We start from the raw sequence: 144179 nt of genomic DNA on the forward strand, positions 1-144179 counted from the left end.
TGTGAGTGTATCGATGTTATCTTCTAATCTCATAGATATGATTTATTCTCTATGAAATACGTGTTATGTTTATGTGTCTCATCTTTTATCTGGAATGTGTTTTGAATGAACATACTATACAGGTTTTAAACTATGTATAAAAATGTATATTTTATCTACTAAAATGTTGGGTAGAACGTGGGTAGATAGTTGTCTTGTGATAAAAAGATGAGAGGCCTCGATGTTTTTGATTCAGTCATCTAGCGGAGTTTAGATGACGGCCACAGACTTTTCTAGACAGTCCTGTGGAACGCTACCAGGTTCGCCACCTGTAGGTGTTAATGAACTTGGGTGTTCATTTGTTGTACTCCATCCCCCTCGTGGTTGCCTTATTTGACTTATATTGTTGAGGAACCCCGAAGCATGTGTTGTCGCCCCGATGAAATATTCTTAGACTAGGTCCGTTATGTTAGTTGTCTTAGGGACGTAAAGTGAGAATAACAAGAATGGGTAACTGGGTTATTGTTGGTTGGTGGAATTAAATATAATTATTTATTGTGGGTTGAAAACCCTATATGCTCACCAGGCTCCCAAGCCTGAGCCACTCAGTTTTATTTTTATTACAGGAAGTGGCGCAAGGGCATAAGATGGATGAATCATCAATTTGTTTTGTTTACAAGTATGTATATGTATATATTTGTTGAACGATTTGTAATGTTATTGTTTATGCTTTATGGTCTGTATCGGAACATGACATCCCGAGTTTTGATTATATAATGAAAATACATTTCTTTATGAAATGCTTTGGTAAATATTATTTTATCATACTTTGTTTTTGGGAACAAATTCCACAACTCTTTAAATCAAAGGATTACTCTAAAATCATTTTAAAAACATAAATTAAACCGGTCTTTTCTGGCTGTGATTTTGGGGATGTCACACTATATCACCTCTGGTTACTTATGGTTACACATTCTATAGGGGTTAGCTGGTAGCGGGACTTTATGTGGTGAGAGGATTAGTGGGCAGTAGTAAGTTGTATGATTGTTTTTGCCTGTATTATGTTCCTACTTGATCCTGATTGTTTATATGTCAACATATTGTGTTTGGTTAGGTTGAGGTTGTCCTGCTTTGTGCTGAAGGCCAACAGACCCAGGGCGGACTAGATAGAATGCAGACCATTTAGGGACGAACCTATCATACCCATTGTGGAACCCGAACTGATTCCCGAACAATCAGAGGAAGGGAACATTAGTCGCATTATGAGTCAAGTTGGGACTCAAGAAGAACGAAGGAATGATCCTGAAAGGAGAAACAACCAGGATGGAAGGAATGATGGAATGGGATGCAAGTATAAGGATTTTCTAACTTGCAAACCATCGACCTTCACTGGAAAAGAGGATCCGATCGGAGTCATAGATTGGATATCGGAAATGGAGCTAGCCTTCATGACGTGTGGTTACAGAGGCAAGTTGCAGACTACCTTTGCAGTGCGTCAGTTCCGAGGTGGAGCCGTTCGTTGGTGGAACACTATAGGCAGAGTTCTTGGTGCAGTTCAAGCGCAAGTTCTGCTCGGATCAAAATCTGTTGGAGTTGGAGAACAAGTTTCTGACGTTGACAAAAGGCAGCATGTCATTCGACGATTACACAAACGCCTTCACCGATAAGATGGAGTTTGCCTTGCGTATCGTCCCAGACGAGCTGACAAAGGTCGACCGGTATGCGAATGGACTCCCATGGGAGTACGAGGTGCCAGTACATCAGGCACATACTCTAGAGGCAGCTATCTGGGCTGCCAAGTCTGTTGAGAACATGATTAAGGGGAGAACCACCAACAAGGTTGAGGTTGGTGAGAAGAGAAAGTTTGAGGGAACATCTAGTTCCGGTAAGAAAAACAAATTTTCGAAATCTGATTCGAAAAAGTTTGGTGGAGGAAAAGGAGGAGAAGCGAAGTGGTATGATAAGTGCAAGAAGAAGCACTTTGGGAAATGTAGTGATGAAGTAACCTACTACAAGTGTGGAAAAATTAGGCATTTTGCCAATGAATGTCCGTCCAACAAAAGGACGTGCTTTGGTTGTAACGAAGAGGGGCACATTTTGAAGGACTGTCCGAAAAAGAAAGAGGTAGCAAAACCCAATATTCCGCCAAAGCCAAAAGCGAGAGCATTTCAGATGACACTGGAAGCTGCCAAAGATGAAGCTGATGTCGCTTCAGGTACGTTTCTCGTAAATGAATTACCTGCTCAAATTTTGTTTGATTCTGGAGCCAACTACTCCTTTATTTCGCACGAGTTTGGTAGAAAACTAGCTTTGCCTATTGATAGACTAGATAATGCTTTATTAGTCGAAGTAGCTAGTGGCAAGTTTGTACCTGTTAGCCATCGTATGAAAAAACATCTTAATCGACCTTAATAGGAATAATTTTCACGAGGAATTATTACCTATCGAACTTAATGGTTTCGACATCGTGTTGGGAATGGATTGGCTTAGCGCCAATGATGGCGAAATATTGTGCAAGAAGAAGATAGTAAAAGTAAACCCGCCAGGGAAAGAGTCATTTATGGTGTATGGGGATAAACGCAGAGTGAATTTTGGAATCATTTCCCTAATGAAAGCCAGAAAGTGTTTGACCAAGGGATATACATCATATTTAGCATTCGTGATCGATGCTAAGAAGGAAAAGAAGGTGATGCAGAATATTCCAGTGGTATGTGATTATCCGGAAGTATTTCCCGAAGATCTTCCTGTATTACCACCTGATAGACAAGTGGAGTTCAGAATAGACTTGTTACCAAGAACCATGCCAATAGAAAAAGCACCGTATCGAGTAGCACCGACGGAGATGAAGGAGCTGATGATGCAACTTCAGGAGTTATCGGACAAAGGTTTCATTAGACCTAGTTCATCGCCCTAGGGAGCTCCGGTGTTATTCGTAAAGAAGAAAGACGGGAGCATGAGAATGTGCATTGATTACAGAGAGCTGAATAAGGCAACAATAAAGAATAGATAACCGTTGCCAAGGATTGATGACCTGTTTGATCAATTGCAAGGTTCGAGCTATTTCTCGAAGATCGATCTTAGGTCAGGATTCAGCTGAAAGTAAGAGAGCAAGATATAGAGAAGACTGCATTCAGAACACGATATGGACACTACGAGTTTTTGGTTATGTCGTTTGGACTAACCAATGCTCCGACAACATTCATGGATTTAATGAATTGGGTTTGTAATCCATTCCTTGATAAATCTGTGATAGTGTTCATAGACGACATTCTGATTTATTCGAAAAGCCAAGAGGAGCATGGCAGACACTTGCAAAAAGTGTTAAAAGTTTTGAAGAAGGAGGAGCTGTATGCAAAGTTCTCCAAATGTGATTTTTGGATTCAAGAAGTCCAATTCTTGGGTCACATGGTCAACCAGGAAGGGATAATGGTCGATCCAGAAAAGATTGAGGCTGTAATGAAGTGGGAACAACCGAAAAGTCCCACGGAGATCCGAAGCTTTTTAGGATTATCCGGATATTACCGAAGGTTTATCCAAGGCTTTTCTTCGATCGCTAGTCCATTAACAGCTTTGACCCACAAAGGAGCTACTTATGCTTGGAGTGATAAGCATAAAGAAGCATTCGAGAAGCTAAAGAAGAAGCTATGCGAGGCATCGATTTTATCTCTACCCGATGGAGTTGAATACTTCGCTGTTTATAGCGATGCGTCTGGAGTTGGATTGGGTTGTGTTTTGACCCAAAGAGATAAGGTGATCGCATATGCATCTCGACAACTGAAAGAGCATGAAAGGAACTACCCTACTCATGACTTGGAGTTGGCAGCGGTAGTTTTTGCTCTGAAAATATGGAGGCATTACCTCTATGGCACGAAGTGTAAACTTTTCACTGATCATAAGAGTCTCTAATATCTCTTTAATCAGAAAGAGTTAAATATGAGGCAACGACACTGGCTAGAGTTACTCAAGGACTACGACTGTGAGATACTTTACCACCCTGGTAAAGCTAATGTTGTTGCTGATGCTCTCAGTCGGAAAGTCAATGTTGAGAGAAAAAGACCAAGAGCATTGAGAATATAAGTTGTCTCGACAATTTTGGAGAGTATAAAGAAAGCTCAAGAAGAAGCTTCTTAAAAGAATGACCGGAAGGAGGAACGTTTGGGCAAAACATTGGTGTTTGGTACAAACGGTCATGGACTGAAGGTATTCCAAGATCGTATTTGGGTACCTAAGTCAGGAGGAATAAGATATCTTCTGATGGAAGAAGCTCACAAAACCATGTACTCAATTCATCCTGGCAGCACTAAAATGTATAGGGACCTGAAACCCTACTACTGGTGGCCGACGATGAAACTTGATGTTGCAAAGTATGTGGCCGAGTGTGTGACTTGTGCAAGAGTCAAGACACAACATCAGAAACCATATGGGAGTTTAGAGCCTTTACCTGTGCCTATGGGTAAATGGGAAGACATTGCTATGGATTCTGTTACTAAACTACCCCGAACAAAGAATGGTCACGACATGATTTGGGTGGTCGTTGATCGATTCACTAAGAGTGTGCATTTCATAGCAGCCAAGGAGAAATGGTCTATGGATAAGCTTGTGAATTCTTATGTGAAGGAAATTGTGAGGCTTCACGGTATCCCGTTAACGATTGTGTCAGATCGTGACAGCCGTTTCACCTCAAGGTTTTGGAGAAGTTAACAAGAGGAAATGAGTACCAAGTTGTGTTGAAGTACAGTTTACCATCCACAGACTGATGGTCAGAGTGAAAGAACGATACAAACACTTGAAGATATGCTGAGAGCATGTACCCTAGAATTCCTAGGTAACTAGGATGAACATTTACCTTTGGTAGAATTTTCCTACAATAATAGTTTCCACTCGAGCATAAAGATGGCACCTTATCAAGCTTTGAACGGACATAAGTGTCGTATGTCGTCTTGTTGGCTTGAGGCTGGAGAAAAGAAGTTTATGGGACCCGAGATGGTCCATCAGACTGCTGAGAAGTTGAAAGTGATCAGGGAAAGAATGTTAGCAGCTCAAGATCGTCAAAAGAGCTATGCTGACAAGAAGCGAAGGCCGATGACCTTCAAAGTTGGAGATTCGGTTTTGCTTAAAGTGTCGCAATGGAAGGGACTTATAAGATTTGGTAAAAGGGGAAAGTTGAGTCCAAGGTTTATTGGATCGTTTAAAGTTCTTCATATGGTTGGGAACCAAGCTTACAAGCTCGAATTACCCGAAGAACTGAATGGAATTCACAACACTTTTCATGTGTGTTATTTGAGGAAGTTCACGGGGGAAGTTCCCGATATAATTCCAATTTCTGAATTGAGAATTGATGAAAACAAGAGGTTAATTGAAGAAGCAGAGGCAATTGTTGACCGAAAGACTAAGAAGCTTCGACACAAGATGGTCGAATTAGTGCTTGTCCATTGGAAACATTCGAATGGGCCAAATCTCACTTGGGAAACGGAGAGTGACATGTTGAGTCGCTATCCACATTTGTTTGTTGACGTGTGATTCCGGGGACGGAATCATCCTAAGGGGGAGAGAATTGTAACACTCGAGTTTCCAGGCTAGGCATTTTTATTGATGTAATAGTCTAGGTTAACCCTTGTAACTCTTTTTGGAGTATTAATGATGAAATATTTGAGTATTATGTGAATTATGTGTTTATTTTCTTAATTATTATAATTTAATGAATGAAGAATAAAATAAGCGTTAAAATTAAAGTGTGAGATAAGCCCGATATCTTTGCATAAAGATGTAGTGGTCAAAACAAGGATTCTGAAGATATAAAGAATGCCGAAATCCGAGTTATAACGAAGAAATTATGACATGTCGAAGTTTCGCGACTGAACCGGCACAACGCCGAATGACGTAAAATATGAAATTAAGATAGAGCGATATCTAGCCTTAGTGATCTAAACGAAAATCGTAGGGTTCGTTAAACCGAGAGCGTGCATAAAAAGAACGCCCAAATCTGACTTCGTATGAGGAAGTTATGATTTTCCGAAGTTTCGATTTAGCGGTATGCAGCCCGAATACTCGAATATGAGATCGAGTGATTCTTAAACGAAACAATCTAAACGAGAGTCGAATATCTCGTTAATATTAGTCCAACGATAAAAAGATAGACGAAAACGGAGTTCAGATGAAGGAGTTATGAATTTCGAACGAAGTTTTCCTGTCCCGGCCTACTAAAAATAATATATAAGTAATATATTTATAATATATTAAAAACAAATCAAAATTAGCCATTGGAGTCTAAACGAGAGTTGTAGATCATAATCTCACATTCGCGTCGATATAAAGAACGTCGAAAACGGAGTTCGTATGCGAAAGTTATGAATTTCTGAAGTTCGGAGCACGAAACCCGGTACTGTGTCAGAGTTCACGACGTGAATTTTTAGATTTGACCCTTCCGGAGCTATCAGACCCAAGTGGACGAGTGACGCATGCAGTGACGATCAAAACCCACGACCTGAATCCTAAAATCTCACCCTATAAATAGAAATCAAGGGTCAGCCGATTTTGGTTGCTCCTCTCTTACTCTCTCACTCCTGATACCCTCTCTAAGCCCTATTTTAACCCCCCAAAGCCCCGGTATCATCCCGAGACCCGAAGCAAGTCCCGAAGCTCGAAGATCCCGCGAAGAAAAAGAGTTTTCGAGCCGAAGCTCTGCCCGTGAGAAGTCCGGTGTGTGAAGATCTTCTAGTTTCACCGAAGAAGTACTACTCTTAGAGTCGTAGTGCTGTCCGATCATCTTCTGATCAAGTGAGTGTGTAGTTACTTTCTCCTAATACATAAATACGAAGTATTTACTATGAAATACGTGTTATGTGTGTTTATATATATATATATATATATATATATATATATATATATATATATATATATATATATATATATATTGGTGTTGATTTGAAGGGGGTACATAATCTCTTTCAAATGCACGATTTTATACAAGTATCGATTTAACGTACTAAGTATATGTGTTATGTGAGTGTATCGATGTTATCTTCTAATCTCATAGATATGATTTATTCTCTATGAAATACGTGTTATGTTTATGTGCCTCATCTTTTATCTGGAATGTATTTTGAATGATCATACTATACAGGTTTTAAACTATGTATAAAAATGTATATTTTATCTACTAAAATGTTGGGTAGAACATGGGTAGATAGTTGTCTTGTGATAAAAAGATGAGAGGCCTCGATGTTTTTGATTCAGTCATCTAGCGGAGTTTAGATGACGGCCACAGACTTTTCTAGACAGTCCTGTGGAACGCTATCAGGTTCGCCACCTGTAGGTGTTAATGAACTTGGGTGTTCATTCGTTGTACTCCATCCCCCTCGTGGTTGCCTTATTTGACTTATATTGTTGAGGAACCCCCGAAGCATGTGTTGTCGCCCCGATGAAATATTCTTAGACTAGGTCCCTTATGTTAGTTGTCTTAGGGACGTAAAGTGAGAATAACAAGAATGGGTAACTGGGTTATTGTTGGTTGGTGGAATTAAATATAATTATTTATTGTGGGTTGAAAACCCTATATGCTCACCAGGATCCCAAGCCTGAGCCACTCAGTTTTATTTGTATTACAGGAAGTGGCGCAAGGGCATAATATTGATGAATCATCAATTTGTTTTGTTTACAAGTATGTATATGTATATATTTGTTGAACGACTTGTAATGTTATCGTTTATGCTTTATGGTCTGTATCGGAACATGACATCCCGAGTTTTGATTATATAATGAAAATACATTTCTTTATGAAATGATTTGGTAAATATTATTTTATCATACTTTGTTTTTGGGAACAAATTCCACAACTCTTTAAATCAAAGGATTACTCTGAAATCATTTTAAAAGCATAAATTAAACCGGTCTTTTCTGGCCGTGATTTTGGGGATGTCACACTATCTCTCCTCTGGTTACTTATGGTTACACATTCTATGGGGGTTAGCTGGTAGCGGGACTTTATGTGGTGAGATGATTAGTGGGCAGTAGTAAGTTGTATGATTGTTTTTTCCTGTATTATGTTCCTACTTGATCCTGATTGTTTATATGTAGACATATTGTGTTTGGTTAGGTTGAGGTGGTCCTGCTTTGTGCTGAAGGCCAACAGACCCAGGGCAGACCAGATAGAATGCAGACCCTTTAGGGCATATCAATTAGGCCGAAGGCCTAGAGAACAGTACAGATAAGTTGAAGGCCCGGGTGGGCTGACCGGACACGCTGAAGATTATGAGAGTGGGCCAGATAGACTGCAAGCCAGGTGAGGGCAATCCAGTCATATTGTAGACTCTATATGCATGTTGTTTGTTTGTTGGTATATGTTATATGTTGTGTGGTGGTATTTTGGGGGTAACTCACTAAGCGTCGTACTTACAATTTTGTTTATGGTTTGAGGTTCTTCAAATGATCAAAGTGGCAAGGCAGAGGCATGACTGTACACGTCCTTGGTTTTGCAACAGATTGGATCTTGGGAAACTCTGATTTTTAATTAATGTTTGAGAACACTATTTTTATAAACATTTTATTAGTAAAGGATCATTTTGAAAAGTTTAAAATTTGTTGAAATTTTTGGGACGTTACTAGTTGGTATCAGAGCCTTGGTTTGAGTGAATTGGAGGAACACTCGTGTGAATCTAGTCTCAAACTAAGGAAAAAGATTTAAAAAAACAATTCTCAATGGTTTTCATAATAATCAAGGAGGATGAGATGTGTACGATCAACCGAAGCCTGTAAGTAGACCCCAAAATAACATACTGTTAGTTGATATTGTGATTTGTTAGAACAGCATGCTAGTGATAGGATAGGGATCTTCAGGAATTGTATGATAGAATTGTCTGACTATATGATGTCTGATAGCCTTGGGTCTTTCTTTTTTGGAATTGACATCATTACTGTAGTTGCTTAGTGTATACATCATAGTTGTATAGAAATAAGATCTTATAGCCTGATGTTTGGTTTGGCCTTATTTCCTGTTGTTGTCTGATGAAGGGCTTAGGGTAGGATCAAATATTCAAATTTCTATAGGGTCCAGCGTTATGTATGACTAGCATACACGAGTGTTGCAGAGTCGGTGGAAGTTTCATGGATGACTCGTGTGGGGTCATCCGATCAGTCGGGAGATAGTTAGCCTTTCCTCTAAGGAGCGAGGATCAAGTATATAGTATGCTTGAGTGTAGAGTATCGTTAGGGTTGTCCTAATGATCCTTTGAGACAACTACGGGTAGGTGTGAAAGGTAGTATGGGCCTGTACTAATGAAAGCACATGACCTATACATGTATCAGGGAAGTCAAAAACCCTAGAGTCTTGTTGGGAATTGGTTCCCTTGGTTTTGTATGCATTTTGTTTGATATCTCCTTGGTTTGTTCTCATTATGGTGGGTACGAGACAACTTGAGGCTGGATCAGGATCAGGAGCAGATGGTCAGGATGAGCTATCATTGATTGAGAACCATGTCAGGGAGATCATTCGTGAGGGCACATTGTAATGCCCACAGATTCGGGCTAGTCAATTTAGAGACAATGAGCATCAAAAAAATGAGTTTTTGATGGAAGATTATTTAGAAGGAATAGTCTTAATAAAATTTGTAGCATATGTTACAAGGATTCCGTACATATAAAGAACGCCGAAATCCGAGTCATGAAGAAGTTATGGCCCGTCGAAGTTTCGTGGCAAAACCAACACGGCACCGGGAGACGTAAATAGTGAATTTATGATAGAGGAATTTTTAGCATTAGTAATCTAAATGAAAGTCGTAAAATATATTAAACCGAGAGCATCCATAAAAAGAATGCCAAAATATGACTTTGTATGAGGAAGTTATGAATTTTCTAAGATTTGGCAAATTAGTGCACGACCCGAAACTTGAATTTTAGTTCGAGCGGTTTTTGGCCTACGCGACCTAAATGAGAGTTGAATATCTCAGTAATAGGAACTCAATGATAAAAAAGACAGATGAAAACGAAGTCCGTATGAAGGAGTTACAAATTTTTCGCGGTCATTTAGCAGTATAATCTCCTCCTACTGTTAAATTTAAGATCGGTCAGGAATTAGCCGACAGAGTCAAAACGAAAGTTGTAGATATTGTTTTTACCTACGTGTGGATATAAATAACGTCAGAAACGGAGCTCGTATGCAAAAGTTATAAATTTTTGAAAATCAGCTGATTTCCACCCTGTGTGCGATGCCACGTGTCGGCACCAGGCTGTGTCTGGTTGTCTCCAGCTGGCTCACGATGTGAGCATCAAGAAACTCACAACGTGAGTGACCCTCCAGCCCCCTATAAATAAGAGGTGAAGCCTCCATTCTTCCTCACACCTCCCATCACTTCCTTCTTTCTCTAGAACATCTCTCTATCCCTAAAACCCTACCTGAAAAGCCTAGGGAACCTCCCTAGCACGAGACGGAAGCCCCGGGGCGCCCAAAGGCTCCGAGCAGAAGAGATTTTGGCTTAAAAGTTCTTCCCCCACACAGCCTGACTCCTAGCCAAACCCCCGATAAGTGAGTTATGATTACCCTACTTTAAGTATAACTTATGTTTAAGTTCATTATCGTTATTATGAACCTATAAACAAGATTTATCAGTGACTCCAAGTCATTATACTGATTGATCTACTTACGGGGATGATGTCTAGGCTGTGATTTAGTGAGGTGTTTAAAGTGGGATTTCCAAACCGTATACTTTGTATACCAAACGGACCCTACCTCCGGTATGATCCTACCTGGTTGTTCCTTACTTGATAGATCATGAAGAAGACTTTGAGTTAATGATGAAGCTAGACTAATAATTAGTCTCAATAAAGATTAGACTAAAATCTAGTGGTAATAATACTAGGTTTCGTCGAAGTAAATCATATTGTTAAGAAGCGAAGCGCTGCTCGAATTTCGAGTCGTCACTTTAACAAGTGAGCGCATAGTTACTTTCATCTTACACATAGATATGAAGTATTTTACATAAATTACGTGCTATGTGTGCATATTATCTATATACTTGTTATTTATGCTGGATGAAAGATTTTATACATGCTTTAAATGATTTAAACTGTATATGTATTTTATATCTACGAATATGTTGGGTAAAACATAGGTAGATGAATGATGAGAGATGAAAGATGATATGAGTGAACATTGGCAGCTATAGAGTTAGTGCCTAATGATTAACATCGGCAACTATGGACTTAGTGCCTATTGAATAAACGTTGGTAGCTATGGACTTAGTATGTGATAGATAAACGTTGGTAGCTATGGACTTAGTACCTATTAGATAAACGATGGTAGCTATGGACTTAGTACCTGATAGATAAACGTTGGTAGCAATGAACTTAGTACCTATTAGATAAACATTGGTAGCTATGGACTTAGTACCTGATAGATAAACATTGGTAGCTATGAACTTAGTATTTATTAGGTAAACACTGGTAGCTATGGATTTAGTACCCGATGGATGAAATTTAGCAGCTATGGAATTAGTGCTTTATGCACAAACATTGGCAGCAATAGACTTAGTGCCTGTTATACAAACCCTAGAAGTAATGGACTTCGAAATGAACATATGCAGGATAGATGATTCTTAGGGTAGATCCTTAAGAGTAAAGAAGATAACGAGGATGGGTAATTGGGTTGATTGTTTGATGTTTAAACATAATAATTATATTATTGTGGGTTGAAAACCCTATGTACTCACCAGGTTTCCCAATCTAACCCACTCAAGCTTATTTGTATCACATGTGTCGATACGAAGCTACTTTACACTGAGAGATTTAAAAGAGATGTAGATCACTAGTGTAAACGAATGTAAGTTCTGTTTATGCTTATGTTTCTGTATTGATGATGACATCCCAAGGTTTTAAAAGGAATAAAAATACATTTATTCAGAAATTCTTTGATAACACATTTATCATGTTTTTCTAGGAACAAATTCCGCAACATTTTTATTAAAATAAGTACTCTGATTTTTATAAAGCATAAACAAAATCGGTCTTTTATGGCCGTGAAAATGGGGATGTCACGCATATATTTTAGCCGGTTGAATCTGTCAAGGCCGCCATGATTGATTACTTTGATGACTGATATGCTACACTTTCTGAGGTTGTTGTTGTTGCAGCAAGCGCAACTTTTGCTGCCGTTGGGGCTCGAGGAGAGAAAGATTTCCAGTATCGGGATTTTGATCGTATGAAGCCCTAGAGTTTGATGGGGCCTCGAACCCGATTGTGGCGATGAGATGGCTGCCTGATGTGGAGGTTTCTTCACGTGTTGTTGTCCAGATGACCAAAAAGTCAAGTGCGCCCTGAACCTTTTCAGGTTGGGGGCAAGGGATTGGTGGAAAACTGGTAACTAGTTCTTGTACTACTGAGCAGAGGGTCGCGATGACTTGGGAGCAATTCTTGGAGATGTTTGTGCAAGGTATGTTCCCTTGGTGGAGATAGAGAGACTGGCCCAAGAGTGCATGGATATGAGGCAGACGACCGAGTCGGTGACGGGGATCACCAGGATGTTCACTGAAAGGGCCTTGTTCAATTATGAGTTTGCATCTTTAGAGCATGCGCAAATGACTCGATATTCGAGCATGCTCAAGATGGATATTCGACAGTTCATGTCCATCCAACGCTTTGGTTCTCTCGATGAGCTTCAGGGTGTCGCGAGGAGACGGGAAATCGAGATAGAGACCCAGGTGAGTGAGCAGTGTCAGGCTCCGGATCAGTCCCAGCCTACAATAAAGCGATTCAAGTCCACCAGCCAAAGTTCAGGATCAGTTGAGGGGAGGCGCATATCTGTTGCATGTCGTCGGTGTGGCAATGAGGGTCACTTTGGAAGAGATTGTGGGCGGAGTGTGTGGGTTTGTTTTCGTTGTGGTCAAGAAGGCCACATTAAATTTCATTGTCCTTTTCTTAGTGAGGTGCTGGATCCTACGCCCTTAGCTTGGCAGTTACCCGATGGTCGACAGGAAACCGCCGGGGTCTCGAGGACCGAGAATTGAGTTGGCAGTTTTTCTATTCAGAAATTGTGGTAGTATTGGTATGCATATATAATTTTTGTTTGTATTTCAAGTTCCGTTGTAATCTTGGATGATCAGATAAATGGAGTTATCATATTTAGCTTTTCTTCAATTGATCACTTGTTGTGTATGGATTAATTATCTTCGGCCTCGACTGTATGCGAGTTGGGATGCATGAACGTGGTGTGAAATCAGATAGTTCTGTATGTGGATATCAGTGGTTGAGATCAAGTAATAGAGTTCGAGTTAGTCGGAATATCAAAGGACTATGAAGTCTTCAGTTTCTAGCATATTCCAAGTGGGGGAGAGTGGAACCTCGCAGTATGAATACTCTTAGCCAAGATTCGGTTCTCTTTCAGATTTCTCTGAGTTCTAGACTTATGTGCTTATCAGTGTTTGAGATCAAGTAATAGAGTTCGAGTTAGTCGGAATATCGAAGGACTATGAAGTCCTCAGTTTCTAGCATATTCCAAGTGGGGGAGAGTGGAACCTCGCAGTATGAAGACTCTTAGCCAAGATTCGGTTCTCTTTCAGATTTCTCTGAGTTCTAGACTTATGTGCTGCTGCTAAACCTTTGGGTTTCGTGAAAAATTATGGTCAACTGTTGGATTTTCCTTTCGACTCGTATTAGTCTTAGTTGTGATAGCATATGCAGGGAGTGCTTGTGGTTAGACCCTAGGGTGTTAGCAGCTCAGGTTGAAGGTTTGCTTTTCTGATATCATCTAGTCGGAGGTGAGCCTCAATGCGGATAGTGTGCAGCTCAGCTGGACTCTCGAACTAGAGCAATAGTGTGGTTCAGTTCAACATGGGATCAGTTAGTTTTATTGCGGTGATGCCTTTTTGGGAGGGATTAGAGCATCGGCGTTTGGTCGAGAATCTTGGAGATTGATTGATTCTGCGGATATTCGTTCATCTTGGTTTTCGTGGGGAAGTGCATCTCGAAGTAGAAGTAAGAGCTGATTTTGAGGACAAAATCTAATTTAAGTGGGGGAGTATTGTTACATTCCATTTAAAATATAATAAATAAACAAATAAATAATAATTATGATAATAATAAAATAAATAAATAAATAAATAAATAATAATCCATAAAACCTCGATATGTATTTTATATTTTATTTTTAGCCTTAAATCCGTAATAATTTATCAGCGTTAGCCTCAAGAGTTAAAAGTTATATTTTTTTGGATGTTGAGGGTTAAATGGTAACATATGGACTTGTATTGAATAGTTTTTTTTTGGAAGCAGGGGCTAAAGAGTAAAACATGGACTTAATTCGTAAAGAAAAGGGGGTGGAGGGACTAAAAATGTTAAAAATGCAATAAGTTGGATATGTTGAGGCTGGACTAAGACCAGTCACCTCCCCTCTCTTGTATCGTTTATAAGCTTTGCACAAACCCTAACCCTAAGAAAAAGATGCAACCGCCACCTTTATACCTCCCATCCTCCAGCCGCCACCTCTTCTTTGATGCCGCCTTGAATGGCCAAGAGTCTCCGCCGTTGTTGTTCGCCACCGACGAGGATCGGTGTTGGATACCGTATCCATGGTGAGATTAAGGGATCCGAAGGCTCCTAACTCTGATGTTGCCGTTCTCAGTTGGGTGTTGCGCACCTCCCTTCTCCGCTTCGTTCTCGGTCAACGCCACCATTGCCGCCACTTCGCGTGGATGTTCTTTTCGTGGGTTCTCCGGTCGCCGTTCTCCTTCTTCATTTCTATTCTGTTGCTATGTCGCCGCTGCCACTCCAGCAGTTGTTCCATTGCCGCCATATCATCCGGCTGTCGTGCGCCACCACGAGGGTGGCTGAGTCTAGGGGTGTGTTTTCGTGACAGATGCTCATGTATGGGTGTGTTTCAGTCAATTTCGTGTAGGTATGTGTTTATTAATTCGAAAGAGAACCCATGACGACCACCGTGAGGTGGTGGCTGCCATCTCCAACCACCGCCTGCCACCGCGGAGGTAACTGTGTTGCGTGTGTTTCATGTTTGTGTGCGTGATTCAGTGTAAGGCATCATGTGGATGTTGTTTGGCAAGGTGAACCGATGAGAAGAACCACCATGGCAGCCAACCATGGTGGCTGCCGCCTATTGCCACCTCGTGGCACCGCCGGCCACTGTTGTAGTGGTTGTATTGGGCTTTTTCCTTGTTCTTTTGGTGCTAGTGTGTGTGTGTGTGTGTTGTAATAAAGTGTATGTATATTGGATTGTTGGAATATTACTCAAACTGTCGTCGTGTGCGGGTGGCTACCGCCTCATGTAGCCATGGACCGCCGCCGACCACCACTGCCCGACGTGGCAGTGGGTGGTGCCCAATTATTAAAATATATATTTATTTAATTAGATAATCATTCAACTTAAGGACTTGGAAACCCTAATTAGGGTTTAGAAAACCCTAATATCAAGAAAACCCTAATTTTGGAGTTGGTCGGGACCCGAGTTAAAACTATCGATTAAACCCAAAATAATAACTTAATAATTCTCCACAATTAACTTGATGCAATATTAGACTTAATGGATTAAGTCCTTAATGGGTTAAGTGAGGAACACTAACCCTAATTCTCATTTTATGTAAAAAAACCCTAGAATCGAGGAGCTTTATTTTGAGCAATAATCGGGCGCTTATTTGGGCTATTGACTAGACTATTATTTCAACCGAAAATGACTAAGTCAAACCTTAATTAATCATACCATTAAGTTAAGTCCTTAATGGGTTAAGTGTTCTTACTTAACCCTAATCGTCATTTCATGTGAAACCCTAATCGTCATTTCATAAGAAGTAGTCACGGTTGCATGTGACTATGATATGTGATCAAGTATTGACTCAAGTATCTTCCTGTAGGTGATTGGAAGTGAGTTGAAGCTGGTAGAGTCCTTCATTGCTACAATGGTTTCTGCACGCACATCGAGGTGAGTTTCGCCTCACTGTACCCATGGGACGTTACAACTAGTAATCTTCTTATCTCTACATCACCTTCATGGCCTGAGTCTATCGATCCAACCAAGTCTGTATGTCGTGCATTAGTACCATACACCAAACAAGCATCAAGAGTTCCCTTCAAGTGTCGCAAGATCCACTTGACCATTTCCTAATGAGATTTCCCCTACTTGTCTCGAACCACCGAAGAAGTGCCAACGAGTTTGGACTGATCATAATAGAATGACCACAAAACTTTCTCAATGTAGTGAGAAATGTATAACCATCCTGCTCTTCTATCCCTCTAAATCTCCATCCTCACTCTTTTCTTTTTGGCTCCTAAATCGTTATCACAGGCTCATTATCCAGAAGCTTCATCAAGTTGTCCTTCTCGATATCAGCATCACTAGACACTTCTATTTGGGTTTTTCAAGGGAGTCCTCATGTCTATGTTGTTCCATGCCACCTTGTTCTTCATTTATCACAAAATTATGTGGTGTTTTCATTTCAAACTCCACCTTCTGGCTAGCACCCTGATTATTCCCTATAACACTAGTACCATCTCCTATCTGGTCACACATAGCAAATTCAAAGGTCACATATTTGCTAATAACAAAATTTGGATTTTTTCTTCTTCTATACACCATAGACGATGACCTTTCCCACTATATGGATATCCTAAAAATACGTACTTCATTGCCCTCGACTCCAGTTTACCATCATTCACACAAGCCTATGCAAGACATCCAGACATTTGTAAACCATAATTATCATAGGGTTTCCTAACCACACCTCTTGAGGAGTCATACAATTAGTTACAGTTGATTGAGATCTATTCATCAGATACCAAGCAGTGTTAACTGCTTTCGCCCATAATTACTCTGATAAATCAGCAGATAATCGCATGCGCCAAGCATACTCCATCAATGTTTGGTTCATCCGTTCTGCTACTCCGCTTTGTTGTGGTGTTGGTCGTACAATGCGATGCCTCATTATACCTTCTATTAAGCAAAAATTGTCAAACGAAGCCTTGTAGAACTCCAACCCATTTTCTTTTCTGAGCAAAATAACATGGTTCCATGTCTATTTTTCAACCATGGTCTTCGACTCATTGAACTGCCCAAACACTCCATCTCCGTCTTTAGTCTTAAAAAGTACACTCATGTCTGCGACTCATTGAACTGCCCAAACATCCACAATGAGAATTCACTGGAAAGGGACCCCATAGATGTGAGTGGACACACTCGAGGGTCTCCTTGCTTGAGTGTTGAACCAAACTGAACTTCACCCCACGTTGTATATCTTACACACAAGCTTCACCAGATTTGGAATTTCTAGTTACATATCGACCAACCAACTCCTTCCCCTTATATATCCCAACATATGACGCCATAACTTTCTTTTATCATGAATTTATCCAAGGATTGGGAAACAACCACCGTTCCCCCAACCGTACATCCATCCAAGATATAACTCCCATGAGGATTCATCTTTCTTTTCATAACTACAAGATGACCATTGGAGACTCTTACCAAGTCACATTTTCCAAAATACTTCACTCCATCCTTCGCCAAAGTTCCAAGAGAAATCAAATTCTTTCGAAGGTCTGGGACCAACCAAAAATCCAGTTTTTAGACCATACCATTGTGCATCTCAATCTACACTGTTCCACTGCCCTTGATACTGCTCACCCAATCATCACCCATCTTGACTGTGCCATTACACTCTTTGAATGGGTCGAACCAATCATGATTGTATGTCATATGATAGGATGCTCCAGTGTCCAAGACCCAAGAATCAATAGAACTAATGGTACATACAGTCAAAACATCTCCATTATCCCATTCATTAGAATTTCCTTGAACAACATCAGCATTGTTGTTGTTACTTAACTCAAACCCATTATTCCCTTTCTTTAACAATGGATAATTTCTCTTGAAGTGCCCCTTTTCCTTAGAGTTATAACATCTAATGTTGTCTTTAGATTCAGAACTTGACTTCCCTTTGTTATCTCCACATCTATTTGTTGTTCTTCCTCTACTAGCGAACAAATCAGAATTGGAAACTTCTTCACCAACTAAAACCTTTCTTTTTAGTTCCTTTGACATCAAAGAATCATTCACATCATTCACAGTGATCATTTTCCTACTATACAACATGGTATCAACAAAATTCTCATAAGAATTCGATGGTGAACATAAGAGGATAAGTGCTTGATCTTCATTTTTAAACTATACATCCACTCCTTGTAAATCCAAGATGATCCTTCACTTGGGTGATTTTTGAAATACTAAGAGTATATACATGTTGCTTCCGGTATAACCTATTTGTCAGAGATTTGTTCTGATAATTATCATGCAATTTCTCCCAAAACTCATCAGCACTCGTTTGACCACAACCTCTCTCGATACTTTATCTGTCAAACTCAATAGAATAACACAAATATCCATCATCCTATCAGCCGCCATGTCCTTTGGCAGTTTTTCTTCTCTTTCTAGTTCCACTGCACACATCCTTGTTGAACCAGAAGACCCTTCACATCCACCTTACACAAAGTGAAATCATTCAAACCATTGAACTTCAAAAAATTGAATTTCTAATACCACTTGTTAGGAAATCAGACGATACTTGTTAAGAATTAGAACAAATTTGATGCCACTTGCCAAGATCCGATAACCCTTGTTAGGAAGTAATGCAGATAACACATGAAAATAAAAGCACAAAGACACAATATTTACGTGGTTCGGTTAAGGTGATCTACGTTCACGGGCAGAAGGGGAGTATTCTTATTATAGATTTCTCAAACAGATATTGCAAGTAAAACCAACATATATTCTACCTACTCACTAAGGATACAAAATACACAAAAAATGACTAGTAGGCATCCCTATTTAGAGTGAAGGGATAGGACCTAAAACCTAATGGGTCAAGCCCATAAATCCATATGCCCATGAAAAGTGACAACCATTCACATTCTACCATGAAGTATCCTCTAGAACATTCATCCTTGATATGTATTGGATGAGCACCAATGACACACATGACGTTGCATCATGATCCATAGTGGCTCATCATGATGCAAGAGTGCCACATCAAGATCATCATGGAACATCAACCGTCATGGTGGCGCATTAAGCAATAATCCTTGAGAATTTTCAACTTCTAAGCATCATTGAACAATATTAAGCATCATAGGGGACTTCACAACATAAGTGGCTCATAAGGGATACCATGGCTCACTAAGGAACCAAATGGCGTATCCTTGCATCAAGATGGTACATCAGGCATGTGGATGGCGTATCTTGATTAAGGAATGGTGCATCCTTTCCTAGGGTGGCACATACTCTTCCATGTTGTCACCTCTCCTCCTCAAATGGCGCATCTAGACTTCAAGTTGGTGCACCCTCTTCTTAATGGCACATCTAACTTCAATAGTGGTACATCTAGGCTATAGATGGTGTAACGTCCCCAAAATGCAAAACCAAAAATTTCATTTTCATAGTAAAAACAACCATCAACCAAACATGTTCATAAAACCATAAAGGAGAATCAGAGTATGTTAATCATTCATCTCAATACATTAAAGTCAAATAAGGAGAAAGTCATGGTATGTGTGATGCGATCACCTAGAGCTCTTCCCATTCGATCCAGAAGTACTTGAAACCTAAACTTAAAACTGTAAGCATGAAGCTTAGTGATTTTTCGTTGCTTGAATGTTTTTTACAATGCTTCGGGTCTTAAAATAACTCTACATAAGTCCAATCCTTTTGGCATATGAGTGTATTTCAAGTGGTTAATTCTATTGTTGTTTTTATTATACGTAGACCAACTAAACTTCCTTTTCTTTTATTTGGGTATACCAGTGGTTGTCATGGCTGTCAGTATCGCAATGGTAAAGGATGGAAGCCGATTTTTGATATGTTTCAGAAAAACTTTCAACATTGAAGGCACCTATGTTATCGATTGGTGGCAGATCTGTTTTGATTACATCGGTTTAGGGTTCGTTGGGTAACTATTAATCTTTTATATGTCTATATTTTTGTGTACTTTTGATGCAAGTGTAGGTTAAGAAATATTTGGAATCTTTACGAGCTAAGCTTTTTTGAGGTTTGGATGGAAATTCCAAAAAGATTTCTTGGGTTAATTAGAATATTACCATGACGTCAAGGGAGAAGGTGTAACACCTGTTCCAGGTATCATTTAGTTTTCTATGTTTTTAGGGTTTTGTGCTAGGACTCGACGAGTTGGGAGCCTAACTCGACTAGTAGAGATTGATTTTAGACACGGGACTTAGGGTTTACTCAACGAGTTGGAAGGCCCCAACTCGACGAGTAGATACTATAAAGGAAAACCCTAATTTTCAGGGATTTGTACCATATTTAAGTAACTTATGGATCATTTGTGGCCTCCCTCATCGTCCTATCTAGCCAGAGAGAAACCCTAGCCGCGTTTTGGTGCTTTCTTGAGTGTGTGTGAGCCTTGGAGAGTGAATCTTGTGCTTTTTAGAATGAAACTTGAAGGTTGAAGAGATTGAACTGAGGAGAGGGCTTTGGATCCAGCATTTACCTATTGTTAGCATCCATTTAGATGTAAAAAGTTGCTACCTTGATCTCTATTTTCTTAGATCTCATCTTATGGAAGAATATGGTCATTTTGGTGCAAAAAGGGTGTCATACTCGGATTTGGACTTGTCATGACGATATGGTTCCAGATCTGGACACCTCTAGGTCTTCAGTGGCATAAAGTTGCTCCCTTTACCTAGTTTAGGCCCTTTTCCAAGTCCTAAGTATTGTATGAACCCTAGCTTTAGTGTTTTAGCCATTTGAGGCCATGCATGCATGTAAAGTTTGCAACTTTACGTGGTATTTCGGTCTTAAGGGACTGGATTTGTAGTTTGGAAGTTTGAGTTTGACTAGAAGGGCTGCTTATGTTAAGACAAGGGAAAACTCGAGGAGTTGCCCTGACGACTCGCGGAGTTGGAGCGAGTTTCCCGTTTTTGGTCTACAAAGTAAACTCGACGAGTTAATAAGATAACTCGACGAGTTGGATCGGGTTTCCCCATTTTCGGTATGACGAGTAACTCGACGAGTTGATGAGACAACTCAGCGAGTTGGTTAGGGTTTTCCCCGGTTTTCTGGAATCTGAAAGAACTCGATGAGTTGCTAGTTGCACTTGACGAGTTAGGGTTAACATGGACTGTTGACGTTGACTGTTGACTTGGAATTTGACCAGGGTTGACCAAGTTTGACTTTAAGGGTATTTATGGTATTTTGGGATTTTGACTAGTTAATCACATGATGTTTATAGGCAGTTGAGTTGGAGCTGCACGTTGGGACTTATCTGATTCTATCTTATCAGTTCAACATTATTGAGTGGCGAGTCTCCTTACCATACCAATGGGTCGAAGGCACCAAGGCCGGCCCATTTTATGATATATGGTATACTAGTCGAAGTAGTGTTATGTGGCATGTTAGTTGGGTATGTGATAGGAGGTATGCTAGTTGTATATGTGGTATGCTTGTATGGAAGACCATGGGAGAGCCCATGGCACCTGGATGTAAGACCATGTGGAGAGCCCATGGCTTTCCTATTAAAGACCATGGGAGAGCCCGTGACACCCGGATGTAAGACCATGTGGAGAGCCCATGGCTTTCCTATTCAAGACCATGGGGGAGCCCATGGTACTTAGGTGTAAGACCATGTGGGGAGCCCATGGCATCCTGGAGTAAGAACCTGGGGTGAGCCCGCGACATCCCTATATGTTGTATGCATGGCATATATGGTTTATGTAGCTTTTATAGCTAATATGAATTATGTAATTATATGGATTGTGTGAGGTATGCTCTGGGGAACTCACTAAGCATTAGCTTACAGTGTGTTGATTTGTTTCAGGTACTTCTGAGCCTAAGAGCAAGGGCAAGCCTTGATGGCGCGACATGCACTCTCTAACATTTGATTTGATGGGACACTCTGATATTTGAAATAAAAATTATTGATGTTATGAATTTGAACTATTATTCTTGAGATTTGTGGTTTATTGGAAATGTTTTGACTATTTAAAAATGAAAAAAAAATCCTTTTGAAAATTGGGTCGTTACAGAAGGGAGGGCTTGATTTTGGTAGTTTTGAGGCTCTTAACCATGCCTTGATTCAAAAGTGGCGTTGGTGGTTTGTAAACAAAAAAGATTCTTTATGGGAGAAAGTGATTTTAGCCTTTTACGATTATCCCATAGGTGATTTTTATAATAATTATACAGTTACTACTTCATGGGTATGGGCTGGTATCATTGGTTTCATAAACACTATGCATGATAGATATATTATTCCTTATTGGTGTGTCAAGAAAATAGTAGGAAATAGAAGATGTACTCTTTTTTGGATAGACGGTTAGATATATGAAGTTCCTTTTAAAGATCGTTTTCATGTTTGTTTTATCTTAAGCAAACCCAAGAGTGTACTCTTGCGGATATATGTGTTGATGATTGGTCTTGATATTGGACTCGTCCATTTGATGGTGGTGCTTTGCAAATACAATTTGTTGACCTTCTTTTGCTCCTTCAGTCATTCCAACCGAATTCTGAGGAAGACGATTGGTGATGGGAGTTGGATGGTACTATCGGGTTCACGGTGAATAAAGTTAGAAAATATAATGATAATGATTGCTTATAATGGTAATTAATCATGCTACTAGGTGGAACCAATTAGTTCCTAGAAAAGTACACATTTTTATTTGGAGATTTTTATTAGTGGAATCTTAGCATCAAAGGTTTGAATATTCTCCCGTTGTTTTGCCCTTTATGTTTAAGACATGTGTAAAAAGTTGATCACATGTTTTTAGATTGTGAAGAGGTTGTTTATATTTAACAAAAGGTGTTTAGATGGATGGATTTGATAATGTCGGATGTGAATATCTTATAAGATTTATTTTCTTAGTTGAAAACAGACTTTCTTTCTTCAAATAAAAAACTGGATTTAGAGTCAAGTCCGTTACAAACTTGTAATTTTGATGATACAGTTGATTACTCATACAATTGATTTATTTTTAGAAATTGTAAGAGTGATGCTAATTGGGTTGAATGGCCTCAAACCCAATTTTAAGTAATTTCTAGCATCTTATAACTAGTTTTGTTTATAAATTCGGTTATTAAAAAAAGTTGTAAAGGGAAGCTTCACAAGACACTCATCAACTACTTTACACCCTGTTCCCGAGTTCAACTTAACGAGATAAAGGAAAGGAAATGGATGGAAATGAGAAGAAAATAGAAGAAATTGGTGTTCCCGAGTTTCATTAAAGGAGAGAAGTGGAAGGAAGTGGAGGAAATGGGATGATCACTTTCCCTCCGAACTTTCCTTCCGATTTGGGAGGATTTGGAAAGAAAGAACAAAATTATTCATTTTCCTTCCGCTTCTCTCAAACTCGGGAACACAAAAGAATATTCTGTTTTCCTTTCTTTTCTCTTCTTTTCTCTCATGACTTTCTTTTTTCTTCTCTTCTTTTCTTTTGTTAAACTCGAAAACAAGGCGTTATTGTCAAGGTGTACAAAGAAACTTGCAGCAATAATACCTTTAAACTAATTTGATTTTCCTTGTTGCATCCGCTATAACTTCTTCAGTGTTGGAATAATTTTTAAGAAAATTTCATTCCCTAGGAATTTTTACAATCTCAATTTTTATAAAATATAACTATTTTTGTATTAAACATCCAAAAATAGAATCTAAGAAAATAATTTTATAAAAAAATAGATCATTTTGAAAACTTAGATTTAATTTCTAGAAATTATATCAAAATATCTTCCACTTAGATATTTCTTGAAAAATTTATTGAGTGTTATTTGCTAGATTTTTTTTGCAACGATTCTGATTAGATGCAATGGTGAAAAGTTACATATTTGCCGCGTTTATGATTTATGCCCGGAACATACAATTAAAATGAGTATGCACCTTCCTTTAGATTCATCCACATGTTTAACACTATTTGGTCCTGTCCATGAAAATCTAAAGTTTAATTGACAATTATTGGGTATTGAGTATCACAAGTTCCAAAATATCACAAGTTCTATAAAGCTTGTTATTGAACTTTATACTTCAAACAACACAACTTAAGTTCAATATTTGTTTGTCTTTGAAGATTGACTAGACTAAATTACTTTGGGTGAGCCAAAATAAACAATATATTTCAAACGTAAAAATGCATTTACACAGTTGTGTTTGTGATCGATAAAATCTCACGGCACTTTTCATATTAGAGCAATTTAGTTATTTTTCTAGAAAATACATGTCTCAATATCACCAAACAATTTTATTCAAGTACAAGGTGTGGGTATACATGTAGTTTATCAATATACAACTTAACCAATGTTGTAACCATTCAACAAAACCCGAGAAGTGATTAATATTATTACATTTCATACTTTATATAGCACAAACACGAAAATTCATATAACTTATACAAATCACACCCATCTTTATTAGGTTTGCTTATACAAACTAAGCCATCACTTGTTACCATTTCTTCGATCAAGATCTCAAGGGTGTGCCTTATTACCATGAGCGATAGAAGATGTAGGTGCAAGGACTTTCACACTGTCCTCATCCTCATCAGCTCCAGGAGGAAAGGGGACATCACAACAAGGGTAACCAGGGTAGCAGCAAACCTCATCTGGGCGATCATCAAATGGAAATGGCTTTGAAGCCATTGTAGTAGGTCCCACCACCACAAGTATCATCATGCAGATTGTTACAATCGTTCTCATGATGCCCATTTGGTTCTCGATGTTTGAATGTACTCCGTTGATGCTTCGTGCATCTACTTATATAAGAAAATTTGTGAAAAAAAATGGCATCTTTCTTCAAACGGCAAGACAACACAGAAACTAACTGACCTCATTGGATTCTTAGTTTTTTTCTTATAAATTATTATACCCTAATCAAATACCGTAAAAGTCATGAATATTGGGATTTACACCCCCCATTGTTTTTGCAACGACGACAAAAGTACATGCATTTACTTCACACCATTATTATAAATCTTGCATATCCATGAACAAGCTTGGATGTGCCAATCATGGTTCTTGATACTGTAAGGGCCGAACAAATAAGGTAGTTTTTAGTATATCCTAATTGATCAAAGATCGTACAACAATCAGCATCTTGACAAAAAAGATGAAATCACTATAAGATTTAAGAAAGAATAACCAAGAAATATGTGTTTGGTGTTTTGGATAAGTATAGTACCTTGTAAATTTATCTGTTCCTTTTAACCTGTGAATTGAACCCTGTTCACCAATGCTCAAAACATGATGCAATAAACTATGGTTATTATTATTTTTTTTTTTTTGATGAATGTGAGAATTGAATCTCGGAATGTAGAGGTATATTTTCAAATATGAATCTTGCTGTAGTGAAGAATGAAGGTAGTGGGTGAAAATGGACTAAAAATAGTAGGAGAAATATGAAGCAAAATCTAACATTGCCAAACATAGCTTCAATCAACCCCTAGTCTCTTATAGTTTAATTAGCATGATATACCTTTAAACTAATTTGATTTTCCTTCCTGCATCCAATCTAACTTCTTAATTAAGGTGTTTGAGTCATTTTCACGTAAATTTCAATACGTGGAATTTTTTACAATGTCAATTTTTCACATAGTAATTGACTAGTTCACCAAATAATGATATGCCAACAATAATTAATCAAACTTGTTTTTAGCATGTGTTCATGTGTTGGGTCGATATTATATTTTATCTACACAACCACACCAATATTTGATGGCAATTTTCCAAAAAAACGCATTCATGAAATCATATCTTACACGTGCAAGTTTTATTTGTTGTGTTTTCACTATCGTAGTATGGTTTATTTTCTCGCAAAGCCCATCAATTTTACAACATGTTCCCGAGTTTTTTAAGGAAGGAAAAGAAAGACAAGGTGAAAAGTTGTGTATGTGAGTTTTTTTAATAACTAGGGGAAAAGGAAAAATGATGAAGTGTGTTTTCGAGTTTCGTTTAAGGAAGAAAAAAAATAGAAGGAAAGTAAAACCTTTTTCCAATCAAAATCTATCCCTAAAAGATGAGATCGATTGGGAAGGAAAGTTTCCTTTCGTTTCTTTCTTTTCTTGTTATTCCCTTTCTTTCCCCTTAATTTTAAACTCGAGAATGAGATGTTAATCTTCATGCTTAATAAAAACCTCTCCTACATGCCATATGTCTTCTTTTAAGCATTGACTTATGCCACGTGTCTATCTCACCATCATTCTACTCTCTCATTTTCCCGGTGACTCCCGTCTTCCATCAACATTCAATTTCAATTCCTAAATATTAGCATTTGTAATCAATTTGTAATCAATTGCTTAATCCCTGATTTCTCTCCATTCAGTTTTCATTCTTTACGCAATCAATTCCAAATCATTGATGGATTCTTATCTCAAAATCTGTAAGACAATCTTATTCTATTTTCAATCTTATAATGCGTGTTTGCAGTTTATTATCACAAACAATTCGATGGACGAGGTTTATTATGCCACGATTCTCATACTATGGGAAGATTAATATTACTTGGAATTCATTTTGATTCTTGTAACAACATGGGGATTTGTTCTTCGATAATCAAATGAATGGCTGTTCACTAATTTCGTTGCTACATAATTATGCTCATCCATCTCATATTATGCAATCATTATCTGTCCATGATCATTTCAATGTATTTATTGATTTCATGGCATTAACAGATAGGGTTTTATTTTTATATGTTTATTTCTAATCAATTAATTGTCAAGTTCTTTTGTAAGGATCGATTTTTGCTCTACTACTCAGACTATTTAAGTCTCGAATGGGAAACATGGTGATTCCTTCTTCATCTCTTATCTTTGATTTTTTATTTATTATGTATTTATTAGTTTTGATTTTTAGGGTTCGATGCATTTCTTGTGGTATGTAGATTGTCCTTCAATGTTAGTATACCCGGATTGGGATTTTTTTTTTATTTTTTATTCTACAATATAATTTTTTGGGCTTCACTGTGCAGGGTAAAGTTATGCCTCCATTGCCCACTCATCTCCAGCTTTCTCGACTCATCTGTCATGTATATTCATTTGGTAAGGTTTTTCATTATGTTTTCTAATTTGAAGTAATTATTAGTACTTATATGAATTTATCTATTTGGTATCCAAAAAAAAGATACTTTGGGGTTTTGACACAGAAAAAAAAGATACTTACTCTTATTATTGCAGAATATTAATGATCATGAAAGCCTCTTTTGTACAATTTCTTAATTATCCTAGAAAAGAAAATTTTCTTAATTCTCCTAGAAAAGAAAAGATACCCACAATTTCTTAATTATTCATTTTAAGGCATTGATACACATAAGAAATTATTTTATAAAGTGTAGGGTTATAAGATTTTATTAAGAATATGGCTCTAATAGGAAAAACCGAAAGTGGAATAGTAAAAATAATTAAAAAATTATATATGACCTCACTAAGAAAATAAATAGAAATACCAAAACATGAAAAATATAAGTAAGTTAACGGTAGGGGTAATATGGTCTTTATTTAATTTATAAATGCTATAATCATATTCAATGTAATCACCATTACACCAATCTAATTTTTATATTAGTAAATATAAAAAAAAATAATAAACACTTAGTATATTGAAAATTTTAAATAACCAAAACAATTACAAATAAGAGTAATGTCATAAACATATGCCATTGTCCTATTAGGAATGTCAATACTTGGTATAATGTAACAAAAAAGGGCATAAGTGTCCAGATCTGTTAATAAAAATTATACATATTTTTTATTAGTATATAACACATAAACAGAAAAAAAAAAAAAAAAACAATATAAATAAGAGTAATGTCATAAACATATGTGAAAGTAGGTTGCCCTATTAGGATTAATGTCATTGAATAACAAATAATTATAAATTGAAGAACGCAATAATTTTAGTTTTTTGTTATAAAAGGGCATAATTGTCCATTTCTTTTACAACAAAATACTGGAAAACTATTTTCTATTAAAATATAAAACATAAACAAAATTTTTTAAATAAACAAACAATTACAAAATAAGATTAATGTCATAAACATTTGCAAAAGTAGGTTGCCCTAATAGGCATGCCAATAGTTGGTTTAATGTAACAGAGAAGGGCATAAGTGTCCAGATCTGTTAATAAAAATAAAAAAAAGAATAAAAACAATATAAATAAGAGTAATGTCATAAACATATGCGAAATTAGGTTGCCCTATTAGGATTAATGTCATTGAATAACACATAATTATAAATTAAAGAATGCAATAATTTCAGTTTTTTGTTATAAAAGGGCATAATTGTCCATTTATGTTACAACAAAATACTGGAAAAATAATTTTTATTAAAATATAAAACATAAACAAAATTTTTTAAATAAACAAACAATTACAAAATAAGATTAATGTCATAAACATTTGCAAAAGTAGGTTGCCCTAATAGGCATGCCAATATTTGGTTTAATGTAACAGAGAAGGGCATAAATGTCCAGATCTGTTAATAAAAAGAAAAAAAAGAATAAAAACAATATAAATAAGAGTAATGTCATAAACATATGCGAAATTAGGTTGCCCTATTAGGATTAATGTCATTGAATAACACATAATTATAAATTAAAGAATGCAATAATTTCAGTTTTTTGTTATAAAAGGGCATAATTGTCCATTTATGTTACAACAAAATACTGGAAAACTAATTTTTATTAAAATATAAAACATAAACAAAATTTTTTAAATAAACAAACAATTACAAAATAAGATTAATGTCATAAACATTTGCAAAAGTAGGTTGCCCTAATAGGCATGCCAATATTTGGTTTAATGTAACAGAGAATGGCATAAGTGTCCAGATCTGTTAATAAAAAGAAAAAAAAAGAATAAAAACAATATAAATAAGAGTAATGTCATAAACATATGCGAAATTAGGTTGCCCTATTAGGATTAATGTCATTGAATAACACATAATTATAAATTAAAGAATGCAATAATTTCAGTTTTTTGTTATAAAATGGCATAATTGTCCATTTATGTTACAACAAAATACTGGAAAACTAATTTTTATTAAAATATAAAACATAAACAAAATTTTTTAAATAAACAAACAATTACAAAATAAGATTAATGTCATAAACATTTGCAAAAGTAGGTTGCCCTAATAGGCATGCCAATATTTGGTTTAATGTAACAGAGAAGGGCATAAGTGTCCAGATCTGTTAATAAAAAGAAAAAAAAAGAATAAAAATAAGAGTAATGTCATAAACATATGCGAAAGTAGGTTGCCCTATTAGGATTAATGTCATTAAATAACACATAATTATAAATTGAAGAATGCAATAATTTCAGTTTTTATGATGACTTTTTATTTTGCTTTTATGTTTTTAGAGTAGCAGAGAATACCTCAAAATGAATTTTTTTGTCTATTTTGTTTCAGTTTTAGCTTGAGAAACCATAACTGAGCAAACCATTATCAATTTCAAGAGCAATTTCCTTATTAGAATATTGTTGTTCCATTTTTTTTCTTTTTATGCCATTGTATTTGGAATGATCTATACATTTATATTTGTAAAATCTTATTATTTGAAATCCAAATAACTTTAAGTTCATAATCAATTTAAAAGCAAATACAAACAACCCGACTAAATACTAATTTTTTAAAGGACGTACATATAATAGTTTTTTTTTTTTTTTTTTTTTTTTTTTTTTTTTTTTTTTGTAAAAAGTTATGTTTAAGGACCATGAGTTGTCTTGTCATGTCAACATCCAACAAACTATCATATGTCCTAATTGATGTATAAAAAAATCGTAAAAAGTTATATTTTGTATAATTTTTGGTATAGGTTTGTGTGTTTTCATGTATTCTTATATAAAAAAGATGTAGCAACATCTTTAATTTTGTAGATTAGTAGATATGTAGAATGTGCAGGTAAACAACAATTCACCAGCTGGTATTATTGAGGATTATTTAAGAAGTTTAGAATCTGAGACAGTTACATCAAAGGAAAGCACATCAGGGAGTGAATATCATAAAAAGATTCAAAACTATCTACCACAACCTCAAAATGGATTGTGAAAAGAAAATCAAAGAAATGTTTGCCAACATTTCATCTGATCAGCAGTGATTTTGAAGTTAGTAGTTAATAACAGTCTGGTCTCACAATATTTCCGTAACAGGGTAAAGTGATTTTGAAGTTAGGAGTTGATAACTGGAGTCTGAGATGGTATATGATCATGTTTAGGTAGGAGTTTTATAAGATAAATATATGGTGGGGTTCGATAACTATATAACATATTTCTAGAACTACATCGAGGTAAACCAATAACAAAGTAGACTCTGATGTCAAAACTGTTTTTTTTTAACTCGACTTTGATAACAAGCTTTGCCCATTCTAAAATGGAAAGAATTTATTTTATCTGATTCAATTTAATGTTAATTTAATATTTTCTTGAATATATATTACATAAAGATGTTAATTTTTGAAATTGAAAATTGGTGAGTTAGATCATGCAAGTTATATGATTTACTAAAACAATAGAAACTATAATTTTGTAATGGTAATAAATGGAAGTATGATGCTAAAATAAACCAATAAATACAAGTATGTTGTTATTTCTTGCATTTGTATAACTTGGCTTATAAGATAACATATGTATGTCTTTAAGATATGTATCATATACCATACGGTCAATATTGGTTGTTAATCGAAAAAAGCACAACCACATGATAGGTTGTACTATGGATTGCTCTATTAATAGTATGAAAACCAAGAAAAAATTGATAGTAGATTGTAGATGTTTTCATTTCAACTATTGCTCATGGGCATACACATGTTGATAAGTACAAAAGGCTGCAAAATTATGAGGTATATTAAATGATTGTTATTGTAACAACCAAATGAGCTAAACAAACAAAATTCAATTCCCTCGATATGTCTAATTATCATAGTTATCAATCTCCTAAACACAATTGATTTTGAAAATAAAATTTTAATCCTTTTTAATTGGTTGGTCGTTAGATCTCTCACTAAAATTTAATTTGTGTGGGTTTAGTTTGCAAAATGAGTTATGATGATATATTAAACGAATAAATAAAAAATTATGTTTTTATTTTGTGCATTTAACATAATGTGTTGATTATGAAATGATTTTCGTGTTGTGTGATGTTTTACTCTCACCCGTGGATTCCACGGGTTATAACCTAGTGAATTAGATAATTAAATAATTATGGTTTGTTAGAATTAAATAATTAAATCTTGTGTTTGTTAGTAAATGATGTTTCAGAAATGTTGAACCGAGAAATATGAATCCTCAGCTGAAATTTTCCCTCCAATTTCTTGATGTACCACACATCACATTTTATAATTTTTTTTTAAATTTAAATCTTGAAAGAAATAAATCTTACATTTTGGAATGGACGCCACTTCTTGTTTCTTCTACCTCACCTTCTTTCCCTACCAAAACATAGCGATGTGGGTAGAATCCTAACCCCATGCTCATATAACCAGGTAAGAAATCTCTTAAAATATACAACTTGTCTTTTATTAAACAAAACTAATGCTTACGTATAAAAGGTTCACTACATTTTCGCACACTACCCTCACACCCGATACAAAAAAAAAAAAAAAAAAAAAAAAAAAAAAAAAAAAACTAAGCTTCTAAGAGAAGAATATATAAAAAGAAACAAGAGAAATTATGTCTAACTTCTTTTTACTCTCCTCATAGTAGTGACTTATATACTATATATGCTTATTTCTACTACTCCATTAAGTACCCATATTCACTTCTACCTCCCACCCCCCTTTTAACTTTATTTAATTTGCATAGAGGCCCTTCAGCTTTACCAAAAGGAAGATGATTTGTACACAATAATTTTTCTCCATACACAACAATTGGTGCTTTAAAATGTTATACTGTAGAACTCTATGATGCATAAATTGTTGTGTATGACAAAAAACTATTATGTACGAATCACTTCCCTTACCAAAAATGACTCCATCAACATTCGTTGATTTCTTCTACCTATAATCAAACATACCAAATTAGGTAGTCTATTTTATTTATTTCCAAGTTTATGATTAAATTGTATCAAGAAATAAACATATTTCTAAAAAAATATAATAAATAATTGCAAGTTATAGGCTTCACCGATGCCTCTTCTTGTATCATTTGACATCAATATTCCATAATATAATTAAGTACCATAATGTCCTAATGAGGATTTTGTGAAATATTTTTTATGCCCTAACAAATAAAAGAAATAAAAGCTCAATGTTATAATTAGGCATATTTTCAAACTACTATCTAATTAATAAAAATGTAAATCATAAAGTTCTTTTATTTTAGGTTTAATTGCAAAAAAAAAATGTAACATAAAGATAATATTTATCAAGCAATTCGCTTTATGTATATCATTAACCCAAAAGTGGAAATACTACATGTTTTAAGGCTTAAGGCTTATGGGTGATGGCGGGTGTGTAAAAGATAGTTTATAAACTTGAAAACCGTTATCGCTGATAATGACACCAAAAAAGTTATGACATAAAAGATATAGACTTGAAAATACAAATCTAGTTTTACATTTAAAATTCCTAATAACCCAAACTGACTATCTACACTAGACAGTGGACCTGATCAATAACATCATAACTTAGGCAAGTAAGGATGTCGAACACATTGAAAACATAAGTGTATTGATAAATTAGTATATTCTTATTAACATCTTAAAAGAAAGCAATTAAAGAGGAATAACTATCACTAAAATAAGTAACATATAAATAATCATAACAAGTAATCTTATCAACCATGGCCGACTGTATGGAAAACATATACGAATGTAACATCCCAAAGATACAACCAATTAGAGTATAGGTTTAACCAAACGGTTTCATTCATATTTGTTATCAAATCATAAAATCCTCTTTTCATATCACATTGATATTCTCATAGTAAATACGTGGAAGCTAAGTATTGTTTTAAAAACCATAACATAACATAGAACGGCTAAACTAAACGCCATGCCCCTCTGAGAATGTCTAGATATCTCAATCATGTCAGTTCCTTACCCTTTGAACAGGAAGGACCTGCTTTTAAAAACATAAAGTAGCAATTATAAGCCTAAATCTTAGTGAGTTCTCACAACGCTTAATCACTATATAAATAATATACATTCTGAAACTTAACATAGCTGACCATAATTACTAGATTCCCTCTGATCAGTCTATCTCTAGTGACTTGGTATTGAGCACTTCCCTCCGAGAGGTCTATCATGGACTTGATCCCACTAGATTCATTCTAAGCAGTCTATCTTTAGTCTGACTGACATATAACATATGATCTACATAGTAAGTAAGTTCGTGAGAACTCACCTGAATGACTGATAAGGTAATCCACACAACAGACTAGGTGGTGCTGACACTACCTCGAGCCAATACGCAACAATTAATCCCTAATTTCGAAATTAATGTACATTACTTAACTTTCTCTACTAAACGATTCTTTCTTATCCTAATCCTTATCTTGGAGCAAAAGATCAGTTTTCCTTTACTCACAAGCCAAAGATACACTTTCATTAACACTTGTCCAAAGGTCAAAAATTCAATGGTCAATGGTCAAAGGTCAATAACCCACCGTATCGTGACATGCCCTTGACCACACTGTGGTCTAGTCAAACAAAACAATCGCGACCCATATCACCACCGTATAATGGTCAGCTCATGACCACGCCATGGTGGTTCTAGAAGCTTAATACTTTCATTAACCATCCACTAAGACAAAACCTATCACCTTCCATAAAGCTTCTTAACATCCCAAAGGTTCATAAAAATTGTCTTTATGGAATACATGTCCAATGCACATCCTTTACCAACCTAGGTAACTCCAAGCATGGCACCAAAACAAACTAGAAATTTTAGCTTTGGAACATATATCACTCTTGGGACCTTAGAGAGTGATAAAGTTGCAAACTTTATCATAACTAGTCTCTCAACTTTAAACACAATGAAGAAACTTGCTCATTTTGTAGATCTTCAAAGAATAAACCATAAAGATTAGATCTAGGATACTTACATAGGTCGAGGAGATGCTTGGAATGTTGGAGTTGTCTTGCTTGAAGTCTCAATGACTCATAAAGCACCATTTCTTCCTCTAAAAGCACCCAAAGAAGGCTTAGAACATGAGAGAGAGAGAGAGACTATGGTTTGGGATATCTTCTTTGGAGTAAATGGAGGCAAGGGTTGGGGGAAAGCCTAGTCTCAACATTCTTTAAATAGGACTCAAGCTCCGAGACTTAGGGTTTTAAGCCTATAGAGGTGCCTCGACGTGGAGAATTACCTAATGTGTCGTGGTTATGTGGTAAACACCACACCATGGTAAACCAATTCACCTTGTTGTGGCAAGGCAAAACTCACAAAACCCAAGCCTTAAAACTTGAACATGTTACACATAATGTAACGCCTGTGTTTCCGGGCTTGCCATATTTAGCAATATAATAGTCTACGTTAACCTTTGTAACCCGTTTTGAAATAATAAGAATGTATTATTTGAGTATTATGTGTTTTGTGCTTAATTGCTTAATTATGTGGTCTGATTAATTAAGAATAAAAATAAGCGTCAAAATTTAAGTGTAAAATAAACTTAATATCTTTGGTTAATGTTGTAGTAGTCGAAACGAGGTTTCCAAATATATATAGAACGCCCAAATCTGACTTCGTATGAGGAAGTTATGATTTATCGAAGTTCCGGCTTAGCGGTATACAGCCTGTTATACTCGAATTGAGATCGAGCGGTTGTTAGCCGAAGCAATCTAAATGAGAATCGAAGATCTCATTGTTGGTATCGAAGCGATAAAAAGTTAGGCGAGAACGGACGTCAAACGAAGAAGTTATGAATTTATAACGAAAGTTTCTGTCGCGGCCTATTAAAAATAATTAATAAAAATAAAGTCAAAATTAGCCGACGGAGTCTAAACGAAAGTCGTAGAGCGTGGTCTCACCTTTCCGTGGATATAAAGAACGTCGAAAACGGAGTTCGTATGAAGAAGTTATGAATTTCCGAAGTTTATTAATCATTTTGTATTTATTTTTAATTCAAAATCGGAGGCATTTTCTGAAGCCGTGTCACCGGTGTAATCCGGAATACGCCCCGCGTACGAGGTTACGCTATCGCGTAACTCCGATAGTGTCGACACTTCGGATGACGCATGCAATGACGATTTCGGACGCGTACGCGCTGCGTACGCCTGTACGCCCCGCGTACTCCGAGGTTCCAGCCTCTATATAAAGGATCCGAAGGCAGCCTCATTTCTTGTTCATTTTCTTCTCTTCTCTCTAGTCTTTTGCATCGTTTTTCGTGCCGAAGCTACCCCGAAGTCCCGGTATCATACTCTAGCCCCGAGGCAAGTCCCGAGATCCCGAAGATCCCGAGAAGCGCGGTTCCCGAGTCGAAGCTCTGCCCGCAAGAAGTTCGATTTTCGAGGAGATCTTCCAGATCTGCTGAGGAATACTACTTCTATAAGCCGTAGTGCTGTCAGATCGTCTTCTGATCAAGTGAGTGTGTAGTTATTTCTTCTAATACAATAATACGAAGTATTTTATATAAAAATACGTGCAATGTGTATATATTTGGTTGTGTTATGTGTGAATGAGTATTCACACTCTTCTATCTTATAGATCTGCTTATTTCTTTATGAGATATGTGTTATGTGTGTGTGTGCCTCGTCTGTTATGTGATATATGTGTTGATTCAAGCATGCTATACAGGTTTTCTTTAAACTATGTATACAAATGTATATTTTTATCTACTAATATGTTGGGTAGAACATGGGTAGATAGTTGGTGTGTAATAAACAGATGAGAGGCCTCGATGTTGTTGTTGTTGTTGATCTAGTTATTCAGCGGAGTATGGATAACGACCACGGACTCTTTCTAGACAGTCCAGTGGAACGCTAGCAGGTTCATAACCTGTAGGTGTTGTGAACGATGTGTTCACCGGTGTACTCTATCCCCCTCATGGTTGCCTTTAGGATATCTATTGTTGAGGAAACCCCTCGCAGTGATGTCCGTCCCGATGAAAATCCTAGATTAGGTCCCTTAAGATAGTTGTTTAGGGACGTAAAGTGAGGATAACGGGAATGGGTAATCGGGATAGTGATTGGTTGGTGAAATTAAATATAACTTATTTATTGTGGGTTGAAAACCCTATATGCTCACCAGGCTCCCAAGCCTGACCCACTCAGTTTTATTTGTATTACAGGAAGTGGCACAAGGGCGTAAGATGGATGGATCATCTTGTTGTTTTGTTTACAAGTCTGTATATGTATATATTTGTTGAATGACTTGTAATGTTTATCGTTTATGCTTTATGGTCTGTATTGGAACATGACATCCCGAGTTTTGATTATATAATGAAATGCATCTCTTGATGAAATGCTTTGATAAATATTATTTTATCATGTTTTGTTTTGGGAACAAATTCCGCAACTCTTTCAAATCAAAAGGATTTACTCTGAAATTATTTAAAAGCATAAATGAAAATCGGTCTTTTCTGGCCAAGATTTTGGGGATGTCACAGTTGGTATCAGAGCATTAGTTTAAGCGAAATAGGAATTTGTAGGATTTCTAGACTTAAACTTAGAATGCTAAATGGAATGTTGAGATGTGTGTCTGTTGGATTTTAGACACGAGCACTAGTTTATTTTAGGAAAGTTGCCTAAAATGCTTTATGTGCTAAATGTTATATGTTGCCATATATGATATTATTCGTTCGGATCTACGGTTTGTTGCCAACCGGATCTGAAGGTTTATGTGTTTAGGATTCTAAGCGTATGTATACGATATTAGAACTAGCATGTAATCGTCTGGAGTAATAAGGTGAAATTATTCGGTGTGTAGATCAAAATGGTGAGAACAAGGAGTGGCGTTGGAAACGCGGATGAAAACAGGAATCAACCGCCAGTGATTGAGCAGATACCTGTTGTAGCAGCAGCACCAGAACCAATAACAATGGCTGCGGTGCAAGCCATGATTCGGGCTATGCTAGCCGAACAAAGGGAGGAGATGCGACAAATGTTGCATAATAATAGGGATGAACCTGTCATACCTATTGAGGAACCTGAATTGATTCCCGAGCAATCGGAGGAAGGGAACAATAGTCGCATGGTGAGTCAAGTTGGGACTCAAGAGGAACGAAGGAACAATCCAGAAAGGAGAAACAACAAGGATGGGCGTATGTACAAGAACTTCTTGGGCGCCAAACCGCCAAGTCTTTCTGGGAGCCCAAAGCCTGTTGAGATAATGGATTGGATCTCCGAAATGGAGATGGTATTTGAAAGTTGCGACTGTAGCAACAAGCAGAAGACCGTCTTTGCAGTTAGACAACTGAAGACTGGAGTCTTGAGTTGGTGGAAGTTGTTGGCAGATACTATGCCACGAGGAGAAGCCCTGAAAATGTCATGGGAGGAGTTCTTGGAACAGCTGAGGGTGCAGTATTGTTCAGAGATAGATCTGATTGATCTGAACAATGAGTTCCAAAACTTGAAGAAAGGGAAGATGAGCATAGATGACTATGCTACTGCATTTACTGAGAAGATGAAGTTGTTTCCGTACCTAGTGCCGACGGAACTCTCCAAGATTGAGAGGTTTGCTAACGGACTGCCTGCTGACTTTGGTCCGACAGTCAAAATGGCAACCACTCTGAAAACGGCTGTTCGTGCAGCTAAGAATGTGGAGGCCCAGCAGAACGAAAAGGGTCTGGAAAGAATAGATGTTGGAGAAAAGAGGAAGTTTGATGGAACTTCAGGGTCCAACAAGAAAAACAAGTTCTCGAAGTCTGGTTCGAGGGGAGGTGGAGGTGAAGCGAAATGGTGCGACAAATGTAAGAAGAAGCATCATGGAAGATGTGAGGTGGCGAACACATGCTACAAGTGTGGAAAGCCAGGGCACTATGCCAATGAGTGTACCCTCACAAAGAAAAGTTTGCTATGGTTGTGGTGAGGAGGGTCATATGTCGAGGGACTGCCCGAAAAAGAAGGAGGCAGCTAGACCCAACATTCCGCCAAAGCCAAAGGCGAGAGCATTCCAGATGACACTGGAAGCTGCTAAAGATGAAGCTGATGTCGCTTCAGGTACCTTTCTCGTTAACGAATTGTCTGCCCAAATTTTATTTGATTCTGGAGCCAACTACTCCTTTATATCGCATGAATTTGGTAGAAAGCTAGCTTTGCCTGTTGTTAGACTAGATAATGCCTTATTAGTCGAAGTTGCTAGTGGCAAGTTTGTACCTGTTAGCTATCGCATGAAAAACATCTTAATTGATCTGAATGGGAATAAGTTCCACGAGGAATTATTGCCTATCGAACTTAATGGTTTCGACATCGTATTGGGAATGGATTGGCTTAGCGCCAACGACGCCGAAATTTTATGCAAGAAGAAAATAGTCAAAGTAAACCCGCCTGGGAAAGATTCGTTTATGGTGTATGGAGATAAACGCAGAGTGAATTCTGGAATCATTTCATTGATGAAAGCCAGAAAATGTTTGACCAAGGGGTGTACATCGTATTTAGCATTCGTGATTGATGCTAAGAAGGAAAAGAAGGTGATGTAGAATATTCCAGTGGTGTGTGATTATCCAGAAGTATTTCCCGAAGATCTTCCTGGATTACCGCCTGATCGACAAGTGGAATTCCGTATTGACTTGTTGCCAGGAACGACGCCAATTGCAAAAGCACCTTATCGATTAGCACCGACGGAGATGAAGGAGCTAATGATGCAACTTCAGGAGTTATTGGACAACGGTTTCATTAGACCTAGTTCATCACCCTGGGGAGCTCCGGTGTTATTTGTAAAGAAGAAAGATGGAAGTATGAGAATGTGCATCGATTACAGAGAGCTGAACAAGGCAACAATAAAGAATAGATATCCGTTGCCGAGGATTGATGATCTGTTTGATCAATTGCAAGGTTCGAGCTATTTCTCAAAGATCGATCTTAGGTCAGGATATCATCAGCTAAAAGTAAGAGAGCAAGATATTGAGAAGACTGCATTCAGAACAAGATATGGACACTACGAGTTCTTGGTTATGTCGTTTGGACTAACCAATGCTCCAGCAGCGTTCATGGATTTGATGAATAGGGTTTGTAACCCGTTCCTTGATAAATCCGTGATAGTGTTCATAGACGACATTCTGATTTACTCGAAAAGCCAAGAGGAGCATGGCAGACACTTGTGAGAAGTGTTAGAAGTCTTGAAGAAGGAGAAGCTGTATGCAAAGTTCTCTAAATGTGATTTTTGGATTCGTGAAGTCCAATTCTTGGGTCACGTGGTCAACCAAGAAGGGATAATGGTTGATCCAGCGAAGATCGAAGCTGTGACGAAGTGGGAACAACCGAAAAGTCCCACGGAGATTCGAAGCTTTTTAGGATTAGCCGGATATTACCGAAGGTTTATCCAAGGCTTTTCTTCGATCGCTAGTCCATTGTCAGCTTTGACCCACAAAGGAGCTACTTATGCTTGGGGTGAGAAGCATCAGGAAGCATTTGAGAAGCTAAAGGAGAAGCTATGCGAGGCACCGATACTTTCTCTACCCGATGGAGTTGAAGACTTTGCTGTCTATAGCGATGCGTCTGGGGTTGGATTGGGTTGTGTTTTGACCCAAAGAGAAAAGGTGATAGCATATGCGTCTCGACAGCTGAAAGAGCATGAAAAGAATTACCCGACTCATGATTTGGAGTTGGCAGCGGTAGTTTTCGCTCTGAAAATATGGAGGCATTACCTCTATGGCACGAAGTGCAAACTTTTCACTGATCATAAGAGTCTCCAATATCTCTTTAATCAGAAAGAATTGAATATTAGGCAACGACACTGGCTAGAATTACTTAAAGACTATGACTGCGAGATACTTTACCACCCCGGTAAAGCTAATGTTGTTGCTGATGCTCTCAGTCGGAAAGTCAATCCCGAAAGGAAAAGGCCAAGAGCGTTGAGATTTGAAGTTGTCTCAACTATTTTGGAAAGTATAAAGAAAGCTCAGAGCGAAGCTTCTGAGAAGAACGACAGAAAGGAGGAACGTTTGAGCAAAACGTTGGTGTTCGGTGTAAACAGTCATGGACTGAAGGTGTTTCAAGATCGGATTGGGATACCTAAGACAGGAGGAGTCAGAGATCTTCTGATGGAAGAAGCTCACAAAACCATGTACTCGATTCATCCCGGTAGCACTAAAATGTATAGGGACCTGAAACCCTACTACTGGTGGCCGACGATGAAGCTTGATGTTGCAAAGTATGTGGCCGAGTGTGTAACTTGTGCGAGAGTCAAGACACAACATCAGAAACCGTACGGGAGTTTAGAACCTTTGCCTGTGCCTATGGGCAAGTGGGAAGACATTGCTATGGATTTTGTCACTAAACTGCCCAGAACAAAGAATGGTCACGACATGATTTGGGTGGTCGTTGATCGATTCACTAAGAGTGCGCATTTCATAGCGGCCAGGGAGAAATGGTCTATGGAGAAGCTTGCGAATTCTTACGTGAAGGAAATTGTGAGGCTTCACGGTGTTCCATTGACGATTGTGTCGGATCGTGATAGCCGTTTCACATCGAGGTTTTGGAAGAGTCTACAAGAGGAATTGGGTACCAAGTTGTGTTTAAGTACAGCTTACCATCCGCAGACTGATGGTCAAAGCGAACGAACGATACAAACACTTGAAGATATGCTGAGAGCATGTACCTTGGAATTCCTAGGTAATTGGGATGAACATTTACCGTCGGTAGAATTTTCCTATAATAATAGTTTCCACTCGAGCATTAAGATGGCACCTTACCAAGCTTTGTATGGACAGAAGTGTCGTACGCCGTCTTGTTGGCTTGAGGCTGGGGAAAAGCAGTTTATGGGACCGGGGTTGGTTCATCAAACTGCTGAAAAGTTGAAAATAATTAGGGAAAGAATGTTAGCGGCTCAGGATCGTCAAAAGAGCTATGCTAACAAGAAGCGGAGACCGATAACTTTTGAGGTTGGGGATTCGGTTTTGCTTAAAGTCTCGCCGTGGAAGGGACTTATAAGATTTGGTAAAAGGGGAAAGTTGAGTCCAAGGTTTATTGGACCGTTTAAAGTTCTTCAGAGGATTGGGAACCAAGCTTACAAGCTCGAATTACCCGAAGAACTGAATGGAATTCATAACACTTTTCATGTGTGTTATTTGAGGAAGTTCACGGGAGAAGTTCCCGATATAATTCCAATTTCTGAATTGAGGATTGATGAGAACAAAAGGTTGATTGAAGAACCAGAGGCAATTGTTGACCGAAAGACTAAGAAATTGCGACACAAGATGGTTGGGTTAGTGCTTGTCCGATGGAAACACACGAATGGGCCGAATCTCACCTGGGAGACGGAGAGTGACATGATGGGTCGCTATCCGCATTTGTTTGTTGATGTGTGATTCCAGGGACGGAATCATTCTAAGGTGGAGAGAGTTGTAACGCCTGTGTTTCCGGGCTTGCCATATTTAGCAATATAATAGTCTAGGTTAACCTTTGTAACCCGTTTTGAAATAATAAGAATGTATTATTTGAGTATTATGTGTTTTGTGCTTAATTGCTTAATTATGTGGTCTGATTAATTAAGAATAAAAATAAGCGTCAAAATTTAAGTGTAAAATAAACTTAATATCTTTGGTTAATGTTGTAGTAGTCGAAACGAGGTTTCCAAATATATATAGAACGCCCAAATCTGACTTCATATGAGGAAGTTATGATTTATCGAAGTTTCGGCTTAGCGGTATACAGCCTGTTATACTCGAATTGAGATCGAGCGGTTGTTAGCCGAAGCAATCTAAATGAGAATCGAAGATCTCATTGTTGGTATCGAAGCGATAAAAAGTTAGGCGAGAACGGACGTCAAACGAAGAAGTTATGAATTTATAACGAAAGTTTCTGTCGCGGCCTATTAAAAATAATTAATAAAAATAAGTCAAAATTAGCCGACGGAGTCTAAACGAAAGTCGTAGAGCGTGGTCTCACCTTTCCGTGGATATAAAGAACGTCGAAAACGGAGTTCGTATGAAGAAGTTATGAATTTCCGAAGTTTATTAATCATTTTGTATTTATTTTTAATTCAAAATCAGAGGCATTATCCGAAGCCGTGTCACCGGTGTAATCCGGAGTACGCCCCGCGTACGAGGTTACGCTATCGCGTAACTCCGATAGTGTCGACACTTCGGATGACGCATGCAATGACGATTTCGAACGCGTACGCGTTGCGTACGCCTGTACGCCCCGCGTACTCCGAGGTTCCAGCCTCTATATAAAGGATCCGAAGGCAGCCTCATTTCTTGTTCATTTTCTTCTCTTCTCTCTAGTCTTTTGCATCGTTTTTCGTGCCGAAGCTACCCCGAAGTCCCGGTATCATACTCTAGCCCCGAGGCAAGTCCCGAGATCCCGAAGATCCCGAGAAGCGCGGTTCCCGAGTCGAAGCTCTGCCCGCAAGAAGTTCGATTTTCGAGGAGATCTTCCAGATCTGCTGAGGAATACTACTTCTATAAGTCGTAGTGCTGTCAGATCGTCTTCTGATCAAGTGAGTGTGTAGTTATTTCTTCTAATACAATAATACGAAGTATTTTATATAAAAATATGTGCGATGTGTATATATTTGGTTGTGTTATGTGTGAATGAGTATTCACACTCTTCTATCTTATAGATCTGCTTATTTCTTTATGAGATATGTGTTATGTGTGTGTGTGCCTCGTCTGTTATGTGATATATGTGTTGATTCAAGCATGCTATACAGGTTTTCTTTAAACTATGTATACAAATGTATATTTTTATCTACTAATATGTTGGGTAGAACATGGGTAGATAGTTGGTGTGTAATAAACAGATGAGAGGCCTCGATGTTGTTGTTGTTGTTGATCTAGTTATTCAGCGGAGTATGGATAACGACCACGGACTCTTTCTAGACAGTCCAGTGGAACGCTAGCAGGTTCATAACCTGTAGGTGTTGTGAACGATGTGTTCACCGGTGTACTCTATCCCCCTCATGGTTGCCTTTAGGATATCTATTGTTGAGGAAACCCCTCGCAGTGATGTCCGTCCCGATGAAAATCCTAGATTAGGTCCCTTAAGATAGTTGTTTAGGGACGTAAAGTGAGGATAACGGGAATGGGTAATCGGGATAGTGATTGGTTGGTGAAATTAAATATAACTTATTTATTGTGGGTTGAAAACCCTATATGCTCACCAGGCTCCCAAGCCTGACCCACTCAGTTTTATTTGTATTACAGGAAGTGGCACAAGGGCGTAAGATGGATGGATCATCTTGTTGTTTTGTTTACAAGTCTGTATATGTATATATTTGTTGAATGACTTGTAATGTTTATCGTTTATGCTTTATGGTCTGTATCGGAACATGACATCCCGAGTTTTGATTATATAATGAAATGCATCTCTTGATGAAATGCTTTGATAAATATTATTTTATCATGTTTTGTTTTGGGAACAAATTCCGCAACTCTTTCAAATCAAAAGGATTTACTCTGAAATTATTTAAAAGCATAAATGAAAATCGGTCTTTTCTGGCCGAGATTTTGGGGATGTCACACATAACTTCATACTCGTGTCATTGGTGATGGAGGTAAGCATGCGTCTATGCAAGATGGCGTTTGATGGATGTAAGAAGAGAGACAAAGGAATAGTTACCAGTGGTTATAACATCTCGAAATCTAGGCTTGTATTTCTCGTTAAAATAATAACAATGATGATGATGATGATGATGATAATAATAATAATAATAATAATAATAAATAAATAAATAAATAAATAAATATATAACATAAACAGTGAATAATTAATTTTACAAGTAGAATAAAACATTTTAGCGATCAAGAATAAAAAATTTGCAATATTTTGGAAATGAGGACTATATGCTCAAGTTCTCCAAATATATGGTTTGACTTGACTTTGACCCATTTTGACTACTTAGGAATAGTTTGCTCATGTCTTTTATGGAGAAGTACTTGGAATGTACACTAGCAAAGTTACATTCATACTTATTAGAACTTTGGGTCATAATTGTCAAAAACTCGAAATTAGGGGGTGGAAAGTGTAAATTCGGAAATAAGAGGCTCACACTCTTCATTCCAGCAGGTGGAAACGATTTAGGGTTTAAAGGTTGTGGAGAAATGGTGATTCAAGCATAGAAGGCCATATAATTCGATCCCAAGCTTTTCTAGTTCATTTAGAGCACACTATGAAGCAATCTAGTGGTCTAAGGTATAACTTCTTTCCACATTGGTGTGAAAGTCCGAAATTCAATTGTTGTTTGGGGTTGAATTCGATTTTCATCTCATTTGGGGACTAGGGTTTGTGTTCTAAGCAAACTAAAGTGATTATGTTAACTTCTAGCTCAAATATACTTTCTTATGGTTGAATTTGGGTGAAATTGCTAAATATTTACAAATCCTAGATTTTGCAATGATAATGGTGATGTGACAATCTAACCCTTATATGATTAAATGACCATTGAAAAATGATTTATTCCAAATCTCCATATAATAGCACAATTCAAGCAATGGTATAATCATTTACTTGTAATATGAAGTTTGGGGACAATTTTGGAATATGAACTTTAATGGTGATTATAGGTGATATAAGGAGGATGTATTGTTCATAATCATAGTTCTATATTATGGATTAGGGATTAAAGGTCAACATGAAAAATCATCACATCCTAGTGTGGTTCTAGTGATTGATGGGACAAAAAGAGAAATATAGAAAACTATAGAATGAATTTTGGTAATTCCATAGTTGTACTAAGTGTATATAATCCTTAGAATGTGTTTTAGCGTGATTTTATGTGATTGGAACATTCATTTAGACATTGAATATTTTAAAATGATTCAATTGATGATTAGATCTAGCATTAATGGAATCCATGAATGGAATCCTAAATTCCATTCCATTGATTTCAATGTTGAAGCTAGATAGCTTAATGGTATGCTATTTAATGTATTTATAGTTGGTTAATGAGTTAAATAAATATTTGGTGATTATATGATCATTTGAGGTCATTATGAAATTTAAATAAATTATGATGCTCATATAAGTAATCTCAAAACTCATATGACATTTAGAATGTCTTAATGATTAAGTCATCATGATGATAGGGCTTAATTGAGTATTTGAGAAGTTGATAACCTTTATTTAGTCCTCAATAACCACTTGGTAAAGTTTGGTGGCCATTGGAAGTCTAAGGAACAAGTTACAAAGCTTTTAGCAAAATTCTACACAAAATAATGACCTATAGTCATGACACTGGCCACTGGGTGTGTTAAACGTTCTTTAAGTGTACTATTTTTCGTGGAAAAACCTAGTAAATGACCCTCCGATTGCCCTCGAATTTTATATATAAGCTAACGAGAAGTAAATAAGCTTATGGGGAAGATATAAATGATAAAAACATTAGAGGGGTAATTTGGTTATTTTTAGTAATTTAGTATGATTTTATAGGTAGTGGTTGAAGGAAGTTTACCATTGGAGAAGAAGTGATTGTAGGAAGCTAGAAACTAAGGTGAGTTACCGGGAACATACATTCCCCTACTTACTCATTTCTATTTGATAAGTTTTACTTGATTTTCAGTACCTATTGATTGGTATGTGACCTAATTGTGCATTAATGAAATGTGATTTTTGAAATGTTTTGATAAGACAAAGAGCTGAAATTTGAAAAAAAAATGTTTTCATCATCCTATGTGTACATATTCATACTAGGATGTGTGTGAGTTTGAGATTCCCTGATACCGAAATGGACATTTGTTATTGTTGTTTTTGTGAGTAGATTTCTAGATAATGCTCAGATGCACGAGTAGAGGCTCGCTACTCTCGTGTGGCGTTGGATGGCCTATAGTGCCTTGATTGTGGATGTAAGGACAAACTTGACAATTTCGTCTGTTATATGTTCTTCACATCCGACCATCCACTTGTGAGTTGGACTTTGAGATTGACATCGGGTTAGGAATAGATGCATGTATAACATTGCATTTAGCATGAAAATCTTATCCATCTTTTGTCATTGTTGGAATATAATATTTCGGCCCTTTTTCAACTAAAATGTTAATTATAAATTTTTGGGAGGATTTATTCGAGTATTGGGATTGTTATTCCTTACTCAAAATGAGCCGATCCTCGGGTAACTTACTAAACATTTCATTGTCTAAATTATTTTGGATTTATATTTAGATTGAAAGGCTTGATGCTTAGAAGATATCATGGATTTTAGAAGACCCCGACTTGTGCCTTGTGAGGAACTTGAACCTTTGTTATGATACCTAATGAACAACCTCGCTTATTAAAACTTTTATTTAAGTTTTGGGGACCGTTGAACTTTTCTGCATCAATTTGAAACTTTTGAACTTAAAAGAGTTTACATTTTGTTTGAAAATGATTTTACAACTGGGCTTTAGCCATTTCCATTTGCTGTTCCTCTAGATAAGGTTTAAGGTTTGTTGCTATCCTGGTTACCTTACCTGATAGCTTGATTTTTTATATATATATTTTAGCATGTGTTTTCTTTTACTTTTAGCATTTTTAATATTCATTTTGCATTAAATCGTTAGATTTATTGTTTTGGATATTTTTACTTGTTTAAGCTCATTTTGTGTAGATTTGTACGAGCAAGATGGTATTTTGGAGCATCATTAAAGCCACATCGAATACCTTGCAACCGCAATTGAAATCTCATAGCAAAATCCGAGAGCGAAGAAAAACAAAGCAATATAAATTAATATTTGGATTTTGACACCATTACGCGACCTTTTTCAAGAGATCAGACGGAGGGGCAAACATTATCCGATTGCGTTGAAATTATGCGGACATCTTCCTAACTCGTTGATCTTCGATCTCACCGAAAATGAATGGATTCCGACAAGTTTTGATGGAGCATTTGGCCTGGTGAACAACAATGCAGAAAGCTACCAGCTTGAATTTTGGCAGCCCATTTTCAGATTTTTTTAATACCCCATTTCATGTGATATGTTGCAGCCCAAAACCAAATGAATATCAAACCCATCAGGTCGTATGTGGGCTGAGGAAAAACGTAACAAATGAGGGCACAAAAAAAAAAGTAGCGATCGCATTTCATTTTTACGCCGGCAGAAGAGTGTGAGACCCATTTTCTTATATAAATAACTGCATTGAGCTTTGATGATGGAATACCAAGAAACAACGAGAAGAAGTATGGATTTCACGAGAACTATTGTCACAATCTGCATGATGATACTAGTGTTGGTGGGACCTACTGCAATGGCATCAAGGCCATTTCCACTTGATGTTCATCCAGATAAGGTTTGCTGCCCCCCTGGTTCCCCCTGTTGTAATGTCTCCTTTCCTCATGGACCTGAGGAAGATGATGTCAATGTGAACACTGTCGCACCTTCACCTTCACCTTCTATGGATCATGCTAAAATGGCACACCCTTGATATCTTGATGGAAGAGAAGGTGTTGAATAGTGGCTTGGTTTATGCAAGCAAACGTAATAAATATGGGTGTAATTTATATAAGGAAGATGAATCTTTGTGTCTATGCTTATAAAAAGTCTGAAATGTAATGCCAGTTGTTGGATTAAAAGTTAAAACAGGTTATTTAAGGTTGATTTTGACATGTGTTTGTTGCCAAATATGATAAATGTTTCACCCTTTCGGAGATATTATAGACAACTTTATGCCATGCAACTTTTGTTTGATTATTCGTTTTTTGCATAGTGTCGTTGATGAAGTGAGTTAAATTTCGTTTTTGTTGAGAAATGTAGAAAGTTTTCACTTTTAATGTCAAGAATCTAATTACGGCGTCGGCATGAGCAGCTTAAGGGCCATTTAAGAAAACTTCTAGGAGTTATTTAATCACGTATCTTTAAAATAAACCGCATAATAGCTTTTCGAATGAAATGATTTCGATTAACTCTTTTTTTCCAATGAAATGTTTTTTTTTTCAATCTTTTTAATATTTGATTTATTAAAATAAATATTAAACGACAAAAAAAAAAGTTTTTTTGAAGAAAAATAATGTTAAATGATAATTTTATTAATTTTCAATAATTAAAAAAGTAAAGTTTTTATTTAATAAATATCATCTATAATTTTGAATGTGGAATTCACATTGGAATCCATTAATTATATAAGATTTATTCATATCGAATTATATTGTAAAGTTACTTTTATACCTTTATATATTGATTGGTGTAGAATCGTTTTTATGTTCTCAACATTTGTTGGTATTCGATTTAACCTCTCCCTTTTTAATTTCATGAAAAGGAATAAGTAAGATGTCATAACAAACATATACATAAAAAAAATGTTATCATATCTTGTATTTAGCCCAATCAACAACCAAGTTTTTAATCATAAAGAAAATATTTACCAATAATCCACAATCATCCCCATCGTATTCAAGTGTATATAATATTTTAGTTTTGCTAAATTGCCTTTATTTTTTCTTAAAAAAATACATTTACATAAAAAATTACACGAAAATTGATCACCACCATCGTTTTTTCCATTTATTATAACAGTCAGCCTACACGTAACCAATTTGATAGGAATCCCCCACCTAAATTGCTATGATAGTGAATAGATTTCTTCCTATTAAATTTTATATGGAGATTGACATTGGATAGACTTCCTACGATAATTACTTTGGATAGAAGAGGAGTGGAGATCGAATCTCTTTTGTGTTAATTTGTGTTGTTTGTAGGAGCAAGAGGAGGTGAACCATATTTTTCTCAATTGTTCGTTAGCCCGTCAACTTTGGCTAAAATTGTTGTCTTTGGTGGATAAACTAATTCCTATTTTTCTCACTATTTCTAATTTGTTTCTTTGAGTTGATGGTCGTGCAAATGCTGGCTTTCATAGACTCATCATGGAGATTGTTTGTGTTATGTTGACTTGGATGCTTTGAACTTTACAAAATCGCTTGTTTTCGGAAATGTGAAGTTCAAGAAAGAGTTTTTGTTTGATTCAATTATTTTGTCTTTTTTATACTTGGTTCTATAATAGGAATTGTAAAGCTAGGAGGAACTGGAATAAATGGATGCTTAATCCCCTCATAAACTAGTTGTTTTGTTGGTTTGCTAGCTAATTGCTAGCTTTTTGTTTTTTATATATTTTTTCAGCTGTTAAAAAAAGCAGTGGTTGTGAGGGAGCCATTTAGGTTAGTAGTGATGTATAATACGATTATGATGAGACAAAGCAATTGCAATATTGGTGTGGCAAATCGGTGGCGATGACTTTGGTGGAGAGGAAGAGAAACGACAAATGTGGTGGTGGTGAGCCAAAGTATAGGTGGTGGATTTGGTCGCAGAGAGGAAGAAAAGTGATGGTTGCATTGGTCGTGAGACAAAGCAACTACAACTCCAAATTTGTTGTTTAAGGGCAGAGCATAAACATATTATGTTTCTATATAATGGACATAAAACGAGATTGGCATGTATGGTTTGAAGAGGAGATGTTTTTCAGCTTTCGAAATTTTGCAATGTACACACACCGAATGATATTCATCATAGGCTTTATAATATGTATTATGACGTGAACCTCTTAAATTAAATAAATGAATAATATGCTTTATATAATAATATAAATATATAATAGTATAGACAAATGTGGTGGTGGTGAGCCAAAGTATAGGTGGTGGATTTGGTCGCAGAGAGGAAGAAAAGTGATGGTTGCGTTGGTCGTAAGACAAAGCAACTACAACTCCAAATTTGTTGTTTAAGGGCAAAGCATAAACATATTATGTTTCTATATAATGGACATAAAACGAGATTGGCATGTATGGTTTGAAGAGGAGATGTTTTTCAGCTTTCGAAATTTTGCAATGTACACACACTGAATGATATTCATCATAAGCTTTATAATATGTATTATGACGTGAACCTCTTAAATTAAATAAATGAATAACATGCTTTATATAATAATATAAATATATAAAAGTATAGATAAGAATCCCAAACATAAAGGAAATCCTAAGATGGTTTTTTTTTTACCTAATGAACTTAATGCATTAAAAAACTTTGTGATTCAAACTACATATGGTTGTTTCATTTTTAATTGATGATAACAAAATGCGATAGTGAGTTAAGTTAGGAAATAGATGTGCTTAATATTATGTCATTATTTTATATTTAGTTTTCCAAAATTCCCCTTATTTTTCCTAAAAATATTACATTTACATAAGAAATACGAGTAATGAAGTGTATATATATATATATATATATATATATATATATATATATATATATATATATATATATATATATATATATATATATATATATATATAAATAAATGTTTTTTTGTTTTCCATATAACCCTTCCATATATATATATATATATATATATATATATATATATATATATATATATATATATATATATATATATATATATATATATATATATGGAAAAGTGGATATACCCTTAAGGGTATATAAGCTTAGGTACCCAAACTCACCATACTACGTCGTTTTGTATCATATAATACATTCTAATTGTTCAATGTTCTTATAATTTAACTTCAAATTTGATTTACTCCCAAGATTATTATAAATTACACATAAATCTTCCTCTTACGTAATTTTCATTTTCAACTACAATATATATAGCCTAATAAGTGTTTGGCAAAAATATATGATATAAGAGAAAGATATTAGTGAAATTTCGAAAATCTTGAAAGTTAATCAAGTTAAGAGTTGAAGTTTACACACATTATAATAAATATATTAAGCAAAACGACGTATTATAGTGTGTTTGGGTACCTAAGCTTATATACCCTTAAGGGTATATTCACTTTTCCCATATATATATATATATATATATATATATATATATATATATATATATATATATATATATATATATATATAAAAGCACAAAAATATACTTTATTACTCATAAGAAAATATTTCTAATGTAAATGTAATATTTTTTAGGAAAAATAAAGGCAATTTTGGAAAAGTAAATATAAAATCATGACATAATATTAAGGAAGACAAAAAAAACCCTAAAAATCATAAAAATACATAAAAAAATACCTAGGATTTTTTTGTTTTCCATACAATTAGAGGTGGCAATCGTGTCGTGTCGTGTCGGGTTCGTGTCGTATCGAATCACTAAATGGGTTGAAAGTGTTTGACCCTAACCCGACCCATTTAATTAACGTGTCGTGTCAACCCGTTTATTTTCGTGTCGAGTTCGTGTCGGGTTTCGGGTTAGGGTTATACCTTAAAATGTGTCATGTCATGTGACGTTAAAAGATTGAACATGTTGAAAAAGTAAGAGTTGGATGGGCGGAAAGGAAAAACTAATAGTTTAGAAGCTGAATAGATGAAGTCATAGCAAGTTCAGATGACAAAATTAAAAGAGTGAGAGTTGGGGAGGCGGATGACAAAGTCATGAGGATGTGAGAGTGGTAAAAGAGACTGGCTAGTTTGGGAGAAAATGGAAAAACTGAAATGAAGTCTTGATCTAGACGGCTAAGTCATTTCAACATCACAAAACAATTCAATTTGAAGGTTTTCTTTTACGTGTGGTTTTGGTTTTGTATCTTTCTACTTTATTTAAATAATTCAAAAAACTTGCATTTAAATAAACAGATCATTTTCGAGTCGTATTCGAGTTGAATTTCTCAACCCTAACCTTACCCATTTAATTTTCGTGTCGTGTCGTGTCAACCCGTTTATTTAAATGGGTTGAAATATCTTACCCAAACCCATTTATTTCGTGTCGTGCCAATTTTTGACACCTCTACATATAATCATCATCTCTCTCTCGCTCTCTCTCTCTCTCTCTCTCTATATATATATATATATATATATATATATATATATATATATATATATATATATATATATATATATGAAAAAAGTGAATATGTGGCTGTCATGTATGTAATGTTAGGTATAGAACCATCAAAATTGACTTTATTTTGATTAAACAACACATTTTTCTTTCTTTGTTAGTTTCTTCCTATTGCTTTTGAACTTATATTATATTTGATTTCGTGATTCATCCACAATATCTATCTATTTCGAATGTGTTTTTTATTAAACCTTTAGTAAGTTTCATAACTTCATTCAATACCTATCTTATGTATACTTATATGGTTTTTCTATCATGATTTATGGAAAGATATTTAGTGGGTTTTTTAATGAACAATTTCAATCTTTCAATATAGTTTTCTGTACGAATTTCAATTTGGAGACCTACAAGTAGTTGGTAAAATATTATTTACATGGTTTGTGGTGCACAATTAAACTTATAAAATTCCATAAAAATATATACAAAGCCTAACATAAGCTCTAATAGAGGATGCAAGAAAAATGGTAGACAGATTTGATTGAATTTTGTTAAAACTATATAATTTTTAATGGTTCTATATCTAACCTGACAGCCACATATTGTAAATATCATCCAAATTCCAAGGCTCGTTATATATGTTTTTCCATTATGTTTCGGAATTTAGTTGTTTGGATATAATTTTATTATTTGAACTTATTTTAAAATTATGTGCAATTTAAGTTACCGATCATGTTTTTTTTTTTTTAAAATTGTTAATGTAAAAATATACAACTTTAATTTATAATGTTTAATTTAAACATGAAGGTAAAGTACAATAGTCATTTATTTAGATTCACAGAGTACATTCGATAATAAATAAATAAAATAAAATAAAAACATGTTATTTATTTAGGGGTTGTAAGTAGAGATGGTGTGAAACATCCACATCTAAACGAAACACATGTTGTTTGGTTAGACATCTAAATGGATGTGTTAATAATAAAAGTTACCCTTCATCCAAACACATTATAAAATTAACATATGCAAACACATTATAAAATTGACATATACAAAATCTACTGATATATAAACACTGTTTTGGCTAAATTGCAAGAATTCATCATATTACATTAAATCATATTTACAAATTAAATGAATTAACATTTAAATTACGTTGTTTTAACCAAATTGTGTACTTCTGAGTTGCTTCAAAATGATGTGGATTTAGAGTTCCATTGACCACTTCATTTCTCTTATGATTTTCCGATGGTATATTATTTACAAATCGTTACGGCAAAGTGAAACAAGAATGCTAATGAAAATTATGCTAACAATAAAAAAAAAAAGATTTAAGATTAAGCAGATTAGAGATTTTGCATTGCATGAACAACCATCACAAGCACGCATCATGAAATTTACATTTTCCTTATTACGCCTAATGAAAACAAATATATCTTAAAATAAAATATGTTTTCTTCTCCTTTTTATAAACCGACATCATGAAATCCATTTCTTAACGATCTACAATGTCAAATATCCGATTTCAGACGAAAGAAAATCATAAAGTCCAATTTAAATTCGAAAGGAACATCAAATGTCCGATTCCAAAAAACTAATTTTAGAAGTCTAATTTCAATTCCAAAAAAACCGATTAATAAAAACATTTTACGTAGGTGAGGAGGCACCGACAACGGAGGAGGGCGACACCATTGATGGAGGTAAGAATGTGTCTCACAGAGATGGCGTTCGATGGATGCAAGACGAAAGACGAGCAATGTTAGGGCAAAAAGGGAAAGTTTGTCTTTTTTTTTCAAATGTCGTGTATGTGACCGAATAAGAGCATTATTTCATATACAAATGTAAAAATAAAAGCTAAACAAACATATTAGACACATTCAAAACTTATATATATATATATATATATATATATATATATATATATATATATATATATATATATATAGAGAGAGAGAGAGAGAGAGAGGAATGATCATTTGAAAACTCAAAGTTTTCCGAGAACTTGAGAACCAAACGAAGGCCGTTAGGTCAAAATAATTGAAGGTTATGATGATTTATGACATTTTTGTAAATAACTAGGTAAAAAAGAAGCGGGGGCATCTTATTCCACATGAATTGGGGGCATTTTAGAGATAGCCTAATGTCAAGCCCTTCCCCTTCCCCCGTTCTCTCTCTATCTCATCATCTTGCCTCTCTCATACCTTCACCCACCTCTGGCCATGAACACTCCCTAATGTCCAGCTCGTTGATGATGAATCGAAGAAGCAATAGACCGACAGTGTGATTTGGATCGATAGATCAATTATATTCCCTTCATGTCGTCTCAATCGTCCAGCATCACTTCGACAAATGATCTGCAATCGTAGACTACCTCTCCTGTGGCCGATCTACATTCAACGATTGGCATGCGAATGATCTACAATCGCAGACGACCTCTCAGTCGGAGTTGAATTGATCGCCTCAAAGAGAAACAACCAATCGATCCATATTTCGTAGTCATTATCATCAATCGACATGGAATCCAAAATCCTCCAATGATCTAGGCTTAATTGTCGTTGATCATCAACAATTCATGCTTAATTGTTGTATGAATCGTTACTTTCTTCCAAGTTCAAACCTTGCACTTCTATCGTCGACTCCGTTCTCGACTCCATTAATCAAGTCACCACGAAGCTCCTCATTAAGTTGCAGGTATGTTCCCTCATTCTGCATCTGTACATCTTAAACTGTGTAAATATGAGATAAATAATCTCGTTTCGTTGGTTTCACTCCATTTTCTTTCCGATTTTTGTTCTTTCTAGAATGGAGCATCTTGTTGAAGCTGTGATTATAAGATACGATACTTGTTTGGGGAAATATGGAGGCAAACCTCGTCCTGGTGGTCCAAGATCTACCTTATGCATATCCTCACAGGTAAACCATTACCCTATCCATTCCTTCCAAACCGAAATTCTTTCTTGATTGGAGTTCTTCAGTTGATAGATTCAATCGACATTTTGCTCTATATCACAACACATATATGTGAATCATTCTCTTTAACATGTTGGATGCAAAATGGGTTGCGCATTCTGTGCAACTGGAAGTATGGGATTCAAGAGCAACCTCTCAACAGGAGAGATTGTAGAACAATTAGTACATGCTTCTCGATTATCACCCATTCGCAATGTTGTTTTCATGGTAAATACCTCAAAAAAACTTGTTTTCCTTGAAATTTATGTCACTACAACTGATACCATCATCTTGTACTCAGGGAATAGGAGAGCCATTAAATAACTACAACGCTTTAGTTGAAGCTATTCGAGTAATGACAACATTCCCTTTTCAGCTTTCACCCAAGAAAATTATTGTCTCAACGGTTTGTTTTGTTTGTGTCATACCCCCAAACCAGAACGGCAGAATCGTTCGAGGGCGGATGACTTCATGTAGTATCATAACAGTTGAATACATAGTAAAGAAAGTAAAATCAACCATCATATATATAATTTAAGAGTTACATTGTTGAAAGATACTTGTTTCAAAACAAATTACAATATGATGACAAAATGAATTTTAAACCGACACCTTAGCGTCACATCTACAAAAGCTGAAGTTTACCTGTATTACTGAATCCCTGATTAATATAAGTAGATTTGAAAGAGTAGATCAGCATTTAAGCTAGTGAATTCATAAGTATTTAATGTCAATGTTTGTATAAATTTGAATGAAATTGTTTGTAGATGTTTCAAAACTCCTAGAAAATCTCATATTTCATACTAGTATAAAAGTAGTCTTCTACCAAGACCCGACTGTTTTGAATGTTTACTTCTAGAAATCCAATACTTTTTCATAATTGTGTGGTAGTTTAAAAGTTCCAAAACTATAATGCAATAGTGTTTTTCATGCCTAGAATAGTAGATTTATGTACGTATAAAATCGCTAAGGCATTCGATAACCCCGTAAATCAATGTGTTTTTAATACTCCATGTGATTTTTATAACTATGCTATTGACTCAGACTGCCTGTAACAACGTTCTTCAGGCGTTGGAATGTTATGACGTTTGTCACCCCAGACCTACCGGTCTAACTGTAGCTAACCGTTTAGGTGTGGGGTTGTCAATCTTGTATAGATCTATACACAAGTATCACGCTCTCCCTACAAGAGATTATAGTATATAATACATGACTTTAACTGCATACTTGAATGTACATGAAGTTGAATGTCTCACAAAACTTAGTATCAAAAGATTTACGTATGAAAAGTCCATTTGCTCTTGTATATGAAAGTATTTCCTTGATATAGTGCTTATAGTATGTAAAATCTCATGAATATCTAGTAAACTATACCTATTATAGTTTTTCCAAATGTGTGATTTGTTTGTATGATAAACCCTAGTGTAGTGTCGGCTTTGTATGTAAAGTATAACATTTGTAATAACATTATTGAACATTTATACTCAAAATATAAATAAGGTGTTTTATATATTTATATAACAACATGTTTCATTTGAAAAGGGACAAAGTGTTATCGTGATATGTTGTATGAGAACGTTTTCACATGATAGTTATAAATCACATATGATTTATTGTATAACAAAAAGTATAGCAAAAGATCGATGTTTTTCACACGAGGATAACCTTGTGTGTACTTGTATTCCACCCCCTTAAAAGTGTATAAAAGCATTTATAAAACATTTGAAAACGTAGTTATAGGGGTATGAACTCACTTGGTAGTAGTGAAGAAGGCGAGACGAAAACCGAGCAGAACTTCGACAGGAGAAAGCGGATTTCTCGGGATTCTAGGGAATCTCAGGAGCGTAAAACTTCATTCGGAACTTAGGTATGAAAACTAGGACTTCCGAATATTCCTTGCACGCAAAACGGTGTAAAAACACAAGAGAAGGAGAGAAATTGAGCAATTATGCCCGGAATCCCCGCATCCCTTTTATAGGGGTTGGAACCCTCGCGTACGCGGGGCGTACCTCTGGGTTACGCTAGGCGTACCGGACGTCATGCATGACGCACTTCGGATGGGAGGTACGATGGGAGAGCCTGTGGCCGATGGGACGAGGCTCCTATCCTCTGGTACGCTGGGCGTAATCCTTTATGCGGGGCGTAATCCTTTACGCGGGGTGTAAATGGATTTTCCCAACTTCTAAATTCCGTAACTTTTGCGTACGATCTCCGATTTTGGCATTTTTTATATTCACGCCTAGGTGAGACTATACTCTAAAACTTTCATTTAGACTCCGTCGGCTAGTTTTGAATTTATTTTTAATAATATATTTTTAACAGACCAGGACACGAAAAGTTCGTTTAAAATCCGTAACTTCTTCATCCGATGTCCGTTTTCGTCAGACTTTTTACCGTTGCACTACTATTGTTGAGATCTTCGATTCTCATTTAGGTTATTTCGGCTAAAAATCGCTCGATCTCTATTTCGAGTTTTTAGTTGTCTACCGCTATCCCGAAACTTCGAAAAATCATAACTTCCACATACGAAGTCAGATTTGGGCGTTCTTTTTATGTATGTTCATGGTTTAATGATATCTACGACTTTTATTTAGATACCTAAGGCTAATAAGTTTTTTATTGAAATTTCTCCTTTTACGTTTAATCGTATTGACGATTTTGCTGTGAAATCTTAGGTTGGTCATAACTTTTTCGTTATAACTCGGATTCCGGTGTTCTTTATATTTTTGGAAACCTTATTACGCTATCTATCATTTATGAAATCCAGTAGAGTCTTTTGAACATATTATTTTTTTTGACGATAATTTCATTATATCAAAAGAGATTACAATTTTTTACTTTTTAGGTCATTACATTGATTCGAAATATCGGGTTGTAACAGTTTGCTCCATTTTACATCCTCAATATGTAACGTCCGAAAAATTCCAACCAATTTAAACTTTTCAAAAACAACCCGATTTCATTAAATTATTACAAAAAGGTTTTCAATACAATTAATTTAGAGTATCCCAGAATCACATCACAAAGCATAAACATGAGGAGCGGTACGATCACGCCTTTGCCTTGCCACGGTCTCCTGAAGAACCTGAAAAACATTAAACCACAACTGTAAGCCCGAAAGCTTAGTGAGATATCCCCAAAATACCAACCACATATACCATACACGCAAAACATGCCATATCATAACAGAACACAGAACAGCCATGCATTCCGGGTCTAGTGTGTGACTGGTCCGCCGCACCGGCCAAAAGTCCACCTAGTCCACCCTCCGAGTCTAGCCACATACATCGAGTCTACAGTGTGATTGGTCCGCCCGCACTGGGCCTTCAATCCACCTGGTCCACTCTCTGAGTCTACAGTATGACCGGTCCGCCCGCACTGGGCCTTCAGTCGGCCTGGTCCACTCTCCGAGCCTCGGCACGTCTGGTCCGCCCTCATGGGGCCTACAGCCTATCCGGACCGCTCGCTGGGCCTTCGGGATAACCGGTCCGCCCTGGGTATGTTGGCCTACAGCACAAAGCAGGTCCCGCCTCAACCCAACCCCAGTCCAACAACCATGTGCACATAAACATTCAATCATATAACATATAACATCCAATCCAACCGATCACATAGCATAACATCATCCTAACCAGGATACCGACCTAACCGGTCACTAGCATAGCATCATCCTAACCATGATTCCATCCTTAACCAGGTCTCTAACATATACCATCCTAACTACCAGGATTCAACATAGCAAAGCAATAACATAACAACGATACCCGGATCACAATCCGATAAAGGGTCGGCCTTGGTGTCGTAGACCCTGTTGATATAGTGAGGATAACTCACCTCGCAACTGCTGACTGAACAGATAAACCTGAGCTGCTCCGACCACTGATATGATCTCCACCACTGGCCAACCACCAAAACACTGAACTCAAAACAATATCCAACAATTACCAAAATGCCCCTGGAAGACAACCGGACCACCCTTGGTCAAAGATAAGTCAAAGTCAACCCCTGACTGACTCTACTTGCCGAGTCAACCCGATGACTCGTCGAGTCCCCATGCTCAGAATTTCCCCCAATCCGCGACTCAACTCGCCGAGTCACCCCGAGACTCGCCGAGTCCAACAACTCTGAGTCCTTCCTCACTCGACTCACCGAGTCATCCCTTGACTCACTGATACACAGCTCATCCTGAAGAAAGATTAGGACCTCACGACCAGACTCGCTGAGTCCAAGAACAGACTCACCGAGTCCAAGGCTATCTTCAACCTACTCGCCGAGTTCCAGTCCATCTTCAAGCAACTCGCCGAGTACACCTTTGTGACTCTCCGAGTGCCTCTAGATCTCATCCCATACAGAAGCCTTCCAGGCCATGGAATTGATCCAAAACGTAGATCTACCCTTCTACAACCCATCCATCACGTAAAGTGGCAAACTTTACGTGAATCCAAAGAGATCTAGGCATTTTACACTCTAGGGCTAGGGTTTGGGACAAGATGGCTTCACCAAACACTCAAGGACAAGGACTTTAATGCACTCTAGACCTTCTCCATTCCAGATCTGAGGTAGCAACCTCAGATCTATCCTTCAAACTCAAGATACCACAAGCAAAACCTCCCACACATCCCAAAAATGATGAATCTAGATGAATAGCAGTCCAAGAACTAGATAATACCTCAAAAGGAAGCCCCAACAGCCAAGAAATCTGAATCTTAGCAAAGCCCCTTGCTCCAAGCCTCCTAACTCTCCAAGATCTCCTCCAAAATCTCTTCTCCAAGGCTCAAATGCACTCAAATCCTTCACAATCGCGTTTCTAGGGTTTTCTGGACTTCAAGGGAGGGTAGAGAGGCTGGGGAGAGGGTATAATGTCCTTTATATAGGGCTCATCCTCCGAAATTAGGGTTTTCTCCACTCAGCACCAACTCGCCGAGTCCAGCCGCCGACTCACCGAGTTGGCCACTTAACACGCGACCAAAGTCGCGACCCAACTCGCCGAGTTGCCCTTTCCCAAATACACTTTTAGCCCTTCAACTCTACTCTTGATATTCCGTGATGTTACACAATATTAGTCTTTTTAAGAACATTTATGGATTCATATCTATCATTCTCATAATTTCTTGTAGGTGGGAATAATTCATGCAATAAAAAAGCTTCATGGTGACTTACAAAATATAAACCTAGCAGTGTCTCTTCATGCACCAGTTCAAGATATTAGGTGTCAAATAATGCCTGCAGCTCGCACTTTTCCTTTAGAAAAACTTATGAATGCTTTAGCAGAATATCAAAAGAAATGGTAGCTCTTTTTTTTCTTCTTTTTTTAATTTCCTCAAAGTGTAAAATTACTAAAATACCCTTCTGGTATTTACTTTACAGTCAGCAAAAGATTTTCATTGAGTACATAATGTTGGATGGTGTGAATGATGAGGAGCAGCATGCCCACCAGCTTGGTAGATTGCTTGACACATTTGAAGTGGTGAGAGTGAGATTCAAATTAGCTTTTTAAAGTAAATTACAATTTTGGTCCCTGAGTGCTGCTGTTTTTTTCAATTTTGTTCCCAAAAACTTTACTCTTGCAATTTTGGTTCTTATTTAACGTTTTTGGTCCATGTGTCAGGCAAAATAACTATATTTTCGGAACCAAAATTGTGAAAATCAGATGTACTAAAGCCCAAAAATAGTCATTTTACTTGAAACGTGTACTAAAATGTTACAAGAACATCAAATAAGGGTGAAAAGTGCAATACCACTTTTTGGGACCAAAATTGCAAAAATCGGATATACTAGGGACCAAAAATGTAATTTTGGTCTCAAAAAGTTTCTCTTGCTATCTCTATCCTTATTTGAGGTTCTTGTAACCTTTTGGAATGACAACCTTCTAGAAAATCCCTTGTGTAACTTTTTTTTCTTCTCTTTTTGATTTTTTTTTTCAAACCTTATTAAGTAAATCACATGTTATTCACATATGAATTAAATGTGATTCACATGTTATTCACATATTAATTATGTGCGATTCACATGTAAATCACATGTTATTCACATATGAATCACATGTAAATCATATATGAATTAGATGTGATTCACGTGTTATTCACATATGAATTACATGTGATTCACATGTAAAGCACATGTTATTCAAATATGAATCACATGTAATTTATATATGAATTAGATGCGATTCACATGTAATTCACATATGAATTACATGTGATTCACAGGGCATGAGGGTGTTCACCCCCCTCCCCCCAACTTGTCTAAAGTCCATTATAGTCCATACAATATAAACCCTTTTATGCCCACTTCCATCTGAAAAAAAAAAAAAGATGAAACCGGTAGTTTTTGAAGATGAGTCCATAATAATAGAAAACTGATAAATTTTATTTTTATTTTGGAGAATCTGTTAAAGAAAATCAAACCCAATCTGTTATATACTCTTGAATCTATCACAAAAATTTGAAATCCTAGCCGAAAAGTCTTAAAAGTCATTAAAATAATTAAAGAAATTAAATCATAACAAAGTGTACAACTTCATAAATCTATTTAAAAAATCATAACCCATTAGAAAATTGCCACAAATCGTGTTTGATTGTCGGTGTCGTGATTTACGTCTTTGATTTCACCGTCTGAGATTCACCCTTTTGGCATCTTCTCCACCACTCAACCTCTCAAAGATCCCTACGTGCTTTGATCTAGTCCCTAAATCTTTCAGATCTCATCCTCTCATACCCTTGTCGGTCGCCATTCTGTCATCGTCGACCATCGTCCGCCTGTGCTTTGCGGCTTATTCTCTCAAGAGTCAAGTCTCAATAGCATGGTTGTAAGTTTCTCTCTCAATCTCCGATATCCCTAGCATTAAGAATGCAGGTATGCCACTAAAGTATTAGATTGTCCTTTTATAAACTTTATTTTTTATTTCTTGTTCTTAATTTTCTACACCTAGATAAGCATAGCCTTAGCCTTCACATGGTGCTGCTAATGATGTGCTTTACTAACATCGAATTGTCATTTCATATTAACTGTTAATTATTTTTACTTGTATATTTAACCTAAGTTTATAAACATTTGATCCCTCATCCGTAAATTGTTTGGTGGTTACTCATCTATTAATTTATAAATATTTTTTACTTCGTTCGTGTGTTAATTGTTTAACTTTTTATTACTTTATGAAATATTATGAATGAATATTTAGTGAATAATCTCAAATATTTGCACACAAACTAGACGGGTTCTCCCCTAACAAAAAAGGGATAATGTCACTGTAGCACATAAAACTTTCATCAATTGGCTTATTTGGTCCTTAAAGTTTTTTTTTAGGTACATTAGGCCAGTAAACTCGTAAGTGACCTTTTAATTACACCATCTTATCAAGTTTTAGAAGGTTTCCCGGTTACAATGCTTATGCGGCACGCTGATGTGTCCAATAAAATTACGTGGGAAGCTTATGTGTCGAAGTAGTCCAGTTGTCGATATAGGCTTATTAATTCAAACCCTCATTCGGACCTCCTTTAAATCTTTACTTACTCTTCTCTGAAAAGTCAAAGACTTCTCCCTCCCCGACTATTTCCGTCCTGAAGAAGAATGTCTTCGAGCTCATCGACGTCAAGGAATCAGCTACAAGTCACTCATGTTCAGTCGTAAGAAGGGATAAAGGTTTGTGATTATGTCGTTCCAGCTAAAGAACGAACCTGTTGGAAGATAACAAACCCTGGGAGGTGATTCTGGAATTGTCAAAATAGTATGGTAGGTCCCGATTCTCTTGATTTTGATAAGTTAGTATTTTATGGTTTGATGTGTTGTTTCTTTCTGTAAAGACGATAAAGGTGTATTTGTATTTTGTTTCGTCTGTTAAAAACCCTAATTTTATTTGCTTCTTGACGATCACTGTGAATAAAACACATTTCGTTGGTACATTAAAGGTAGCTGATTTGTGGTTGTCATTCAAACCCTAATTTTATTGGATTTTTATAGACTAGGTTGAGGAAATGTGTAACATCCCAAAAATACGAGCCAAAAATTTCGTTTTTAAAACATGCACTTAACAAAACATTTAGAAATAAATCATTCAACAACCATTTCATTTCACAAAAGATGTTGCATATCAGAAAACATTGTAATAATCATAAAAATGTCAGAGTACAATCTCCCAGGTAGATGTCATAATGCGGAATACAAGCAGGTGTGTGTGTGATGTACCGCTACCGCGCCAGCTCCTTCCCTTTCGACGAAGAGGTACCTGAAACCATAACTGAAAACTGTAAGCACGAAGCTTAGTGAGTTCCCCCATAATACCTCATACCATGCAAGCATACAACGTACAGCTAGGAGATACGGGCCTCGCCCACACTCCACTATCTGGGAGATACGGGCCTCGCCCACACACCACTCTCAGAGAGATACGGGCCTAGCCCACACTCAATCGCTAACCCATAATATACAAGTATCACACAGACAACGAGTATAGACATCTCTATCATACTGGCATATATCATAATCAACTCAACCAAGAGATACGGGCTCGGCCCACACTCTAATACTAACATCTCGTCTATACGGGCCGGCCTTAGCGACTTAGACCCGTTACTACTGGAAGGAAACTCACCTCAAAGTCCCTGCCGATCTGTGTGGGAACTGACTGTCTGCTGCTACTGCCGCTCTGGAAATCCTTCGGCTATAATTCCCACAAAGCCCTTAGTCAAATACTGCTAACCGACTTCAGGGTAAATTGACCATTTACCCTTACAAATCAAGAGTCAAGTCACAGTCAACTGCCAGTTGACCAGACTCGCCGAGTTGGCTTGCCAACTTGCCGAGTTCCTTTCCCTTAGTCTGACCATAAATCTGTCTCTACTCGTCGAGTTAGACGTAGACTCGACGAGTTTTCTTTCTATACCCAAGACCAATAGTCCTTCATCCTACTCGCCGAGTTGTATGAACAACTCGCCGAGTTCATCTTCATCCAATGAACACTTTATGCTATGACTCGTCGAGTTGTATGAACAACTCGTCGAGTCTGTTCTTGATCTAAGAAGGTTGCCTTGAACTCGCCGAGTCATGGCATTGACTCGCCGAGTGACTTCATGAGTGAGTCTAGCTTCCGACCCACTGAGTCACACCTAATGACTCGTTACTCCCAACCCGCAAATGCGAAAAGGGGGAAAACTCGGGGACTCGCGACTCGACTCGCCGAGTCAGATGAACGACTCGCCGAGTCGGCCACATGAAAAAACTACACACGCGATTCTGCTTGGATCCAGCTCATGCCATTCATAGATCTGGGTTCTTAGGGCAGGATTTTCACGTAAAGTTTCCAACTTTACGTGTAGAAATGCATAGAATGGGGATTAAGGGCGAAATAAGGGCTAAGAAGGTAGATCTAGGACATTCAAGCAATTTACTCCCATAAAGGTTATAGATTTGAGCTTCTGGAGCTCAACCATGACTAGATCTAGTGGATAATCAACCTATTTTGGAAAAAGGTTCAAGAAGAGCTCAAAGGTGCTCTAATGGGGTTTTAAGCATACAAACAGAATGGAGTAGAGATATACCTCAGAGAACTCTGAAATAGCACCAAGATATCTGGCCTCCTTCTCCTCTTCTTGCTCCACTCTCCTTCTTCTCCCAAAAACTCCAAGGAATCACTCTAATCACTTCAATCTCACAAGAAACGAGTTAGGGTTTGATGTAGGGCGCTCTGAGGGTGAAAGGGGGCGAGCTTGGGCCGCACAAGCTAGCTTAAATAGGGGGCAACCCTTGGAATTAGGGTTTCATCAGACAGCGGTGACTCGCCGAGTCCGGAATATGGACTCAACGAGTCGCCAACTTAAACACGCTCCGGATCCCGTCTCTACTCGGCGAGTCGGACCTACAACTCGCCGAGTCCAAGGCTAAAAATGAAAATACAAAGATAAATTTTACGTACCAGAAACCAGGTGCTACAAATCTCCCCCACTTATTTTAGACTTCGTCCTCGAAGTCTGCTGCTCGATCCTGAAACAGCTCGGGGTAATGCTCCATCATTTCTTCCACCAGCTCCCAAGTCCACTCGGACCCCTTTCGGTGCTGCCACTGCACCTTTACTAACTCCACCCTCTTGTTCCTTAGATCCTTCGACTTCCGGTCGAGGATTGCGACTGGGCGCTCAATGTAATTTAGGCTGTCATCAACCTGTATATCCTCTAATGGCACCACCGTTGAATCATCCACGAGACACTTCCGCAGCTGGGAGACATGGAAGGTGTTGTGGATCTGGCTGAGCTCGGCTGGCAGATCCAGCCTATATGCCACCTTGCCCACCCGGGCTACAACCCTGAACGGACCAATGTATCTCGGGCCCAACTTGCCCCGCTTCCTGAATTGAATGACGCCTTTCCAAGGCGACACCTTCAGGAGAACCATATTCCCGACCTGGAACTCCAAGTCTGATCGACGCTTGTCGACATAACTTTTCTTCCGACTCTGCGCAGTCTGAAGCCTGCTCCGAACCTGCTGGATTCTCTTGTTCATCTTGAGCACCACTTCGGTGCTCCCCATGACCCTTTGGCCAACTTCACCCCAGCATATCGGGGTCCTGCACCTCCGACCGTACAACATCTCGAATGGAGGATGGTCTATACTCGCGTGGTAGCTGTTGTTGTACGAGAACTCAGCCAAGGGAGGATAGGTATCCCAGCTACCACCGAAGTCTAGCACGCAAGCCCGCAACATATCCTCCAAATTCTGGATGGTCCGCTCACTCTGACCATCCGTATGCGGGTGAAAGGCGGTGCTAAAGTGCAGACGAGTGCCCAAGTCATCATGAAACTTCTTCCAAAACTTGGAAGTGAACCGCACATCTCGATCCGATATCACTGACACTGGCACCCCGTGCCGTGACGCTATCTCCCTGATGTAGATATCGGCCAACTTTTCGGCTGAGATACTCTCCTAAATCGGAATAAAATGGGCACTCTTGGTCAATCGATCCACGATGACCCAAATCGAATCCACTCCTCGCGCCGTCCGGGGAAGCTTTGTGATAAAATCCATCGTAATATCCTCCAGTTTCCATAACGGGATATCCAACGGCTGCATCTTGCCGTGCGGTCTCTGATGCTCGGCCTTGACCTTCCTGCAGGTCAAACACCTCTCGACGTACCATGCCACGTCCCGCTTCATGCAGGGCCACCAATAGTCTAGACGAAGATCCCTATACATCTTCATCGCCCCTGGATGAATAGAGAGTCGGGATTTGTGCACCTCCTCCATCAAGATCTGGCGCACACCTCCAAGATATGGCACCCACACCCTGCGGTGTAGTGTCAATAACCCCCGACTATCATAATCGAAGGAGGTGACTTGACCCACTATTCGCTCACTCTTCCGATGTTCCTCCTTCATAGCCTCCTGTTGAGCCTCCCAAATCTGCTCCAACAGGGGAGTCACCACAGTCATCCTCATGCAAATATCCCTGATCGGCGCCGCCTTGCGGCTAAGCGCATCGGCCACCACATTGGCCTTCCCTGGGTGGAAAAGGATCTCGCAATCATAATCCTTCACCACGTCCAACCACCGACGCTTCCTCATGTTCAGATTCGGCTAATCCATGAGGTACCTCAAACTCTTGTGGTCCGTGTAAATGGTACATCGAACCCCGTAGAGGTAATGCCGCCAAATCTTGATGGCGAAAACCACCGACCCCAACTCCAAATCATGCGTCGGGTAGTTCGTCTCGTGAGGCTTCAGCTGCCTCGAGGCATAAGCAATGACATGCCCCCTCTGCATCAATATTGCACCTAGGCCTGAGATCAACGCGTCACAATATACCACAAAATCCTCTACGCCCTCGGGCAGGGCTAAGATCGGCGCCTCGCACAATCTCTGTCTCAGAATCTCGAACGCTGCCTGCTGCTCAGGCCCCCAACGAAAGACCACGACTTTCCTAGTTAACCGTGTCAGGGGTACGACTATCTTGGAGAAATCCCGAATAAATCTCCGATAGTAGCCTGCCAATCCTAGGAAACTCCGAATCTCAGATGAAGACTTCGGAACCTCCCATCTCATCATGGCCTCCACCTTGGCCGGGTCTACTGAAATCCCTTTCTGGTTGACGAGGTGCCCAAGAAACTGCACCTCGCGCAACCAAAACTCACATTTAGAGAACTTGGCGTACAAGCTCTCCCTCCTCAGGGTCTCCAAAACCTCTCTCAGATGCTCCTCATGTTCCTCCTGTGTCTTGGAATAAACCAAGATGTCATCAATGAAAACTATCACAGACCGATCCAACATCGGTCTACATACGCGGTTCATGAGGTCCATGAACGCGGCAGGAGCATTGGTGAGCCCAAATGGCATCACCACGAACTCATAATGGCCATAACGCGTCCGAAACGCGGTCTTCTGTACATCCTCCTCCCTGACCCTCATCTGGTGATAACCGGAACACAAATCAATCTTGGAGAACCAAGATGCTCCCTGCAACTGATCAAATAGGTCATCAATCCTCGAGAGTGGGTAACGGTTCTTCACCGTTACCTTATTCAGCTCCCGATAATCTATACACATCCGATGTGACCCGTCCTTCTTCTTTACAAACAGGATCGGGGCTCCCCAGGGTGAACTGCTCGGTCGAATAAATACCCTGTCTAGCAGCTCCTGCAGCTGCGTAGACAACTCCTGCATCTTGGGAGGAGCCAATCGATAGGGTGTCTTGGCTATTGGAGCCGCACCAGGAACTAGATCGATCTTGAACTCCATCTGGCGCTCCGGAGGTATTCCAGGAAGCTCCTCTGGGAACACATCAGCGTAGTCTCGCACCACTGGAACCTCGCTCACCGTCGCCTTACCCGTCTCCCAGGTATCCATAACATACGCGACATATCTCGCGCATCCCTGCTGAAGGTAGCGCCTAGCTCTCGCTGCTGAAAATACTGCAGGCCCACATTGTGGCCTCTTGTCGTGGATCACCAACTCTCCCCCACTCGGGGTCCTGATCCGCACTAGCTGTTGTGCGCAATCTATCACCGCCCCATTAGGGCTCAACCAATCCATGCCTATAATTACCTTGTTTCCCCGCAACAGGATGGGAACTAAATCCACCAAATAGCGCTCCTCGAAAAGCCTCAGGACACAATCCCTGAATACTGATGACGCTCGCACCGATCGATCATCGGCAATCTCCACCTCTAAAAGGCAATCCAACATGCCCGAAGTCTCAGTAAACCTCTTACTAAGAGCAAAGGAAACAAATGATCGGGTGGCACTCGAGTCGAACAACACCTAGACAGGAATATCGTTCACATGGAACGATCCTAATGCATATACACAGAGCACATATCAATATCATAACATCATAAAAATAAAGTGGAGGGAAAGAATCATACCCGTCACCACATCGGGTGCGGCGCGTGCCTCCTCTGTCGTTAGCTGAAACGCCCGACTCCTCACCACTAGAGCCTCTGCCTTACCCTGTCGGCCATCTGTAATTCGCAGGGTAGCTGGAGCCGGTGCCCTAACCGGCGCTGATGCTGTCAACTGGGGGCAATTGGCCTTCTTGTGGCCCCTCTGGTTGCAGTGGAAATACAACAACTCAGATATCTGAATAACCGAGACAGGAGTAGTACAATCCCTGCTAAAGTGTCATGCCTTGCCGCACTTGTAGTAGCCTGCTGATCCCATCCTACATGCTCCCTCATGCGTCCTGCCGCATTTCCTGTAGCGGCCTGGTCCTCCTTGGCCTTTCGGCCTCCCATCTGATCCTTTGGGCTTCTTCCCCAAAGCCCCAACCGCCTGCCCCGCCTCTGCCTTCCTCTTCCGAATGTGCTCTAAATCAATCTCCCTTTCCCTCGCCCTGGCAATCATGGACTCCAGGGCAGGGCAAGCTGAAAACCTAACATGCTCCCGGATGTCAGCCCGTAACATGTCATGATAACGAGTCCTCCTCATATCCTCATCACCCGCATACTGGGGCACCAACAATGCCCTCTCCCGGAACTTGGTGGTGATCTCTGCCACAGTCTCCGTCGTCTGCCTCATATCCAATAACTCCCTAGCCAGCTGCTGAAGCTCGACAGGCGGCGCGAACTCCGCCCTGAACCTGGTCGCAAAGTCCGACCAAGTCATAGCCTCGACAGCCGAGGCTCCCAATGAGTCCCCCATGGACTCCCACCAATCCCTAGCTCGATCTCGTAGACACCCTGCTGTGAACCTCACCTTCGACCTCTCAGGGCAGAAGCTAATCATCTGTGCAGACTCAATGTCTGCAATCCATCGTCTGGCCGCTATGGGGTCCTTCGCCCCATGAAAATCCGGCGCACCACTGCCCCAAAAGTCCTTGAAGGACAGCGTGCGAGATCCCGACTGGCCAAATGTCATGTCGCTCCTGAATGCTCAGAGGCGATCCTCTATCAACTCCAATATCCCCTCCTTGATCGACCCGAAGATGATGGGGGTCGACTCAAGGATGCCTCTGGTGATCTCAGACGCGATGAACTCGCGTAGCCCCTCATCCACTGGCTCGGAACCTGATCTCGAACCCGATCCCTCTCCTGTACTGCCAACTGCTGGCCTCGAACGTAGTACCACCATTCTGAGATACAAAAGAAATAACAACTGTTAGCGATACCGATACCTCTGGAGGAATCACACTTACCACAAGTTCCCTGGTCTTATCTTGGCATTCCTCGATTCGGGTACGGATCCTCTGCTTTCAGTAGTACAGGCCCATACTTCCTTCCACATCTATCCGTACCTTCTCCAAGGACTGCCTTGACTCCACCAGGTCCCTTTGACTACCGTTGATCTCTATTACTCCTATCCTAGGCTTACCCTAGGAAACCTCTGACTCTACCCAAACCAGTCCTCAGCTGCTGAAGGCCACTTGGTGATGCCAATTAGCTATTACCTGAATACAATCACATGTGATGAGGCTCGGATAATCCTTCGAGTGAGGGACTCTTCCCTACCACGGTTAGGACTTAAACAAGAACTACGCAATAGGGTCAAATCCAACACTCTGAGATTATTCAACCCTGATCACATGTGACTTTATCGTATTCACCTAACAGCTAGCTCCCATCACTTCGAAGCCCACATAGCACAAAGCAAACATCATTTGGACATAAAGGAAACAATCTCAAGCAACTCTATCATCGTAGAGAGAAACTGAACTAGCATACAATGCTAAACTCGCACTATCAGGCATAACCTAAACATGCCATCCTACTACTGTCTACTCAATTCTTGCATGCAACTTTTCACACACAGAAGCACATAAAGCAGGCACATAAGGCATCACTCTTAAATCCTTAGTCCTATTCTAGCATGCTGTTCTACTGAAACTGATAAGCATAACATAAGCTTGTATGGGTACTTTGGAGAATACTTACTTGAGCTTGGCCGGTCGCGCACATCAGACACTTCGTTCTTTCTTAGAACCCTTTACTAGCCTCTTAGAAAACATTTTTTTTCAAAATCTTTTAATCCCTCGATTTGAGTTCAAACACCCCCGAAGGTGTGTTCGAATCCCTCAAACCAGGGCTCTGATACCAACTTGTAACATCCCAAAAATACGAGCCAAAAATTTCGTTTTTAAAACATGCACTTAGCAAAACATTTAGAAATAAATCATTCAACAACCATTTCATTTCACAAAAGATGTTGCATGTCAGAAAACATTGTAATAATCATAAAAATGTCAGAGTACAATCTCCCAGGTAGATGTCATAATGCGGAATACAAGCAGGTGTGTGTGATGTACCGCTACCGCGCCAGCTCCTTCCCTTTCGACGAAGAGGTACCTGAAACCATAACTGAAAACTGTAAGCACGAAGCTTAGTGAGTTCCCCCATAATACCTCATACCATGCAAGCATACAACGTACAGCTAGGAGATACGGGCCTCGCCCACACTCAGAGAGATACGGGCCTTGCCCACACTCCGCTAGTCGGGAGATACGGGCCTCGCCCACACTCCACTATCTGGGAGATACGGGCCTCGCCCACACACCACTCTCGGAGAGATACGGGCCTAGCCCACACTCAATCGCTAACCCATAATATACAAGTATCACACAGACAACGAGTATAGACATCTCTATCATACTGGCATATATCATAATCAACTCAACCAAGAGATACGGGCTCGGCCCACACTCTAATACTAACATCTCGTCTATACGGGCCGGCCTTAGCGCCTTAGACCCGTTACTACTGGAAGGAAACTCACCTCAAGGTCCCTGCCGATCTGTGTGGGAACTGACTGTCTGCTGCTACTGCCGCTCTGGAAATCCTCCGGCTATAATTCCCACAAAGCCCTTAGTCAAATACTGTTAACCGACTTCAGGGTAAATTGACCATTTACCCTTACAAATCAAGAGTCAAGTCACAGTCAACTGCCAGTTGACCAAACTCGCCGAGTTGGCTTGCCAACTTGCCGAGTTCCTTTCCCTTAGTCTGACCATAAATCCGTCTCTACTCGTCGAGTTAGACGTAGACTCGACGAGTTTTCCTTCTATACCCAAGACCAATAGTCCTTCATCCTACTCGCCGATTTGTATGAACAACTCGCCGAGTTCATCTTCATCCAATGAACACTTTATGCTATGACTCGTCGAGTTGTATGAACAACTCGTCGAGTCTGTTCTTGATCTAAGAAGGTTGCCTTGAACTCGCCGAGTCATGGCATTGACTCGCCGAGTGACTTCATGAGTGAGTCTAGCTTCCGAACCACTGAATCACACCTAATGACTCGTTACTCCCAACCCGCAAATGCGAAAAGGGGGAAAACTTGGGGACTCGCGAATCGAATCGCCGAGTCAGATGAACGACTCGCCGAGTCGGCCACATGCAAAAACTACACACGCGATTCTGCTTGGATCCAGCTCATGTCATTCATAGATCTGGGTTCTTAGGGCAGGATTTTCACGTAAAGTTTCCAACTTTACGTGTAGAAATGCATAGAATGGGGATTAAGGGAGAAATAAGGGCTAAGAAGGTAGATCTAGGACATTCAAGCAATTTACTCCCATAAAGGTTATAGATCTGAGCTTCTAGAGCTCAACCATGACTAGATCTAGTGGATAATCAACCTATTACAAATTCTACTTCATGCACAAGCTTGGAAAAAGGTTCAAGAAGAGCTCAAAGGTGCTCTAATGGGGTTTTAAGCATACAAACAGAATGGAGTAGAGATATACCTCAGAGAACTCTGAAATAGCACCAAGATATCTGGCCTCCTTCTCCTTTTCTTGCTCCACTCTCCTTCTTCTCCCAAAAACTCCAAGGAATCACTCTAATCACTTCAATCTCACAAGAAACGAGTTAGGGTTTGATGTAGGGCGCTCTGAGGGTGAAAGGGGGCGAGCTTGGGCCGCACAAGCTAGCTTAAATAGGGGGCAAACCCTTGGAATTAGGGTTTCATCAGGCAGCGGTGACTCGCCGAGTCCGGAATATGGACTCGCCGAGTCGCCAACTTAAACACGCTCCGGATCCCGTCTCTACTCGGCGAGTCGGACCTACAACTCGCCGAGTCCAAGGCTAAAAATGAAAACACAAAGATAAATTTTACGTACCAGAAACCAGGTGCTACAAAATGTAGCTTCTTGGAATGGAAAGATGAAGAACAGGCAGACGAGTACTACAAAAACCTGCTATATTCTCTGAAACAGAAACTGGATGCCAAAGATGAACTGTCTGAGATGAACAAATTGAGGAGAAGGATTGCTGAAGTGGAGTTTCTGCTGTCACAGGAGCAGTATAAGGTGGAAAAGAGTGAAAGAAGCTCATGATGCAAGGAAGGCAGTAGGCAGGTACAGGATGATAGTTGCCTTGTTTGTTTGCTTGCTTGGCTCTATGTGTTTTGAATTTAGGGGGGTGAATGTAGTTAGTTTGGTTGGTTAGTGTAAGCTTTTGTTTTTTTTAGGATCCCTTGTATTTTTTTTAAAGGCAGACTAGAAAGTTAGTAATGATGGGTATTTTGTATGTATTGAAGCTGGTTTTAGTTATAAGTTGGGGTTATCAACCTTAATGTGTTGATGTTGTACGGTGGTAAGTCCCTAATGAAAGGGCATATGATAAGTAATGTAAAAAAATATTCAAAGTCCGAATTATAGGGCATTTTGTATAAACAAATGATGTTAATCAAACATATGCATGGTATGTATTCCCAACAAATATATTTAACTAGATTGGTTGTTGTGCATGCTTTAAATTTGGGAACAAATTAGGAAGTGGTCCATGTGGAAGTACACTATGTGTATGGGGACCATTTGTAGTCAGTGAGTGTTTTAATAATGAAAAAAATGGGACCTGTGAAGCCATTAAAAAACATATCCGGGACCATATAAAACATCCCCATGCATGCACATTATTCCATTTTTTACATGCATAAATATTCAAAGCCAAATGTCATGATTTTACTTAAAAGGGTAACATACTTTCATACTTCATGTCATACATAAATAAATGACCAACATACCCTTTTCTGTCATACATAAATAAATGACCAACATACCCTTTTCTGTCATACGTACTTAAATGACTAAAATACCCTTTTCTGTCATACATACTTAAATGACCAAATACCCTTTTCTTGCATACAAAAATAAATGACCTACATACCGTTATCTGTCATACATAAATAAATGACCAACATACCCTTTTCTTTCATAAATACTTAAATGACCAAAATACCCTTTTTCTTTCATACATACTTAAATGACCAAAATACCCTTTTTCTTTCATACATACTTAAATGACCAAAATACCCTTTTCTTTCATACATACTTAAATGACCAAAATACCCTTTTCTTTCATACCTACTTAAATGACCAAAATACCCTTTTCTTTCATACATACTTAAATGACTAAAATACCCTTTAATGTCATACATACTTAAATATAAATTACCAACATCCTATTACATAAACTTTAAATATAAATTACCATCATCCTATTACATAAACTTTAAATCCAATTTACCATCATCCAATTACATAAACTTTAAATACAAATTATAATAAACACTAATCAATTACAAGAGCTTTTCCCTTCGAATTTCCTGGATCATCAACACCACCAATTGTTTTGCCTAATTTCAGCTTCAATATTCTCTCTAACTTTCTTCTCCTTATCTTCTTCAAAATCTCTAAAATTGGCCTAACACTAACCTGTTGAACTTGGCTAACAGGAGCAACCTACTGAACATTACCATTATCAACTTAGGCATTAAGATTAACCTCATCAACCTCCTGAACATTTACATTATCAACTTGGATAACAGGATCAACTTGCTCAGCCTCCTCATCTTCAACAGCTTCCTCAACCACATCAGCTTCCTCACCCATAACACCCTCATCACCTTCATAACATCTAGGTGGAGTAAATTGCATATAATGACTAAAATCCCCTGCACTACTAGATTCAACATCAATAGGAGCAACTTGCATATCATTTTGAGTAGTATCCATCTTAATTGGAGTCATTTCAACCTCTGCATGTTGTTGTGGTTCACTTGTACTACCCTATATGGCATGATATAATTATGTTAGTAACAAAGTATATGTAATTAATCTTATATTTTAAATTGTTTTACCTGTCCTGCATTTTGCTTCGTATATACTTTTTGTTTCTTTTGTTTCTTCACATTTAACTTTTGGGGCCTTATTTGTGGACAAGTGGCCTTATTGTGACCTATCTCCTTGCAAATACTACATCTGATTTTCTTTCCAGTCTTAGAAACCCCGTGTGTTCTTGTATTCTCTATAGTGGATTTCTTCCTCTTAGTAGATGGCCTACCAGGCATCCTTCTATTAATAGGAGGCAATGATGGAGTATAGTTTGTCTCTGGCCACATGCCATTGCTATTCATGGGAGTAATTCTGTAATTGTATGCCTTCCTAAATGTGGTTGTGCTAAACATGTTGTCTACATAGGCTTCTACATCCCTATTAAGAAAGGATATGCTAGCTACAGAATGAGCACATCCATATCCATTCAATTGCCACAACCTACATGCGCATGTTTTCCTTTCTAAGTCCACCTCATATGCATCTATTGCTCCCCTTACCTCAAACTGGTTTAATCCACTTGGTAGTACCTGATAATGCCTTTGAGCTTTTTTAAGCAAATTCACCTTATCCCTTATCTCTGGACAAATATGATTTCCCCATTGTTGTCCCTTTAATTTCATGTTGTAGATTCTATCAATCACGTATAATCTTATCTCCTCTAACATGGTTATTATGGGCTTATTCCTAGCATTTACTATTACAACATTAAAACTTTTTGAGAACCCATTTTCAACTGCATCACAACACCTTCCAGTTTGAAAGAAAGCTCTTGACCATGTTTTAGGATCTTTCTCCATGAGATATTGATGGGCATCTGGGTTCAATGTCTTAATTTCTTTCATCACAACTTTAAAATCATGCTCTGTTGTGGCTTTAGATGCTCTCCAAAACAAGGTATGATATATGGCACCAGTAAATCTCTTCTGCAAATTCTGGAAAATATGTCTAGCACACTACCTGTGCTCTACATGTGGCAGCAACTCTTTAACAGCCTCTATCAAACCCTGTAGTAGTACAAAGGTTTAATCCAGATAGTGTAAAATTAACATAAATGCATTACTATGTAAAATACTAACCTTATGTTGGTCTGACATTAAACTGAAACCATTGCCTAAATTCAAGTTTAGATCATCAATGAGAAGCTCTAAAAACCACTTCTAGTTCTGCTTGTTCTCCACATTAACCACTGCCCAAGCAATAGGATATATATTGTCATTTGCATCCCTCCCAATAGCATAAAGCAATTCTCCCTTACAAACACCTTTATGAAAACATCCATCAAGACCAATTACCCTTCTACACCCTTCAATCCAACCTTGTTTAACTCCTTGAAAACAACAATAGAACTTGCTAAAATATTTCTTCCCATCTGGACCATCCTCCATATCTAGTTTCACAGTTGACCCACGATTTGTCCTTAAAATCTCATGACCATATGACCATAACTTACCATAATGTTCAACAAGGCTACCTTCAACAAGTTTCAGTGCATACTTCTTTGCTCTTCTACATTGCCCCATACTAACTTGGATACCAAACTTGGCCATTACCTTTAACCTAAGCTTCCTTACACTTATTTTCTGACTTTCTACAATCTCTTTGGTATAGTGACTCCCAATCCATGCATATGTCACCAATGATCCAAACTTGAAGTTCCTAGCACAATTATGATCAACTTTTAGTGACTTGATTTGGAAACTCTCTTCATCACTCATCCAGAAAGCCCATAATCTAAATGTGCAAGCACCCTTGCTACACCTCACCAAAAGTCTTGTCCTATCATTTTTTTCAAAACACAATTGATATCCATTAGCTACAGCATAGTTACACAACATTGATTTTACTTGCCCTGGACCCTTAAATCTCATCCCTAGAATTGGTTTTTGTTTTTTTCCAGTGTAATAGCTCATTAAATATGGAATGAGTTTGTATGTTAACTTCAACTTCTCTCCCATTGTCGTCATCTACAATGTTGTTTTCATCCTCATCATCAACACATAACTTACTCAAGAAAGGATCATTTGATGTCCTATTCATATGCACTACATCCTCATTAAATTTAAAGGCAACATTTCTAAGTTCAACTATGTTGTCTTCATTTTCACCTTCAATACAAGACTCATGTTCATCATCATCATTATCTTCATCATCAAGCCACCCATCAACACCAACCCCAATATGATCCACATAAACCGAAATTATACCATCTATTCCATAAGCATCAAAAATAAAAGTAGCATATTCCACATCATTTGAAATGGGATTAAGCCCTTCCATCAGGGAATTGCCTGGTTCACAATAGCAAAGCTTTTTACACTCTTCATGAAACGTTCAAAGAAGTTAACAAACTCATGATAAGTCATAGAAGAAAAGTCAACATCAGTGAACATGGTTTCACACCACCAGTGTAAGAGAAAGGATTTCGATTAAATACCCCTTGGTAGTTCAGTTCCACCATCGCAAACAATCCATTAGGTTCCGATTGTGCCATTGCTGCGACTGCTTTGTTTCTTTAGCTCGATCACAGGAATGCTTCACAAACCCTAACTCAGTTTCTTGGTTTCTTTTACAGCTGCTTAATGAAGACGATTGAAGTTCGATAGTTGAAGACGAAAGGATTTAAGCTTCTTATATCATTAATTGACGTGGCATATCTCACGTGGCATTGGATTAGACAAAAAATATATATTAATTCACATATATTAAAGGTCAACTGGGAAACCTTCTAAAACTTTATAAAAATGTATAATTAAAAGGTCACTTACGAGTTTACTTGCCTAATGTACCAAAAAAAACTTTAAGGACCAAATTAGCCAATTGATGAAAGTTTCATGTGCTACAATGATATTATCCCAACAAAAAATCAAGAAGCTTATCGTGCCCTCCTCATTCAGAAATCCTAGTTTCGCCTCCGATCTACTATAATAAATGAAAGTTTTTTTTGTCACATGTCACACACTCATTCAATTTGTCAAATGTTACTTTATGGTTATTTTGAATTAATTTATTTTCCACATGTTATTTTATGAGTTTTTCTATTTTAATAAATTGCACATAATACTTTAATATAATAATTATAATAAATATAGTAATAAATGAATATCAATTTTATTAATGAAGTTATCTCCTTATTTCAAAATTCTAAAATTAAAGTTTATTAGTTTATTTATTTAAATTTAAAAGATAAAAAAAATCAATTTTAATAATTTTATTATTTTTTTTATTTTCCTATTAATAAAAAATTCTAAAATATTTTGAACTTCATATTTTTTTTTTTTAATTAACACGTATAACAGTGAATTAAGTGAATTAAACCAAATAGGCATTGCCCTGCTAAAACGGACCACACACCGACTCGGTCTTCTCTTTTATATTTCTCCATAGCGGACTTCTCTTTTTAGCTCTGTCACGGGCGTCGCCTTGTACCCCAATTAGATAAACCTTCTCATCTATCAAATTTACACCGGATCGTATCTCCGATCAGAGTTTCAACGACACAGGTACGTGATTGATTTCCGGTTCTCCTGTAGTGTTATACATATTGATTTCGAGTTGAAATTGTGGTTATCTAGGGTTTTTAATCACGCCATTAGACAACACTAACCCTAGATTTGAAAATCCGAGTGATTTCCGGTAAAGTGTGCTTTTGTGAATCGGTCTTTGCTCTTGAAAGTTTTTGCAACTCATTTGGTGCCCTAATATTATGATTCTATGCATATTGCTCTTTTAATTGTTACTTCACTTAGGTTTTTTGCTTATCATCCACAGTTCTCGTGGAGACTTAGATAAATTTTACCTTACGCATCTTTTTTGTGACGTGAGAATCTGTGTTATTGCTATCAAGTTTTAATTTTTTTTTCATTTTCTTTTTGTTGTTATTAGGCATCATGCAAGCCCCCGTAGCACCCAAGAACCGATTAGAGTTTCTCAACACCAGACCTCCACCAAATTATGTAGCTGGATTAGGCCGTGGAGCCACCGGTTTCACCACCCGATCCGATATCGGTCCCGCCCGTGCCGCCCCTGACCTCCCTGACAGGTCAGCAGCTGCTGTCGGTGCTGCAGGCCCTTCTGGTGTTGGGCGTGGGAGAGGTAAAGGTCCAGGTGAAGAAGAAGAAGAAGAGGAGGAAGCTGAAGACAAGGGATATGATGAAAATCAGAAATTCGATGAGTTTGAAGGTAATGATGTTGGATTGTTTGCTTCTGCTGAATATGATGAAGAAGATAAAGAAGCCGATGCTGTGTGGGATGAAATCGATAAGAGAATGGATTCAAGAAGAAAAGACAGAAGAGAAGCAAGGTTAAAGGAGGAAATCGAAAAGTATCGAGCTTCAAACCCTAAAATCACCGAACAATTTGCTGATCTCAAAAGAAAATTAGTCACACTTTCTGCTGCAGAATGGGATAGTATCCCAGAAATTGGTGATTACTCTTTAAGAAACAAAAAGAAAAGATTTGAAAGCTTTGTTCCTGTACCCGATACCTTACTTGAAAAAGCTAGACAAGAAAAGGAACATGTGACTGCATTGGATCCAAAAAGTCGAGCTGTGGGTGGAACCGAGACACCATGGTCTCAAACACCCGACTTGACCGCTGTTGGTGAGGGTCGAGGGACGGTTTTGTCATTAAAACTTGACCGACTTTCAGATTCTGTCTCGGGTTTGACCGTTGTTGACCCAAAAGGGTACTTAACCGATCTCAAAAGTATGAAGATCACAAGTGATGCTGAGATATCAGACATCAAGAAAGCTCGGTTGTTATTGAAATCCGTCATTCAAACCAATCCAAAACATCCACCTGGATGGATTGCAGCTGCAAGATTAGAAGAAGTCGCAGGAAAGATCCAAACAGCAAGAGAGTTGATCAAAAAAGGATGTGAAGAATGCCCGAAAAACGAAGACGTATGGATCGAAGCATGTCGATTATCAAATCCCGATGAAGCAAAAGCCGTAATCGCACGTGGAGTCAAAGCGATTCCGAACTCGGTCAAACTCTGGATGCAAGCTGCAAAGTTGGAACACGATGACGCGAGTAAAAGTCGGGTTTTAAGAAAAGGTCTTGAAAACATTCCGGATTCTGTTCGATTATGGAAAGCGGTTGTTGAACTTGCTAATGAAGAAGACGCGAAACTTTTGCTTCAACGCGCTGTCGAATGTTGCCCGTTACATGTTGAATTATGGCTTGCGTTAGCTCGATTAGAAACATATGACGCTGCTAAAAAAGTGTTGAATAAAGCGCGTGAAAAGCTTCCGAAAGAGCCCGCAATTTGGATAACCGCGGCTAAGTTAGAAGAAGCTAACGGTAACACAACCATGGTTGGGAAGATAATCGAAAGAGGTATACGCGCGTTGCAAAGAGAAGGTCTTGAAATCGATCGAGAAGCTTGGATGAAAGAAGCGGAAGCTTCCGAAAGAGCAGGGTCCGTAGTTACATGTAATGCGATTATAAGTAACACAATTGGAATCGGAGTTGAAGAGGAAGATAGAAAAACAACATGGGTCGCAGACGCGGAGGAATGTAAAAAACGGGGCTCCATCGAAACTGCACGCGCTATCTACGCACACGCGCTAACCGTGTTTCTAACGAAAAAAAGCGTTTGGCTAAAAGCGGCTCAGCTCGAAAAAGCTCACGGGACCCGCGAATCGCTCGACGCGTTACTTCGTAAAGCGGTTACTTACCGACCGCAAGCCGAAGTGTTATGGCTCATGGGCGCGAAAGAGAAGTGGCTCGCGGGCGATGTCCCGGCCGCTAGAGCGATTCTCCAAGAAGCGTACGCCGCGATCCCAAATTCGGAAGAAATTTGGCTCGCAGCGTTCAAACTCGAGTTCGAAAACAACGAGCCGGAGCGGGCACGTATGCTTTTAGCGAAAGCGCGTGAACGCGGTGGAACCGAACGCGTGTGGATGAAGTCTGCGATAGTGGAACGCGAATTGGGAAACGTGGAGGAAGAACGAAAGTTGTTAGACGAAGGGTTGAGGCTATTTCCATCTTTTTTCAAATTATGGTTGATGCTCGGGCAGCTCGAGGAGCGGCTCGAGCGGTCAACCGACGCGAGGACCGCGTACGAGTCCGGGTTAAAACATTGCCCGAACTCAACTCCGCTTTGGTTATCCCTCGCCAGTCTCGAAGAGAGACTGTCGGGGTTGGGTAAAGTTCGGGCGGTTTTAACCACAGCGAGGAAGCGGAACCCGCAAAACCCGGAGTTATGGTTGGCGGCGGTGAGGGTGGAGTTGAGACACGGGTCGAAAAAGGAGGCGGATAATTTGATGGCGAAGGCGTTGCAAGAGTGTCCAAATAGTGGGATTTTATGGGCGGCTTCGATTGAAATGGCGCCGAGGCCACAACGGAAGACGAAAAGTTCGGACGCGTATAAGAAGTGTGAGCATGATCCGCATGTGATTGCGGCGATTGGGAAGTTGTTTTGGGGGGATAGGAAGGTGGATAAGGCGAGGACTTGGTTGAATAGAGCTGTTACTTTGGCACCGGATGTTGGGGATTTTTGGGGTTTGCTTTATAAATTTGAGTTGCAGCATGGAAGTGAGGAACAGCGGGAGGAGGTGTTGAGGAAATGTGTTTTAGCTGAACCGAAGCATGGGGAGAGGTGGCAGGTGATATCGAAGGCGGTTGAGAATTCGCATCAGTCGGTTGAGGCGATTTTGAAAAAGTTAGTTGTTGCTCTTGGGAAGGAAGAGAAAGCTGCTGAAGAGAATAAACATTAGTGACCTGTGTGTTTTGGCTTTTGATTTCCATTTTCATTAGCATTATATACGTTTCTATTTTTTGGTGTTGACTGTTATTTTGTTGGTTCATGTGAAAATTTGGTGATTTTACATGCGTATGAAGTGTTTGTTGAAATGTCTGAATGGAATTTTGTTGTGGATTGAGTGATTACAGGTGAGGTTGGAGTTTAGTGTTGATGCTGCTGATAATCTTTTCAAGAAGTTCATGTTAAGTCGACTTAACATGGTATTTATATCTTAGTTATAGTTTAAGTTTAACATGGTCATGAGCCGGAGTGATATGAATTTTGTAATCTGGAAGTGGCCAGAGCCAAGTCAGCTATCGGTTTTGGGTTAGGCTCATGGAACACTCAGGGCGTGTCAATTGTAATGTATGGTAATCTTTGCTTAGGTAAAGATCGAAAAAAACTGATCCTAAAAAAACCAAAAAAGACCTATCTAAAAAATCCCAAAAGCCAAGTTTATATACATATTATTTTTGTGTTAATTATATATTATGTAATTTCTTTCTTTTTTTAATTAAAATTTTAATATATCATTGTTAATAAATCTTAATATATCATTTTAGTGTTAATCTTACATTTGTTAATGAAAAAACTCGAAATTGAAACGAAATAATTAAAAAATATAATAAAACTGAACCAAAAAAGATGCACGCAAAGACTGCAAGACTGGTCCCAAAAAAACATGCCCAAAAAAAAATCTAACAATTTTAAGACCGCTTAGAAACCGGTCAAAAAAACATGTCCAAAAAATCTAACAATTTTAAGACCACTTAGAAACCGGTCTGAAACTGATAATATGGATCTGTAGTTGTGAATGCAGTTCAATTGTGCCATTGAACTTATCAATACTTTTTTCTAAATAAACATGAAATAGGAAATAGTGATTATTTATAAAAATGTTTAATTTACGAAGTGGTGTTTTATCGTGAACAAATATGATTCAATGCATGTAAGAAGATGTTGGATGGGGTGGGTTTATATATATATATATATATATATATATATATATATATATATATATATATATATATATATATATATATATATATATATATATATATATATAATATAAGAATATGAATTAAAGAATATAATAGTTATTCCAGGAGGTTTGATAAAGATCGAATTTACAAAACTATGTTTTGTACCGGTGTTATAAGTTTGAAGGGTTTTGGACCACATAGGGATTAATTTTACAGCTTACTAAAAAGTAAATTAAAATTATATAATAGTCTATTTAAGTTTGGTAGAGAACAATTCTATAAAATCTTTTGTGTTTTTTGCATAAATGATACAAATAAATTTTTTTAACATTATCTACAGTTTTCAACAAAGTTTAGGTAGTTTACTCAAGTTTTTAACTATAACCCTGACCTAACAATCTACTAAATTTAAACGAATTAACTTTAACTCAACCAAAATTTAAATTATTAAATTCCATTAATTTAATTTAAATTAATTTTTTATAAAAAATTGTTAAAACATTTTTTCACTAAACTACGGATGTTATATTTTTGATACATTTAAATCTCCCTATCTAATAAACAAAACTAATTTGCTAGGTGTCCATTCAAAAACACTCATTTCATTCAAAATAAAATACATATTTTAACCTTGCTTCCCAATACATTAAATCCGATGTTAATTGCCTTCCTAATTTTTCTGCCATAGCTGTTTCCTTATCAGGTCTTGATTTGTAGGATTCATTTAAATTTGAATTCCCCTTAACCGTTTTTTTTAAATCATGATGAGCAGTTATTAAGTCAAATCAATTTTCATATACGTATCTATTGTTCCGTGTCCGTGTCGATGATCTACCTCCATACGCTTTTAGATGCTCATTCATAAAAATAATAGTATATTTCTTTTGATCTTCTGTATCTCGAAAAATCATGGACAAATTTATTGATTTACTTTCAAAAACCCTTTTTTCAATCAATGTAGATGCAAGAAATCAACATTAAATCTTCTTCAATTTTGAAGACGAAGTGGCTAAGGCTTAGATATGATGCATATATACTTCTAATAACACATTCTCCATGTATTTTCACCTCCATATACCCAAGACACAAGCTACCAGCCACAAGAAATCGCAAGTTTTTTTATTTTTTATTTTTTATTATTATTATTTTTTTTCACAGCTTCCAACAGCCACGAAAAGAAAGAACCAAATATAAAAAGGAACACCAGGTTAGCATCTGTAATTGTGTCTTCTTCCTAAATAGTGCTAAAAGACTGAATTATTTTGGATTTTTTTATTGATCTTCTCTATCAACATCTATGTGTATGTGTCTATATCTATGTAAATGTTGTTTTATGTTTAATTTTGATGTTCTTTATGTTTAGTTATGACATTGGTAGGTATGGAGATTCGATTAACCAAATTTGATCAATAGAAACTGCAAATGGCATCAATTGGGTGGTATGGACTTATGAAACTGATATTGATCTATTAGAAACCTCATCTAAATTTTCTTGAAAGTTAATCTCATATACCCTTTTAATTATTTGACGCAATTTTAGCTTTAACTGAAACGACAACAATAAATGGTGAATTGTTGATGGTTTCTTTTGTGTAATTGATAGATAAATCATTTTTTTTTTGAAGTTGTAACAATAACTTAATAATTTATTGTTTGTTTGATGCAGATGAATCTGAAAGCTCACTTGAAGTTGTTGAAAAATGGAATTGGTTCATGAGGCAAGCTATTATTATGATGTTTTATTAGAGCGTTGACAATTTCCTTTTAGATTTGCCCAAATTTTTTTAAAATTTAGAGAGCGCATAGATTTTGGTTCCATGACCTTAACCGGTATGTATGGGAATCTCATCCTAACTTAAAACTCCTTATTGTTTGTAAAATGTTGGAAATTTGTTTTTGATGATAACAAAAAAAGAGGATCTTGTGAACCTAAATTAATAACATAGTTTCTTTTTGGAGATGACAACCCAAAAAGTTATCTTTGAACATGAGTTCTAAGAATTTTGTTGAATAACTAATAGTAAACATTATCAACTCTATTAGAATGAAAGAAGATTATATATATGCCTTCTGAGGTTCCCATTCTTGTCTTTTTCAATAATAAAGCAGTTAAATAGTCGCAAATAAAATATGGTTCTCACGATAATATGGTTGACGTTTTAGAAAATGAAGTTACTTTTGTGTTTGACTTAATTAAAGAATGAGATAGGAATACATTATTTTTATTAGCAACCTGTTAAAAGCCCATTAAATATAAAACTGAAAACTAAATAGAAATTCTGAAAAAAAAATGACACATAGTACATAAACATTTTTATTTATTAGGTAGTATAGAAGTATAGATTTGATATAAAGAATTGTTAATAAACAAGGTTAATAATATTATATGATTTAAGTTTTAAATATTTATTAAAATAACTTATAAAAGTAACGTTAATAAATTTTATTTAGTTTCTGAAACATAAATTCTGTAATTATATAACGCTGACTTTAAATATATAAAGATATCATTAGTTTAAAAAAAAATGTATATTCATATATTTGAAGGGTTTCATGTAGCTCAAAATCCATTATTGTAGAGCAAGATCAAATATTTTTTATTTTTCCATGACATTTTTTTATTATTATAGAAAATTGAATTTATAAGTTTTATCTTTCTAAATTAATAAATTTTAAAAGTGGTTTGTAATAGGTTTGTAATTTTGAGAAAAACAGTAGATCAAAGTTAATAGGTTTGTATCCATGATTTTCTGATTTTTTTTTGTTTTGCAAACATGTTATTAAAGCGGTTATCACACCTGAATATATTCCAAGAATGTCTTTAACTTATTCTAAAAAAAATCTCTTCAAATTTTAAAGAATAAAATTTACATTGGTTGTATGTTTTGCATTGATAATTAATAAGAGTCAATGATAGTTGTTATCGAATGTTGGTTTGTATTTCAAAAATCCTGTTTTTTTACATGGACAATTGTATGTTGTCTTATTTAGAGTTTAAATAAAGAATGATTAAAATGTTAATTTTAGATAATGATGGTAGTTTTACAAAAAAAAAAAAAATTGATTTGTTGTGTATAAGAAAGCTTTTAGAAATTTATAACCAATTTGTAGTTTTTAATTTGTAATTTATCATGTTATATTTATTTATTTTTATTACATTTATGTTATATTTAATTTTTAGTATATCAATTTCATTTCCATGATTGATTGTCTTTTTGGATAACGGATATTAGCTATTCATATATATATATATATATATATATATATATATATTAGTTTCAAATAATCAATATAAAAGTCTAAATAAAAATTATATCTTATTAATTTAATAAAATTTTATAAATTTTTTTACCCGTGGTTTCCACGGGTTGTAACCTGGTTAAATATATAGATAACAAAATCCTTAGGAAATTTCAAAACATGGATCAAATTTGCAAACAGAAATATAGTTTAGGATCAAACTATAAAAATCAGTATAGGGACCAAAAATGTAATTTACTCTAAAAGTTAACTTCGTTAGTGTTTTATCCATGGATTCTAGCATTCAACCAGAGGGTTGGATCGGGTATTTTCTACAAGTGGAGTCTCGTCTTTGAAGTCAAATTATTCATTCAACAGGTGTGGAGTTTAGAGAATCGATCGATTGTTCATAATGTGGAAGCTAATTTACGCAGTAATCTTGCTGTTCGTATGTTCAAGAGCAGAAAAGCTGAGCTCCAAAGAGTGTGAGGATCTAGGGTTTACAGGTCTCGCCCTCTGTTCCGATTGTAATGCGCTCGCCGAATATGTCAAGGATCAAGGTCTTCTTCTTCTTCTTCTTCTTCTCTCTCTCTCTCTCTCTCTCTCTCTCTCTTGTTCTTTGTTGATTCGTGTGATTATATGATCATGTTGTGCGCATGAAGCAGATTATAGGTAGTTATGCGTATTTTTTGACATATTGGATTCGATTGAGTTGATTTCGTATTTTGATCGGAGGTTTTTGTGATCCTACTCTCTAATTACCACTCTCTTCCTTTTCCGTAAGAAAAACTTCAATCTGTCTCTCAGTTCTTTAGACTAAACAATTGATTATGGATGCTCAGTTTTCTTTAAAAGGTATTTCCTACTGTATTGAAGCTTATAGTTATACAAGTACAGATTTTTTTGTTCTAAAATTGCAATAACATTAGTAGAATTATGCATTCCTATGATACTTATACTGAACTACTTACACTTGTTTGATTAATTGCAGAACTACTCTCTGATTGCAAAAAGTGCTGTGCTGAAGATTCTGACGACTCCATTAGCAAGGTCTCAAAGCTATACTTTCTCTTATACAATGCAGACTTTCTTCTATATCATCTAACCTTCATGGATTACAGACAATCTACTCTGGTGCTGTTCTTGAGGTATGCATGAGGAAGCTCGTGTTCTATCCAGAAGTTGTCAGTTTCATTGAAGATGAGAAGGAAAAGTTCCCTTCTGTTAAAATTCAATATCTATTTAACGCTCCACCAAAGTTGATAATGTTGGATGATGCTGGACAACATAAAGAAATCATAAGGTATGGTTTTTTCTTAGTTTCATATGCTTGTTATCAACAAAATGCTGAAACCCTAAATGGTTTGATATTGTCATTAATGATTAATCATGTTTAATGTAGAATTGACAACTGGAAACGTGAACACATGCTGGAATTCTTGAGGGCAAAGCTGAAGCCAATAGCAGCAATTTGATTGGTCAGTTTGCTTATGGCTTATGCAGTATCTCATTTTGAACAATTTACTAAACTATTTTTGCAACTTATAGAACAATGATTTCTTCCTTTTATCATCTGTTATATTCTACACTAGTTCATAGATATGCAAGATTTTATGCATGATTAATCATTGCTTCCTACCCGAGATTATTATAACTGTGAAGTAATTTGAAAGTGCTATGCCTTAATAAGAAGAAAATTAAAGTACAATGTTATAACTTATAATAAAAAAATAGAAAATACATTACTATATCTTACATTTAGCCCATCATATCTTAAACGTGTAACAAAATAAAAGTACAATGTTATGATATTTTCCATTTTTGTTTTGTAGCATTGTGATATCATTTCTTATTACAACATTCTACTTTCAAAATATTTTTTATTGTAGCATTATAATTTGAAAAATCCAGTAACTGTTTAAAAGGTAACAAGTTAACCATTGCTATAATTGTATAGATTTTTCAATGTACAATGCCATAATAAAAATAATTTGAAAGTACAATGTTTTTATAGTTGTGCTAGAACCAAATGAAACCACTCAAATATACACAATATAGAAGGGTAAAGTGGTCAAAAATGGCTATAGAGCCTTTACCTAAAAAAACAATTAAAAAGGGGATCGGATAATCACAAAAATGACCAATTCTTATAAATGTATACAACATGTAAATCTTCTACTAGTTCATGTAGTTATCCATTTAAAGTTTCTTTTACTTTTTAATCTTTGACACTAAAACACGAAGAACATGTTTGAAAATTTAAAACCTACATGTAAGGATATATTGGTTGGAATTTTGTTTTAGCATCTTTTGTAGTGTAGAAATGTGTATAAAATGTACATACATAGTTCATTGACTTTCTATAAAAGCTGACATGTTCGAAGCTCATCATGTGAAACTCTATATTTTTTTATTGATTTTTCTCTTTATCTAGAAAGGAAGAACAGGTTTGAAACCAATGAACATGATAGAAAACTTTTAGATGTCAGAAACTCAATAACATATTATGAATTGCTTTTATTTTTAATTGTTGTGGTTTTATTATAACGCCATCGCTTTTACGATGCCATTTTGATTTTAAAAGGCTAGTGATTCGTGCACAACATTTTTTTCCATACACAACAATTTATGCTTTATAGAATTGTACAATACAACAATTTAAAACACAAATGTTGTGTATGGAGAAAATTTGTTGTATACAAATTAGTTTGCATTTTAAAATTTATATGTATACTATATTATGAAGGAAACATTTTTTTTTCCTTTCATCATATTCATTTGAAACCCTTTGACCCTTTAACTTTCCATCTTATATATTGGATTTATTAATTTAAGTATGTTATTATATATAGAATATTACCATATTAATTGTAAACTTTTTGAATTATCAATATAATATATTTAAATTTGTTAATTTAAATATGATATTAAATCCAAAATCTAAATCAAAATATCAAATAAAATTAAAAATAGACGGATTATTTTTAAAATAGCTAAAAAAGGCTTAAATGTTTAAATATCAATATGAATTGATATTTATTTGAAACTCCACAAATTTACAAACATTGTTAATATTTCAAATAATCATCATGATCAAAATAAAAAAAATAAGTATATAAGTAAATTTTAAATTAATTGATCATAAGAATAGTTAAAAGTAACACAAATCAATATTTAATTTTAGTTTTATTAACATGCAAGCTTTTAATAGATGTTATTGAATATTGTAATAATCAATTTAGTGTAACAATTACTATTTTATAGCTAATGTTAATAACATAACTATTTTCAACATAATATATTTTATAACTCAACATGCGTAATGCATGGATATACCCCTAGTGTAGTAATAAACCTAGAAAGGCGATAAAGGATAAGTTTAGTCTCATACTTGGATATGTTTAAGGCAACATGCATTGGCTCTTAACCCGTTCTTCCTGGATATGTTTAAGGCAACATGCATTGGCTCTTAACCCGTTCTTCCTGACTAAGGACCACTTCTTGTTTATTATGAGGTCCAAAATAATCCATCATTGGCCACCATCGATTTCACTTACGGCTAAAGATCATGAACTAACATATAAGTTGTGTTTAATTGAGAGATTGAGATTTACCATTATTTGGGTTTAAACGATTAAAAACAATTAAAGAATCACAATACATCAAAATATAATGGTTTAAATTTTTATTAACCCAAAAGTTGGATTCAATTAGACATTGAATAACCCACCAAGAACATCAACCATATGATGTTTAGTATGCATGCCTTTCTATGTAGGGATCATGTATATATGAGACAATAATAACCATTGTTTATCGATAGAATATCGGTATCCATGCGAGTTGCGAGTTGATATCGAATGATGTTAGACACCAATAAATCAAACTCGTTCTTCCACATTATACTTTGCTTTAGTTCGTTGAGCAAGGGAAGGATTAGGGTTTAAATGATTCATAAATAGTTAAAGAATCACAACACAACGAAAAAAAAATTTCAACCCCAAAAGCTGGATCCAATTAGACATCAAATAACCCACCAAGAACATCACCATATGATGTTTAATATGCATACCTTTCTATGTAGAGACCATTTGATATAAAAGGTGATAACCATGATTGATTATCGTTATTGGATCCATGTAATACATAATGATGCTAGACACCAACATATCAAAGTTATTCTTCTACCTGATATTTTGCTTGACTTCGTTGACCAAGGGAATGGAAAGATAGGGTAGGTGCCAATTTTAGGCAAGGGGATGCAATATTTAACTTGTTTAACTCCCAAAAATCAATGCAAGGTGGATGTTGTAGCATAAGTCTTCCCAGTGTCTTGTTTCCTCCCTAATGAGTGTCTTGATTTCCTGTTTGAATCATATTCAATTTTCCTCTTGTCGTCCACATGATAGTGTTGGTTTTGGTTGTGGTTATGGGCGATCTTTAGTAGTTCTTCCATGTGACATGGTTTTCTTCCTAATATAAATGTTAATGAGAGTATATGCCATATGCAAAATATTGTTGTCATAAGTACGTATGTATAATTGATAACATAAGTTACAATGTTTGCATAAGTTTTTCCGTAATCCTAAAGATCCCTAAGTTGAAATAATCACCATACCCATATTTATCACACAATATTCATAATCATTTTTCATTTTCATAATTGTATTCGTTATAATCGTATGCATTATATATATATATATATATATATATATATATATATATATATATATATTACATTCACCACCACTAACCAACATAAGTCATAACATGCTGTAAAAGCCCAAAAAGATCCATATGGTATTACAGATACAAAAACCCTATACATAATTTTAAAAAAAGATACAAAAAACAAAGATACATAATCTTGTATACACAAGCTTTTCCTCATATCCATAATACTAACACTAAGGTACAACGCGCCCATAATAGGTCTATGGGAATCCAAAAAGAGAAAACAATATATCTACCAACTCAGTCATCTCGATGACTGCTCTGCGGTGTGGTCAGAAATCCTAATGATTTCTAATGTTGAGGGTACCGACGTTCCTCTGAGTAGCCCTAGTCGGTGGTGTACCGTGTGTAAAGCCTGGTCGTCTAAGTAGCGACCCTCCTCGATACTCGACGCACGTCCAGCTAGGGCTCTAGCAGTTTCGAGCTCTAGTAGTCTCCTTTATTGTCTCCATGATATCATCAACTAATTTGAGTTGGTGACTTGACCACCAGAAAGGGCACGATGCTCTCCATTGGCTCACTGGTGAGAAAGGTGGGTTGGGGAGTCTATGATGACTCACCCACCTCGTATATAAAGAGTATTCATGCCTCATCCCTCAATTATTATAAAATATATGTAAACCATTCCAAACATCAAGTTGATGGTCGGGTCCTCTTCAGTGTTGATGTGGATGATGGCACTGTTGTAATAGGTGAAAGTGGTCTTTTTTGAAGAAGAGGTCGTTTGGTATGCTTCCTGGGTGTGTTCATGCAAAGCACACCTCTAGGAGTGGATCAATATGATCAATGGGAATGTGGGGGTAATGTAGTAGTAGGTATGGGCTCCTCGACCTTGCAGGCTCGATTGTAGGCATGATTGGCAAGGTCGAGATCTCCTCTTTAGAAGGCTCCACATCCTTAGAAAGCTCATCCTCCTCAAAAGGCTCTTACTCGTCATATGTCGATATGAGGCTTGGTGATGAAACAATTGGTGGGGTGGGGGAATGAGGTGTTGAATACGGAACCGTATGCTCCTCAGAAAAATGTGCATATGTCTCACCATAATTAAACATATGTGCGCAATCTATGTTTACTTGTGGTTCGACCAATGTACCAAGCTTAGTTAAAGTAGGCTCACAAACTCAATAATTTAGGTCGCCTACTTTAATTCTTGAGTTTAAGAATAGTTTTGTCGTTCAGGACACTAGTTACTTAGCTATGATGCACTACTTATGTTCGATAAGATACTTATAAATGCCTAAACAATACGTGCATTGCGGATCATCATAAGTTACAGATACACATAAACGTTTATCGACACCATCTGATGTTCAACTGGTCTGGTTATTATCACAGAGATGTATTCACCACCACCACTTATGATGATCATATCTTACCCTAGCGAGGAGCAGGTTGTCCCACATTCTCATTAGGAGCAAGTGGTTCCACATTCACCACCTCATTACCCCACCCCATTGATTGTTTCATCACCCACCCACATATCGACAAATGACGAGGAAGAGCCTTCTGAGGAGGAGATCTTGACCTTGCCAATCACGCCCACAATCGAGCATGTAGAGGCCGAGGAGCCCATACCTACTACTACACTACCCCCACATTCCCATTAACCATACATATCTACTCCTGGAAGAGTGTTTCGCATGAACACACATAGGAAACAGAAACAGACCATACGAGCTCTTTCTCAGAAAAGCACCAAAGAGGACCCAACCATCATCTCAATGTTTGGACTGGTTTACAAATATTCTACAATAGTGGAGGGCTGAAGAGGGAATACTTTCTATATACGAGGCGTGTGAGTTATCCTAGGCTCCCTGACCCATCTCTCTCAATGGTGAGTAGACGAAGAGCATCGTGTCTCTTCTGGTGGCACGTAGCACTCGTCTTAGCCACCAACTCAGACTAGTTGATGATAACATCGAGACGATCGAGGAGACTGCTAGAGCCCTAGATGGACGAGTATTGAGTATCAAGGAGGGTCGCTACTTAGACGGTCTGACTTTACACATGGTACACCACCGACAAGGGGTTACTCAAAGGAACACTACACTGGTACCCTTAACATAAGGATTTCTAAGCTAGAGTATATGACCCAGATTTCAGAACAATGAATGGCAACATCAGAGCTGCGGGCAAACCTAGCAAAGCAGGAGATGATTTTAGTACATGATCAGTTTCCTGAGTTGGTGGATATATTGCTTTCTTTTTTCGGATTCCAATAGACCTATTATGCGTGGGTTGTGCCCTAATGTTGGTATTATAGTTATGAGGAAAAGCTTGTATATACAAGATTATGTATCCTTGCTTGATTTTGGTATCTTTTTTTGAAACTATGTATAAGGCCTTTTCATCTGTAATACCATATGGATTTTTTTCGCTTTTGCGGCATGTTATGACTTCTGTTGGTAAGTGGTAGCAAGTGGTAGCAGATGTAATATATATACACACACACACGATTATGAAAATGAGAAACTTTTGTGAACGTTGTGATAAATATGGTTACAATGATTATTTCAACATAGTGATCTTTAGGATTACGGAAAAACTTATACGGACATCATAAGTTATGTTATCAGTTATAATTATGTACTTATGACAACAATATTTTGCATATGGCTTATATTCTCTTTAACATTTATTAGAACGGAAATCATGTCACGTAGAAGAACTACTCAAGGTCGCCTAGAACCAACACCACCACCAAACTCGACAACAATCGACATACTGATTGCACAACATGTTGCCAATGCCTTGGCCATTTACAAGGCTAGCATGACAAATACATCCGGACAAAGTGAGGGTGGAGGTAGAAGCGGTATCCATGGTGAAAATAGCGGCGGTCCGAGGGTGTGCACTTATAAGGACTTCCTAAACTACATATCTAGATCCTTCTATGGCAGTGAATGAGTTGTCGGCCTGTCTTGTTGGATCGAAAAGATGGAATCAGTTTTCCATATCAGCCTATGTGCTGGGATTGCCGTGTCAAATTGCCACTTGCACCTTCTTTGACGTTGTAGCCTACACGTCATGATTCAATGATCTTTGAACTCTGTGTCCGGGTTTAGTAACTCTAGAATATAAAAAGATTTAGGGCATGTTCGGCAAAACTAGCGCGTAGCGGATATCGTTTGATTTTGGAGCGTTTTGTTGAAAGCTACTCCATGTAGCTTTTGATTTTGGAGCGTTTTGCTTAGGTTAAAAGCTAAACGCTCCTATTGCCGAACAAGGTTTTTTCCTTTTTACTAGCGTTTTCTTAAAAGCTAGAAGTCAGAAGCTCCCAAACGAACACGCCCTTAGAGATACATATGATCTTTCAAACTGGAACACTTCTCATTTTGGACCTGGATTTCCCACAATCATGTGAAGTTTTCCCTAAACCTTGTGAATTTTCCCTTAAGCCGTGTGAATTTTTCCACAAAGTGTATTTTTTGCCAAGCCATGTGAATTTCCCCTCGCCATGTGAAAATTTTCCCCAAGCTGTGTGTTTTCTTTTGTTAATTATACATTAGTTTTTGATAGCTTGGGTTTGACTTATTTGTTTGATCCCAAAATTTTTCTATTGTTCTTATATTATAACTAGATTATGTAAGTTATAATAAGTTAAGTTTTGTAGGGTTATTAATATCTTATTGTGTCACTTAAATGACAAGTGTATTTATTTATCATGTTTTACTGGGAACAAATTTCCGCAATTTTTTTATTAAAAGAGGTACTCTGATTTTTATAAAGCATAAACAAAATCGGTCTTTTTCTGGCCGTGAAAGTGGGGATGTTACAGTTGGTATCAGAGCATTAGTTTAAGCGAACTAGGAATATGTATTTATTTCTAGAGTTAAACTTAGAATGCTAAGCGAAGATTGTGAGGAGTGTGTCTAATAGAATTTAGGCAAAACACCTGAATAGACACAAGCACTAGCTAATTTAGGGAAAATGCCTAACATGCTTTTATATGCTAAACGATTAATGATATGCATTGTATGATCGGATCTATGGTCTGTTGCCGACTGGATCTGGAAACTTTATGTGTTCAGATTTCTAAACGTTTAATTACGGTATTAGAACTGACATATAACTTTTCGGAGAAATAGGGAGAATTACACGTTGATCGTAAATAAAATCTTTCCTATCTTAATTCTTGTCATTGCACACCGAACGTCTGATTTGGTATATAGATCGAAATGGCTAGTCTCCATACCAGCCTCCATTGATACTAAAACCCTAAAATCGATCCCTAAGTCTCTTGGTGGTGTTTTGAGCTGGTAAGAAGCTTTTGGTGCTCATTTTTAGACTTTGTGAAGGAAGAGGAGATCTTGAAGTTGACTTGCTTGGTGGATTTGCTTTGGATTTAGAATCATCATCTTGTGGGAAAACTTTCTGAGGTATCAAGTTTGCATATTGGATTTTAGATGTCTAGATCTCTTCATTTTGTGCCTTGTGCTTTTGATCCCTTTTTGGGTTAGTGAGAGTGTGAAGTCGCTTAAGGGCTTGTTATTCTTGATCTGAGTTTTTTTGGTCCCTTTGAGCATAAAGGTGCAAGCTTTATGAGATTTATGGTGTCATGTGTCACAACCGGCGAAAATTAGATTAAGATGTGAATTCCTAAACAATGTAATCTCCTTGTATAAGCCCAAAACTCTATCCAATATGCCAAGCCCAATCATTTTTGGGCTTTAACCTATAAATTCTCAAACTAAAACCCTTATTGGACCAAGACTTCCTTATTGGGCCCTATTGGGCCGATAACTCCTTCAATTGGTCTTTTTGGGCCGAAAACATTATTTAGGCCTTATATTGGGCCGATGACCTCTTCATTTAACCTTATTGGGCCGAAAACCTTCATGAGTCCTATTAGGCCGAGAACACTTCTTTTGGGCCTTCCTTTGGGCCAAAAACCTTATAAGCTTTGGCTAGGATTTGTGTAAAGGAAAAAAAGGGAAGAAATGGGGAAAATGAGTGCCACCTCATTTTTGCCCAACATACATCCATGTTTATATCCAACAAGTTTCCATAAACTTTTTATCACTCTCTTCATAAGTCAAACCCTCCATCCTCCCTCCTCCCTCCTCTAAATTCGGCCAAGCTCCCCCAAAACCTCACCAAAATATCATTTTTCACTCCATTATACTCTCAAGACTCCCTTATCCTCTCAAGCATTTTCCTCCTTATCCTCTCAAGCATTTTCCTCCTTATCCTCTCAAGCAATTTCGAGTTTTTCATTATCAAGGAGGGATTTCTAAGATCCTAGGTAAGTCTATGATTAACTCCATTGTTTTGTTTCAAGTTTTTACAAAGATCCTTCCTCTTACAACCCCATTTTTCGTGATTATGCTCTTAGAACACCAACACAACCCAAATCTTATCAACAACTCAATCTAGGTTCAAAGATTCTTCTTCTTCATCTACATCTCAAAGACCCTAAAGTGAGCTTCATACCCCCTTGTTTTCGGTTTTATAATGTTTTTGGGGGAGAATACAAGTGCTTTTGTGTTAGATCTATGTATATATGCATGTTTATGTGTTTAACTTTTAGATCTTTACTTGAAAATGAAGTTTATCACTTGGATCTTCATATAAACCTTGAGAAAAGTATGTGTCCTCACATATAATACTTGTAAACTTGTAGATCTGGGATTTATCCACTTAAAATAGCAAAAACAAGTGTTGTGAACAAACTTAGATAACTTAAACTCAAAAATCAGCCCTTGACAGAAAAGTTTAAGTCCAATCTCGAACTGTTTTGACCTCCTTAATGGTAATATTTTTCAAAATTGTTTTACATGCAAAACGTTCAGGTTATTGCCTTTAAAATGACTACTCTCACGTTTTCATATGATTTTTCTACTATTTTTGGCGAATTTTACAAAACTGCCTATCAGATTTGAAATAATTTCGGACCAACCTGTGAAGGTGAGCAATTTCGTACTTGTTAGAGGCCAATAAAAATTATGAGAAAAATTTGTGAACAAAGCAGACTAAATTTCCAAACTTACAGAATTTACGGATCCAAATTTCGACTTACGATGATTTTTCTACAAATTTTCCAACAACTAGGTCAGAAAAGCTAAAAACCAGAAAAATGTGTATTTCACAAAAATCAAGCCAAAAATGATATTTTTGACAAAAATTGGTTTAAAATGTTATTTTTACCACAAACTAGTCAAAAACACAAGTTTTGAACAAAAATGGGGGCTAAAGTGTTATTTTTTACTATAATTGGGCCTTAATTGAAAACTTTGTGGCTTATTGGGCCAAGAACGTCATTTTTACAAAAAGTGGGCTTTTATATTAATTTTGTAAATAATCAAGCTAAAATAAACAAAACAATAATAAACGGGTTAAAAACGATATTCTTATCCTGGCTCTGGAAATAATATACATGTTTAGTGGGCCTTAGTGTCCCTTTTACAGGTATATTGGGCTCAGGGTAGACATTCACATTCCTTTTGTGCCTGGAAATAATAGATACGTATAGTGGGCCTTAGTTGTCCACTTACATGTTTATTGGGCCTAGGAATGAGTTTTATATGTGTTCTTTCTTTTCCGTGTAAATTTTCGATTAAGGATCTAGTGAGACCTGTTGGTTGACACCTTTGAGTGTACAATCGTAGCCTGTAGTTACAACCAGAGTTTCTTGGAGGGAAAGCGGGAGTTTGTGTATAGATCTATACGGGGGGGTCACCCCACACATGAGTTGTTCGCTACAATTAAACTAGGCCAGTCTAGGCTGACAAAAAACTTATTCTATTTCGGCGGCGTCCCAAAGACGCAAAGACAGGCGAAATTGTCTAGATCTGAGTCTCATTTTGGTCTAGATCTGAGCTTTGGAGCTCTTGGAATCGGAGAATGTAGCTTAATGTATCAAGTTGAGGAAATGCGGGCAAACACGACGTGTTGGCTGGAGTTTTCCAGATTATCTGGATAATGGAAGACCACAGCGTGTTTGTAAGTCAACATAGCGTGTTTGGTCAACATGGACTATTAACTTTGATTTTGACTAGAAGTTTGACCAAGGTGACCATGGGTTATTTTTAGGCCTTAGGTGTTTATGTGGAGATTGGACCTTTGGATTGTTGAATGGGGCCTTGGTTTTGGGCCAAGTTATGAAAAGGGTAAAAATGTCTTTTACTCTGGTTTGAACATTTTATATGAGTCGGATCCGATAATTGATGGATGGTTAACTTGTGATTGATAGCTTGGGGATTCTTACGGGCCAGCAACCAAAGATTCTTTCTGTGAGATTCGGCAGTGCCAGGTGAGTTTCCTCACTGTATTTAGCGGGTCGAAGGCACTAATGCCGGCTCATGGTTTGTTATGCTTAGTGTGCTTGTTGTCTGTATGACTCTTGCATGTGTTATGTGTTTATGTTTACCGAGCGGGGCTCAATGTTGGACGGGGCCTAATGAGTATATTGTATGCTAGTTACTTGTATATGTTCTTATGATTACCAGGTACAACCTGATGCCGGGTGGGTCCTGATGACCATTTTGTATGTTATGTATCTTCGTGATTATTGTACATGTTATGTATTGATGTGTTTATATTTTTATATGTTCATATGTTTTATATGTATGCTGGGCGCAGACCGACGACATACAATATACCGAGCGGGGCCCATTATGTGTTTATTCGTGTATGTATGGTATGTGGTAGTTTGGGGAACTCACTAAGCTTTGTACTTACGGTTTTCAGTTTATGTTTCAGGTACTTCGATTTTCAAATGGGAGAGCTCGGAATGATTGCAGAGCACACACAACATGTTTCCGCATTCTGTGATTTACTCTGATTTGATGATGTTTTGATAAATCTTGACTACCTTGACTTTATGAGAATGATATGTATTAACGATTTATTAATCTAAAAATGAAAATTTTATGTCATTATTTTTGGGACGTTTCATATAGAATGGTACTTACCAATTTTAACATCAATAGAACACGTGGATTCAGATGTAATCACCCTAGACCATCTACAGCGCACCTGTTAATTTCCATAATATAAACATTTCTACATACAAACACAACCTAGAAACTAAACTAAAGTATAATTACATTTTTGGTCCCTATGTATAGCTATTTTTTCAATTTTGTTCTCAAAAACTTTTCTCTTGCAATTTGGTTTATATTTAAGGTTTTTTGTTACATTTTTGGTCAAAAACTGTTCCAAGTAAAATGACATTTTTGGACCAAAAATAGTATATTACTTGAAACTGAGACCATGTATGTTACAACTTACAAGAACCTCAAATGAGGACAAAAATTGTAAGATAACTTTTTGGGACTAAAATTGTGAAATTTAGCTATACTCAAGGACTAAAATTGTAAAAACATACCTTTTATTTATTTATTTAGTTTGAGGTTCTTAATGGAATCTAATGTTGCTTTATGGGTGTGTTTTATCAAGGATTTGTATGGTAAGAATGATGGGTTTGGTTCAGGAGAGGTAACCACAAACACAATTAGATCCTCTTATCAACTCCATGATAAAGGCTTTCACTTGGAGGATTTTTGATAGGATGATGCTTTCACTAGTTTTAGGATGATGTTTGACATGACAATATGACTTTTAAAACTATGTGTCTTAGAGTTTATACTTTGGAAACAAACAGATCATCTACTATCAAAGATGATATGGCATAAGGGTGTGGTCGAATTGCTTGTGTAGGAACACTATAGGTGGAGCTTAAAATTTGCAATGAGAAGATGTGATCATGTGGAAGATGTGGTAACACATTGACCAATGTTGTGGTGACTTGGTAAGACATGTAAAAGATATGGTGAGTAACTCATTAACCCATATTCAAATCATAAAACTATTCAGTCCATATGGCCATGGAGGTTCATATGTAGCGGCTCCAGGTCATGAGGCATAACCTTATGTCCACAACGAGCGATTAGTCGGTATGCAAAAGCTAACTCAAAACCCCTTGTTTGGAACGTTTCATTGCAAAAAAACTGAAATTGAAGGAGTTAAGCTGATTCTTGATTTTATTATTTTTCTGATAAAAAAACACAAATGAGAATGGGTGTTTATTGGTGCTCACGATTCTACCAATGTTTAGTCCATGTTAAAATGAATAATATTGGATTGGCGGATTCACTTAGATAGGTGCTTCCTCTAGATAATCTTCACAAGAGAGGTATCAACGTTGGTTCCATCCTTTGTCCTTTATGTGTAGAAAAATTGAAAACAAGTCACTTCATTGTAGTGGGGCCTTAACTTTCACCAATATCCAAACTATCAATAATGTGTTCTCATTTATATCAATGTTGTCGCATCCCAATAGCAAAGGGCTAGATGTCATTGTTCTTACTACTTTGTGAATTCTTCATAGATATCACAATACCACTTTATTCCAGCCCAACAAACCGAAGAAAGCTTTTAACTTTGAAAATCATATTTTTTTGATTTACAATAAAAGTATGAAATTAAAGTTGAATATGGTTGGATGACTTCAAAATCCATTTTGTAATGTTTAATTCTTAACTTATTAATATGTTCAATTATCCTTTATACCTAATAATCCAAATATCTAAACAAAAAAAACTTAGTAAAAAAACAAGTAAAAAGGGTCGAAAGTTTTTTTTTTTTAAGTATATTGAAATACTTGTAATCTTCTATATCGTTTTCTTGCTAAAAAGTTAACTTATTATCTTAACAACACAAGTTTTCGATGGTTATGCATTTTGGATAGTTGAAACAGAAGAAACAACACTCGCAATCTCATTAATAACTGTGTTGGAGCTAATACATGAACGCGCCACTTCTAGCATCAATTCCACCTCTTTCTTATACTGCAAAAATTCACAATTATCTAGATTAATTCAAATTCTTATAATTAAGTTTCTAGAGCTATTTTTAATGACGTGGCATCTTTTACACAGACATGAGATTAAGAACAAGTCTCAACCCCCACCTTCTTAGGTAGGACAGAAAAAAATAATTTTTTTGTCTTATTGACATCAGTCTCAATCTCAGTCCACTGTACACTATGTTTTGTTATGTCATGTCCTGTGTAATGTCCTGTGTAAGGTTAGGGTTGTACCTCACTGATAGCACCCGACTTTATCTTAGATTGCATTACGCACCATTTCTTAAAATGCACACCTGTTTATTCAACCAAAAGCGAAAGCATAAGGGTATAATTGGTATTTAATAATTTAAATGACCGTTTTCTTTCATGATTGTAGAAGGGTACTTACCAACTTTAACATCAATAGAGCACGTGGATTCGGATGTAGTCACCATAGTCCATCTACAGTGCACCTGTTAATTTCAATAATATAAACATTTCTCCATACAAACACAACCTAAATACTAAAATAGAGTATAATTACATTTTTGATCCCTATGTAAAGCTATTTTTTCAATTTTGGTCTGAAAAACATTTCTCTTGCAATTTTGTTCCTTATTTGAGGTTTTTGTAATGTTTTTTTATCCCTGTTCCAAGTAAAATGACTATTTTTCGGACCAAAATTGCAAAAAAAAAGCTATACTCATGGGCCAAAAGTAGTCATTTTTACTTGGAACAGGGACCAAAACCGTTACGAAATCTCAAATAAGGACCAAAATTGCAAGAGAACTTTTTGGGACCAAAAGTGGTCATTTTACTTGGAATAGGTACCAAAGACATAACAAGAACCTCAAATAAGGACCAAACTTGCAAGAGAAAACTTTTTGGGTCCAAAATTGTAAAATTCAGCTATACTCAAGGACCAAAAACGTAATTTTCTCTTAAAATTTAAATCATCATGACAAATAATGTCAAAAACATACCTCAAAATAAGATCCAAATGGAACATCATGTGCCTGTTGCACAGTTTCAAACACCTATAAACAACAAAGTTAAAAAAAGCAATCAACACAAAAAGTGAATATATAAAAATAAAAAAAAAATAAAAAAAAAAAAACTCACCAGAGATTTTCTATCAGGGGACAGCAAGGCGTGTTGCCACTCTGTCATGGATGTGTCTGGCGGACACATAGGACTATTACAGAGGCACCTAAACGTAATTTCTCTCACTTGACCATCATATTCATCAGCAGAATGCCACTGGCCAATCTACATAACCAAATAAAAAAATAATAAATAATAACATAAAAACTATAAATTAATAATTAAAAAAATGTGATGCTTACATTAAGATTTGTATCCTTACGCGCTGCACGATATTCACTTGTGAAATTTGAACCATCACTCAATAACAAGTCAAGAAATTGTTCAGCGGTACTTGGAAAAACATCCTGAGTAATTAAAATTTAAATATTAAAAGTTACAAATAAATTTAATAAAAAGTACACAATAATAATAATAATAAATAGTTATTTCCATACAGTATATATGCCAGTGAGAACATCCTCTTGAACAAAAGGCTGGTGTTTGTTTGGCACGCTTTCTTCTAGAACCTTCACTGTTTTTTTACGATTTAAAGAGCTACTACTTGCTCGTAATTCTGACTGTTGTTGCTCCTGTACATCGTGGATTCATGTCAATTACATTGGGAAAAATGATTGATAACTGAACACAAGAATATACATGGAAACTCCAAAACCAGAGATAGAAAAATATCCACTATATGATAAATTGTTACAATCACATATCCTAAACACAAGAATATACATGGGAACTCCAAAACCAGAGAAAAAATTATTCACTATATAATAAATTGTTACAATCACATATACTGAACACAAGAATATATGTGGAAACTCCAAAACCAGAGAAAAAATTATTCACTATATGATAAATTGTTACAATCACATATATAGATAACAGATTTTAATAAATTAAACTATATTTACTATGGAACAAAAATGAAGTATAATGAATTATAAAGGGATACCTTCTTCTCAGCTTCTACCATTGCATGGTAATTCTTTGCTGTACGTTGTAAAATTTTTATCGCGTGATTTCTATTCCAAAATGATGCAAACATATATCTAACTCTACCTGTAAATTTGAAAAATAAAATATATTGAGTGATGGAAATGACGGAAATACCCTTGTATGTGGTTTGTTAAAAGTTAAAACTGACCATCTGGACTTCGCAAAGGAGGGACGCCATGTCCACCTGCACCCATGCGAAGAACTATTGTTACCGCTGGATTAATGACTGCATGTTGACTCCTTCGTATCTGCAACAAAGGGCATTTTCGTCATTTTCGTCACAAGCTTCAATAACAATTGAACGACAAAAGACAAAAGAGACTACAAACCTCATCTATATCTCCAAAAGGAATAATGACCTGTGAAAGGGCAAAAAGGTAAAGTCAATGCATCTTTTCATTGGTCAACCTCTTTGATAATGATGTTTTAATAATTAATTAATTAACCTTCATTTGTTTGGAGAAAACATTAGAGTGGAAGCAGATATGCCAAGCGGAAACATACATACGACCATGATACAAGAATGATCTTTCCATTGCACATGAATAGCTGTGTTGAACAATCTGAAACATAAATTCTATTTTTATATCAGAATCAGATTATTTTATAAGTTAAATTAAAATTAAATGTTAAAAAGAACTTTGCCTCATCTGGTAGAAGATCAAATATCGTCTGTAAGGGTCCAGGCTTTTGATGTACAACTATTGGCCCTTGTTTATATACCGAAACTCGTCTTCTAGGGTTAGCTCCAGCATATCCCTTCAAACCCCTAAAAAACAGTTTAATTAGGACTAAATTACCATTTTACCCTTAGCTGTCATCAAAAATATTTACGAGTTGTCTCTTTTTTTACTCATTAAGTTATATATGATAAAATCATGCATGCATAAGGTCTGTTTCTTTTCTAGACTGAATAAACCGTCTGAATGAAACTAAATGACCATTTTACCCTTACATTAAGTGCTTAACCCATTAAGACAAAAAAACAGCTCCTTAGTGTAAAAAAAGTGAAGCAAAATGGTACCTGGAACTGCCCGAGGAGTGTTTAATTGTTCTAATATGGAGACAAACCTGATAAAAAACAATGTTTTTTAACAGTTTTGGTTAATTATTTTAAAAGGTTGACCAATGAAAAGATGAATTGACCAAAATAGAAGAGGAAATAAGACAAAATTACAAACCTGCCCTGGAGAACTACTCAAAGGGTGCCAAACTGCACCAGTATGCCCTTCCTTTTCAACAGGAATAGTTACAGAACCAAGAACAGTACTTTTCCAAATTATATCCCAATCATATATTGACACATTGATCTGTCAAAAAAATGAGTAACGATTAAAAAATTTAATAAAAAAAAACTATTTGTGTGGATACTAGTTAAAGCTTACCTTTACAGGAAGTTCATCCACAGAAAAATTGAATTCTTCTCCCCACATTGGATTTCTTGAACCAGGAACCATTGAGCTGCAGATTAACATGAGTAAAAATCTAAGAATCTTAATGGAAATAACTAAATCTTGCTATAATTTTTACCTAAATCGCTTTTCTGTACCACATGTGATGATTGCATAAGGATCTGACATGCCATTCAGGTTAGCACCAATAAGATTCTTAGCTGCTAACAGTTCCACCTTCAAAACATAAAAAAATATGATGCTACAAATCAGCACGAACAACTTGAAGAAAAAGGCATTTTGATGTGTATATACCTTGATCATATAAGCAGAGCTGCCATTAGAGTCACCCTTCTGTTGATCTATCTACAAAAATAAGTGTAGAAGTGCTTGTCATACAAATGAACAAAAGTAAAGCAAAATTGAACAAATCTATCAGTTGTTAACTTCTAATTTGATATTGATTTTGTTAAAAATGTAAGCAACGAACTTGAAAGTTGCCATACATTTTAGTGAAGCTCTAGAAATCGATTCAATTACATAGATAACATCATGTTAAACTATCTGTTATTCTTGGAAAAGAAGTATGATTATCATTCAGGTTATAAATCCTCGAAAAAAAAAGCTTTAGACGGCACAATCCACAGGGTTACTCACGAACTTGATGCAAATTAGGGTAACTATCGCAAACGATGACATTAGAAATTACATAAAGTCAGAGGATATAATCGCGATAATCGTTGGGAACTAAGATCAGTCACCTTTTCTTTGTCATCTACGACATCACCGGAAGCAAGAGAGGAGTTATCAAACTGGGACCGATCACCCGCGCCGGTGAAACCGCCGTCGGTGAAGAACCAGTATGCTGCAATTACAAAGCACGCGGCGGCGACGGTTACTTGGACCTCCCACCATGAAGGTAGCAAAAACTCAATTGCGGTTTCCGTGTTCATTTAGAGAGAGATGTATCGTGTATCATGTATATGTATATGTATCTAGATTACTGAAGGTAATTGAGATCATGGTACGAAAATTTTACAGAGGATCACTGTCGACTGATTTTCCTTTGGACATATGGAGCACATTAAATTGAAAGGGATAGATGAAGAAGACGGGTAAATTGTGATTTTGGTTCTTGATTCGTTATTTTGGAAGTGTCGGAAGCAAAACACGAAAATGAGGGGAGAAAATATCGGTTGCATCCGATTTGGTTTTTAGTTTTTACCAAGTAAGAAATATATATTTTTTTTAGGAAATCTTCGGAAAAGTCCTAATATTTTATCCTAATTTACGAAAAACTTTCAAAGTAAAATTTTTTATGAAAAAGTCCTAATTACCGGTAAAAATGACGATTTGGCCCTTATTTTCTCGGTTTACCGGTTTCATTACTTAACCAGTTTTAAAAAAGTCATATTATTTTACCATAATTTACGAATAAGTCCCAAATTATTGTAAAATAATAGGACTTTAATAAAAATAATGGTAAAATAATGGGACTTTAATGTTTTCGGGTAAGTAATGAAACCGGTAAACCGATAAAATAGGGCCAACTCGTCATTTTTACCGGGTTTTGGGACTTTTTCATAAACCAATTTTAGTTTGGGACTTTTCTGTAAATTAGGGTAAAATATTGGGACTTTTCCGAAGATTTCCCTTTTTTTTTAAACCACAAAGTGAAATCTTTAGAAAAGTTAACCTTCCTGGTTGACCCTACTCGCCGAGTCAACCCGTTGACTCGTCGAGTCCCTATACTCAGAAACTCCCAATCACGACTCAACTCGTCGAGTCACCCCAAGACTCGTCGAGTCCAACAATCTTCGAGTCCCATCCTGCTCAACTCACCGATACACGGCTTAACCAGAAAGCCTAGGGTTCCACGACCAGACTCGCCAAGTCCAAGAACAGACTCGCCGAGTCCAATGCAATCTTCAACAGACTCGCCGAGTTGTTCTTCCAACTCGCTGAGTCCACACGAGACTAAACGGACCAAACCCTACCCGACTCGCCGAGTCCACACAGTTTATTCCATAATCTGAAATTACAGAGCTTCTCCTTTGCTCCAAACAATAGATCAGGGTCCCTATGGTTCATTAGCAACATAAAGTTGCTACCTTTACGTGCTTCCATGACCCATTCACCAAAAACCAACCTAAAATGGGACTTAACTCATTAGGGCTGGCTTTTGCATAGCTAATCAAAGGGCTTTCTTCACATAGAATCCATATAGAACTCAGATCTGGAGTTTCAAATCCAGATCTAGCTCATGTATCAAGATCTCATCATAAATTCCTCCAAACAAACCCTAAAGCTCCATGAAAGGTGGATCTAGAAGGAATAAAGCCAAGATGACGAATCCTTACCTCAAAACAACCTCCAACTGAAGAGTAAACCAAATCTCCTCAAGCCTCCTTGATCCAAGCTTCTTAATCTTCAAGACTTCCTTCCTAAATCCACTTATCTAAGCTCCAAAATGCTCCCAATGCTCTCACTTATGATTTTAGGGCTTCTGATTCTAAGAGGAGTAATAAGGGGCCGAATGGGGGCTTAAGGCTCCTTAAATAGGGTGCAAACCCTAGGAATTAGGGTTTCTCATTCCAGCACGAACTCATCGAGTCTAGCCGCCGACTCGGCGAGTCCGGTCACTTAACATGTGCCCGGCACACGCTTCGACTCGATGAGTTGAAGCTCCTACTCGCCGAGTCCTTCTTTTCCACACTTACACTTTACCCCCTGAACTCTTGATTCTGACTTGGGATGTTACACCACAACTCTGCAGACTAGATTACCCCTGAGCCCAAAGTATGAGTCTAGTATGCCCTCCCCGGCCCTCAGCACATATCTGGCTTGCTCTCGAGCCCACAGCATAAGTCTGGCTTTCCCTCGGGCCCACAGCTTATGTTCGGCTTGCTCCCTCAGTCCTCAAACTGGAATACAAATGATTAGCCCTCAGTACGAATCTGGCATGCCCTGTCCGGCCCTCAGCTCGTAACTGGCATGTCTATGCTTCCTCGGTATGAGTCTGGCATGCCCTCCCTGGCCCTCAGCTCATATCTGGCATACTCCAGGGTTTGTTGGCTACCGCACGAAGCAGTACAACCTTAACCCAACTCACACAACATGTCAACATGTAATAGATAAATACACACACAGATAATCAGACATTATCACAGGTAGTCCTACAGATCTACCAGTCTAGCATATAAAACCAGCATGAATATCTAATTCATACTCAACATATCAATAACTACTGGGATATCAATCTAATGGGTCGGCCTTGGTGCCTTCGACCCAAAATTATAGTGAGGAAGACTCGCCTCACAAGTAGCGCTGAACTGACAAGATCCAACTCTCACTACAAGAAAAATACCCTTTTACGATGCGCAAACCATGACACTCATTGATTTATGTTACGCAAAAGAGAGTGACATTAAAAAATGTCATCTCTTCAAAAAAATTTAAGGATTTAGGTCACGCACTATTGTGTGCCCTTAAATTAGTGTCATAAGAAAAAAAATTAAAAACACGGAGGGCGCTGTATCTTAAATGTGTGTCCTCTATAAGTGTCGCTTTATAATTTTAATGAAAGCGAGTTTAGTAGATACGAGGGAAAATGAAATCCCCAAAATTTGAAAACCCGCCTTGTTCTTTTCTACCTTCTTTCTATCTTTCATATTCGCAATCGATTCTCCCCTCTCCATCCTCTCTGGTCCGCTTCTCCGCTACTCCTGACCTTACTTGTTAATCGTCTCATCGGATCTCTACTCTAGTGTCACTCTGAAGATCAAGAAATTTCAAACCCTAGTCTCCTTCTGAGACAGATCCAAAAAGAGAAGAAGCGTGAAGAATGCACCTATCGTTGTTACGACTTATGATGCTTCTCAAATTCTCTCGATTCTCTCTAGCCTCTGCAACTATCGACAATATCACCTTGCTTCGTCTGGCCTTGCCGGCAACCTCAGGTCCGACGACCTTAGCCTTACTTATCACTCGGCGACCCTACTCACTTAAGCCTCACTTCTCCTTATCGGCTCATTTGTTTCTGCTCCACCTTCATTTATTTTCATCTTCTTCTTCACAAAAATCAAGTTTTTCCCCCTATTGTCTCTCTATTTTGTTATCGCATATCTCCTCTTACATACATCCCTCCATCTCCGCCCCTCACCCACCTGCACTCAACTCTCTCGTATCCCCTTCATCTATAAATATATCTCAGAACAACGCCATATACATCAAAGCAATCCATAGTTCCTTTTGGATTGTTGTTTGACAAACGCCAATCCACTGCTTCCCTCTCTATCCACCGTTCTAATATGTTGGTAAGGTGTATGCATCAAATATGAATCTATTGATGTCTCTTCAAGCCTCGTGCTCCGACCCAGAAGGCATCTACAATATCCTTATCCTAAGTTTCAACCAGGTAATTAAATCTCTTTGACCTCCAATCAATAATTCCAAAGGTTTTACTATTTTGCAGTAATTTTCTACGATTAGGGTTTTCAGTCTCATTGTGGTGATTGATTGGCAAAAACTCACCAGTTCCTCAGACGACGAAGAGGTTGTATACGATTCTCAATAAATTTTCATAACCAGACGGCTGCAGAAATCCCAAATTACTTCTGATACTGCTACGATTTTACTATCTTTCTGTCTCTCCGAGTTCTGAAAACTTCAATTTCATTCAGGTTTGATTCACTCCCCGAATGGAAAATGGGTTTCTTTGTAATAGGCTAATTGAACAGAATCGTATTGAAGCACAAATGTTCATGATGATCTTTCCTTTGACTTCTGAGAAGATATAACAAATTCATCTCACCTTTCCCTATCATACATTGTTACATGGTTGGTGCTATTCACCAATGGAATATTGCTGCTGTTAAGGACATTATTCTTCCTTTGAGTTATTATTGCAAAATTGGGCAACTTCACAAGATCTTAAGGTTTGAGATTGTAAATAGTTATCTGTTCCATTTTATTATATTGTATGAAATCATTAAAATCACACAACTTAGTACTAAAAAGTGAAAACATTGGGAAACTATTAATGTCATGTAATATTGCTTCATTTAATGACAAATTCTGCTAATATTGCTTCTGTTGTAGGTTTGGACATCTGCTGTAGAAGCATTGGGTCAGTTGGTTGGGCTTGTTACAAGAACATTATTGAAGGCAACTTTACCAAAAAAATTTCCAACTATATTGGAATTGTAAGATAGATGATCATTATTGATAGTGATTTTTGATTGAAACATAATATGATGCTCATTCAAAATCTTTGTCATTTATGCAGGTATAAGAGGGATCAAGATATTGCCTTTTGGCTACATGTAGTCTTCACAATCTATTGAATGCTTAACTCCTCCAAAAAGGTTCTCCTTTACTTGTTTTTGAGGTTAGTAAGAGTGTAAGATCATAATCTTTTGATAGTTTGTTCTCCAACAAATTCAGGGTTCTAATGAACTAATCCAATTTCCCTTTTGTGATTGTAAAAACATTGTTGAATGCTAATTGTTCAATGAAAAATGTTATATGTTAAATTTATTCAGGATCTTACAGTTGTATTATCAACATTTCTACCAGTTGTTTGTAGTTATACTGACATCATACAACGTTTAAAGTTTTGTGTTGGACTCAAGGTGCTTTTTTTTTTCTCAATGACTATACAAATTCAAATATCTGAATTTTCATATATTGCTTTGTAACTGTTTTTACTTCTTTTGTTGCAGACATATAATGAAGTTCAACATTGATTTCTCATTGTTAGATTGGTGTATCCTACAGATCTATTTGTTTTTCTTCTAAGCATGAGTCCCATAGTTTCTTTCTCGTATCATAATTACAAAATCAAGTTTCTTGATAAAAATTAACATGTGTCTTTTTTATACAAAAATCCAAGTTGAAAGAAGACCAAATGACATTTGGTTCTCTATGTGTCCTAAAGCACCTTTTGCCAAGGTTAACTGAAGCTTGGCATAATAAAAGGCCAACATTAATAGAAGCCATTACAGTTTTATTAGAAGAGCAAAATTTGGGTGTTCGTAAAGCACTTGCTGAAGTATGTTTTTCTTTCAACTTTTACAATATTGTGAGTTTAAATTTTAAAATTTAGAACTTTTAACTTTAATTCTTCCTCTTTTTTTTTTTTTTTTTTTTTTTTTTCCAGAAGTATGTTTTTCTTTCAAGACATTGATTGGGTCATTTCTCTTGGAAATGCTTTTGCAAAGCAATATGAGCTTTATACATTTGATGATGAGCATTCTGCACTATTTCATAGGTATGAACTCGTTATCATTATCATTACTTTTTTTTTTAATTAAATTATCTTATTGAGAGTATATATTCTTCTCCTACAAATGTCTTGGTATACTTCTTCAGAAAGTTGATAACAGGACTTATGTTCGTGATAAAATCGACTGGATGTACAAACAAGCAAATATCAACATTCCTAAAAATTGACTTGGTTTGGCTAAAGCCATGGGATTGGTATGTATGGAATTACCAAATTACCCCTATGAAGTAAATTAAGTCCATGTCAATTCCTTTTCAGGTTGCAACATCCTACTTGGATACTGTGTTAGAAAAACTTAAAGACATTCTTGACAACATTGGAAAAAGTGTTCTCCAAAGGTATATACTTATATTATAAGATTTTTATTTAATGTTTATGCTTATTTTATGTTTAGTCTTCTTGACAACAAACGATTGTTTGAATTGCAGATTTCTATCCTTCTTCTCAGATAAAACTAAGATTAAATATTCTGATGACGTTCATGCTACATTAGCTCTCATGTATGGATATGTTGCAAGATATGCTCCTTCAACTGTAATTGAAGCCAGAAGATGGAAGAAGTCGTGTAGAGCAACTGTTACATATCTTGAAACAAATCGATCACATTGTTTCTATACAAGTAACAAAGATCCATATTTCCAAAATAGTTTGTGTCTCATGTTTCTTGTTATTTGGATTAGGAAGATTTGTTTTTCTAGTTTGACTCATGTTAATAAAATAACAATTAAATGTGATTTATTGTGAATATTAGTACAACTATTTCACGAAATTGATTGTTTTGTTATATAAGTATTTTATTTTACATTATGAGACTTTTGAATGTGTTATTTAATTTGAAATTTAGTAAATCTATCAAAAATATATATTTTTAAGACCTTTAAAATTATGACACGCAAAAATGTGTGTCATCTTTATTTATGACACGAGCTTTAATGATACGCAATGCGAGTCGTAAAAGCACGTCGTAAGGTTACGACACGCAAATACATGTCGTGTTCTTTATGACACGACCTTCCTTGACTCGCATTGTGTGTCGTAAACGCACGTCGTAAATGCACGTTGTAAATAGACGACACGCAAAAGCGTGTCGTCTTCCTTTATGTCAGGGACTTCCTTGACACGCATTTGCGCATTGTCTGAGCGTTTTACAACACGCATTGCGTATTGTAAAAGGTTGTTTTCTAGTAGTGTCTCAAATCACAGCTCCGAACTCAATAGCCTACAACCACCATGAGACTAATTCCATCAAAATCCTGAAATTCCCAAAATACCCTCAAGGTCAAACTTGGTCAAAGTCAACAGTCAACAGTCAAGGTCAATAGCCAAGGTCAACAGTCCATGTTGACCCAACTCGTCGAGTGCATCTATCGACTCGTCGAGTTCCTTTAGTACTCAGAAAACGAGAAAGACCCAATCCAACTCACTTAGTTGTTAAAACAACTCGTAGAGTATCTACAATATCCAGAAAACGGGAAAAACCCGATTCAACTCGCCGAGTTGGCTAGGCAATTCATCGAGTTCTCTTAGTCTTAAAGCATTCAGTCAAGTTCCAAGCGAATCTAGTGCCACAAACCATAAATTTGGTCCCTTAAAACTGAAATACTTCGTAAAGTTGCTAACTTTACGTCCATGCATGGCATTAAGAGGCTAAAACACTAAAACAAAGCTTACTAAGGGACTTAGGGCATGAAGGAGGGCCAAGACTTGATAACATTGGCGACTTTAAGTCCATGGAGGCCATGAGATGTCCAGATCTGAAGTCATAGCTTCATAACATGCTCAAATCCCTAAATGGTCCCAAAATAAGCTACTAATGGCCATAAAATTTAAAATGAAGAGATCTAGCAAAGGGATGATCAAGATATCGACTTTATACCTCAAAATAATTGTAACAATAATGAAAATCCCAGATCTAAAGCCTTCCTCTAAATCAATCCACTTCACGCTTCAAGTTCCTTCCAAAAGAGCACCAAAAATCATACTCCAAGCTCACACTGTAACGTCCAAAATTTTTCAATCAATTTAAACTTTTCAAAAACAACCCATTTTCATTAATTCATTACAAAAAGGTTTTCAATTCATTTATTATCAGAGTATTTCCCAGAACCACATCATAAGTACATAAAACATGAGGAGCGGTACAATCACGCCTTCGCCTTGCCACGATCTCCTGATGTACCTGAAACAATACACTGAAAACTGTAAGCCCGAAAGCTTAGTGAGTTACCCCCAAAATACCAACCACTTATACCATATTCATAACATATCATATCATAAATAGAACAGCCATGCACTTCGGGTCTACTGTGTGACTGGTCCGCCGTATTGGGCCTTCAGTCCACCTGGTCCACCCTCCGAGTCTAGCCATATACATCGAGTCTGCAGTGTGGTTGGTTCGCCCGCACCGGGCCTTCAACCCACCTGGTCCACTCTCTGAGTCTACAGTATGACTGGTCCGCCCGCACCGGGCCTTCAATCGGCCTGGTCCACTCTCCGAGCCTCGGCACGTCTGGTCCGCCCTCGTGGGGCATATAGCCTATCCGGACCGCTCGCTGGGCCTTCGGGATATCTGGTCTGCCCTGTTATGTTGGCCTATAGCACAAAGTAGGACCCGTCTCAACCCAACCCCAATCAACCAACCATGTGCACATAAACATATAATCATATAGCAATCAATCACTAATCAACCGATCTAGCAGATCACATACATAGCACACTCTAACCAGGATACTGATCTAACCGGTCACTAACATAGCATCATCTTATATACAAGGATTCCGACCTTAACCAAGTCTCTAACATACATCATCCTAACTACCAGGATGCAAACATATAGCAAAGCAATAACGTAACAACTACTCGGATTTCCATCCGATAAAGGGCCGGCCTTGGTGCCTTAAACCCTGTCGATATAGTGAGGATAACTCACCTCGCAAAGCCGATCTATAGAAATAAGATCACGCTGCTCCAACCTTCGACACGAACTCCACCACTGATCAATACCAAATGACTGAACTCAATAAATACCAATAATTACCAAAATACCCTTGGAAGTCAACTAATCAACTTTTGGTCAAAGTCAAAGTCCTCAGTCAAAGTCAAACTCCCTAACTAACTCTACTCGCTGAGTCAACCCTCTGACTCGTCGAGTCCCTATACTCTGAAAACTCCCATATCGCGACTCAACTCGCCGAGTCACCCCAAGACTCGTCGATTCATGACTCAACCAGAATCGGTGAGGGTTCCATGACCAGACTCGTTGAGTCCAAGAACAGACTCGTCGAGTCCAAGGCAATCTTCAACAGACTCGCCGAGTTGTTCTTCCAACTCGTCGAGTCCATGCCCATCTTCATCCAACTCGCCGAGTCCACCCATGTCACTCGCCGAGTTACTACGCGACTCATGCCTAATCTCTAGTCTAACTCGCCGAGTCATCTCCCAGACTCGCCGAGTCCAATGTGAAGTTCCATAATCTCGAGTCACAGAGCCACTCCCTTACTCCAAAAACTAGATCAGGGTCCCTATGGTTCATTAGCAACATAAAGTTGCTACCTTTACGTGCTTCCATGACCCATTCATCAAAAACCAAGTTAAAATGGAACTTAACTCATTAGGGCTGGCTTTTCCATGGCTAATCAAAGGGCTTTCTTCACATAGAATCCATATGGAACTCAGATCTGGAGTTTCAGCTCCAGATCTAACTCATGCATCAAGATCTCAACATAAATTCTTCCAACAAACCCTAAAGCTCCAAAAAGGTGGATCTAGAAGGAATAAATCCAAGATGACGAATCCTTACCTCAAAACAACCTCTAACTAAAGAGTAAACCCAATCTCCCCAAGCCTCCTTGATCCAAGCTCCTTAGTCTTCAAGATTTCCTTCTTAAATCACTTATTCAAGCTCCAAAATGCTCCCAAGGCTCTTCTCTTATGATTTTAGGGCTTCCGGCCCTCAGAGGGGTAATAGGGGGCCGAAATGGGGGCTTAAGGCTCCTTAAATAGGGTGAAAACCCTAGGAATTAAGGTTTCTCATTCCAGCACGGACTCGTCGAGTCCAGCCTCCGAATCGGCGAGTCCGGTCACTTAACATGTGTCCGGCACACACTTAGACTCGACGAGTTGCAGCTCCTACTCGTCGAGTTCCTTGTTTCCAAACTTACACTTTACTCCCCTGAACTCTTTATTCTGACTTTGGGATGTTACAATTCTCCCCCACTTAAATTAGGCTTCATCCTTAAAGCCAATAGCCACACATCCCAGATGATTCTCCCTCAATACAGCTCCTAGTCTCAACCGACCCAGGTTCTCAGACTTCTATAAAGTCCAAATCTTCCCTCGCAGAGTTACGATAACTGATTCAAGCCATCCACCGGCTTCTTTTTCTGATAACGACCCTTAACAACCAATGATCACCCGATGATAGTTCCGTCGTTATAAATCACATAAACACTTGTCTCTTACAAACTAGATACCACCCTGAACCACCAGGTCCTGACCTGGTACCAACTGCTATCCCTTACCTCGCTTTGCATATCTTTCATTGAATATCATTACTAGGAATCATCCCGCTTCCATTCCGAATCCAAATCTTTCCTTACCGCGCTGACAGGATGACACCTCCTTCAGCTCCTGAGCAACTCCCATGAGCTCTCCCCTACAGTCACATATGCATGCTGAACCTGCTCTAACATCCTCGGGCTGGAAAACCCGACACCTTGATGATACTTCCAGACATCCCTAGGATGAATTGCTACTACATACATAACCTCCTGATCACAACCATACATAAAATCCAAGGCTCCCTCCTTGCATCCCTTCCGAACTGCCATGGTTCTACACTACCGGAAATCCTTCCGCAACCTCAACAGACACCCAACCCGGATGTGCTTCCATACCACTGGTACCATCCTAGTACTCAATAACCATAATCGAAATGCTCTCAATTATCCATTCACACTACTGTTTCACTTCCGTGAACCAACACTTTCTCCCGGAGTTACATACCCTTCCCTTTCCTTATCCAAGGAAATCCACTCAACAACCCTTACCGCACCTGCACGTGCCATTGAGCTAAACTTCACTCTATATTATCCATGTAGAGAAACTGATATTCCCGAACTTCCATAAAATCTGAATCTGTTCGCAAGGACTCTCGGGTCCATGCACTGCTTTCCACTAACATGATCAATACTTGGGGCCAAACCATATCAATTATCATCCCCTGGTGACGTGTAACGTCCAAAAATTTCAACGAATTTAAACTTTTCAAAAACAACCCAATTTCATTAAGTTATTACAAAAAGGTTTTCAATACGACTATTATCAGAGTATTTTTCAGAACCACATCATAAACACATAAAACATGAGGAGCGGTACGATCACGCCTTTGCCTTGCCACGGTCTCCTGAAGTACCTGAAACATTAAACCACAATTGTAAGCCCGAAAGCTTAGTGAGATACCCCCCAAAATACCAACCACATATACCCTACACATAACATATCATACATAACAGAACAGTCGTGCACTTCGGGTCTACTGTGTGACTGGTCCGCCGCACCAGGCCTTCAGTCCACCTGGTCCACCCTCCGAGTCTAGCCATATACATCGAGTCTGCAGTGTGGTTGGTCCGCCCGCACCGGGGCTTCAACCCACCCGGTCCACTCTCTGAGTCTACAGTATGACTGGTCCGCCCGCACCGGGCCTTCAGTCGACCTGGTCCACTCTCCGAGCCTCGGCATGTCTGGTCCGCCCTCGCGGGGCCTACAGCCTATCCGGACCGCTCGCTGGGCCTTCAGAATATCTGGTCCGCCCTGGGTATGTTGGCCTACAGCACAAAGCAGGACCCGACTCAACCCAACCCCAGTCAACCAACCATGTGCACATAAAAATTTAATCAACTAATCACCAATCAACTGATCTAGCAGATCACATACATAACATACTCTAACCAGGATACCGACCTAACCGGTCACTAATATAGCATCATCCTATATTCCAGGATTCTGACCTTAACCAAGTCTCTAACATATACCATCCTAACTACCAGGATGCGAACATATAACAAAGCAATAACATAACAACTACTCGGATTTCCATCCGATAAAGGGGCGACCTTGGTGCCTTAGACCCTGTCGATATAGTGAGGATAACTCACCTCCCAACTGCTGACTAAAAAGATAAGATCACGCTGCTCCCACCTCCGATACGAACTCCACCACTGATAAATACCAAAAGACTGAACTCAATAAATACCAATAATTACCAAAATACCCCTAAAAGTAAACTGGTCAACTCTTGGTCAAAGTCAAAGTCCTCAGTCAAAGTCAAACTTCTTGACTGACTCTACTCGCCGAGTCAGCCCGCTGACTCGTCGAGTCCCTATGCTTCGAAAACTCCCATATCGCGACCCAACTCGCCGAGTCGCCCCAAGACTCACCGAGTCCCATGAACTCTGAGTCCCTTCATGCTCAACTCACCGAGTCATCCTTCGACTCACCGATTCACGACTTAACCAGAGAAGGTTAGGATTCCTCGACCAGACTCACCGAGTCCAAGGCAACATTCAAGAGACTCGCCGAGTTGTTCTTCCAACTCGTCGAGTTCCTGCCTATCTTCATCCAACTCATCGAGTCCACCCATGCGACTCGCCGAGTATCTCCAGCTCTTAACCCATGCAGTGGATTTTTAAGCCATGCTGGGGCTCAAATCCATATATCTATCCTTCTACCAGCTACCCCTCACGTAAAGTTGCAAACTTTACGTGATATCAAGAAGATATAAACTCAAAACACACTAGGGCTTGGGTTTTAGACAAAAAGGGCTTCACCAATCATCCAAGGACTGAAACTTTATGAACGTAGGACTCAAAAGAGGTTCCGATCTGAAGTTTCAGCTTCAGATCTAGCTTCTATATCAATTCCCTTAACCTAGGAAAACCCTAGCCTCCACATATGAATGATTCTAGAACAAAAGGTCAAGGTAACATCTTAATACCTCACAAATGTGTCCCAAACTGGAGTGGGTTCTGGATCCACACGAAATCCTTGATGGTTGCCTCTTGCTCTTCAAGTCTCCTCCACCAAATTCACTTCTCAAGGCTCCAAACACTCTCCAAGGTCTCACTCACGACTATTAGGGTTTCTGGGACTCAAAGGGAATGTAAAGAGGCTGAAGAGAGGGTATTATGTTCTTTATATATAACACGAACTCTGGATTAGGGTTTTTCTCATTCCAGCACCAACTCGCCGAGTCCAGCCTCCGACTCATCGAGTTGGTCACTTAACGTGTGACCAGAATCGCGACTCGACTCGCCGAGTCTATCCATCGACTCGCCGACTCGGCCCTCCTTATTTACACTATGAACCCTGAACTTTCACTTCTGAACTCAGGGTGTTACAGTTTTCCACCACTTAAATTAGGCTTCGTCCTCGAAGCCTGCTGCAGCACACAATTCCCGATGATACTCCCACAATGCACCTCCTGGTATCGACCGACCTAGGTTTCTCCGATCGCTGCTATCAAACCTCTATAAAGTCCAACTCTTCTCTCCCAGAGTTACGACAACTGATTCAAGCTGGCCACCGGCTTCTTTCTCCAATAACAACCCTCATTAACCAATGATCACCCGATGATACTTTCATCACCCCAAATCACAACAATCACTTGCCCCTTACAAAGCTAGACATCACCCTGGACCACCGGGTCCTGACCCGGTACCAAGCTACTACCCCTTTACTCAACTGGCATATCCTTTATCGAATTCACTTCTGGGTCTTATCCCGCTTTCCTTTTCCGAATCCAACTTGTCTCTTTCCGAGCTGATAGGATGGCACATCCTTCAGCTCCTGAGCAACTCTCATGAGCGCTCCCTTGCAATCACATAAGCATGCTGAATCTGCTCTAGCATCCTCGGGGTGGAAAACCCGACATACTGACGATACCTCCATACATCCTTGGAATGAATTACTACTACATACAACACCTCCTGATCACGCCCATACAGAAAAACCAAGGCTCCCTCCTTGCATCCCCTTCCGAACTCCTCTGGTTCTACACTATCGGAAATCATTCCGCAACCTCAACAGATTCCCAACCCGGATGTGTTTCCATACCACTGGTACAATCCCAGTACTTTCTACCAATAGCTGAATCATTTACGATAACCCACTTACTCTACTTCCTCCTCTTTTGGAGTACTCACGCTCCTTCCGAAGATACATGCCTTTCCTTTCCTGGAAAGCCACTCAACAACCCTTACTGCACCTGCACGTGCCACTGAGCTACACTTCACTCTACATTATCCATGTAGAGCAACTGCTATTCTCGAACTTCCATATACTCTGAATCTGCTCGCAAGGACTCTCGGGTCCATGCACCGCTTTCCACTAACATGATTAATGCTTGGGGCTAAACCATATCAATTATCATCCCCTGGTGACGTTTTTTCCTCATTCTCCTCGTACCGATCCACTAACACATACATAGTCTTCAGCATGATTGGACCGACTTACTAGGCCTTCAGTCTATCTGGACCACTCTTGGAACCTTCAGCAGGTCTGGACCGCCTCTCCGGGCCTTCAGCCTGTCTGGACCGCTCTCAGAACCTTCAGCAGGTCTGGACCGCCTCTCCGGGCCTTCAGCCTGTCTGGACCGTTCCCTGAGCCTTCGGCCTGACTGGTAGGCCTTCCGGCCTTCAGTCTATCCAGACCGCTCCAAAAACTGTCATCCGTCACCCTGAACCATCCTTCCTGGGACTTTCTCTTGCACATACTGTTCTAGCCCTCTAGGGGTTCCGAACTCCTGTTCTGATCCCAGAATCCTTTCCATGGCCTAAACCCAGGCCTCACATCAACCATTACTTTTCTTGAACCCATGTCCTGCTTACTCTCCCCACTTGCCTGTCACTTACTCATACCAGCCCATGCTCTTGGCTGACTGGAACACTGCTGAAACCCAAACAACTAATTGACCTCTCACACTGTCGATCCCCCTGAGAATTTTCCAATTCTCCCCACCTAGAACACCGACTTCCAACCACCAGTGACCTAAATGACATAAAACAATTATCCTTGCTCAACATACTCCTCGTATCCACAAACTGGTTTCCTCTGAAACGAGCAACCTCCACAAAAATCATTTTCCGGCATCGCGCCTCACGAACTCTAAAGGAGTCTGACTCCCCGTTGAACACTTCTCAAATCCCAATTGCTATACCCAACAATCAGACCATACAACCAAATTCTGACTATCAATCCCTTGGGTGCTAACCGCCTACAACTCCTAGCTACTAACACTCCTAATACCAAAACCCGTCGATCATACGATAAACCCAACAAAAGACGACCGAATACCATACCATGAATTATGTGAACGAGACTAGCAGATATAAAATGCTCCATAACAACCATAAGATAACAAGATATCAAGAAGGAAACATACCCGTAATTTTATCTGGCTCTGCCCTGACCTCCTCTGCTATAAGCTGAAAAGCACGCCCCTGAGCCCTCGGGGGCTCTGCTCCACCCTGACCTCCACCCGTAATCCTCAAAGTGGCCTCTGCTGGAGCCTGCACCGGTCCTGCAGTAAGTTGTGGACAGTTGGCCCTCATGTGACCAACCTGATGGCACTGATAACAAATCCTCATATCTTGAACTAAGGCTGACTGACAACAATCCCTCGCATAGTGCCCCTCTCTCCTGCACTTGTGGAACGCACCGCCGGACCTACAAACTCCGGTGTGACCCTTCCCGCACTTCCCACAAGTGCGGCTGCTCTGATCTCCCAACCTAGAATCAACGGTCTTGGACCGTTTCGGCACCGGCTGCGACTGCACCGAGGCCTGCCTCTTCTTTCGCAACTATAACTCAATCTCCAACTCACGCCGCCGAGTGGCCTCCTGCAACTCCAGCAAGGTCTCGCACCTCTGCGTAGACACAAACTGCCTGATGTCCCTCTTGAGCATACTCAGATATCGGGACATCTGAGCCCTCGTACCTTCACCAAAGGTACTTCCTTGTTCCTTACAACCTTCACCTTTCTCTCTATAATATCTACGGGCCTCTCAACTTAATTCAGGCGCTCATCCACCTGAATGTCCTATAGCGATACAACTGAATCCTCAACCAATACGCACTTCTGCAACTACAAAACGTGGAAAGTGCTATGGATCTGACTGAGTTCCTCTGTAATATCCAATCTATACGCCACCTTGACAACCCAGGCAATAATCCAAAATGGCCCTATGTATCGGGGACCCAACTTTCCCCTCTTCCTGAAGCGGATCGCACCCTTCTAGGTTGAGACCTTCAGTAACACCATGTCACAGACCTGAAACTCCAACTCAGATCGATGCTGATCGACATAACTCTTCTGCCGACTCTGAGCAGTCTGCAATCACTGCCTGATCTGTTGAATCATCTTTGTAGTCTGCAAAACCACCTCGGTCTGACCCATGACCCAGTGACCAACCTCATGCCAACAGACTAGGGTATGACACCTACGCCCATACAACAACTCAAAAGGTGGAGCACCAATGTTAGAATGAAATATGTTTTTGTAGGAGAACTCTGCAAGGGGTAGGTAGGAGTCCCAGCTCCCACCAAAATCAATGATGCGGGCCCACACCATATCCTCAAGGGTCGGAGTGGTCCGCTCGCTCTGGCCGTCGGTTTGTTGATAATATGTTGTACTCAAATGCAGTCTTGTGCCCGATTCCTCATGGAACTTCTACCAAAAATGGGAGGTGAACCGAACATCACGGTCTAAAACAATCAAGATCGGAACCCCATGACAATCAACGATCTCACAGATATACATATCAACTAACTTCTTGGCCGATGAGCTCTCCCGAATTGCCAGAAAATGGATACTCTTGGTCAATCGATCCACGATGACCCATATTGCATCAAAACCCCTTGCCGTCTTCGGTAACTTAGTGATAAAATCCGTCGAAATCTGCTCCCATTTCCACATGGGAACCTCCAGAGGCTGCAGTTGGCCATGCGGCTGCTGGATTAGGTGTATAAGCTTATAACTATTATTGATATGTACTTGACCCGAGAGTAGCATGGTCTATTTGGGTTGCATATCACCTGTACAATTTGATAGGATGGACTTTTGAGAATATGTTATTTATGATTTGTTAATATATTATAAGTTCTAATATATTAATATGAAATCATATTATTTAATTAGTATTGATCAAGAAGTAATTTGGAATTAATTTTGTGATCAAAAGAGACTAATTAAATATAAGGGTTGGATTAGTAAATCATTCACTCTTATGGTGTGGGCCAATGATCCATGATTCCTTAGGTTGGGCTAAACCCATGTGACAACCCATGGATAATCCATGGAGGTTTAAACCCATGGATCCTAAGGAATATGGAAGGTCGTGGCCATTAAGGCTTACATGGTGTAACCCTAATCTTGCCACACTATATAAGAAGCCCTCTAGCATCCAAAATGGTACACTAGTATTCTTGGGGAATCATTGGGCCGATTTGGTGTTAAGATATTCTCTCAAAAGTCATATTTTGTCCAAAGGTGTGTTGTGATTCCATTTGAGGCATTCATACTATTAATGCTAAGCTCTTAAAGGTCCAAGGTTTCCAACTACAACAAAAGGTATGTCATCTAAATAGAATTTTTTAGTAAAGATACTCTATTGTATGCTAGTTAGGATGATGCTTTGGAAAAACAAAGTTTGCATGTATATTAGTGAAAACATAGATCCAAAGCATCTATGGTTGCATGTGCACCATAAGAGTGTTAGAATGCTCAAAACCCTTCAGCGGTATCAGAGCCTAGGGTTGTTTTCCAATATACTTGATGCTACTTGCTTTCAAATGCTTAAAAAAACGATTTTCTACTTTCTGGATAGTAGACTCACGGAGTCTACTGGGGGACTTGCCGAGTCACCTTACAAATCTGACCAACTCGCCGAGTTAGTTCATGCACTCGACAAGTTGGTGCTCTAGAATGCAGATTTTCGAGTTCTAAGGCTGGAATTGGACTAGGATCGTTACTCTAAACTGTTTTTGAATATATAAACCTGTTTTTGATGTGGTAATGATCATGCTTATCCAATTTAAAAGATAATTGTCAAAGTTTCATGTTTTGTATTAATTTATTTGGTTAGGCTAATTACATGAAATTTGTTTGATATTAATTGTCTTGTTCTTATGAGTTTAATTTAGATCATAGACAAATTGTTTGATTTTGTAAGTTACAATAGTTGATCTAAATATTTTTTGATGAATTCCATAACTTGTCCTCAAGTTATGGAAAGTGAAGAGTCTCATTTTTAAATGTCATCATAAAATGGTTTTAAGTCTTCCATAACTTGTCCTCAAGTATGGAATTTAAAAGGTCTTACATAAATGTTTTTATGAACTCCATAACTTGTCCTCAAGTTATGGTATATCAAGAGTCTTTTCATTAAAACCTATATTAAACTCATAAGTTATGGATTCCAAAAAGTTTTTGAATAGTTCAAAACTTGCCCTCAAGTTGTGGAATTTGTAAATGTAAAAGTCTAACTTTTGAATCATTTAATTCCAAACCCTAGAATTTTAAAGTTTAAAATCCGATCCTTATACAATTATAATATTATAGGTTTAATATTTATATATATATATATATATATATATATATATATATGTGTGTGTGTGTGTGTGTGTGTGTATAAGAGCAAAGTTAGTTTTACCGTTAGTAGGCCTGATTCATGAAGCCGGTCTATAAGGGGGTATAAAGTTACTGCCTATAAAATGACAGTTTAATGGGTGTCCACTCTCACCTACCGCTTTCTTGACTGGTGGAGGGTCATTAGCCGAACGGGTAGGATAGGAAATTAATTCTCATTATAAGTATAATGCTAATTATAAAGTAACTAAACTTTTATTAAATTCCCAATCTTAGTTACTTTAGGAAAAATGTGAATTTGGTGCAAACCCATGAAATTGCACTTTGCACCTTGTTAAGTCATTAGTGGAGCGTGTGTGGTTAACCGACACACTAATCTGGGGCTGACAGTGCGTGGCAAAGGGTAGCTTGATGTTAATCATAGATCAATGGAGCGTGTGTGGTTAACCGACACATTGATTAGGTGGTTGTAACATTGGGTGTACCAAGCTAATTTTCTTGGTTATTCACACCTTGTTAGTGATCCTCGGCATCCCAGTCACAAATTTGAAGGGCGCAATCGAGATTTAAACATGCCATTGAAAAGTTCAATGAATCTCAAAGGATCTAGGAGTTTCAATTCACTTAAAACCTAAAATTCTTTTTTCGTTTTTCGTGGTGGAAATTGGTAAATCGTCATTTACCTACCTTCAAATCTGTTGCAGTTGGATTACGGCATCCCTCTTCCATATTGTAAAATATTGTGTTGGGTCCTAGCCTTAATATTTCATTTGGGTGTTATATTAAGGACTTAAATCAACTAACTTGAATTTCTCCCATTGTAGATGTCTAGATCAGACAACTAATCTCTTGGAACAAGCTTTCCTCTTAAAGATGATGTTCCACAACATCATTCTTCGCTTCCTCCACCTCCTTCAATTATTCTCCCTAACCCACAAGTTCGAAGACTTGAAAAGTTCAAGGTTACTCAAGCCCTACTTGCAATGAAACATCAAGATGGAAGGCCTGTGTGTACTCACGTCTTGGAGATGAAGTCGCATTTTGACAGGCTGAGAGTATTGGGTGTCGTTGTCTCGAGGAAGTTGGTTGTTGACTGGGTTCTTCAATCACTTCATGAGTTATATAGTGAGTTCATTAAGGACTACTATGTAATAGACCACGACATGACTTCCTGTTGCTGCTGAATCAGCAATGATTTGGCGCAATGGTAAAGAAAACTTGATTGGAAGATCTACTCCCCAAATTTCCATGGACATTGAGAATGGAAACAATGGAAGACCAGAAAAGATTTCTCTTTCCAAGGGAAAGGGAAAGGCTAAGTCTGAGATTTTCCCATGTACGATTCTCAAAGAGTCCATATGTTTCTATTGCCAAGAGAAGGGGCATTGGTTGCGAAGCTACCATGTCTACCTGAAGGACCACAAGGATGGTAAAGTAAAAAAACTTGACTATACTTTAGGTAAGTCTATTATCTAACTCTATTAAGTTCCTAATTGTTGATTCTTAATACGTGATGTGACAGGGTTGCATTTTGATGTTTGTAGGATCATGCAAAAGGAAGGAAGCTTAAAAGAAGAGTATGTTGAATCTGGCCGCGAAGATGGATTTCAATCGCATGGTTCAATGATCAGATTTTTGAGCTACTGCTTAAGAGTTATGATAGATTGCTAGGAAATATGTAATAACATAGTTTTCATTTATAATTGCATTGTAAGGAAAAGTTTTTTCTGCATTTTAATAAATAAATAAGATTTTTTGTTCATTTTATCTTATCTTATATCTCCTTACAATGGCATTTATGAAAAAATGGTGTTTGTATATTTCTATCAATATTAGCAATATGAATTTGATTCTTTTGTTTGTGGTAGTGTCGAGAGTTTGCCAAATAAGGAAAGATTCTCATCACCCAAGTTTCAGTTGGATATAAACTTGGAATCACGCAACTTGTAGTGTGTGATGAATGAGAACATTCATTGTTGGTAAATTAAGACTAATTCCTTGTTCACATGTACATGTGAGTCAAGTAAAGGACTAGGAGATCGGGTACACTGTGTGTGCGCTGATCAGGTTCACCTCAAAGAAGGATAAGACCATTCGTCATGATTTACTAAAGTTTAGTAAATATGGTTATGCTTACAAGTTTAAGTATAATTATGAAAAATTGGAAAAGCTTCAATGTATGACAAAACGAATGAGAAGAATCAAAGTCGGCAGAAAGATTAAAATTTCTCCAATCTGAAAAGATAGGAGAGTACTTTAGTATCGTGTTTTATGATCATCTTAATAATTATTCAAACCATATCACAATTGATCCTCTAAGGTCATCTTAGTGCATTTCTATGACCAAGAAGAGGAATCGTGAATCTATGGAATGGATAAATTAAAAAGGTGAATCATACTTCGTTCCAAATAAAGTCTTAGAGTCATACTCCAAGATTGATCCTTGAGTGACATAATCTTAAGGAAGGTTTAAAAACACTCATCAAATCTAGAGTAAAATGTTTCTTACTCTTGTACATTTGAAATTGGTAAGTTGTGATGTCTTGGTAGGATAAAGACCAATTAAAACCAATGGTGTGACGTGTTAGTCTTGATTAGAATCCGCACTAACTCTTAAATATATATTTGTCAAGTAATGTTCCTTGACAAAGTGAATCTTATATGTCAAGAGGTCAGTGGGAGTCTTAAAGATCTTGACAAGATTCAAGAACTAATCAAGAATAAATCTATTGTTGATCACTACCATACGACTTGAGGTTTGTAACCTATCGTGTTGACATATTCTTATTTATGTGCCCATTCAAGTTAAAGTTGACTATGCATGTGAGTTATGTGAGTTCTTAATTGCTTGCATAACAACTTGGAAGCAATGGTAAGCCCTTGTGCAGCCAAGTGGCAAGAAATTAAGATTGAACAAGTTTAGTTCATATGAGTTTGGATTTGTTACAATCCTTGTCTTATGATTATGTTTTGACAAATTTACATGGATAGGAACACATACACCATATAATCTAAGTGTCATAAAGTTTCTCTCCACTTCATGAAAATGATTGTGAGGAAACGCTTTCACAAGTAGATTTTAAGGAGATAGCAGTTGTGATATTTGCATTCTCAAAATTCAATTATGATTAATGCATCCCTTTTCATAATTTGAATTGTGAGAAATGGCAAAAGGATCTAAACATTTAGAACTTATTGTCGTAAGTTCTGAATAGTTAAGACACATAGGTGAGCTATCTAAGGAAAGGTGTATGAGTTTGAAAAGCCTATATAAAGTCTTATCGAAGCAACTCGTATCAGAAATTTGAACTTTGGTAAGAAAGTCAACAAATATTGATTTCTAGAAGTACAAATGATTTCTGAATACATGTCAAAGGTAGTGGGAGCATAAGTGTGATACTAGTAAGATAATAATTATTATGCTAGTGGGAGCATAATTATTATGGTAAGTATTGCAAGTTATAAATGTTAATTATAGCGTAACAAAAGGTTTCAAATCACAAAGTTGTAGGGTTTGAAAAGTTGTTTTGCTATAATTAAGGGAGAGGAAATTATACTTCATTTCAAAATCTAAAAGCTTAGATTGAGTTTTTAATCAAATTTAGTCAAATATATATGAATGTTATGTTGGAATGGTTCAACGTAAGTAAATTCTATATATGGGAATGTTAATTGCATTCTCAAAATTTGATTATGAGTACGACATCCCTTTTCATTATTCGAATTATGAGAACATGGAAAATAGAAATATTATAGCAAAATACTGATAAAGTATCATGTCTTTATGTTAAACATTATGAATCGTGTCCCATATGCTTCGGGTATAGGATCGATTGCATATGCTATAATATTCTCGTGTTCTAATTTTCCAAATGCCTAGGGCATTTAGAGGGAAAAAGGAATAGAACCGGATATGACTAAAGTGGTTAAACAATTGTTAAGGACAATCTAAGGTTCGCCAAGGATTGGTCGCTTAAGGATAGTTGGAAGTATAGTAATGGACGGACCATATTGACATTATTATGAATAGACATGAGTCTATTAATAATGAGTTATCGTATGGCAACTATGGAATGTTTCCATATTGGGAGTTGAAGAATAGATGAGAAAGTTAGAAACTTTTATGCAAGAAGGATGTTCAAAGGAATGTACTTTGAATTTGAGACTTCATTTCCATGGAATTGTACTATACAATCTCTAAAGGAATATTTTATAATATCATTGGTCAAGTCTCTATGACTCTTGGTACCTAGACATTACAAAAATCATTGCATGATAGTTTAGAATCTAACACTTTCTAGCAGTGACAAGAATTTGGAATTCTTACACTTGAAATAAGGGTTTGGAATTGTGAAATGAGCATCATTGAAATGTTAGACAAACACAGTGTACATGCTTGGAGCATGGGATAACTATTGTTTAGACAAACATAGTGTGCATGCTTGGAGCATGGCATAAATATTGTTTTAATTCAAGTATTAAGTTGATTATTCAAAACATTATACAATGAATAATGAGAAATCAATATGGGACTCAAAAGTTTTGGGTCATATAGGATTAGTATTATTCTTATGTTTCACTTTGCATGTTTGAATTCCCGAATAACTAGGTTATTCAAACCATAAACAGTCGATCATACTTTGGAAGTAGGTATTGAGGCAAGACTGTCACGAATGGGTCTGTAGAGGTGTTTTAGTCATAGCACAAGTTTGCTACAGTGTTCATGGGTGCTCCTGGAATAAGATTCGAGTATTGCATTCAACCCACACTCATCTGAATCACTTCATGGATTTTATCACGAGTGATTGTGAGGCGATAATATCTTATATTCTTGAAATGGAGACATGTGAGTTGTAGTTGCGAGTCGGTTGCACATTGACATATGGAAAAAGACCGATAACTTGGTGTTATAAAACATATTGTTTTGTGTGATTTGATGAGTAAGTACAAGCAAGCATTTGAATCGAAGTTTATCCATTCCTTTTATCCTTAGAGGGATAAAAGCGATATCTATGGGTCCCTCGATGATTTAGTGATGACACCCCTAAGTGCTTGGCCAAGCCTGGACTGATTTGAGTTGTTCAATTGGTCGGTCGTCATAAATCGGAAATCGGGAAACAACAGATGGACAAAGAGAATGATTATAATCCATGTGCCAGTCCATATTATATCTAGAATGGAGGAATATATGATCCCTTATCTAATGGACACGTCATTGACTAGGTCAGAGTTCGACAATGGCTTTTAAGAGCTACGATTGCTAGTCGGGTTGGAGTCATGCTTGCAATGATAGTTATTAGACTTATCCAAGTGGGAGACTGTTAGATTATGTTTCTAAGCCCATAACTATTATTTGTGTGTACTTGAACCAAGAGTAGCATAGTCCATTTGGGTTGCATATCACCAGGACAATTTGATAGGATAGACTTTTGAGAAAAGGTTATTTATGATTTGTTAATATATTATAAGTTCTAATATATTAATATGAAATCATATTATTTAATTAGTATTGATCAGGAATTAATTTTTTATAAAAAAGAGACTAATTAAATATAAAAGGTTGATTGGTAAATCATTCATTCTTATGGTGTGGGCCAATGATCCATGATTCCTTAGGTTGGGGTAAACCCATGTGACAACCCATGGATGATCCATGGAGGTTTAAACCCATGGATCCTAAGGAATATGGAGGGTCATGGCCATTAAGGTTTACATGGTGTAACCCTAATCTTGCCACACTATATAAGAAGCCCTTTAGCATCCAAAATGGTACACTAGTATTCTTGGAGAACCATTGGGTCGATTTGGTGTTAAGATATTCTCTCAAAACTCATCCTTTATCCAAAGGTGTGTTGTGATTCCTTTTGAGGCATTCAGACTATTGGTGCTAAGTTCTTAAAGGTCCAAGGTTTCCAACTATAACAAAAGGTATGTCATTGTAACAACGTGAAATTTCAAACCAAATTTTTCATTAAAAAAAGTTTAAAAAAAATTGTCTCCATAAATACAAAATGTCACAATGTCAAATTTTCAAATCTCATATCAAAACTGTTCATATTTCCAAAACTCCAGGATCCTCTAAATCACATCTCAATTGATGACGTGTGTACAATCAGGCTGGCGCCTTCCCATGATTCGTAGAAATACCTAAAACACATAACACATACACAGTAGGCACAAAGCTTAGTGAGTTCCACAAAATACCACACACATCGTATTAGCCACTCGAGGCTAACTCAATACGACCCTCTGGTCAATGTGTTCCAGTGGAGACCCTCCAGTCCTACTACTCGGGAGGACCCTCCAGCCCTAACTCAATAAGTTTACAACAATAAGCATAAATCACAAGAACAAAATGCAAAGTAGCACAATAACACAAATAAGCACATAAGACATCTCAGTCACACAAGGATACCACTCATGGTAAGTATAGTGAGAAAACTCACCTTGTAAGCTACTAAGTACAATTCTCGTGCTCGGAAATCTCGAACTAGTCTCCACCTAATACATAGGATAACCATCTCTAGTTAATACTCTATTCGTACTCAATTACACCGAGGTTGCTCTCTCTTTCTCTCAAATTCTTGGAAATGAGTAAAAGACCATTTTAACCCTCCATGGTCCCCATTACTCATGATGGCCAACCCTAAAGTCAAAAAATTCAAACTCTAGCCAACAGTCCAAGTTTGACCTGAATCATCGAGTGCACACGTGTGACTCATCGAGTCCAGTCGTACCTTAGAAGTCTTTGTGAAGGTCCAACTCATCGAGTTAACCCCTAACTCGCCGAGTTATAGCATGGCCATCTCATCGGGACAAACCCTAACCGACTCATCGAGTCGGCTCCTCGACTCGGCGAGTCCATTCAGAATCTTTTCTCATTCAGACGATTCCAAGGCAGAAAACCTTCCCAAACTCTAGATCTACACTCTTGAGGCTCGTTTATCACTTAAAGCCACAAGCTTTACATCCATGCATGGCACTTAGGGTTTTAAATGCCAAAACATACTTTACTAAGGGTTTTTCACTCAAGAGCATTATTATGGCTGAATAAGGTAGGGACTTTTGGGCTCTAGGGACCTCACATGGTCCAGATCTGAAGTCCAAACCTCTATATGAACTTAAAACATTCAAGGCCCTCATATTAGATGGAAAAGCCCTAAACTCCCAAAATCATGAGATCTACTCAACAAAATGAGAAAGGTGCAAGCTTTATACCTTTCCCAGAAGCTCTAAGGTGAAATAACCACGAATCAAACAACTCCTTCTCTTCCCTTGGATTGGATTGGTTCTTCTTTTCAAAAGATGCACCAAACACTCAAAGTTAGCTCAAAATAGTCTCTCTAAGCTCAATGGCCGATTAGGGTTTACTCTTAGTGAAGGTGAGTCGCAAATGAGGCTATAAATGCCCTTAAATAGGCCCCAAACCTAGAGATTTACAGCGTCTACTCAGCGAGTCAGCTCCTCGGACTCATCGAGCAGATCATTAATCCACGTGGCATAACACGACCCTACTCGACAAGTTCTAGCACCAAATCGTCGAGTCGCTCAATAGTCCTTCCCAAAACATAAATAAACAATATACTTGGAAGTCTGGATGTTACAATTCTCCCTCAATAGGATCAGACTTTTCCCTCGAAGTCATGCTCCGGAAATAACTCAGGGTACTGCTCCCGCATCTCAGACTCCGGCTCCCAAGTCAACTCGGACCCTCTACAATGCTACCACTGGACCTGAACCAAGGGCACCTCTTTGTTCCTTAGAACCTCCAACTTTCGATCCACAATCGCAATCGCTCTCTCAATGTAATTCAGGCTCACATCCACATGAATGTTCTCTAACGACACCACTTCCGTTTCATCGGCTATACACTTCCTCAGTCGAGACACGTGGAAGGTGTTATGGATCGGACTCAACTCTGCAGGTAGCTCCAACCGGTAAGCTACCCCACCCACTCTGGCGGTCACTCTGAAAGAACCAATGTATCAGGGCCCCAGCTTGCCCCGTTTCCTGAATCAGATCACCCTCTTTCTAAGGGAATACCTTTAGGAGTACAAAATCTCCGACCTGGAACTCTAGCTCGGATCGTCGCTTTTCCGCATAACTCTTCTGGCGACTCTGGGCCATCAATAACCTTTGTCTTACCTGCTAAATCTGCTCAGTCGTCTTTAGCACTATCTCAATGCCACCCATCACTCGCTGCCCCACCTCTCCTAAACAAATGGGAGTCTAACATCTTCTCTCATAAATAAGTTCAAAGGGAGGCATACGAATGCTCGGATGATAGTTGTTGTTGTAAGAAAATTCAGCCAAATGCAGATAAGTGTCCCAACTTCCTCCGAAATCCATAACACATGCACGCAACATGTCCTCAAGCGTCTGAATCATCCGCTCGCTTTGCCCGTCTGTCAGCAGATGATATGCGGTACTGCAGTGTAACCAGGTACTCAACTCCTCATGAAATTTCTTCCAGAATCTGGAAGTAAAGCACACGTATCGATCTGACACTATCGAGGTCGACACTCCATGTCGAGCTACCACTTCCCTCACATAAATCTCGGCCAATCTCTCTACAAAAGAATTCTCACTGATGGCAAGGAATTGGGCGCTCTTCGTCAGCCGTACCACAATCACCCAAATCACGTGAACTTTGCGCGCTGTCCTCTGTAACTTGGTGATAAAGTCCATAAATATATGTTCCCACTTCCATTGAGAAATCTCCAGGGACCATGTGGACACTGGTGCTCTGCCTTGACCTGGCGGCAAGTCAAGCATCTCTCAACTACCCAAGCCACATCCCTCTTCATACAAGGCCACCATTAATCCCTTTTCAGGTCCAAATACATCTTGGTGGCCCAAGGATGGATCACAAATCTCGACCTATGTGCCTCCTCCATCAGTATACACCGAGCTTCGCCTGTATAGGGCACATTAAATCCCCCTTGAAAAGTCATAAGCCCATGATTGTTCAACACAAACTCAGACACCTGCCCAATTACCTGCTCCCTCTTGCGGTTCTCCTGCCTCATAGCCTCCACCTGGGCCTCTCGAATGATATCTAAGACTGGAGTCATCACTGTCATCCTCATACACATATCTCAGATCAGAGCACTCTCGGCTCTACGACTCAGGGCATTGGCTACCACATTAGCCTTGCCCGGATGATACATGATCTCGCAGTCATAGTCTTTCACCACATCCAACCATCTCCTCTGTCTGATGTTTAGGTTGGGATGATCGATGAGATACATCATGATTTTGTGGTCTGTAAATATGGTGCACCGAACCCCATACACATAATGGTGCCAGAACTTGAGGGCGAACACGACCGCCCCCAGCTCCATATCGTGGGTGGGATATCTCGTCTTGTGAGGCTTCAATTTCCTCGACGCGTATGCTATCACGTGCCCCCTCTACATCAGCACCACGTCCATCCCTGATATAGATGCATCGCAGTATACCACAAAGTCCTCCACCCCCTCAGGAAGGGCTAACACCGGGGCTTCGCACAATCTCTGGCGAAGTGTCTCAAATGAGGCCTGCTTCTCGGGACCCCAAATAAAACCAACAGCCTTTCGGGTCAACCTGGTAAGGGGTACGACAATCTTGGAGAAATCTTTGATAAATCTCCGGTAGTAGCCAACCAATCCTAGAAAACTCCTAATCTTGGATGGGGATCTCGGCACCTCCCATCGCATAACTGCCTGAATCTTGGCCGGGTTGACTAATATCTCATTCTGATTAACAAGGTGTCCCAGGAACTGGACCTCTCGTAACTAGAATTCACACTTGGAAAATTTGGCATACAACCTCTCCGATCTCAAAATCCCAAGAATCTCTCTCAAATGCTCCTCATGTTTCTCTTTGGATCTTGAATACACGAAGATATCATTGTTGAACACGATCACCGGTCGATCCAACATGGGCCTACACACCTGGTTCATAAGATCCATGAACGCTGTCGGTCTGTTGGTGAGCCCAAAAGGCATCAACCTAACTCGTAGCGCCCATAACGAGTCCTAAAGGCTGTCTTCTAGATATCCTCCTCACGGACTCTCATCTGATGATATCCTGTCCTCAAATCGATCTTGGAAAACCAAGAAGACCCCTGCAATTGATCGAACAAATTGTCGATCCTCGAAAGTGGATTACGATTCTTGACCGTCAACATGTTTAACTCCCGGTAATCAATGCACATCTAGTGTGAATCATCCTTTTTCTTGACAAAAAGGATCGACGCTCCCCACGTTGAGCTACTCGGTTTGGAAACCCCCTTCCCCAGCAGCTCTTGGAGTTGTGAGGATAACTCCTACATCTCTGGCGGCGCAAGGCAATAAGGTGCCTTGGCAATAGGCGCTGCTCCCGGAACCAAATCAATCAAGAAATCCACTTGCCTCTCAGGAGAAACGCCTGGTAACTCCTCGGGGAAAATGTCCGGAAACTCTCTCACTTTCGGAACCTTAGCAGAAGAACTCGGTCTCTCGGTAGCATCCCGCGTATCCGACACGTATGCTAGAAAACCCACACAACCCTGCTGAAGACTCTGCCTCGCCCTGGTAGCAGAGCAGAAGGCTGAACCAGATCTAGTACCCTCGCCATACACTATTAGCACTCCCCTACCAGGGTCTCGTATAGTCACCAACTGACGCTCACAGTCGATCATGGCTCCAAAATGACTCAACCAATCCATACCCGCGATGACACATACATCCCCCATTACAATCGGTACCAGATCAACTGGAAACTTGACACCAAAAATCTCCAATGCTCACCCTCAGTACACATTAATAGTAAAAACCGCATGCTCGTCAGCTATAGAAACCCTCAAAGGTCGACTAAATGCCTCACGTTGGATACTGATGTGACGACTAAAAGCTAAGGACACGAAGGATCGACTTGCACCGAGTCGAATAACACTAAAGTAGGTATAGAACCCACAAGAAATGTACCTAAATAGAACTCAAAATAAGCACAATAAATTTCAAAATAATTAGATAAAAAGGAAAAAAATACGTACCGGCCATGACATCAAGTGTTGCGCGGACCTCCTCCGCTGTCAGCTGAAAAGCTCTACCACTAGCCCTTGGAACCTCGGCCTTCACTGGCCGACTATCAGCAACACGCAAAGCAGCAGGTGTAGATCCATGTGCTAATCCATGACGAAGCTGGGGGCAGTCGGCCTTCCGGTGGCCGGCCTCGTTACAGTGGAAATAAACTGCAAACCAGTTAGGGCAATCCTTCACCATATGTCCCTCCTTGCTACACTTGTAGCAAATCCCAGCTCGACATGACCCCTCGTGACTCTTGCCACACTTTCCATAAGTGCGACCCTTTTGGCCCCCAGTCCTCGAATCAGGGTCGGCCTCCGATCTCTCCCCTGAGACTCTGCATCCTCCTTAGCCTGAGTCTCCAACTCGATCTCCCTCCTCCTGGAATTTTCCTAAAGCTCCTCAAATGTCCTATAATATGAGTTCGCCACGAACTCGCGAATATCCCTCCTCAAAATGCTCAAATACCGGCTCATACATGCATGCTCTGTCAACACATGCTTGGGGAAAAACAGTGCCCTCTCATGAAATATCTGTGTAATCTCATTTACCGAATTTTTCTTTTTCTTGAGAGATAGAAACTCCTGGTCTAACTGTTCCCTCTCCATTGGGAGAACATACTCATCTCAGAACATCACAGTGAACCTCTCCCAAGTCACTATAGTGTGCTCTGCAGGAGTAAAACTGGCCATCACAAACTTCCAACAGTCCTTCGATCCCAAGAGAAGCTGGTTCAGCGCGAATTTTACCCTCAATGTTGGATAAGGTGTCTAAGTCCATAACTATTTCTGGTATGTACTTGACCCGACCCGGCATGGTCCATTTGGGTTGCATGGCACCATGCAATTAGATAGACTAAATGAGAGAAATAACACTTGTGGTTTATTAATATATTATAAGTTCTAATATATTAATAATATTATTAGTTTGATCAAGAATTAATTTAGAATTAATTAAGTGATCAAAAGATAACTAATTAAATATATGGGTTGATTATGTAAATCATCTATATCTTGTATAGTGGGCTAAGAGGCTCCATGGATAATCAAGTTGGGTTAAACCCATTGGATGCTCCATGGGAGTTACAAACCCATGGGTCATGGAAATGAAGAGTCATGACACATTAGGGTTTACATGATGTAACCCTAGATGTGTCAACACTATATAAAACTCATGTTTCTCCCAAAATCGGCTACACATGCATGCTTGAGGGCTAGAGCCGATTTTTAGAGTGTTATACTTTCTCTCCAAGTTTACTCCATAGCATTTGGTGTTGTGTGAAGCATTTGAGGCATCACACTTGGGGTGCTAGGCTCACAAGGTTTCAAGGATCAAAATCAAGAACAAGGTATGTAGTTCTATCTTTTATTCAAGTTAAAATTGTTCCCCATGTATGCTAGATAGGATCATAACCTTGGAAATCAACTTTGCATGATAATTAGACAAATATAGATCCAAGGTTATTAGGGTTGCATGTACACTTAGGAAGTGTTAGAATGCTCAAAACCCATCAGTGGTATCAGAGCCTAGGCTTGTTTGTTTGTTATTTGTGCAAAATTGTTGAAAAAAGTTGATATTGTGCAATATGCCTGCTGAACGCCGAGTTCATGTGTAATTTCATCCTACTCGCCGAGTAGGTTCATGCACTCGATGAGTAGGAGCCTCAGAATGCAAATTTTCGACTTTTGTTGCTGAAAATGGACTAGAAACATTACCCTAAACTGTTTTGGTGTCTTAAAACTTGTTTTAGTTGGTGTAATGTTTATGCTAATCCATTTACAATGACAATTATCAAAATTACAAGTTTTTAAGTGTAATTTATGATTCTTGAAATTGTTCATATTCATGTTCTTGAACTTATGAAGATTAGATGATCATAGGAATTCTTTGTAACCTACTTGGTAGTTTAATTCTTGATCATAATGTGTTTTAATGGAGTCCATAACTTGTCCTCAAGTTATGGAAAACCAAGAGTCACACTTGAATTAAAACTATTAAAAGAACACAAGAGGTATAAAAATGAAGTGTCTTCAGTTTTAATACTCAATTAAATTCATAAGTTATGAGAAATGAAAAGTTTTTAATGTTTACAAAACTTGCCCTCAAGTTTTGGAACAAGTAAAGTCATATTAAAACTTTAGTTCCAACCCTTAGAATTTTAAAAGTTAAAATTCAACCCTTATACTTATAATATTATAAGTCAATAATAATATATATATGTATAAGATCAAAGTCGTCGTACTGCTAGTACGCCTAATTCACGAAGCCGGTTTATAAGGGGGGGGGGTATAAGGTTGTTGCCTATAAAATGACAGCTTAATGGGTGTCCACTCTCACCCACCGCTTCCTTGACTGGTGGAGGGTTGTTAGCCGAACAGGTAGGACAGTGACTTAAAAAAAATTCTCATTAAAAGTATAATGATTATTATAAAGTAACTAAATGTTTTATAAATTCCCAATCTTAGTTACTTTAGGAAAAATGTGAATAAGGTGCTAATCCATGAAATTACACTTTGCACCTTGTTTAAGTCGTTGGTGGAGCGTGTGTGGTTTACCGGCACACTAACTTGGACTTAACAAGGGAGGCAAAGGGTGACTTAAGGTTTTTCATGAGGTCAAAAGGAGCGCATGTGGTTTACCGGCACAACGATTAAGTGAAAAAACATTAAGGGTACCAAGTAATTTGCATGGTTACTTCACACCTTGTTTTGTGATCCTCGGTATCCCAGTCACAAAACATGAAGGGCACACTCGAGATTGAAACATGCCATTGAAAAGTTCAATGAATCTCAAAGAATCTAGGAATTTCTAAAAGCCAAATAAAACCTAATAATTTATATTTCGTTTTCATGGTGGAAATTGGTGAATCGTCATTCACCTACCTTTCAAATATGTTATAACTTGGATTACGACATCCCTCATCTAGGTTATAATATATTGTGATTGGATCCTAGCCTTAATACTACATTTGGGTGTTTTATTAAGGACTATCCCTATATCTAAACTAAAATTATTTTCTTCTTTTCAGATGTCTTCCAACAATGCTACTCCTAACTCAAACCCTACTGGCTCCTTCTCTCTCATGAACCTTTCTGGGAGAGTCATCTTTGATGGATCCAACTTTACTGACTGGATCAGAAACATCAGGATGGTCACTCGTTACGAGAACAAGGAATATGTTCTTGACAAGGAGCTCAAGGTGCCTGAGCCAACTGCTACTCCTGAGGAGCTTGCTAAATATGAGGTCATGAAAGAGATGCTACAAAAGTGGCATGCATCATGATGGCCACCATGTCAGCCGAGCTCCAAAAGTCCTATGAGGACTACTATCCTTTTGAGATGCACCAGGATTTAATGGACCGCTACCATCAGAGTGCTCGTCAAGAGCAATATGAAATCATCTCCTCTATGATCACAACCCGAATGAAAGATGGTGAACCCATCACAAGCCACATGCAGAAAATGCAAAGGTATGTGGATCGATTGATGAAGTTGAATGTGAACTTCCCTGAGGAGTTAGCAATAGATATTATTTTGCACTCCTTACCTTTGTGTTATGATCAATTCCGCATGACATACCACATGAATAAGGAGGAAGTTACACTTAGCAAACTTTAGGGACTCCTAAAGACCGCATAATCATGTCTTAAAGGTAAGTTGGTTGTGACCACTCCTACTACTACTCCAAACTCAGCACCTGTCCTGACAATCGAGAAAGGTAGAGGGAAGAAGAGAAAGAACCCTTCGAAGGGTACCAAGGGTAAGACCCTTGATGGCTCCTCTTCTAGCGGAACCAAGAAAGGTTTCGTTACACCTTCTTCTGATCCCAAAGAGGCTGAATGCTTCTACTGCCACGAAAAGGCGCACTAGAAGCGTAACTGTCCAAAGTACCAGCAAGATTTGAAGGATGGGAAAGTGAAAACCAACCATGTAGGTATTTACTGTTGGATTAGTGTCTAAGTCCATAACTATTTTGGTATGTACTTGACCCGATGGTGCATGGTCCTTTTGGGTTGCCTTCACCAAATCAACTTGATAGGATGAATTATGGAGAGAAAGGATTAAATATGATTTATTAATATATTATGGGAATATATTAAAGGAGAAATCATATTGTTTAATTAATATTAGTCAATAATTAATTGGTAATTAGTTTTGTGACTAAAAGAGATTAATTAAACTTAAGGGACTGGAATTGTAATTATAAGATAATTGCAAATTGGGCTATGGATTGCCATATATTGAGGAGTGGACGAATTCTATGGGGAAACCCATAAGAAATCGTCCAAGGCCTTAATTAAAGGAGTCTATGGGTTGCTTAGGGCTTAAGCATCCAAATTAGGGTTTCCTTGTTAGATAACCCTAATAGCCTCACTATATATAGAACCCTTAAGGCTCAAAAACGTGGGGAACTTCTCTTCTAGGGTTAGAACACATTTTGGGCAGCCTCCATCCTCTCTCCTTCTCATCCTCTTTCTCTTGGTGTTTGTGGACCATTAGAGGAGTGACATTTGTGACTCTAAGCTTTCTAAAGTCAATACAAGAAGGATTTGGGATTGTTATTGCTATATAACAATCAAGGTAATAACATAAACCCATTCTTATGTTAATATGATTATTTTTATGCTAGAATTAGGGTTTATAGCCTTGGATAACTTGCATGTACAATAGAGAAACCTAGATCCAAGCATTAGGGTTTGTATGAGCACATAGGATGTTCTTATGACCAAAAACCCATCAGTGGTATCAGAGCCTAGATTGGTTTCTATTCTATTGATGCCTTGTATGTTGAAAAAATTCGATTTTTGTGGTTATGCATGATGGACTCGGCGAGTCCCACTGTGGACTCGGCGAGTTGCCCCTACTCGGCGAGTCCATGGGGGTACTCGGCGAGTTCGAGCGTCAGATGGAGCTATTTCGGGATTTCTTGCTGTTTATCTTTGAGATACTTGCCTTTATCATATTAGATCAATATAAATCCGATTTTATGATATATATGAGTATATTCTTGATCTAATTGAAGATATTTATCAATTAATAAAATATTTGTTTCCTTATGTGATAATTGATTAATTATTTTGATTAAATTGGTAAATTCTTTTGCAAGAAATCATTAAATAAATCAAATATGGATAATTATGTGATTAAATGTTAATTAAGATTATTTGTTATTTGATCCTTGTGTTATGAAAAGTTTCATATTTTCCCCTTTAGGTTTTATATTTTAAATTTGAACTCAAAAGTTTTGTTGTTTTGAAATTTAAATAATTGAAACCCTAATGTTTTGAAATGGTTCAAAACTTGCCCTCAAGTTTTGGAATTTAAATTTTTGATTAATAGTTTAATTTTGATGTATATTTAAATTCTAAACCTAATGTTTTGAAATGTTTCAAAACTTGCCCTCAAGTTTTGGAATTTAAAAGTTGATTAAAAGCTTAATTAGGAATGTTAAATTCTAAAACCCTAGTATTGTTTTGAAAAAGTTCAAATCACACCCTTATGGTTTTATTAATCAATTAAGGTGTATAATTAAAAGAGATTTAGTAAATCCACAAAGTCTTGATGTACAATTTAATTGAATTAAAAGTATAATTGTTAAATTTGACCACCTAGTATTTTAAAAGGTTGTAAAATACACCCTATACTATATATAACATTAAAAGTATAACATTATATATATGTATGAGTAAAAGTCAGTCTTACCGTTAGTAGGCCTCATTCACGAAACTGGTCTATAAGGGGTGTTTAAGGAAATTGCCTATAAAATGGCGATTGAATGGGTATCCACTCTTACCCACCGCACTCTTGACTAGTGGAGGGTCGTTAGCCGAACGGGTAGGATAGGACGAAGCCTTCCATCATAAGTATAATGAAGTATAAAAGTAACTAAATGTTTTTCAAATTCCCAATCTTAGTTACTTAGGCAAAGTGAATTGATGCAATTCCATGAAATTACACTTTGTACCCTTGCGAAGACGTTAGTGGAGCGTGTGTGGTTTACCGGCACACTAAATGGTTCTAAGCAAAGGTAGCAAAGGGTGACTCAATGTTTGTCATAGTTCGGTGGAGCGTGTGTGGTTTACCGGCACATCGAATAGGTGACTGTAACATGTGGGGGCACCATGTAATTTGCATGGTTATTCACACCCGCTTTGTGATCCTCGGCATCCCAGTCACAAACAAGAGGGGCATATCGAGATTTAAACATGCCATTGAAGTGTTCAATGAATCTCAAAGGATCTAGGAGTTTTCATAGATTTAAAACCTAAATTTATTTTTCGTTTTTCATGGTGGAAATTAGTGAATCGTCATTCACTTACCTTCAAATGTTCTGCAATTTGGGTTACGGCATCCCTTTCCCGAGTTGTAGAATATTGTGTTGGGTCCTAGCCTTAGTATCTCATTTGGGTGATTTACTAAGGACTCAATCAATCAACTAACTTGAATTTGTTTCTCCCGTTTTGCAGATGTCAAAGTTCGACAACTATGGTCTTCCCAAATCCCGTGGAACAAGCATTCCACATGAAAATGGTATTCCACAATTCGATCAAGGAACAAGAAATCATGCTTCACTTCCTCCACCTCCTCCAATTGTTCTCCCTAACCCACAAGATCGAAGAATTGAAAGGTTCAACATGACTAAAGCCCTACTGGAAATGAAACATGAAGATGGTAAACCCGTGTGTGCCCACATTCTAGGAATGAAATCACACATTGATAGGTTGATAATGTTGGGTGTGTCATTCCCGGATGAGTTGGCTGTGAACTGGGTTTTGCAGTCACTGCCTGAATCATATAATGAGTTCAAAAGAAAGTTTATATGATGGATCATGACCATAACCTCATTGACCTAACTTACATGCTCATTGCTGCTGAATCAGAAATGATTTGGCGAAGCAATGGAGCATATTTGTTGGGAAAGTCAACCAACCATGCTTCCGAGGACGTTCTAGGAGAAGCGACCTGCGTTTGCTTCCAAGAGAAAGGGCGTTGGATACAAGTCTGCCCTAAGAGCCTGAAGATTCCAGAAGATGGGAGAGTCAAAGAGTATGGCTATGCTTCAGGTAAAATCCACTATCTAACTCCATTAAGTTCATATTCGTTGATTCTTAATACATGATGTGATAAGATTGCATTTGAATGTTTTGCAGGACCGGTGAAAAGAAAGGAAACTTGATGAAAAGAGCAAGATGAGTCTAATCACCAACAAATGGATCTCGATCACATGGACTTGAAGATTAGATTTTGAGCTTAGAAAGTTATGATAGATTTGTTAGAATTTTTTTTGAATACATAGTTTTCAATGGATTTTGCATTGTAAGGACAAATGTTTTCCGCTACTTTTATAAATAAAATAAACTTTGGTTTGACTTATTTATTTATTTCCTTGCAATAAAATCATTATGAAAATTGATGTTTGCATATTTCTACAACGAGTGGATATGATTCTTATTTATGATAATTATGGAAAGGTCGAGAATTTACCAAATAGGGAGAGTTTCTCATCGCCCAAGTTTCAATTGGACAAAAACTTGGAATCACGCGACTTGGTTGCACGATGAATGAGAAATTTCATATTTGGAAATTAGACTAATTCATTGACAAAGTGTCAAGTGAAGGACAATAAGATCAAGTACACAAAGTTGTGTGTTGATCAAAGTCCACCATAAGAGTAACAAAGAAATTCGTCATGGTTTACTAAAGGTTTAGTAAATATGATTACACTTATAAGATTAAGTGTAATTTTGAATTGATTAAAAAGGTTTAAATCAATAGCAAAACGAATAAAAAGAGTCAAGTAGGCAGAAAGATAAAAGTTTCTCCATTCTAAGAAGAAGGGAGAGTAGCTTGTATGCTTTATGATAGGTCTTAATGATTAAGAACTATATCTAAATTGATCCTCTAAGTGAGTCTTAGTACAATTGTATGTCTAAGAAGAGGAATCAAGGATTGAAGAAATTGTCAAATCAATAAGTCAATCATACTTCGTTCCAAAACAAGTCTTAGAGTTAAGATTGTGACATTGAGTGATAAGTATTAGGAAGGTTTATAACATTCATCAAAAATGGAAAGTTGTGATGTCTTGGATAAGACAAAGACCAACTAGGACCAATTTATGAATTGTTTTGATAAAAGCTACACTAACTCTTGAATATTTAATTGTCAATAAATGTTTATTGACAAGAGAATCTTATATGTCAAGGAGTCAGTGGGAGTCTTAATGGTCTTGAAAGGTTTCAAGAACAAATCAAAATAGACCTTATCGATCATCACTAGCACACGAGTTGAGGTTTACAACCTATCGTGTTGACATTATTTTGTTTCTATGCTATTCCAATTGAGTTAATTATGCATGTGAGTCCTATGAGTTCTCATTTGAATGCATAAAAGGCAAAGACCTTGATCAATGAAAAGTACATTGATAGGAAAAGGTGAGCTGCTTAACTACTTGGAAGACATGGTGGCCAACTGTGCTACCATAAGGCAAGAAATCAAGATTGAAAGTTCGGTCCATGTGAGTTTGAATTTGTCGTAAACTTTGTTTTGACAAATTCACATGGATAGGAACACATACACCATTAAAATCTAAGTGTCATAAGATTCCCTCCTTCATGAAAATGATTGTGAGGAAATGCTTTCACTAAGAAAGATTTTAAGAAGATAGTAATTGTGAAATTGAATTCTCAAATTCAATTATGGTTACGGTATCCCTTTCCATGATTCGAATTGTGAGATTTGGCAATTAGTCTGAATTGTTTAGACATACATATGAGCTATCTAAGACAAAGGTGTATAAATTTAAGAAGCCTTGATAAAAGATTATCAAAGCATTGGGTATTAAAAACATGAACTTAAGAAATTCAATAAGTATTGTTTTTCTGGAAATTAAGCTGGTTTCTGAATAAATATCAAAGCTAGTGGGAGCATAAGTGTTATGTTAATAATAATCATCATGATAGTGGGAGCATATATGTTATGATTGCATGATTATTAAGGCAAGTATTGCAAGTTAGCAATATTAATTATAGAAAACAAGAGTTATAGTTTGCATAGTCGCAATGGTTGTAAAGTTGTTTTGCTATAATTAAGGGAGAGAATATTATGCTTCATTTCAAATTTAAAGGTTTAGGTTGTGAAATGTTAATAAATTTAGTCAAGGAAACATAGTGTGTTCTCAAATTTCGATTATGATTATGGCATTCCTCTTCATAGTTCGAATTTTGAGAACGTAGCACATAAAATATTATGGCAGAAGATTGATAAAGTATCGAATCTTCATGTAAGACATTATGCATCGTGTCCCATATGCTTCGGGTATAAGATTGATTGCAAATGCTATAATATTTGACCATTCTAAAATTTTCCAAATGTCTAGCGCATTTAGAGGGAAAAAGGACTAGAATCGGTTTTGACTAAGATAATTAAACAACTATCAAAGGACAATCCAAAGTTTGCCGAGGATTGGTCGCTTGTGAGTAGTTAGAAGTATAGTATTGGATGGACCATATGGACATTATTATGAATAGAAAAAAAATTCTATTAAGAATAAGTTGTCATATGGAAAATATGGAAACGTGTCCATATTGGGAATTGAATATTGAAAATATATGTCTAGATTAGAAACTTTTATGCAAAAGGATGTTCAAAGGAAAGTACTTTGAGTGAGAGACATCATATCTAAGGAATTGTATTGTAACAATCTCCGATAGAGGACCTTGTAATTCATTGGCAATAGTCTTTGTGACTTTGGTGCAGTGATATTACGAAAGGATCATTGCATAAAATGTTAGAATCTAGCATATTCTATAAGTGGCAAGAATTTGATATTCTTACACTTATGAAAAAGGATTAGGAGTTGTGAAGTGAGAATGATTGGAAATGTGTTAAATTTGATCTATTTCACAAAATAAGAACCATAGGTAAACATTGTGTGCATGCTAGGAGCATGGGACAAGTGTTGTAATTCAACTAAGAAGTTGATTACCCGAAACGACAAATAATGAGTAATCGATATGGTGATAAATAAAAGGAGTTTTATTTATACTCAAAGGTTTGAGGCCATATGGGATTAGTATTATTCTTGTATTTCACTTTGCATGTTTTGACTTCCTGAATAATTTAATTGGTTTAGAACAGTCAAATTATTCGAACGGGCCACAATCGTTCATATGTTGGAAGTAGGTATGGATGAAGACTGTCGTGAATTGGTGTGTGGATTATCTAAAAGAGTATTAGACATAAGAAAATGTTTGCTGCAATGTTCATGAGTGCTTATGAATATGATTTAAGCATTGGATTAAACCCACGCTCACTTAGATCACTCCATGGATTGTATCACGAGTGATTGGTGAGACGATAACATCTTATATTCTTGAAACCGAGATGTGTGAGTTGTATCTTGCGATTCGGTTGCACATTGATAATATGTAAACGCACCAGTAACTTGGTGTCATAAAACATATTGTTGTGTGTGATTCGGTGAGTGAGTGCAAGAGAGCATTGAATCAAAGTTTATCCGTTCCTTTTATTCAAAGTAGGATAAAAGTGATATCTTTGGGCCCCTCGATGATTTAGTGATGACAAACGTAAATGCTCGGCCGGGCTAGGGCTAATTTGATTTGTTCAATTAGTCAGTCTTCATAAATCGGAAGTCGAGAAATAGTACAAAGAGAATGATTTGAAATCATGTCTCATACGATATCTAGAATGGAGGAATATATGATCCCTTTTTTAAAGCACACGCGTATCTGATAGGATCAGAGTTGACAGCAGTTTGGAAAGCTACGATTGCAGATCAGGATCTGAAGTCATATGCAGAATAGTTATTAGACTTATCCAAGTTGGAGACTGTTGGATTAGTGTCTAAGTGCATAACTATTTTGGTATGTACTTGACCCGATGGTGCATGGTCCTTTTGGGTTGCCTTCACCAAATCAACTTGATAGGATGAATTATGGAGAGAAAGGATTAAATATGATTTATTAATAT

General features: G+C 37.7%; 4 protein-coding genes and 1 pseudogene across 6 annotated transcripts; 3 read left to right on the forward strand and 2 right to left on the reverse strand.

Moving 5' to 3' along the window:
- Positions 1 to 54339: 54339 nt before the first annotated feature.
- LOC145059189 (uncharacterized) lies at positions 54340 to 60199 on the forward strand (annotated as a pseudogene).
- Positions 60200 to 75393: 15194 nt separating this feature from the next.
- LOC145059198 (uncharacterized) lies at positions 75394 to 76071 on the reverse strand. Its single transcript, XM_079007056.1, has one exon. The coding sequence runs from the start codon at positions 76069 to 76071 to the stop codon at positions 75394 to 75396; it is 678 nt and encodes a 225-aa protein (XP_078863182.1).
- Positions 76072 to 77579: 1508 nt separating this feature from the next.
- On the forward strand, positions 77580 to 81074 carry EMB2770 (pre-mRNA splicing factor-like protein). Its single transcript, XM_079033514.1, has 2 exons — positions 77580 to 77736; positions 78119 to 81074. Exon 2 carries the CDS (start codon positions 78124 to 78126, stop codon positions 80953 to 80955), a length of 2832 nt encoding a protein of 943 aa, XP_078889640.1. The 5' UTR covers positions 77580 to 77736; positions 78119 to 78123; the 3' UTR covers positions 80956 to 81074.
- A 4423-nt stretch (positions 81075 to 85497) lies between these two features.
- LOC145095677 (selenoprotein family protein) lies at positions 85498 to 97818 on the forward strand. 3 transcript variants are annotated; one of them, XR_013703719.1, is made up of 6 exons: positions 85498 to 85764; positions 86196 to 86254; positions 86326 to 86507; positions 86607 to 86682; positions 97131 to 97190; positions 97640 to 97818. XR_013703719.1 is itself a non-coding variant. In XM_079033519.1 (5 exons), the coding sequence occupies exons 1-4, from the start codon at positions 85617 to 85619 to the stop codon at positions 86677 to 86679; spliced, it is 462 nt and encodes a 153-aa protein (XP_078889645.1). In that variant the 5' UTR covers positions 85499 to 85616; the 3' UTR covers positions 86680 to 86682; positions 97640 to 97818. The 3 variants fall into 3 exon arrangements, 1 of the variants encoding a protein (XP_078889645.1); XR_013703720.1 differs by lacking the exon at positions 97131 to 97190 and adding an exon at positions 97520 to 97568; XM_079033519.1 differs by lacking the exon at positions 97131 to 97190 and having other exon boundaries at positions 85499 to 85764.
- A 1686-nt stretch (positions 97819 to 99504) lies between these two features.
- On the reverse strand, positions 99505 to 104400 carry LOC145095684 (BAG-associated GRAM protein 1-like). The gene is made up of 18 exons (XM_079033524.1): positions 103975 to 104400; positions 103529 to 103579; positions 103353 to 103450; positions 103208 to 103283; positions 103004 to 103132; positions 102847 to 102893; positions 102468 to 102591; positions 102269 to 102385; positions 102152 to 102181; positions 101971 to 102070; positions 101779 to 101885; positions 101270 to 101404; positions 101075 to 101179; positions 100851 to 100997; positions 100712 to 100765; positions 100138 to 100201; positions 99981 to 100042; positions 99505 to 99729 (listed from the first exon to the last, which is right to left on the reverse strand). Exons 1-18 carry the CDS (start codon positions 104164 to 104166, stop codon positions 99613 to 99615), a joined length of 1755 nt encoding a protein of 584 aa, XP_078889650.1. The 5' UTR covers positions 104167 to 104400; the 3' UTR covers positions 99505 to 99612.
- Positions 104401 to 144179: the final 39779 nt, after the last annotated feature.

The sequence above is a fragment of the Lactuca serriola genome, chromosome 1, assembly GCF_051521515.1.
Source record: "Lactuca serriola cultivar US96UC23 chromosome 1, Lser_US96UC23_V15, whole genome shotgun sequence".
NCBI classification, from domain to species: Eukaryota; Viridiplantae; Streptophyta; class Magnoliopsida; order Asterales; family Asteraceae; genus Lactuca; species Lactuca serriola.

Coding starts and splice junctions, on each gene's coding strand:
- LOC145059198 (XM_079007056.1), bottom strand. CDS start 76,071: ATGTTGTGTAACTATGCTGTAGCTAATGGATATCAATTGTGTTTTGAA.
- LOC145095677 (XM_079033519.1), top strand. CDS start 85,617: ATGTGGAAGCTAATTTACGCAGTAATCTTGCTGTTCGTATGTTCAAGA. Junction 85,765..86,195: donor CGAATATGTCAAGGATCAAG/GTCTTCTTCTTC, acceptor GATTAATTGCAG/AACTACTCTCTGATTGCAAA. Junction 86,255..86,325: donor CTGACGACTCCATTAGCAAG/GTCTCAAAGCTA, acceptor CATGGATTACAG/ACAATCTACTCTGGTGCTGT.
- LOC145095684 (XM_079033524.1), bottom strand. CDS start 104,166: ATGAACACGGAAACCGCAATTGAGTTTTTGCTACCTTCATGGTGGGAG. Junction 102,071..102,151: donor CTTTTGGAGATATAGATGAG/GTTTGTAGTCTC, acceptor CCTTTGTTGCAG/ATACGAAGGAGTCAACATGC. Junction 100,998..101,074: donor GTAAGGATACAAATCTTAAT/GTAAGCATCACA, acceptor TTGGTTATGTAG/ATTGGCCAGTGGCATTCTGC.
- EMB2770 (XM_079033514.1), top strand. CDS start 78,124: ATGCAAGCCCCCGTAGCACCCAAGAACCGATTAGAGTTTCTCAACACC.